The following is a 144,179-nucleotide window of genomic DNA, read 5'->3' as shown; positions in this document are numbered from 1 at the left end:
AAGAAGCAAGTTGTTGCTAGTCATGCATGATGTTTGTTCACCATGGCAGAAAAAGAATGTGTACTACAAAGTTTCTATGAAATAAATTTCAACATTGTTCACCATACCTTCTCGTGTCAGTTATTAATACCGGTGACCACAGTGTGTTGCCAACAGATAGGCCACATATGTCCAATTATTGACAATATGCTCAAAGATAAGCAGGCAAAAGGGAAATGCACTGTTAAAAATGTGAACAGCTATATCAAATGTGTTAAGCACGTTGTGTATGCAATGCCGTTATCTTGTGGTAATGAGTATGTGGGCCAAACAAAACGCTGTGTAAACGTACGACTTAAGGAGCATGAGCTCTCTTCAAGGGGTTGAACCACGTCATCTTCCGGTACATTGTAACTCATGCGGGTGTCGCCCCCTTTTTGACAAGACTTGTATTATCTTTAAACACACTAACCAGTTGACAAGAGAAATCGCTGAGGCATACAATATAACGATTAGGGGCAAGGAATGCATCAGCGAACCGTCGATCGCTCTTCATGACAAGGAATTTCATTACTTGTGCAACTTTTGATTATGCCTAGTTTGTCACCACGGCCGTGATGTATCACTGTGTCTTGCGCAAGTCATGGTTCTTTGAATTTTGGTATATATGTTAGACGATCCTTCAATAAAATATCAGTTGAGAGTCAGCGCCGTGTTGTCGTTTTTCCTTCCTTTTGTCCGTGTCTTGTTTGCGCTGTTACGATCCTTACGGTGTTGCCAAGGGACTGCACCTGCCATGACAAAGTGGTGCGCCAGTTTTTCGCGAGCTAGCTTGGCGTACCTGTAAATAAATTGCACTTTGCAGTTTTATGTCATTGTCCACACGTAACATGAATCACTTGACATTTCACATGCAAGATGTACTACCCAAATTAAGTACCCCAGTGGTTTACTCGCATTCTCTAGGGATGTGCAATGCATTTTGCCAATGGCGCAAGAGAAAACAAATTACTTGACGCATCAGTAAATTGAAAAAACGCCTAGCATGGCAAATAAAAATAGCATGTTATTTCAAGAGCCATGTCTACAGCTGAGATAGTAATGTCACGATAACCACCAATTGTTTAGTTGTACAACAAACCGTATGGCGTTGCATCCTTTGCACCGTCAATACAGAGCCTGTGGGATCGTCGTTCCTCCAGCTGCCGAGAGAGCCGCCCTTCCCAATCTTCGCTGTCAGTAGAGCCTGCTGGACATGGCAGAGGATACAGCGGACTCTTTAAGGAGGAAGTTGTGAATACATGCACCAACATATCTGTTAATATTGGCTTCTTTCGCCTTAACGCTTTGTTGGACACAAGGAAACAAATGTGTAAGAGATTTTGTTATCTTGTGTAAGAGATTTTTAGCGAGTTATTGATCGCTTCTTGATTCCATAAATGAATGGAAGTGTTTTATTCCGAAAAAAAAAGTGGGACCTATATGTCCCACTGTCCAGTTAGGTCACTTTAATCAAGTGTGACTCATATGACCCGCTGTCCACTTGAGGCAGTTCACATTTTTTTGTGAAATGGTGCAAAGCATGTTGCACACAGCGGAACGTTGCACACATTGCACATGTACTTCGTGCGGACTTCTTTTTTGCTAGTTGAGCACCAGCGCAACCCCCATCGCGTGCCTGTCAAGTTTGGGTGGTGAGTGTTTCCGAAGAACCATCCGGAAGGTTTTCCAAACGATGCTCATCATCACTGTTGTTGATAGAGTTCTCTGGCAAGCTCCAGAATAATTAAAGTGCTCCGTGAGCAGTGAGACGCTTCTTCTTATCATTAGGAAAAGAAAGAAGCAATCGGTACGGACTGAACAGCCCGCACGCTATATGCTAAGCCTAACCTGGAACAGGTGAATCACACTGGTTTTCGTAAAAAACGTTCCATTTATCTAGGCACGCTGAACATCGCAAATTATAGCTGATTATTTGTAAGTGATTACTGTAGTGCAAGAAACACAAGATTTATTCACCAGACATATTTTTCTTGCTTGAACACACAGAAAAACAGAAAAGTGGACATGAAAAAATGAAAACTGCTACTTGTCTTGTTGCGTGCTTCCACTTAGCAGAAATGCTATGAAAGTGCATACAGAATGTTGTGGTATACTCAATAGATAGAGTTAGTGGCTTTTATGTAGTAGAGTGAGCTCTCTTAAGGAACAGCAGCACCGAGAACATGGAATGAAAAGTGGGACGTATATGTCCCGCTGTCCAACAAAGGGTTAAAGGGTCGGCCAGGATCCTCCACCGTTGCACCAAGATGCCAAAGGCATTTTCACTGATACGGCGAGCTCGGCTCAAGCGGTAATTCGCCGCTGATATGCCTCTGCAGAGTGGGTCCCAGTTTCATGCAGGCCTGCACAATACAATATGAGGAATAAGTTGTACAAAAAGCCATCACATAATCTGTATTACCTTACAATGAACCATAACGCCACATACGAACACAAATACATGCGAGTTATCTGTGTGGGACAGCCGCTCAATGCAGAGGTTTCAGAACATTACAAAGAGCTGTTTGCATACATTTTGTTTGTGTCACCCACTGTTATTCACCCATTACATAGAAACTGAGATGCGTATCTTATGAAATTAGTGACTGCACTTTTTTGTACTCCATGACTGTCACTTGCTGTATGACACTCTTAGTGTGCCACAGTGACCGGTCCTGCACCATGCTGTAATGCCTGCTTGGCTTAGCACAGGGCGTTTGTATCTCTTTCAAGGAAACATAAAAAGCACACTACTTGAAATACACCACTCGCTTGAGTCTCGCATGAGTCCAATACAGATGCATACATTTACAGCAGGCATATTTATCTTATCTTTATCTGTCAGCTATGGTGAATTAGCAGTTTTTCTTAATTCTTGTTATGCCTACAACTAGTAATTAACTTGTTCATGTGGTTTGGGCCAGTAATCTAAATCTTTTATAAAAAAATGTGGCATTATACTGACTACATCAAGCCAAAATTTTATTACTTCGTATTAAACAAGGACTCCCTAAACAATGCCACAAAGGATATTCCTCTCTGCATCCTTTAAAGGATAATTTAAAGGATTAAACGACATTGAAGGATAATTTAAAGGATAATTTTATTCCAGCTCTATGGAATAAAATTATCTGACTTCGACACATTTATTGACAGTGCACCATAATTCATGTAATAAGGGGCCATGTACATACTGAGTGAGATCGCAACATTTCAGTCATGTAATATTGCCAGTATCTTGCTGCAACAGTAAATCTAAAGTCCTCATCGACAAGTTCGCCAACTAATCATTCATATAAACAATTTTAGTATGCAGGCTTGAGTAAAGCATTTTTGTGCCCTATTTAACAAACACAAATAAGCTACTGTATGATGCTCTTTCGGGAATATCAGCACACTATTCGCGGGCAAAAAAAAAAGAGGTGGTTATTACAAGCAGCAAACGGCTATATTACTGTATTCCAGTCGTAGACTTCATTGCGCCGATTTACGTTTTATCTTCCAGTTGGCAACCGCTATATATTGAAACAGCAATGGCCTAAGTTTGAAGGGTAACACAGTATGAAAAAAATATAGTATTTTATGCCTATCACACCGGAATATGTATGTATGTATGTAGGTATGTATGTGTGTATATATATATATATATATATATATATATATATATATACACACACACACACACACACACCATTTTGCCTACACCATTGGCAGATTCACGTGGAGGGCCCTGCAAATTTATGTCTTCCCCGAGACATGTTGGAATTAATTGTGATACATATCACTTGTATCTGTTACATCGAAAATCTCTATCTCTCTCCCTCTTGTTCTCTTTTTGGAGGAGGCCCCCTCTTGATGCTATCCTTGATACACTCATTTTAGCCCGCATGATTTTATACTTGAGGCTTGTAAGCCACGGTTCTTTATGAGATTCAACTCTCACATTGTGCATACCATACGGAATTCTTCTACATAAGCCTGCGCCCATGCTTGATCATTTTCTGATCAACTGTTAATGTTTAGACCTTAGTCCTTTCCTCTTGCATGACAGTTATCTCTGCTGTATTGCTGCTGCCCTCTCATGTATGTATACTAATAAATTATCTTAGTCAATTTCTTCTTGAACATTGAGTCCAATCTTTGCCACCTTCATGCGTGTGTTGGATGTCATTTTTTAAGACGTATCTTCACATTCTGCTTCCACTTGATGCACCTTATCATTCTCACTTCAGTCACTTCTCTATCCTGACTTCTAGATGACTTTATTAAATTTGTTTAAGTTCCATATACAGTATTGCTGGTCATAGATTGTCTTATAAGTTTATTAGGCAGTAAAAATCTTTCAACTTCACTGGGACCTGTATAACATAAATATGAACTATTAAACACAAACTGTTGAACTGAACATGAACTATTATGAACATGAACATGAACTGAACTCATGAACATGAACTGAAACATGAACTATTAAAGCACAAACTGTCTGCTCTCAGCATTGATCAAAATATTTTGAAATGGATTGGAGATTACCTCAACAACAGAAAACAATGCGTCGTCCTGGGGGGAAAACAATCTAGATTTGTGGAAGTGACTTCGGGTGTGCTACAAGGCTCGGTATTGGGACCATTATTCTTCTTAATTTTCATCAATGACATCGCGTCTAATATTTCTTCCAGTGTCAGATTATACGCGGATGACTGCGTAATATACAGGGCAATCAGTACAGATGGTGACATGCAATCACTTTAACAAGATCTTGATTATGTCACTTTATGGTGTAGCACATTGGAACTAGATCTCAACGCAGATAAAAGCTACCACGTAACATTTAGCAAAGGGAAGCGCATACTGAACACAAGGTACACAGTCGGTAATAAGGTACTTCGAAACGTACCCGAAGTGAAATATCTAGGGGTGCTTCTTTCGGAAGATTTTTCATTTCATTAGCATATCAATAACACCGTTAAAAAAACAGCCAGCATGCTTAGCCTTGTTATTCGGAATCTGCGTGGCGCTCCTCAAATACTGAAAATGGCGGCGTACCGATCACTGGTAAGACCACACTTAGAATACGCGTCCAGCTTGTGGGACCCCCATCAAAAATCCCTCATTGATAAAATTGAAGCTATACAGAATTGTGCGGTGAGGTTTATATTAAAACAATATTCCCGGGGAGCTAGTGTCGCACAAATGAAGGCCAGCATTGGAATCAAACCTCTTGACAGAAGGCAGAAGGAAAACCGGCTGAAACTAATGCATGCAATTTATAATAACTCAACTTGTATGGACAAATTTAAATACCTATATAAAACCTCCCCACTACATCTCAAGCAGGAGGGATCACAGCCATAAAATTAGAGAAATTAAATGTCGTACAAATTACATGAAACACTCTTTCTTTGCAAAGACAATATCTGAATGGAACACTTTACCAGAGGAGGTGGTCACAGCTGACGGAGTCCACTTCGCTTATCTAATCAATAACTTGTAATTAATATAGTTATTCTTGCACTGTCCTGTTTTATGGTTTGTATAAGTTTCTGAAATTACGAATGCCTCGTTTTATAATCATATCTTGAACTGTTTGTCTGTTTTGCTTATTTGTTTTTTATTATCTGTACCCACTCTCCTGCTGTAATGCTTTGGCACTGCAGGATATGTTGTAAATAAATAAATAAATAAATAAATAAATAAATAAATAAATAAATAAATAAATAAATAAATATACACCATGATGCATCTTTCCAGTTTTTCCAATCTATGTCAGTTTTGCCAATTCTCTGGACTGTCCAATAGTTCCATTTTGGCGTTTTCCTTTATCATTGAACCTAGGTATCCGTCTTCTCTATGACTTACCCTCATGGCTTCCCTTTCATTTACTCTGATAAACTGACATGTGGCTACCAGACGTGGACAGCTTGCCTCACAACACAAGCTGCTTTTGCCCTAACCTTTGTGCGAGGTGTCAGTCAGCATGGACAAAGCAGCAAGAGCAGGGAATTAAAGCAGAGGTGTGAGCAATTAAGGGAAGCCACCTCTATCAGGGTAGTGTGAGGAAAAATATTTAGAAATGTTGGAAATTTGCAGTCTCGGTTTATTGGTCTAATAAATCTAGCTATTTCAGCTAGTATTTCAGTACATGTTTTGCAACTTTCAGTTGCAATGTGTTTTTCTTAAATGCTGCCACACTCAATACTATAAGTTTGAGAACCTATATTTCTTATTCACTTGATTCATTCATACCTACAAGCAGTAATTTTCGCATTTTACATCGGCTATTGAATGCAATGCCCAGATGTGTTCTCAGTCTGCTTCGGTGGGAGTATAGTTACTAACACAGTGAATGATCATGAATCAGTGTGTTTTTAGAAAGTGCCTTAATTATGCAGCTGTGCATAATGCTATACTCTCTTCTAGCACTGATTTCTTGACATGCGAGTTCAAAAAATGAAGTCAACTGCATGACCTATTACGGGACGTAATCGTCTAATTTATTCAAATGAAAAATTAATCTAATGAAACCGTCTTGAATGATGCCGAGCAACACAGGTAAGTTAGGGAATGCTTTGGAAAGCATGTTGGGTGGCTTCAATTCAAGCTCCGTGCCTCATCCAAATATTGCATTGAGAATTATTTTATGCCAGTAAGTGCACACATATTTGTGTTTATTTCTGATGTTCTTCTTCCTTAAGTACTTTCTTGGTTCAGTGCAGATATACAAAGCAAGAGATACTGGCTTGTTTTTTCTTTGCATTAGCAAATTACAATATTCGTTTACCAGCACACTAAACATCGATTGGCAAGTGAAACACGTACTTGTCTTTTGAATATCCCAGCTTATGTTTTAGTGTGTGCAGTTCCAACACGATTCTTGAGAAGCACTACTTGACTGTTACAAGTATGTGATGTACAATTACTCATCACCGCAGACAGATACAAGCTATTGCAGACTGGTACTTACCACACAATGCAAATCTAATCATGCCTCAGGATTTTTTTTAATTGCTTGGGTTGCCACACGGCATAACGTGTGGCAACCCAAGCCTCAGGATGCCTCAGGATTTTAGAGGTGGATGCCGAGTTCATCTTAGGGAGGGGGGAGGGAGGGGGGCCCTTTGGCATGAACACTGGTAAAGGAAGTATTATTTGTAAGGGTGGAAGAATATTTGAAGTTTTGAATATGAATCGAATATTACACGTTAACTATTCATATTGTAAAATAATTAACTATTGAGCATTTTTGATTAAGTAAAACTAGCCAAAAACTTCGCAGTAACCGAGTGTTAAAATTGTTACTGTTCTCCATCTGCTAACAAAGTATCACAAATTATCACAAGTGAAACAACAAAAGTTTTCGAAGCAATGCAGAAACAAAATGGGTAGTGCAAACTTCGTTTTTGGTGTCATGAAGGAAGGCTACATGACCACCCTCGATTTTTGCTTATAGTCGATCATTTAATTTTATTGACAGTCTAGTCATGTAAATGTTTTATAACCAGTGATTTTTTTCTTGTAACTTGTCCTGTTACATGTCTTTACAGCAAAACAGTCCTTCTGCAGCTTTTGTCTTCTGTTTTCACTACTTCCGATTTTTTTTTTTTGCAGCAACATAAACCGCAAACCACCTGGTCCCCCTCTCTCTCTCTCTCTCTCTCTCTATATATATATATATATATATATATACCAGAAAAAAGCGATTCTGGGTCCGGGTAAATATTCACAGTGAAGTAGACGCGCGTATGAAGCGGTTTATTGACGTTTCGGCCGGGGTCCGGCCTTCATCAGAATACAATACATGGCGTCAGTACAGTTTATATACATGTGCATATCAACCGAATGAGATATGTTTACATGATAAACGATAAAAATGTGCGAACTAAATGCATGTCAATCGTTCAAAGGACAGCTGATACGTGTATACACAGATGGCGTTTGCAAACACCTAATCTAAAAATACAAAGCATAAAAATGCACAGAAATGAAGTGCAAAAACCAATCGTCAGGTGACAACAAAAGACGTCACCCAATATGGGCTATGTTATCCTTTATTCCTTTTGAGAGGGACTACCATTCGTTGTCTGTCCCATCAGTAGCGCCGGGTCAGAAGATGGGCCTTCAACGCATGGTTCCTTAGTGCAATTCTGAGGCGGATTGCTGGGTGCACTGTCTAACCAAGAATGGTACGTAGCACTGGACGGCTTGTAACAGAGGTGCCGAATGTGACAGGCCATGAGCGAGATGCCTTCGAAGTTCGGGTGTAAACCATCAGCTGCCAGCACGCGGTGCGGGGGCAGCCATTCGAACCCATGGAATCATCACCCCACAATCGAAAGACACAGGGACATCGCAAGAAGGCTGCTTCAAAGAATCGCCCAAAGAACGCCGCAGCGATAGCTTCGTCAGCTGAACAGTCGCCTTCAGCACAGGACGCTACAGGTTCCTCTCCGAAAGGTCCCCGCTACGAGCTGCGCAGAGCCCACACGAAAGCCGTGGATGACGCACCGGCAAATTGACTAAAGACCGTGTCTCCCGGTAACAACATTACTTATCTCTGTTCAAATGAATTCCTAAGGCTAAGGAAGGTTACAGAAAAAAGAATTCGTAATGTTCTACATGTAGATACTCTAAATACCTACCTAGCTGCGGCTGTTGCACCAAAGGGTCTCCGTATCATTGTAAAACCAGCTCTGTCGGACATGTCTGAGCGCAATATAGCTAGATGGGATAGCATACTAACAAATGCTTCACTACAACTCACCCGTGTCGTGTTGGATCACTATCGCTCTTCCAGTAAAAAATTCATGAACCAAGAAAGTCAAATTGCGGCGAGTTTAAACTTGTCCTCTAGCCAATCCGCCGCACTAGAGGCATTCGCATCCAAAAAATGGAATGAAATCTACGCATTGAAAGCCAAGAAACTGTCCCGTGACCGCATTTTGTGCGCTTCTGGAAGTCAGGACAAGCTATTCAACTCCGCCCCTCTTCAAACCAAACCTCTAGAGGTACACTCCGGTACTTCGTCATCCTCTGTTAGTAGGTTTTCCGATCAGGAGCAGAATAATATTGTTAATATTTCAGACATTCTGCTAACAGCTGATGAGTGCAGTGTTCTACGTCGTGGGCTTAATTTTTGTCCAGCCACAGGTGGACATAGTGAATTTCAACTACTGAAAGATTTGGATAATTTCGCCCGTAACTTACGCTTGCGCGAATACTTCCATGACCGGCCTAATTCAAGCGATTCGAAACACGCGTTACCTTCTGGCAAGCACTGGGTTCCCCCCTCACAGCGCGATAGATTTTTCGACATGTATATCAAAGCAGTACAACGAGACGTCCTGCAATTGTATCAAAACCAAGCACCCTTCCGCCGCAATCTGTCCATCAACGAAATGAAAGCACTAGATACTCTGGCATCTCGCAATGACATCGTCATTAAGCCTGCTGACAAAGGTGGTGCCGTAGTCATAATGAACAAGTCCGATTACGCCGCAGAGGCCCACAGACAGCTAGCAGATGCGACGTTTTATAAGCGCCTTGATCATGACCCCACTGAGCAGTACAAATCTCTGCTCAAAAGCACGGTGCTAGATCTCGTCAAGAAGAAAAAGATGCCTGACAATGCGGTACATTCTCTAATTCCACTAAGTCCTGTTGCTGGTCGTTTTTACCTTTTACCTAAAATACATAAGATAAACAACCCAGGTCGACCCATAATTTCTGGTATAGGTACAGTCACAGAAAATTTGTCCAGCTACGTAGATTCCCTGATTAGTAATATCCCAGCTACGTTTCCTTCTTGCGTAAGAGACACTACCGACTTTCTGTCAGATATAATCGATCTCATTATTCCTCAAGGTTCTCTTTTGGTCACACTTGATGTTGCTTCTTTGTATACTAACATTCCTCATTCAGATGGCATCATGGCAGTCGTCAATTGCTACAAAGCCGTAGCACCCGAAAAACTCATCGATAGTGACACATTGGCAAAGTTGCTAACCCTTATTTTGGAACTGAATAATTTCGAATATGAAGGACAGCACTATGTCCAAGTTAGTGGGACGTCTATGGGTACGCGAATTGGCCCCAACTACGCGAACATATTTATGGGTCAGCTAGAAGATAAATTTTTGCTAACCAGGACCTTAAAACCTTTTTATTACAAACGTTACATTGACGATGTTTTTCTGATTTGGTCTCATGGTGAACAGGAACTGCTTTCCTTCATATCTGACTTTAACAATGCCCATCCATCCATATCATTTTCTCACACGTATTCTGCATCTACTATTAACTTCCTTGACGTCAGCGTTTCATTGCTAAATGATAAACTATCTACTGTCCTATACAAAAATCCGATCGATAGATGTCAATATTTGCACTTTGATAGCAGTCACGTTAAACATTGCAAGACGAGCATTCCTTATAGTCAAGCCTTACGTTTTAAAAGAATTTGTTCTGAGCAATCAGAGTTTCAAAAAAATTGCGGTACCTTAAAAAACGCTTTAGTCAAACAAAATTACCCACCACAATTAATTGACGATGCAATAAAGCGCGCAGACGTGCATGACCGAAGGACGCTTCTTTGCACTGCGAACAAACCAACTCCCTCACCTCAGACAAATCTTATCCTAACCCATTCTGCGTCAGTCTCACGTGTTTCGCATGTACTGAAGAAACATCACAATATTTTAATGCAAAGTGAACGCCTCAAAAACATCTTCGCTGAACCACCTAAAGCAGTATATCGTAAAGCTAGAAATACTCGAGATATACTATCATCATCATCCAAGACTGACTGCCCTGATGCTATAGGATGCCATCCTTGCCGAAAACCGCGATGTAAAGTATGCCCCTACATGTGCACATCGCAACAGGTGACTAGTACGGCTTCAAATTTTCGTTTAAAAATCAAAGGCGATTTCGACTGTGACACTAAAAACGTAATATATATGCTTGAATGTACGGTGTGCAAAAAACGGTACATCGGACAAACAGAAGGGCCTTTTAGATTGCGCTTTAACAATCATAAATCCCACGCTAACACGTTGCCCAACCTGCCCATCTCAAGACACGTGCACCTCCCTGACCACTCATTCGATAAACTGAAAGTCACGTTGCTTGAATCTGGATTTCGTTCAAATTATGATAGAGAAGCCCGTGAATCCTTCCTTATCTATAAGTTTGATACCGTCGCGTGTGGTTTGAATGAAAGTGTAGGAAAATTGAGTTGCCTGTCATCGTAGCCCGTCACTTGTTTCTCCTTTCTACTAGTACGTCACTAATCCTTTTTTGTCTGTTTGCTTGATAACATAGCCCATATTGGGTGACGTCTTTTGTTGTCACCTGACGATTGGTTTTTGCACTTCATTTCTGTGCATTTTTATGCTTTGTATTTTTAGATTAGGTGTTTGCAAACGCCATCTGTGTATACACGTATCAGCTGTCCTTTGAACGATTGACATGCATTTAGTTCGCACATTTTTATCGTTTATCATGTAAACTTATCTCATTCGGTTGATATGCACATGTATATAAACTGTACTGACGCCATGTATTGTATTCTGATGAAGGCCGGACCCCGGCCGAAACGTCAATAAACCGCTTCATACGCGCGTCTACTTCACTGTGTATATATATATAATTACAATTGCGAATTACTATTTTATAATAGTAATAGTAAAATAATAGTATTTTATAATAGTTGGAATGCGCTAGCGCAAGACAGGGGTAATTGGAGATCGCAGGGAGAGGCCTTCGTCCTGCAGTGGACATAAAATATGGGCTGATGATGATGATGATGATTTTATAATCTGATAGAGTCCGGAAAAGGTGTGTTAGTTATTTTTATATGGCGTATTTTTCAATCACACATGGTGAACCATGAGGGCCCGAGAAATTATTTTATAGTTTGCATTTATTTCTCGGAACTATACAAAATTTCAAGATGATGCTAAGGCAATGAGTGCCTCACAGAGGTCCCTGAACCCGCACTGTAGCAGCAGTACGGTGCGCAATAATAAAAAGCACATTTCCTACAAACAATTTCATTAACTAGACAAAGGATTCTACTTGGTGTCGAAGTCTACAGCACGAATGTATCGCTAGTTAACGTAATATTATTGTTGAGGTCATACGCAACAAAATACAATACACATAAATTACTGGCAATATTCACAAGAGAAAAAGACAGCAGATGTGTGCGACCTTGGAGAATTACTACCCATTTCCAGCGAAGCTGTTTCTTTCGAGAAGTTGCAATAAAAGTTTCAGTTTCCTGTAAATATATCGCATGCTTGAAAACGTTGCCCGTATATGACTGTTCTGTTTGAAATCATGCCCACGTGTAATGTTTTGGAGCTCTTCGTGTTGGGGTAAATTTTTAAAAGGCCAGTAATTCATCAACACACATGTTACTTCGCCAGAACATTTACCATAGTGTCCAGGGTAGCGGTCTCAATCCTTCCCCGCTCGTTAGACACGCTCATAACGCTTTAGAGCACTTGCATAGGAAATTTATTGATTACCTATCTATTTTAAGCTTTACCTACACATCACCCATTACCTGATCCTTACAGTTACCAAACATAAAGAATCTGCCTGTATTAGTTCAGTGAAAACACCAGGCGAGCCTAATATATCACGCAAGAAAGAGAAGAGAGCTCAAGAATTATTCGTAATGCTTCTAAATAAGCCACTAACGTTAGAACTTCGCAACACATTGCATTTAAAATGCTGCTTATTCCTTCAAAGTATAAAATTTCTGAAACGCAGAGTTCTCTTGGGGCATTGGGAAAGCTGGGTAAAGATTTTCCGTGGTTCAACGCGGTTAAAGCAAGTTAAACCACACTGCTCACCGTGGTCAGCAACTACCGCATCTGCAATTGCACCACAATACAACACACAGACGCTGCTCGGCGCGGCAGCAGCAGTGAGCGAATTGACTTTCACGCTGCGTCTCGCTTCAAAGGGAACTAAGCGTCGAAAGCACAGCGTATACGAAGGTACCAGCACTCGGCGCACTTTGTCCACATCGCTTTCAAGATATGGGCGCGGCGTACGCAGCAGCCGCCGGTAATCCCAGTTTGACCTTTGCTGAAGCTTGAAGGTCATATTTTCGGAACCAGGCGTTTTCTGGGTTTGTACCTGGAGTAGTAGAGCTATCGCTCCAATAACAGCGCTGGGATATTTTCAAATGCTTGCTTGCGATGTTTCAAAACTGTGTTTGATAAACACGCATTTACCATCATACATAAACTTGCCATGTTGCTCCCCTTATGTTCGCAAAATTAGACCTCAGTTGTAATCATGCCAGTGCAGCAGTATAAGTTTAACACCGCTCGTAAAACACACTAATAACGCTATGGACCACTTGCATACGTAATTTACTGGAAAAGGCGCATTTAACCTACTCATTTGAAACATCCCCTACACATTACCCATACCATGCCCCTAGATTTCCCCACATATAAACAAGATGCCTTGTTTAGCTCACCGAGGCTACCGGTGAAACACATTACGAATCTCATATGATGCACGAGAAGCACATGGAAAAATAAGGGTTTAGTAATTATCTGCAGTAATTCCATTTAAAGCAGGAACGTGAATGTTCAGCAACGCGTCTCACGCAAAATTCTACATATTCTGACAAAACTTCAGGTTCTTATAACGTGCAGTTGTTTTATGAGTCTGGAAAACATTTACATTTGTGGCAGTATGGCACCCTGGAATGCTTGAATGAGTAACTTTCTACAAACTCTGTAATGAACCTACACAGAATAAACATTGATCGCTCTTCACTCAGAACATTGCTTCAGACTTCGAAGAAATATAAGCAATGTTCCTCGCATAGTTTGCCGAGGATACCGGGAAAAGACCTAAATGCTGTGTATAACGCATAAAAATTGCGAGATGGTTGAAGAAAACGAGCACTCGCCAACCGAAAAACAAAAAGAAAAACGATAATGTTTTTGGCATTTTTGCACCCAATACCTTGCACCCAATACCCAATGCCTTTTTCACAATGAACGAGGTACCATGACGGTCTTTATTATATACATGCCGAATGACGTAATGCGTTTGCGTATAGCTCAGGGGGAGTCCCCGTGTCCGGTCAATCGTGTGTCGTAGATTATATGCAAAATGATCCAAGGAACAAGCAGAAGGATAATTTCTTCTCCTTTTCGATGACTAAAGTCGATTTCCAATCAATACCGTGTCCTGTTTTTTCGTGATGCTCTGGCAGTGCGTTTGACACAGTGTGCCACTTGGTTACATCATTGTGGCGCTGTTGTAGTTTTCCTTTTAAGTTCCCAGTTTCGCCTTTATATTTCGCATTCTGCTTTTATACTCCACTGCTGTTGCATGAAAACTTGAGCTGAAGACTTCCTCGACAATGGCTATCCCGACCAGCCTATAACGACGGAAAAAAGGCATGCTGCTAACCCTCCTGTCAGAGCAAGGACAACAAGGAAGCGGGCTTCACTTCCTTAGGCACGAGAGGTGAGCGAGTCATTTCAAGGATTTTCGAAGTTACGAAGTGCGAATCTGCCACATCTCTACAAGCAAATAACGCAGCAATTCGTCAGAGTCAAAGACCACCTCAAAAAAGAAATTACCCTGGCATCGTTCTACAAAAATTCGTGCCAAGACTGCCAGGCGTGCTATAAGGCTGAACTGGGAACTTGAAAACAAGCCTACAACAGCACCGCAATGATGTAGTCAAAGGGTACACGGTGTCAAGCGCACTGGCGGATCGTCGCGAAAAAATGCAGTATAGATTGGCAATCGGCTTCCGTCACCGAAAAGAAGAATTTAAATTTTGCTTCAGCTGTGTTTTGTTAGAAAATGTCGGCTTTCAAAAGTGGGGGGGCAAATGGCATACTTTGCCCCCCCCCCCCGGTAGATACACCTATGGCTGCAGTCCAGTTGCAAATAGAAATCACTCAATTATGTCTAGGGCACACTTGAGCAAAATGCGGACAAAAATTACTGCACCACTGAGAATGTACCAGAGGCTTCAACAAAGCAGCTGACAGCCTGCATGGACTGGAGCAAGAGAATTGCGTCTTGGGTCTAGGTGTGCACAGCTTGCAGTTCCTCATGGGCGCTATTTAATATATTTTACATATTTCACTTACTTCTTGGTTTCAGGCAATAAATATAATGTATTTTGCATCCTTTCCACTGTTAAATACTCAAACCCAGGATACCACAGGTCCATTTCTGGCATCTGATTTCTTCTCAGAAATCTACCCATTTAAAAAAATTTCACAGGTACTTAACCCCAACTTCTCTTGAGAAGAGCCTGGTTTTTGAACATGACAAGGCCACTAATTACACAGTGACTCCTTGCGATGTGATGTACGTAAGCACTTTAAAAGGAAAGGAAAATTTAATAGCAGTATGACAGGTACACAACAAAGGAAAGTGCCTGCTTTCATCCACGTATTCAATGTTTGCTTGTCTACTGGCGCTTTCCCTACAAAAATGCAACAGGCGAAGCTGACTGCTCTGTTTAAATCAGGGGACAGAAATGACATGCCAAATTATCGGCCGGTGTCAGTGCTCCCTGTCATATCAAAAGGCTTAGAGAAGGTTATCTGTAAAAGAGTTGTCATTTTATGAAAAATATCCATTATTATATTCGCATCAATTTGGGTTTCATAAGGGCCGATCGAATGAATTAGCTATATTAACACAGAAGAATTTATTCTTGAACGGCTATGAAGAAAAAAAATTAATGTTAGGTGTATTTATCGATTTTTTCAAAGCCTTTGACAGGATCAATCATATTACTCTACTAAAAAAACTCGGAACATTCCGTGGCTTACCCCTGGACATTCTAAGGCCTTACTTAATCCATAGGAAACAATGCATTTGCAGTGATGCTACTGCGGACTTGTGATTTGGAGCAATTTTTGGAGCATCAGAAATTTCATTTTGGAGCACTTTGGAGTAGGCAATTTGGTATTTTGGAGCAGCTTGGAGCAGCTGATTTTTCACATCCTGAAGAATACCCCGAAAAATTTAAAGTGGCAAAGGTAGTGCAGGTATTTAAGAAAGGTGATCCACTTAACATCGACAATTACAGGCCCATATCTGTGCTTCCTTTCCTCGATAAAATCCTGGAAAAACTAATCGAAGTAAGGCTAACTAAATATTTCAGCAAATTTAAATTACTATCTACATGTCATTTTGGCTTTAGGGCTGGCCTTTCTACTGATACAGCAATTGCATGTTTCACTGACAAATTAGATCATTTATTGACAATTCTAACATCGCGGGATCCATTTTTGTTGACTTTTCAAAGGCATTTGACACCATTGACCATTCAATTCTTTTTTGTAAATTAGAGTACTATGGGATAACTGGTCCTGCATTGGCCCTATTACAAAGCTTCCTTCTTAATAGGTTTCAGACCGTTTCTATCAATAACTACACGTCTAGTCCTACTACTATTAATAGAGGTGTTCCACAAGGTTCGATTTTAGGTCCCTTATTATTTTTGATATATATTAACGATTTGCCCCTTTGCCTTAACTTTTCTTCCTGTTTACACTGATGACACGACTATCTTTTCCCATTATTCTGATTCCATGACTCTCGTATCTAACCTTCAAGCTGACAACCTCTCTAGAAGAATGGTGCAACTCTAATAGACTATTGATTAATCCCTCCAAAACTAGTTTCATGCTTTTCCATACTCCCAACAAAAAACAGCTATCAATTCCCTGCCTCTATGTCAACTCTGTCGCCATTCCGTTAAGTGATCACACATCATTTTTAGGAGTTATAGTTGACACTCATTTGAAATTTCACCAACATATCAATTCCATTTGTAAAAAGATTTCATATGGCATTATTAAAATCAAGAAAGTGCTTTAGCATAAGACCTCTTAAAGCGCTATATTATGCATTCATACAGTCGCCTAACTTACTGTATTACATCATGGGGTAGTTCATATTCAGTTCACATCTGGCCTTTGAAGGTACTGCAAAAGCAAGCCGTGCGACTTATTACCTCCGCTGCTCCATTGACGCCATCACATCCTATTTTCGTCCAGCTTAACATACTACCTATTTCTGAACTATATATTTACAGTACGTGTGCTTTGTTTTTTAAGGTTTTTCATCGCATGCTCATAATCGATATTTTCCCTTCCGTCATGTTATCTAATACAAACCGAACTAGATTTGCGATCCATAATAACCTTCTGCTGCCCAGAATACGTACTAATTATGGAAAAATGAGCATTGTTTTCTCATCCATTTCATTGTGGAACTCACTCCCATCTGTACTCAAAGAAGTAATGCCTATTCATGTATTTAGGCGAAAGCTAAAAATGTTTTTATTCAATGTATAACTGATGCTTTCCATTACCTCTCTTTACTCTGTTTTTCATTATGTTTTTCTATGTAATCACTGAAATATTCCACGTTCTTTGTTGCGAGTAACATTTTGAAATTGTTTGTTATTATATATTCGCTTCGTTAATTTTCTAATCTACTAACATAGGAGGAGGTCCCGCCTGCGGTTTGTAACCATGGGACCTCCTTCTGCATATTCAGTTGAATTGTATTCCCTTATTGTTGCAATAATAAAGATTGATTGATTGATGGAAAGAAAGCGTAAAATGTGGTCACAGGGGATTTATTGATCTTTGTAATCTAAGCAAACCTCATCACCTCAATTATGACATTCGGGAGCAAGAAACTTGGGCCGTGCCTTTTTCACGAACTAATCATGGAAAGGACAGACTACTGTGCCGAATATCGCTATTACTGAACAGTCTTGAAAAAAAAAAAACATGGATCTTATGACGGTTTCACGTCGAATTGTGAAGGAATATTTCATTAGCCGTGTGATTGCATGTGAATAATGTTGCATTTGCGTTTGCTTTTCTTGCTTGTAACTTACCTATGGAAGAATTTTGTATTTGTCTTGCATGTGAAAGTGCTTTTATATATTCTTATGTGCCTGGAAAAACGTATTGTTTCACCACGTTACATAAGTCTGATTTCTGTTAGAAGGCGTGTATTGTTGGTAAAAAAAAAAATGTCGGTTATAGTGTTCAAACATGCATGTTAACGTGCCCTTAGAAATGTTTTTCAAAATATATTTTATGTATCGATATATTGCTGCATGAAAAGAGTTCCCGAACTGTCTGCTGCCAAATACTGTAGGGGCAGGGGCCTATGTCAAGCCGCTTCTAATAGTGGCTTTTTGCTCCAGTTCAAGGAATGGAAAAGGAATGGATAAAACATCACACATGCTGCCATCAATGTTCCTGTCTCCATTTCAATGTGGATGTTTTTAGCAGTGAATATGTCATTATAATGAATGTCATAATATCACAAAAGCGAAAGGGCAAGGGTCCTTGCATTGTGAACTGACAAATGTGCTTTAGTATGTTTCACCGTAACACACAATGTGTTTTGCAGTGAAGCATACTAATAGCAGCAAGGGTGAACCTATCACGTAGGGTTTAGGCAAACTACGGTGGACGTATCCTGCAGTGAGGATTCTTCTGTATTGCGGTAAAGCATATTGATAGTGAAAAGAGCTAACTTGGCATGTAAAGATTTAGCCAACAAAAGTTGTCGAAACATCATCCTGCCGCAAAAATATGCTTTGTTGAGACTAGAACGTTGAGACTGGTAGGGCTCGTCGCTTGCCGAAACCCTACACTCCCGATTCGCGTGACCCCTACCCACTATCGGTATGCTTCACCGCAATACACAAATTGCGGTGATATAACAGTGGTCGAACAGGCTGGTGCAAACGTTTCGACAAAAGAGCTTGCCTTGACCAGCTTTTCTTGGCAGTTTTCATATACGAGAGTACACCTGCCAATACACTTATTACACTCCTCAGCGCGCGTAATGTGATGGGAGACGGCGAGTGCGCGCGTACATAGTTAAGGAACACATACTACATGTCCCGTGATAGCGGCCCCTTTTCACTTTTGGTATGCTTCACTGCAATAATTTTTGGGTAAGCTTCACTGCGTAACACAAGTCTACTGCGGCGAAGCTGACTTTTAGGAAGCCGATTTATTCAGCGCATCTTACGAGGCAGGTCTGCTTATCACGCTTGGCAACGTTTGAATACCACACTTAATGCATTCATTTCTTTAGTTATTTTAATTGTATTGTCATAGTGATCCTGCATCCCGCAGTAGCAGGCTGATACTGCGTCATAATCATTCTAACAGCATCATGACAGCGTGTAGCTGGTAAGCGTGCATGCAACAGGCACAGCGGCACTGGCTGTTGGGAAAATTCAAGACGCTCTATCGCGCAGTAATGACATTTGTCTTATTAAAAAGAATGCAGGTATGATTAAATTAAATGCAGCAAAGCTGTAGAAAAGCAGTAGCAAAGCTGTTCGACCATCTTGTGCAAAAACGTGATTTAACACGATCTGGCGGAACGTCTCACCATTCCAGGATTTTCTTACCTCCACGTTTTTTCACGCATCCTTCACTGAACCACACTACTGGATGGTTCTGTACACGTACTAACGATCCTGGAGGCGCATACTCACAGGATCAGCTTATTATATGCCACGGCCCATTCCACGGGCTGGCTGCAATTTGACGCGGCCACGAGGCAAAATATGCGTGCAAGATAACTAACGGCAACGCCAGCTGACAGCCCCAACCTTTCATTACATGCATACAGAGTGGAAAAATGAATTACGCTGTAAGAAGGCACGAAATACGGACCGCTTCACAACGCAACCGGCCCCGAAAAACCGCCGCCATGAAAATAAACGGATGTGACATCATGGGTGAACGCAGACGTTTTGGTACAGTGCCTAGAAGTATATTCTAGGCACTGTAGTTTTGGGCACCTTTTGTCTGCTGCAGTGGTGGCCCAGCCGAAACGCCATCTCTTCTATACTCCGACGCGCGCACCGTCGGCTGTTATCTTCGGAGCATGCGCAGAATGATCCCAAGCCCGCGCGCCACTTTGAACGGCTGTCTATGATAGAGTGTAATCTAGTACACTCTACTGCGACCATAGGCGAAGCGGCGTGGGCGCCTTTATTTCTTCGCGCGAAATGCATTGTGGGTTGGCGCAGTCAGCGCGACCAACGCGCAAACAAAGTATCTATAAACGTTGCGCGCAAATGGGTCAGGAGCACGCAGTAAGACAAGACAGGAGCACCAACTCCGCTCGTCTGGAAGGGACACATTCTGAAACGCCGGTTCCTGCTTCACAGCGTGTTCACCAGATGGCGCTACGTATGAAGAAAAAATCTGCAGCGGAGAGGCGGGCCCAACAAACCGAAGGAGCAAAGGCGCCTGCTTGCCTATCCGTTTTGTCGTCTGCTCCGCGCACGCCCTGATGCCTGTAGCGCACATAGCTCTTGCGGTTCACGGAGTGACGTTAGCAGGAGAAACAAGCCAGGTATCATTTTATTTATTTTATACAGGCCAAATGCAGGGCATTTGTCAGGTGGCCTATAAAAGAAAAACTATAGCAAATGGTAAGGCGATATAACGGCAGTTCGGGTGGTCTCAAGCAATGACAGACGACAGCGAAAAGAAGTTTTTATGCAAAAGCTGACGTTTATCACTCTTCTTTATCTGAGCACGCATCAAGTGCTAAGATGCTTCGCTTGCTTCTTTGTTTCTTGCGGTGCTTTTCGTGTCGCCCGGTTCTCTTGCGAGCAGAATCGCCATATTCTCATTAAACATAATAATTGGGAATTCCTACCAGTGTTTCCTGCTTATTATTTCACAAGAGAAGCTCTGATTATGTGTCTGCATAACTAGGGGAATCATCTCGAAGGCGAGGCTGAGAATTTACAGGGTAGCCAGGCGGTATTTACACTGGCTAACCTCTTTGTCTTTCCCTTTCTCTCTCTCTAAATTACGGCATGTCTCTGGACAAGGAAAGGCACCTGCACTGTGTGTAGTTGTAGAGAAATTTAAATTGAGCTTCTCTCGTCCTTCCACATTGGTGTCTTCTAGATCCTCCTGGCATTCAGCATCATTGAGCTACACCAGGCTTCCCTAAACAAATTGAAGGAACGTCTCCGCTTCGAAGTCGAGGCACTTTCTTTACATCTAGTGGGACATCGCCTTTGTCTTTGCTGAAGTAACTATCAAAAATAAGCTGCTTCTCGAAGTGTCGTGCACATATTTTGTCCATTGCTTTAAGTGCTCGCTTATTTCAGGAATTTTTTGACACCACTGGTGCAGTAGTTGTAGATCAGATAGCGAAGCGAAGAGCGAAAAGTTTTCGTGTCCTTTTCCTATAACCAGATTTACAGCCAGGAACAAAACACTGTGCTGTTGCTCAGTCTCTTCACGCACAAGTATCAAGATACCTTGTTCCATCAGGCATGAATAAACATATACTGCAGACATGGTAAACAAAGCGAGGAAGACGATAATTTCGCACCTTCGCTTCCGCGCAGACGTAGAGGAGTGAAAAACAAGTACTTCTGTTGTGTCTTTTTGTACAGCATCATTTATCGTCTGTTTTCTTTAAAGACATCTAAAAATGTTTCGTAGGCGTGCATAAAAGCGCTACCGCGTGTTTATTTGCGCTTTTATTATTTGTGCGCATATATTTTTTTGTGTTTGATTGCTGTCAAATTCAGACAGACGAGGGTCCACGCTTGTAGCAGACGACAGGCTCTACGGGTGCCGCGCTGCCGGTCTCCGCCACTTAGCGCATGCGCACATGGAAGCAAGCTGTTGAGTGTTTTCCACGCGCCTTGACAGATGGCGCTACGCGATGTATAATTTACGTTACACGGTTTGTCCCGAGCGAATGCGTTGCGCGGCGGCAGAGTCGGCGCTCCTGTTTATCTTACTCCGTGGTCTGCTGTGACCCGGTCGCAGCAGTCATGAATTTCGGCTGGCGCAGTGCAACCGGCGTAGCGTGGCTGGCCGCGAACGATGCTGGCCCGCGCGCCGATAACGTTGGACTATGAATGGGCCTTTACTGAGCGCGGCTCTCTTGTCTCCGGGACCGGGCGCAGTGACCTTGCCGAGCGCAGCTCCTACGTGCGTAGGGAGCGAATCGTTTAAGGCGCGTTGAATGTGAGGCGGTGTCTGGGCCACGCCAGCCGCACTTTATTATTGTAGCATTTGTTCTAGTGGCGGAAAGCCTTGCAGTAGTGGTGGTGGCGCCACAGTGCGGCGGCTTCATGCAACATATCGAGCTCTCCCATAGAGTGACGGCGGAGTTTCGTGACCAGAAAAAGTATTGAAGCTAGGCTCACACATGGTGGTGATGTCACGCTGAAAAGTGGGCCGATCCCGGTGATAGAATCCAAGCTTAATGACACATACCCCGGTGGGCTCGGGGACCTGTAACGCGCCCTTGAACTACCCTTGTCACACGTGGGACTCAAAGAGACAAAATCACCAACCCTGTCGATAAATTGGGGGTAAGCGAAGCTTGTCGTCCGATGATTCTAGCGTGAGGGCTTCCGAAGCCCAGGCGAAGTCCCGCGGATCCCGAGTTGCGGGAGCGTGATGTTGAGGCCAACCCCGAGTTTAGGGCAAACAAAGCGGAACACCTGCAACAGCAGCGTCTTGCTTCGCTTATTTTCTCGACAGGGCTGGAGATCTAGCATTTATCTAGCATTTTTCTATACATATCCTTAATTTCTTCTTTTTCCCCTTCAAAATCTACCTTGTACCGGTACCTATAACTGCAACAGATCCGGTCGCATCAATTTCTTCTCTGCTCCACCAGTACTGTCTCTTGCTTATATCGACTGCTGACCGGTAGTTAAAACCCAAGCGCTTCTGGGAGTTGCACGTTACCTACGGTTTTCACTGGGTAGATCCCATCACATTCCATTAGGATGTGCTGAGTGGTCTCTGGATCTTTACTGCACCATACACATGCCTCGTCTAGTTCCGAATATTTGCTCCGGTATGTTTTGGTCCTTAGGCAACTGGCTCGAGCCTCAAATAGCAAGGCACTGCCCTTTGTGTTATTGTACAAGATTTTCCCTTCTAATTTCTTTCTTCTCATTCTTGTAAATCTCCATTTTCCTTTTTGTTTCCATTCTTTGCATCCAATTCACGGTCTCTATTTCTCTCACTTTCTTTCTGATGACTCCTGGTTGTCTATCTACAGTTTCGATTATCCTGTACTTGGTTGCCAACTTCCTTGACCACTTCCTCCATTCTGTGTCCACGCTTTTCATGTATAGATACTTGTGCACTTTAGCCGCCAATTTATTTTCATCCATGTTCCTGAGCCTTTCTTCAAAACTAATTTTGCTCTGTGCTTCTCCGACTTCAAAAGAGGCCCAACCCTTGTCTCACCCTGCACTACCTCATTTGTGGTATTACCGTGGGCTCCGAAAGCCAACCGGCCTACTAATCTTTGGTTAATTCCAAACCAGACAAGATATCAGATTTTAAGCATAGAATGGCATTTGCGAATCTTAGCGATGGCACCAATACTCCTTTCCATATTCCATGCACCACCTCATACTTATTGTGGCCCCACAATGCTCTGTGTTTCATTATTGCTGCATTCCGCTTCCCCTTTATTTTCAGGTTATCTTCGTGGTTGCTTGAATAATTCTTTCCTTCGTTTATGTGTACGCCGAGGTACTTATATTGCTTCACTATGGGTATTACTTGCTGTTGAATTGACACCACGAAGTTACTCGTGTGTTCATTAAAGATCATAATTCCTGATTTCTCTGTGCTAAACTTAAGGCCTAGATTTGTCGCTGCATTCCCACAGATATTTGCAAGTATCTGTAAATCTTTTTTATTGTCCGCTAGTAGCACAATGTCGTCTGCGTACATCAGTCCAGGGACCTTCTGTTTCACCATTTGTCCATTACGCATGCAGCATAAATCAAAACCTAATTCGCTGTTTTCCAGTCGTCTAGCGTAAACGTAAAGCGTGAACAACAATGGTGACAGAGGGCATCCTTGTTCCAATCCTGGGTGAATTCCCACCATTTCATTACCTTTTCGACCTTCCCATACCACCTGTACTTGGTTGTCTCTATATATCTCCCTCAACAGCTCCACGAAATCGTCATCTATGCCTTCGTGCTCAAGAATATCCCATAACAATTCCCTGTCTACGGTGTCATAAGCTCCTTTAATATCTAGAAATGCTATCGATGTAGGTATTTTCCGAGCTACTGAAATCTCTATGCACTGAGTTAGTACAAACATCCTCTTCGTTTTCATCTTTCAGAATTCCCCTGGCACCTATTTATTTTGGTTTGAGTGGAGTATTGTTCTGTTCAGGCCAGGCAGATGCTTGTCTGCCTGGCCTGAAGCCATCCTGTAGTTCCCCCAATACATCGTTTTTCTCCACCCACTTCGACAGTTCCAATATTATGGCTTGCATTGCCATTCTATATATCACCGACGTTACTGTAACTGGCCTGTACGAGCTCGTCCTATCCTTATCTCCTTTGTAGATGAGATTCATCTTGCTTTCACACCATCCAACGGGAATTTTGTTTGTTCTAATCACTTGCTTTATGGCATTAGTCAGCAGTGCCTTGCTTTTTGGACCGAGGTTTTTGATTAGCTGTATTGGGATTTCATCGGGTCCTGCTGCCATGTTGTTAGGGACATTTTCTGTAGCCTTTTTCCAATAAAAGCTTTCTATGCTAAATTTTGATCTCTCAGGCCTCTCTGCTGTTGCTGGATCTGAACTACGCTTTTTCTCGTGCCGAAGTTATGCCTGATAACGTCTGTGATGTACCGCAGCGCGTCTCCTTCGTAAAGGTTACCGTCTTCATCCCTTATGGGCAGACTTTCTCATTTTTTAAAGTCACAATTAGCTTGCATGCGTGGTTCTAATCATGACTGAAAATGAAAAATAACAGTTATTTTTACGTTTATCAAAATTTCTTAGGATCGGGTCATATCGCGGTAACCAGAACAATACTCCACTCAAACCGAAATAAATAGGTGCCAAGGGAATTCTGAACCGGTAACCAGTACAATGAATAAGCCGATCTTCAAAAGGCGAATCAAGATAAATCAATTGTCTAGTGTTGCGCACTAACCGCAACTGAAAACAAGTCGTTCTGCCGGGTTTGAGTCCCTGGTTAAAATTACTACTGCGTTTTTCAATGATAAATCTACGCGCAGAGCGAAACATTAAGAAGCAGTCGATACATCCTTACATTTAGATGGCTTGTTCAGGTCTCTTGATGTCTGCACAGCATACCTCTCGTTGACGGCAGACAAGGACCTCTCAAAAAGCTTAAGCTCATCGTCTGAATTCAGGTAGCCATGGGAGAAGCCATCTTCATGATGATGTAACCCTTAGAGGTACTTTTCGGTCACCTTCTGTTGGTCAGGAGGCTCGCTTATCGTTGCATTCCGCGCTTTCACAAGCAAAACAAAACAATGCACGCCGCGAATATGATACACGCGCCAAGTTCTTGCTCACGTGGAACGAGAGGTACTTTTCGATCACCTTCTGTTGGTCAGGAGGCTCGCTCATCGTTGCATTCCGCGCTTTCACAAGCGAAACAAAACGCACGCCATGAATATGATACGCGCGCCAACTTCGTGCTCACGTGGAATGAACTGATCCGAACTGAGGCGCCGCCTGACCGCATGGCCAAACAGAGAGGGAAAAAATAAATAAAATGGTGATACGTCATCGAGGCGAGGCCCCACCCCTGCATGGATTTGTTGTGAAAACAGTCGCACCCTTGCGGTTGCCTGCTCTTTATGATCTTAAATTGTGCACCTACTCACCTGTTTTGATACATTGTTTCAAACCCACCCCTAAACCCACCTCTTTTGATGGCATCTTTAACGTATGAAATAATCTTTTATTCAAGCTTCATGTACATGAGGGACCCAGGCTGGCCAAAGCTTCCAGCGGACTTTTATGGCTAGCCTGGCAGTCTCTAAACACACTGACAATTTTTAATAACAAATTACAAAACTAGTTGCACAGGCTTATTACCAATTCCAGAATTTTGCCTTCATAATGAAACAAGCTGTACACTAGTATAGCCACTACAATATCCTATTCTGTAGTGTTTAGACGCAACCAAGGACGGAAAAAACAAAAAAAAAAACAAAAAAAAAAACAATCAGGACAGGAAAGAGCGTCACTTGCAACTAGTTTATTGAAAGCAGATAAGGGTCAAATTTATAGAAGAAGATGGCCTTGTGCGCACGTACATTTGCGCACGTAACTCAAAGTTTGCACCATTACCCAATCATATAGTGCAGAAACTGGCATTCAGTGCTGCATAAAGCCACAGACGTATCGCTGACACAGATGTCACGTTTCATAGCAATGAAATAAGTCTCCATTAACTCCCGTGCCAGGGAATCTTTGCTTTTGCCAAGAATGCACGGTCGGTGTGGTGTACGAAATTCCACTTGATTGCGGCAGGGTTTATATTGGTCAGAAAGGCCGTTGCATCATTGATAGGGCAAAAGAACACGAGCTGTCTATCAAGAATAAGATTAGTGCGCATTTACCTATGCACTGTGATTCCTGCACATGTGAGGCAGACTTTTTCAATATCCGTATTTTTGGTAAAAGCAAAGATTCCCTGGCACGGGAGTTAATGGAGGCTTATTTAATTGCTAAGACACGTGACACCTGTGTCAGCGATACGTCTGTGGCTTTACGCAGCACTGAACGCCAGTTTCTGCACTATATGATTGGGTAATGATGCAAGCTTTGAGTTATGTGCGCAAATGTAAGTGCGCACAAGGCCATCTTCTCCTATAAATTTGACCCTTGTCTTCATTGAATAAACTAGTTGCAAGTGACGCTGTCCTGATCGTTTTTCTTCCCGTCCTTGTTTGCGTCTTAACACTACGGAATGAGATGAACCAACTAGCCCAGCAACAAGTCCTGATTCACTACAATATCCGCTGCTCCCTATCATTATATTATTACACTGGACAACAAACTCACTAACACTGTCACACTAAACGACATTGTCAGCGCAAATGACCAGACAATGCTTCCGCGTGAAACAGTCGTCGGCAACACATTTGCTGACAGCATTGCCCGTTTCCCTCTGCTGATGTGCGCCGTGATGCCCAGGGAGTGAAGGAGTGCACCACCTGACATTTATTAGGCTTTCGGAGGAAGCACAGCATGCTCGCCTACTTGTCCTTGTCAAGTGGTGCCTGCTCCTTCAGGAACCTGCAACAAGGGAGGAATCATTACGATTTGCTAAACAGATGCTGCATTCCTTCTACACAAGTGCTGTACAACTTTTCACTCAGGATCACCCCGAACAATCGCATCTGCACAAACAGTGCTGCTGTATTACGTACAGCACTAACAACCGCGACATCGAAAGGGTCAGAAATCCAGCCGATTTTTTCCAGAAAACATCTGCCACCTCTGCTCTCCATCAAGCCCTCTAAAGGGACTGACAACTGCCAAGAATGTGTCTCGAGATTTTGGTGAAAATGAAAACACCATGATTTATATTGACCGAATCGAAGATGCTGTTCGCGGTTTAAGTAGCAAGTTATAATTTTGAATTGGCACAGAAAGCTGAAAAAAAAAACGTATGCCGCAACCAGTGGCGTTATTTGGGCCAACAGCACCCGGGGCAGTGGCCTGCCACGACGTTTCAAGCAACAAAGCATAATTTCATTCTTATGGCTTGCGTCAGCGTGTAGCTTGTTCTGTAGATAACTAATTATATTTACTTCTTTTTAAAATTCCCAAAGTAACGAGTGCACCACACAACTCAATTCAGCACATCACATGTAAAGCACATATTTATGTTTATTTTGTACTAACAGGCAGAAAAACAGGTGTGTGAATTTTTTTTTTTCATTTCAGGAAAGAACACTTCTAAAAAATACAGAGCAAATAGTATGCCAGATTAATGTCTAGATTAACATTATGAAAATAAACATGCACAAGAAAATCAAGAAATGCATGCATGTGTTTGCAGAGTGTATGCACAGCCCCGTGCAGTGCACATATACGTAGACTCGGAAGTATTAACGCAATAGATTAACCGCATATTTTAAGTGAACTTGAAAGAAACATCTTCAAGAAAACTTGAAAGGAGAGGAAAATGAAGACGGAGGCAAAAACAGTAGGCGACAAGGCGAAGAAAACAATCCGAGTAGAACATGTTGTATTTTGAAGGCGCTTTCATAAGAAAATTAAAGCACGCATTTATAATAATCTCACACTATCCGCTAGCGCAGTTGGTCCGGTAGGTAAGTATTTCTAAGTAGTTACAACGGGCATTTTTGTAGCGTTAGCTACACTGGCCTAGCCAAGCCCGTTTCGCGCGGCACATCAAGAGTCGTGCTGCGCATGCGCAAGGGTCAGTGATGTCACACGGCATGCGCACCGGAGCCACCGGAGCCGGCACCTCTCGCGCACTCCGCCGCCACCGCGCGCGGATCACCGGCGCCGGTCTGCGCATTCCAGAGGAGTGACGTCGTAGCCGTGGCAGACGCACTGGTGCCGGCGCTCGCTCGCTGTGCAGTCGCCGTCTGACGCTGCGCTGGAGCCGCTGCGCTTCTGACTGGCGTTTGCCAGTGTGGTATAGCCATGGAGAAGGAGAGCGCAAATGCTGCTCAACAGCGCAGAAGAACGGAGAAGCTTGACTCATAAGAATAATCTTATCTTAAGAATAATCTTAAGAATAAGTTAAGAATAATCAGCTGAACCTTTGCTAACGCTACGTATATCCTGGCATAGCCGAGCTAAGCCACTGCAACTTTTTTTTTAAAAGGGAGGGGTGAAATCTTGCATGCGAAAACCACGATATGAATATGAGGCAGGCCGTATTGAGGGATTCTGGATTAATTTTGACCACCTGGGGTTGTTTAACGTGCCCTCAATGCACGGTACACAGGCGTTATTGCATTTCGCCCCCATCGAAATGCGGCTGCCGCGGGCGGGATTTCAGCCTCGGTCTTAGCAGCGCAATGCCATTGTCACTACACCACCACGGCGGGTGTCCGAGTGCTGCACGGGTGTATGTGCTAAACATTTTATGTACCTCTGCGGGGCAACGTCTCTAATTATTATTTAATTTCAACTCCACATTCTAAAGCACCCCCAAGTTTAGCTAAGCACACCCTCCTACTAATTTCCATTATGTTATTTTCTGTAGTCAGCGCACAGTGCCACTACACCACTCAGCAAAAGGTGCCTTTAGGCTTTGATGAATGATTCGTTGCCATTTCACCACCTCCCCCCCTGGAGCTTTCTAGCGATGCCACTGGTCGCGACGCTTTACAGTGAAACTGTGGTAAATACTCGGGCTGCATTCTTACACTTGACCGCAGATTACTGTACGTATGTAGGCTGTTATTAGGTGTACCAAATTATTTATTTATTGTTTATTACATATAACATGATATAATTCTTATTATTACATGATAAACACAATCGCCACTTATTGTAGTGTCTTGCATTCTTGGTGAACTTCGGACGTATTGAGTGCATCTTTCTATCTCGCCATCTACGCCCGGTGCAGCCACCTCGGCGGCACAAAGCTCAACCAAACACAGAGCGAATATAGCAGTAACCAAGTGTATTCTACTTTGCTGCTGGCACATATTTTCGGCAGGAGCGTAATCTTGAACACGCTTAAAATGTCACTTGGTTACAGCAATATTAGCTCTGTGTTTGGCTGGCCCGTGCATGTCGATCAGGCCGCTCACATCTATGCTAAAGCTCCTTCATCACATCATGGAGGGGCTTTAGTTTACGCCTTCACCCATCCGTCAAAACGCCTGTGGTTAACCACAGACGAGCTGGCACGCTCTGACATGCTCAGCGTTGCGACAGAATGCTCGCAATGCACGCTGCTTGGATCGCTCTTGCTGGGGATGAACGGCCAGGCGGCTAGCGGAGAGGTTGGAGAGCCTTTGTGCGCTGGCTCCAAGATGACTGGAAGTAGACAACACGTCACATCATGACATAGAGCCAGCGAAGGTGGAGTCTTAGAGGAGGCACTGGTGGAGCTTAGCCCCGATCACTCGGCGAACAAGTTGAGGAGAAAAAGCATGTCTAGGGAGCAGGGTAACTTGTAATCGTCCATAGCTCTCTTGATATGAGACGCTTCACTTAAATTGTGACGCAAATGTTTTACTGTAGCTGTACCCTACGTGTCTACAAAATTTGTCCAAACCGTTTCCGGAAAGGCATGTCTCTAAAAATGCAATATTTTGAAAATCAATTAAAAAAAGGCCATCTTCAATTTTCTTTAAACTCTCCAGAATTAAAGCCAAGCACATGCCCTAATTCAATATATAAAAATACTTTGCATTATTTTTGTGAGGTCAGAGTTATAAAGCCAGAAAAGTGGCCGAAGTGACATTAACCACAAGAATGAGCAAGCCTGTGGCCATAATGCCAGGGTCATTATTTTTAGGCCGTGAATTGGTTCTGTTGTGGTCAGGAAATGATGAATTGACATAAAAACAACGAAGAGTTGATTTTGAAATGAAAATTATTATTATGTTTTCTCACGCAAATGACAAAAAAAGGCAAAAACTTGCACTAGGCCGCGCAAAGCTCAAGACACAGTGAAGCTGGCTGATTTATTGTGTCTCTTGGTTGTAGCTAGAATATCTCTCTCCCTCCTTTCTCTTTCTTTCTCCCAAAGAAAGTTCTGTTGCAATCGTCAGTACCATAAGGTTCCCATAAATGCACGTTCTGCAAGCGTGGGTGTATAGCGCCGTGGTTATGACGCTCGCCTTCGGACTATGGGTACCCGGGTTCGAATCCTGCCTTGCCAAGAATGTTCGTTAGTTAGTTATGCAAGGTCTTGTGGAGCAAAAGCAACTAAGGCTATGATGCGCCATGCACAGGTTGAAAATATATAATTTGATAAAAGTGCTTCAAGCAACAAAGATCATTTACTTTAAAATTTGTTTAAGAACCCTGTTTCATCTAAAAAATTTAAAACATCGTCTAGAGATACAAGTGCATTTTCAGCTAGGATCAGGGATGGATGAAGTGGTGTTAGTGTTTTGTAAAGTTCATAAAAATATTTCTGTCTTTTTTCCTCCAACGCCGGACATGTTATTAAAATGTGATTCACAGCTAGGGATTCTTGGCAGTGATCACAAACCGTTTGTTGTTCATTTTTCAATAAAAAGTTATGTGTGAGATGTGTGTGTCCGATGCGAATGCGACATAGAATGACTTCCATGAAACGTTCCTGGTGATAAGATGTCTTCCACTCCTGTAGTATGGGTTTTACTATTTGTAGTTTGTTATTTACTTGGCAGCCCCACTCGTGTTGCCACTTTGAGGTGATCGCAGCATGGACCACCCGGACACAGTCCTTGAATGGAAGATTTATTTGTCTAATTTTGTTACAGGCTGTGAGTGCTGCACATTTGTCCGCCTTTTCATTTCCCGGGATTCCCACGTGACTTGGAACCCAACAGAGATGAATTATTTTACCATGCTTTTCACATTTGCCGAGCATTCTCAGGATGCAGCCGAGAAAAGGTTCGCACTCTGATTTTCTATGGAGAGAATTAAGTGAACTAAGGGAATCTGTGTAGACAACTGCTTTTTTATAATCTTCTGTTACTATATTTTCCAAGGCCATAAGCAGGGCATATACTTCGGCTGTAAAAACCGAAGCAGACTGTGGCAACCTAAGACAATTTTCCCAGTGTTCCGATACAACTGCGCTTTCAACATGTTCATTTGTCTTGGAACCGTCAGTGTAAAACTCGGTGTAGTCATGTATTTATTTTGTAATTCTAAGAAATCTTGCATTATGTGTTCAAGCGGTGTTTCTTTTTTCTTGTGGCATGTTAGGGTAAAATCGCAAAAATGTGCGAAACCATGCCATGGGGGGAGTCTGTTCGGTCTTTCGGCGACCTTGAGAGCCTCGCTCGGAACATTGTAGCTTTGGCACATATCTTCGAATCGAAGGATAAGTGGTCTCACGCTATGTGGCTTGTTAGCATAGTGTGTTCTGTGTGTGGTGTAAGTAACAAGAGTGTGGCATATATGATTAGGTTAAGCTGTGATTCTGAGCACGTATGAAATTGTAAGAAAAGCTCTTCGGTGCTCCAAACAGGGTTCGTTACTGTCGGCATATAGGCTTTCTACTGGTGAGGTTCTGTACGCACCAGTTGCTAAGCGTAGTCCGTGGTTGTGCGTGGGGTCAAGACGTTTGATGTACGACTGCCTTGCTGACCCGTAAACTATGCAACCGTAGTCAAGAATGCTGCGCACGACAGAGCGGTAAATACGTAACAGGCATGTTCGGTCGGCGCCCCAATGCTTACGATATAGGACCTTCAGGATGTTAAGTGCTTTGTTTGCCTTGGTTTTTACGCTGTTAATGTGGGCGATAAAGTTCAGTTTACTATCAAAAATGATTCCCAAGAACTTTTGCTCTTGCTTAACCGGTAACGGGCTTTGATTTAATTTGAGAGCTGGGTCAGGGTGTAACCCCCTTTTTTGTGAAAATACCACTGCCACAGTTTTTTGTGTAGAAAACTGAAATCCATTTTTATCGGCCCAGTGCGTCAACTTGTTAACTGTTATCTGGATTTGCCTTTCGCATGTAGACATACCCGAGGCACGGTATGCAATTTGAAGGTCGTCGACGTATAAAGAGTACATGATGTTGGGCGGTATAACTGAATTTACGGAGTTCATCTTCATCACGAAGAGAGTAGTGCTTAATACGCAACCCTGTGGGACGCCATTTTCTTGGACAAAGACTCGGGACAGTGTTGCTCCCAGACGGACTTGAAATGTTCGGTTTGACAGAAAATCGGCCAGACAGTTGAGCATTCTGCCGCGTATTCCTAGTGTTGCTAGATCTTGTAAAATGCCATACCTCCATGTGGTGTCGTATGCTTTTTCTAGGTCGAAAAACACCGCTAGGCAGTGCTGTTTATAAAGGAATGCCTCACGTATGGTGTGTTCAAGATGAACGAGATGGTCAGTTGTTGAGCAGCCTTTCTTGTAACCACACTGATGAGTGTCTAGTAAGTTATCGGTTTCGAGAACGTATGTTAGTCTTATATTTATTATGCTTTCGTAGGATTTAGCGAGGCAACTTGTTAGTGCTATAGGTCTGTAGCTGTTAGGTGTATTTGGTGACTTTCCCGCCTTCAGAAAGGGAACAATAATAGCCCTTTTCCACTCTGCAGGCATTTTACCCGTTTCCCAGATCGTGTTAAAAAAACGCAACAAGGCCTCCACCGCTTTCTGGGACAAATGGGCCAGCATAGCGTAATGTATTTTGTCAGGACCCGGTGCTGTTTTCTTACCCGAAGAGATTATTCTGTTTATTTCGTGGAGTGTTAAGGGGGCATTGAACGGTCTATCTGAACTTCCCGTTGTCGGAAGCTTTTGTTTTTCGGCGGACTGTTTGTGTTTTAGGAATGTTGTGGAATAGTTTGCTGAGCTAGATATGGTGTAGAAGTGCTCGCCTAATATGTCTGCTTGTTCCTGGAGACTTGTTTGTGTGCCTGGAGTTGACAGTATGGGGATCGTGTAGGGAGCATAGTTGCCCCTAAACTTGCGAACCTGGTCCCACATTCTCTTGGATGTTATTGAACTGTTAATCGAGGAGATATAGTTTTTCCATGAATTTCGTTCCGCTTGTCTACGGATATACCTCGCCTTTGCTTTCGCTTTTTTGAATAATAAGAGATTATCTTGGGTTGGGTACCTTCGGAAGATACCCCACGCTTTGTTTTGAAGTTTTTTAGCTTCTGTACATTCATTCGTCCACCAGGGTTTTAGTTTTTTACTCACGAATCCAGAAGATTGGGGAATAGCCTCTTCCGCCGCAGCAACTATGCAAGCAGTAATCCTCTCATTCGCTTTGTCTATGCTTAGGTCATCTAAGATAACTTTTTCTAAACTGGCTTTTTCGGTGAAGAGAGGCCAGTTTGCTAGGTGCAGTTTCCAACGGCGTGGCCTAGAAAGTGTTATAGGCAGTACGCATGTTAGTTTTATGACTGCAGGCATATGATCACTACCGTAGGGATTATCTATTACAGTCCAATGAAGATCGGTGAACAGAGATGGGGAACACATTGCCAAATCGCTCCTGTGCTAGGGGAACAGGCCGCACCAGTATTTAAAAGGCATAGTTCATTACTTAGGATAAAATCTTCGATTGTTAGTCCCCTATGGTCAGTTTTTTTGCTGCCCCGGCTATCAGAAATGGTTCCGGTAGCTGGTCTAAAATCAGGTCTAAATCTCTTACAGTGAACTGTGTGTGTGGAGGAATATAGAGGGAACAGATGGTAATGGTTTTATGTGCTAAAATGGTGACAGCAGCGGCTTCTATGTGGCTATTAATGGTTACTGCTCTAGCTGGAATTCCGTGTTTCACAACCACACCGCCCGAAAGCCGGTTAGCTTGGGTACGGTCGCACCGTACAACAGTGAAGCCTTTTAAGATATTAATGTTTTTGTCACATATAGGCACAAAGCCACAGGGGAGAGGTTATTCAGTATATCTCTTATGTCACCTAAGCTGTGTAAAAGTCCTCTGCAGTTCCAGTGGATAATAAAAGCCATTTTAAAACATAAAGGTAAAAAATGGCATTATGATTCTATAAGATGTTAGGTGACATAGGTGTGGAGAGGGTTATTAGAAAGGAGGGTTATCACTTTTTTAATTAACGTGGTTATTGGGACTTTGTCCCTCTTGGCGCGCTCGAGAGAGCGCTTGTCCTTCGGTGTCGACGACACCGGGGTTTTTGCGTCGACCTCCATTGCTCTCTCAGAGGCGCTGGAGGATCGAGAGTTGGGCGCCGGGACACGTGTCTCGGGCCGTGGAGTTCGACTGAGTTTAGGGCCTTGGGAGACTGGTGTCTGCGGGCCCTTCGACGACGATGGAGCAGCTCTGGCTGCTGCCACCACGGGGGCGGGAGGGGTCACTGCGGGACCACTGTGCGCGGGCTCGGAGGACTCCCGAGGCCTCTGTGACGCTGCCCCCACCTGCGTCACATCGGCATAACTTCTTCTGGAGAGGTAAGACAATCGCTTTCGTGCTTCAAAGAACGAGATTTTTTCTTTAACAGTTAGTGCAATTACTTCCTTTTCTTTTTTCCAGCAAGGGCAAGACCGCGAGTAAGCTGGATGGTCCCCTTTGCATTCAACACAGTGTGGAGAAGAAGTGCAATTGTCAGATTGGTGGTCATTGGAGCTGCATTTAGCACAGGTTGTTTGTCCTCGGCATGTGTGTGAAGCATGTCCAAACCGTTGACATTTGAAACATCGTCTGGGGTTGGGGATATATGGTCTGACATTTACTTTTACGTATCCTGCATTCAGAGAGGTAGGCTTGTCCCAAAGGTAAGTATAACATGTTTTGTCGGATTTTCTTGATCATTTCTGCGGATGACGATTCTTTGTACTTTAGTCACGTTTTGCTCTTGGAAACCCTCGAGCAGTTCCTCATCACTCAAGCCAAGGAAGTCCTCCTCGGATATCACGCCCCTGCTTGTATTTAGTGTTCTGTGGGCTGAAATTGTGACTGCCGCGTCGCCAATGCTGGTAAGTTCTGAGAGCTTTTGCACTTGATCTTTGTCATTTAGTTCTAGGAGGAGGTCCCCGCTAGACATTTTTGAGGCTTTGTATGTTGATCCAATTTTGTCTTTCAGGCACTTGGCCACCAGAAATGGTGAAAGCTTCCTTACGGGTATGTTGTTTTCACTATGCACTACATGGTATTTGGGGAATGCTGGGGCATTGTTCCGAAAGGAGAACTGAAACGTTGCTTCGGTGCGGCCTCTTTTCAGAGGCCGATCATAGACAACAGAGGTTTGCGCTGCCATAAGAAGGTGTGTATATTCGGCAACAGCGCCGACCACCCACCACGGAGCCCAACGAGGGGACGCGGCAGAGCTTGTACACAAGTCTGCACGACGCCAGTCGTACGCCGCTACTATAACCAAATATGGTGTACCCAAGGTAGGATAGCCACACACGGTTAACCCTTGCCGCCAGGGAGAATGGAAGTAAATGGAAGAGAGTAGAAGACAGGAAAGGCGAAAAAGTATGAGAGAGAGACGAAGATTGGGGAGAGAGAGACAGGAAAAGGCGACTACCGATTTCCCCCGGGTGGGTCAGTCCGGGGGTGCCGTCTACGCGAAGCGGAGGCCAAAGAGGTGTGTTGCCTCCACCGAGGGGCTGTAAATGTCCAAACACCCGGCATCGGCTCAACCTCCAGGATCCTCTTTTCCCAGGACACGGCTAAGCTGCGCACGGCTACACGCGGGAGGGGCCAACCCTCATGTGCTCGGGTCCGTGGTGTCGCAACACACCAAACGCCTGCACCGGAATGACTCCTACCAATGGCTCGGTAAGGTGCAGGCACAAGCTGGAGGCCTTCCCATTCTAGTGGGGGGAGACTTTAACACCAAGCATCAAACATAGGGCTATGCCAAAGCTGACCCGAGAGGACGCATACTGCACGATGCAATAGAAATGTCAACTCTGGATATATGCAACACACCAGAAACACCAACCCGCATAGGGCTACACGCGCGACAACAGGACACAACGCCCGATCTGACACTAGCCACTCCAGGGCTCATAAGGCAATGGGACGTAGAATCGACGACAAGGGGAAGCGACCATTTACCAATAATCATCACGCTCAATCGCAAAAAGATCCGGGAAAGGAGAGAAACGGTGTTTTTTTTTACCGGAAAGAATTTCGAATGGCCACCGGGGACTTTTTTGCGGACTTTGAACAATTCAGCGCTATGATAGCGGAGGCACGGCCGGAGGCCAGAGAAACTATCCCATGCGATGACACAACTCACATGGATATGCACCTTGCAATTCTATGGCGGAAGGTCAACCGCCTCACACAGCAATACCGGTATAAAGGAAAGCATCACAAAGATCTAATGTGCCTTAAACATCAATACCGACTCATCAAGGAATACCAACAACAACTCGAAGGAGACACGTGGCACAATACGTGCGCGAAGCTTAGCCGGGAACCCAGTTTAAAAAGGCTATGGCAGATTTTTAAGGAGCCTGCTTGGGAGAAAGAAAGGTCCTTTTGCGGAACTCTTTTTGCGAGAAGAGCCTGCCGTGCTGGAGGACATCCACACTTTCTTCCCACATGCTGCCGAAGTGCCTCTGAAACTGCTGCCTTCTGCCACGATAGACAACGCGAAAGAGGAGCTAGACAAGCCCTTTACGCTGAGTGAACTCGTAGCGGCCCTTGCACAAGGCAAAACGAAGTCAGCTGCCGGGCACGATGGAGTGACTTGGCAAGAACTTCGAAACCTCAGAAATGAAGCTCAAGAATGGCTCTTAACAATTGTCAATAAATCCTGGAAATCCGGACTAGTGCCAGTTCACTAAAGCTTTCTCTCATCTACCCTATACCGAAGCCGGGCAAAGACTACACGAAACCAGCTAATCTACGCCCCATAGCTCTCAACTATCTGCAAATTGATCGAAAGAATGCTAAACACAAGAATGCAACACTACATCGAATATGTACAACCGGGTTTGCATCCTGCACAGGCAGGTTTTCGGCCGAACGTGGGTACACATGACTGCCTCTGGTTGCTCCGCAGAGTGATCAACCACAAGTCTCGCAAACAGATGCCTGACTATATTCTTGCAGTCGATATGCACAAAGCATTCGATAACATGACACAAGAGGTCATCTTACAGGAATTAGCAACCAGGTACCCTAGCCAAAGATTATACAATTGGATCTGTAGCTTCCTCCAAAGCAGACCAATCCAGCTCCATGGCAAGGCACCGGAATGGAGTCCGAGGACCTACTACTTGGATAGGGAAGTGCTCCACGGCTCCATCCTCGGACCTATGCTATTCAATCTGGCCATGACACGGGTAGCAGAAAGTCTCAAGCGAGACAGTTCGGCCCGTTTAACTATTTACGCCGATGATATAACAATATGGACGGAAGCGGTGGATTATTTCGACATGCAGAGCATGCAAACTAAACTGCAAGCAGCGATCCTGAGCCCTTAGCAACACTTTAGATAACCTCGGACTGCAACTCTTGCCAGAGAAGACGGAACTGATCAGCGTAGATGGAAAGAAAGCGACCAATGTAAACAAGCAGATCACTTTACACATAGGCCAAAGCAATATTATGTCAACCAATGGACAAATTAGGATCCTCGGAGCACAGATTGCTAGCTGCAACAGCCCCCAGCTATGGATTTGCACACTAAAGCAAAAATGGAGACCGCTACTGCACATGGTTAGACGAATATCGAGCAAGTATGGCGGAGTGCGTCAGAAAGCGTGCCAAACGCTTGCAAAAGCAGTCGCGGTTGGAAGGATTCTTTACGGGGCACCCGTGTACGAATTCTCTGAACGAGACCTCGGCGACATCGAAAAGTTACACAGGGCCACCCTCCGTACTATCACTGGGCTACCGAAGCAAATGAGGAACGAGGACCTGCTCAAGCTGGTAACGATTCTACCCATACAGGACATAATCAATGAAGCAGGAATTCGAATGCGATCCCGGTTGGAAAACACGACTCAGGGAAAACAGATCATGGCATGGGATAAACAAGTCCATGCGAAGCCAGAGCCCGCGGAAGCGACCATAACACCACCATGGGAAGCACCACTGGGCATATGGAGGCAACAACGCCCTATCGCCAGACAAAACGCGTAAGCTAGAAAAATATTTGAAAAGAGATTAGAACTAAGAATGCCGCAGCACACCATTGACATCTACACGGACGCTGCAATCAAAAACGACATGGCAAGCATAGCCTGGGTTAGTACATCTGCACCCCAACACAATGGCTATCACACATGTCAGCTTCCCGGGGGTGCAACCTTGCACGCAGAACTTTTAGCTATATGGGGAGCGGTCAACACCATTCCTATTGACATGGGAGACATTGTAGAATAGAGTGCGAAATACTTATCGGATCCTTACTGACTCGTACGAAGCGGTGGCCGAATTAACGGTGCCTACGACAGATGCTGTGGCCAACGACACCAGAAAAGAGCTAAAGAGAATACAGGACAATTGGACAAATGTTGAAATCATATGGACACTGGGGCACACCGGCACAGATGGGAGAAATTCAGCCGCTCACGAAGTTACCGCGCAAGCGGGTGGGCTTGATTACACGTACAGCTCCCCACACTCCTCTCCATTTTCTCGCCAAACCCCGCGGACCAAAATCCATACCTAAAGATATTGGCCGAAGGCTCTCCTAGCAGAGCACTGATGCATTACAATCTCACTAAAATAAAAGCAGACAGTAATCTGAGACTATTAGAAGCTACACCAGTACATGTGTTTGACAAGGGCGGCCTTACTCGCATGGAAGAGGTTTTTTTGAACAAGGTTATGGCCAACGCTGCATACACACCACACATACTTGAGAAATGGCACCAAACCAGACAAGCTACGACTGCGGACACTTATACCCGATGCACACATTGTCAGGAGTCATGCAGAGCAGACTTGCAACACCTCATTTGGAACTGTGCAGCTTTTTCACAAGGGAGATCCAACATTCAACATTTACTGCACGGAAATATTAGAACACTAGGAATTGGAATACAAACTAACCCTGAAACACAGAAAGCCATTGCGACATATGGCAGACAAAGTGGCTTGTTTCAAGTATTGTAGAACGGGTCAACCAGCCCGTGCGAGAGCGGCGGAACTGAACATGCACCTGAGTCTGCATAAAGCGGGAGATCAACGACTGAGATGAAGATGTGCCTCAGCCAACAATCCGGGAACCCACATTCCTTTCCCACCTAATCCCCAACAGCGGCCTAGAGCCATCCCCTTCCTTAAAATAAAGGTTTTATTCATTCATTTATTTCTCTCGAGCAGCGAGCGCAGACGTGCCAGGATGACGTCACGGCGCATGCGGAAGTAGCGCCGTATGGTTGTGTTGCAACCATATGGTTCCCATAAAAGCACGTTCTGCAAGCGTGGGTGATAGCGCCGTGGTTATGACGCTCGCCTTCGGACCGTGGGTACTTGGGTTCGAATCCTGCCTTGCCAAGAACGTTCATTTTGTTTTATTTATTTCTCTCGGGCGACGAGCGCAGACGCGCCAGGATGACGTCACGGCGCATGCGGAAGTAGCGCCGTATGGTTGTGTTGCAACCATATGGTTCCCATAAAGCACGTTCTGCAAGCGTGGGTGATAGCACCGTGGTTATGACGCTCGCCTTCGGACCGTGGGTACTTGGGTTCGAATCCTGCCTTGCCAAGAACGTTCATTTTGTTTTATTTATTTCTCTCGGGCGACGAGCGCAGACGCGCCAGGATGACGTCACGGCGCATGCGGAAGTAGCGCGCAGCTGGCAGCAGCTCGGCGGAGCCGTGTCTGCGTGGTGTCGCCTGGTTGCCATGGCTACGGCACGGCAGTTTCATGCCACACGCACAAATTATGGCTGGCTTAAACTGCGGAAGAAGACGATGACGCTCGAGCCAATGCTGATGATAATTTCGTGGCACACGCACAAATTAGGTCTGGCTTAAACAGCTTCGCTGTTCAAAACTTCAACATGGGCCCCAGCTACTCGGCATACTGCGATGCTCTGTCGCACGCTTTGCAAGGCCCGCTTTCAACATCTTGCACATATGCAAGCCTGCGTACGCCACATAAGGAAGGAGGCCAGAGCGGATCCGATCCCAGATATTTATTGCTGCCCATAGCATGGTGGTAATCTGAATACGCAGACAAGGCACGATCGTACAGGCAGTGCATTTGTATCCCCACCGCGCTGGTCCATGCTGTAGGAAAGAAAGAATACAAAAACCGCTCTAAATGCTTCAAAAAGGTCTAACTTACAACTGAACATTGGCTTTCATGCCCGTTCCTCGTCAAATACCCGGCAGTCCTCTACTGAGCATCCTATGTGAGTATATGTCTGCGTTTAGTACTCCCTTGAGATTGATGGCTCAGTGGTACAGCTCAAAGCGAGCGTCTTGGGCCAATTATCCTATTTTTCACAGATTTTTCATTATAGTGTCATCCCATGGTAGGCGACACTACCAGCCGCGGGGGCGTAGGGGACGTTAAAAGCTCCGCAGAGTTCGCCTCGTACCGCCGATGAGAAGATATTGTTGCAGGAAGAAAGCAGGCCCACGAGTGTAAAATAAAGTATATTTCCAACTGGCGTTGCAATGGCGTAGCAACTGGCGTATATTATATGGCGTTCAGGCAACGGCCAGAGTCGTCTTTCTCCAGTTTTTTCCCTTCACTGTAACATCACCCTCCCGGTGGGGTTAGCTCCGTCCCGGAGCAGGTTATAGAGCCTCACTTAATGGGGGGCCATAGGGACGTGAACAGCATCGATGGTGACGTTGCAAGGCACTGAAGGCTGAATGACTGGGGCAATCTCATATGTCACGTCGGACAGTTGACGTAAAATCTGGTACAGACCAGAATAACGAGAAAGCAGTTTTTCCGACAAGCCGACGCGACGTGAAGGCGTCCAGAGAAGGACCCTTGTCCTTCTCTGGACCAGGTGAAAAATGGTGGTCTCGACGCCGAAGGTCGTAGCGACGCTTTTGAGAAGCTTGCGAGACTGTGAGGCGATGACGGGCGACCTCTCGGGCCTGCGCGGCTAAGGCAATAGCATCGCGAGCGTAACTAGTGCTGGGCGATTGTACTGCGGAAGGTAGCAACATGTCGAAGGGCAAGGTGGGGTCGCGGCCATACAAAAGGTAAAATGGTGAAAATCCGGCAGCGTCGTGACGCGACGAGTTGTATGCGAAAGTGATGTACGGTAAAGCGACGTCCCAGTCGTGGTGATCGTCGGAAACGTACATGGCCAGCATTTCAGTTAGTGTGCGGTTGAATTGTTCGGTGAGGCTGTTCGTTTGAGGGTGGTATGCGGTAGCAACCTGGTGTTCTGTAGAACAGGAGCGGAGCAGATCCTCGACGACCTTCGATAGAAAGTAGCGACCACAATCCGTGAGTAACTGGCGAGGGGCGCCGTGGTGCAGGATGACGTTGTATAGTAAGAAATTAGCGACATCTGTAGCGCAGCTGGTTGCATCACTCGTGTGATGGCATATCTCGTGGCATGATCCGTTGCTACAGCAATCCATTTGTTTCTTTTAATGGGCCAAGGAGGTCGAGGCCCACACGGAAGAAGGGCTTTGTAGGGATATCAATTGGTTGAAGACAACCAGCAGGCATAGTAGGCGTCTTCCGGCGCTGACACAGGTCGCAAGAAACGACATAATGGTGCACAGAGCAATAAATGTCGGGCCAGAAGAAGCAGCGCCACAGGCGGTCATAAGTACGAGTAAGTCCAGCAGTAGGAGCGTCGTCAAGTTGCTGGAGCACGGCCAGTCGAAGGTGCTTTGGAAGGACTAGGAGGAGCTCCGGGCCATCAGGACGAATGCTACGACGATATAAAGTTCCATCGCGCAAGGTGAACATCCAGAGGGACGGGTCATTGGGCGAGGAGCTCAGGCATTCCATAAGTGTTCGAAGAACAGGATCTTGGCATTACTCGTCGCCAATGTGGAGAAAGCCGGAGAGGGACAGAATACTGATGTCCGAGTCTGCATCGATATCGTCTGGTTGATCCATGGGATTGCGGGACAGGCAGTCAGCGCCTTAATGCAGGCGCCCTGACTTATACATAATAGAAAATGTATATTCTTGTAGACGCAATGCCCAACATGCAAGTTGTCCAGTTGGGTCCTTTAAAGAGGAGAGTCAGCAGAGGGAGTGATGATCGGTTACGACGCAGAAGCTTCGACCGAAAAGGTACGGTCGAAATTTCGCGACCACCCATGCGAGCGTGAGACATTCGCTCTCAGTAATGGAGTAATTTCGCTTGGGCATGGAAAGAAGGCGGCTGGCGTAAGTGATGACAAGTCTTGGCCCTGTTGACGCTGTGCGAGGACAGCGCCGATGCCATAACCACTCGCGTCAGTTCGTACTTCAGTGGGTGGAGAAGGGTCAAAGTGTGACAGAATCGGGAAGTTGTAAGCTGCTCGATCAGAGTAGAGAAGGCTTTCTCCTGCAGTGGTCCCCAAGAGAAAGATACATCTTTCTTCAGAAGGTCAGTTAGAGGGCGAGCGATGTCAGCAAATTTTTTCGCAAATCGCTGGAAATAAGAGCATAAGCCCAGAAAACTATGGACATCGTTTGTTGAACAAGGTACAGGAAAATTTCGGACGGCGCGAACTTTCTGTGGATCAGGTTAGATTCCGGCGGTGTTTACGAGATGGCCGAGCATGGTAATTTCACGGCAACTGAAATGGCACTTAGAGGAGTTTAGCTGAAGGCCAGCCCTGCGAAACACGGAGAGTATGGTCGTGAGGCGCCGCAGATGGTTCTCAAAGTTCGGCGAAAACACAATCACATCATCGAGGTAACAGGGGCATGTAGACCACTTCAAGCCGTGCAGGAGAGAGTCCATCATGCACTCGAATGTAGCTGGCGCACTGCATAATCCAAAGGGCATGACTTTAAATTGGTACAGACCGTCTGGTGTGATGAAGGCGGTTTTCTTTCGGTTCATCTCATCGACGCTTATCTGCCAATAGCCGGACCGGAGGTCAATTGATGAAAAGTATTGGGATCCGTGAAGGCAGTGAAGAGCACCGTCAATGCGAGGCAGGGGATAAACATCCTTCTTTGTTATCTTGTTGAGGTGACGGTAGTCAAGGCATAAGCGCCACGAGTTGTCTTTTTTCTTTCCTAAACAACCGGTAAAGCCCACAGGCTACTGGAAGGTACAATGATGTCCTTGTCCATCATCTTGTTGAGCTCTTTCTCAGAATATGATGGCCCTTTCTGTTGCGGAGACACGATATGGCCGCCTATGAATGGGGCTGGCGTCACCGGTGTTGATGCAATGCGTGACAACAGATGTCTGGCCCAGTGGACGGTCGTCCAAATCAAAGATATCCCGATAAGATGACAGGAGGTGACGAAGAGCTGTTGTTTGCTCAGAAGGAAGGTCAGGGGCGATCATCTTACAAACATCGCCCGCAGACGTCGAGCACGAAGGAGTGGGTGACAACGGTCCGTTGGTACCGAGGAAGGATTCAGAGGCCAAAGAAGAAATCTCAAATTCTTCGAAAGGAGTGATATGCGCTATGGCGATACCGTGTGGTAGCACATGCGTCGAAAATGGAAAATTGAGGATGGGCACGCGAGTGCAGTTTTCGAGGATCCGGATTAAGGTGCTCGGTAGGGCAATATTGCGTGACAAAACCACGTCAGTAAGCGGTGACACGACGTACTCACCATCAGGTACCGGAGGACAGGGCGTCAGGACATTTGTAGCCGCCTGTGGAGACAGCCTTGCAAACTCAGCAGAACATAAGCGGTGTGAAGCACAAGTTGTTGTGTCAGCAGGAAGTGGTAGATCCAACTGTACAACACCTGCGGAGCAGTTAATTTGGGCAGAGTGTTTCGAAAGGAAGTCGAGGCCAAGAATGAGGTCGTGCTGACAGTGCTCAAGGACGATAAATAAAAGAACGGTATAATGGCCCCCAATAGTCACACGTGCTGTGCACGGTACGGCGGATGTCAGAAACTCTTTCGAGCCTTCGGCGGAGAGCAGCGCTCATAACTGAAAGCTGTGCTCCTGTATCAATGAAAGACCTAACAGGAACACCATCAACTTCAATGTCCAGTAGGTTTCTAGGTGTAGGCAGGGTCAACAGAGCATTTGTGGGCCGGGTCGGAGTTGCAGCTTCACCTCCGGGAGCTGCACCGCCTAGTTTCCCGAAGTGAAGCAACCGGTTGCAGATGGGGACGAAGAGCGGTGAACGAGAGGCGAACAGGACCTACAACCTTGCGGAGACGGGGAGCGGCTGGATCTTGGTGGAGCACTGTCGGTGTTGATGTTCCTAGTCGGCGTGTAGGGCGAAAAAGTGCGATTGTCTGGCACTTCGTGGTAGTGACTCGGAGACGACCACCGAGGAGGCGATGACCAGCGGTTGCGACAATGACGGGCGATGTGTCCAATACCGGGACAATTAAAACCAGATGGGTCTACCATCCGCTGTGCGCCAGTCAGCTGGGTTGCGACGGAGTGGCAGAAGGCTTTGCGTCTGGGAGCAAGCAGTCGGAGAAATCTGGTAGGTGTTCGTATGGCGGACCGAGCAGAGAGATGGAATGCCCAAACTTGCTATTTCCTTCCGAACGACTGCTTGTATAAGCGAGAAAGCAGGCACGCTTTCCTGACAGTCGGAAAGAACTGGAGCCTGAGCCATGGCCTCAAGCTCACGACGAACGATCCACGTTATATGTTTCGGTCCTGTCGGCTGAACGAACCGCGGCAGGTCTTCGCATGAAGATGTCGCGGCGGTATTGGGCAATCTCTCGGAAGTTTTAAGCGATGCGGCGGCCCTTCGCTTGTTCGAAGCACCGGCACTCCTTTATAATTACGTCCACAATGGCACAATCCTTACACATCAGGAGATTGAAGGCATCATCTGCAATACCTTTTAGTATGTGAGGAATCTTGTCTGCCTCGGTCATGTGATTAGCCTTGCAAGAAGGCCAGCACATTCTGTATGCACACTACATAGGATTCTGTGGACATCTCAGCATGGCACGCAAGTTCTTTTTTTGCTGCCAACTGATGACCGACAAGTCTGCCAAACAGGTCTCGCATTTTTTTTTGCAGACATCCCAGCTCGTTAGGTCACCTTCATGCGTATCGTACCATTGCTTCGCAGTTCCTCTCAGATAAAATATCAGGTTTGCTAGCATCATTGTTGGATCCCACCTGTTGTTGTCGCATACTCGCTCGTACATCGTAAGCCAGTTCTCAACATCGGCATTGTCCGTGCCACAAAATGTCCCTGGGTCCAGCAGAATGAGTGAGGATGACCGTTGGCATGGACTGCCGAGGTGTTGTTGGTTGTGTCGGTTGATCTGCCATTGTAGCGGCGGGTAGATGACGTCCGCTGCGAAGTTCTGTGATTGTACCCCACACTTTCCACCAAAATGTTGCAGGAAGAAAGCAAGCCCACGAGTGTAAAATAATGTATACTTACAACTGACGTATATGGTGCTCAGGCAACGGCCAGAGTCTTCGTCTTCCTCTAGTTCGTGTCACCTTCTTCTTTCCCTTCACCATAACAATATTATCGACACAGCATGAAACCGCATCTTTGGTTGTGAACTCCCAAATTAAACAAAATTAGTTTTTTTGTTATTAAAATTTTTTTTTCTGGCCTTGTGCATGTAAGAAAAATCTGTCGATGACAGCACTTAATTGCACTAAAGGTCGAATTTCAGTTTAATGAAATTTCGGTATAACAAAGTAATGATGCTAAACATTTCGACAGAATTACCTGTCTGGTTGGGAAAATTGATTAAGACTTAGAGATTGACTCCAACCAAATAAGGAAATTTACTAGCCCGACATTTCGGAACCAATTCGGCTCCTTCTTCGGAGGTGGCGGTGTGCTGCTTTTAAAAGGTCCATCGTAAGAAAGGAGAGGAAGGGGGAGAGAGCGTAAGGTGGGGAGACACTTGACGGGGCACCTGTTCTTGACAGACGAAAGAGGTGGTGGTGGGAGGGGGGGAGGACTTCGGCGTCGCTGGTCGGCTGGGTTGTCCGATGCTGGGAATGCGTTGACTAGAGCGGGGGGGGGGGGGGGGGGGAAGGGGGACGAGATGTTTTGGTGTTGCTGACCTATAGCGGGGGGTCCTTTCTTCCCTTTGTCGCGCCTGCAAGGCCAGGAACATACAAAGAAGGAAGGATGCCCTTCACGCGGTATATATTACCCGCCGTGTTCTGAATGTGCCATGACTCCAGTAGTAGCCTTTTTCGCCAGTTTTCGCCCCCCCGCTCTAGGTCAACAACACCAAAACATCTTGTGTCCCTCCCCCCCCCCCCCCTACTCCCACCTCTTTCTTCTGTCAAGAACAGGTGGTCCGTCAAGTGTCTCCCTACCTTACGGTAGCTCTCTCCCCCTTCCAACGATGGACCTTTTAAAGGCGGCACACCGCCACCTCCGAAGATACCCCCTGAAGAAGGAGCCAGGCTAGTAAATTTCCTTATTTGGTTGGAGTCAATCTCTAAGTCTTAAACAAAGTAATGTTCCAATTTTACTGAGTTTGTGATATTGAGGTCCAACTGCGTAAGGTTCTGTTCACTGCACAGAACCAGCACTACAGAATCGCTGTACAGTAAAAGCTCGTTAATTCGAATTTTGCGGGGACGCCCAATGAGTTCGAATTAAACTGAATTCGAACTAACGAAATTCATTGAAAAAACAGCAGGAATTGAGACCGGGTTGTTGGAAAATCACTCAAAATATTTATTTGCGAAAATAACCCGTGATCACTGTCTGTTTCTCTTCTTTGAATGCGATCGCCATAGCCTTGTTTTCCAACGCGCGAACGTGGCAGAAAGCATCCTCTGCGCCTTCCTCGAAGCTGAAGAACAGACGCGCGACACGCATAGCCTCCATTAGCTCCAAAGCTGAGGGCCGCATGGGTCGCTCTCTTATTTTTTATATACGTTGAAAGAGTGCTTTTCGGGATGCCATGCTTCCTTGCAATTTCAAGCTTGCTTGTTTTGCCACCATCCACTTCACGAAGGATTTCTACCTTCTCCTTGAGCGTTTTGGTGCTCTGTCCTCTTCCGCAAGAAGTCATACTGTATAAGTGCAGATATGCTAGGTCCAGCAGCCGAAGGCAACACCATCACAAAACCCACGACAAGTCACCGAACAACTTAGTAGCTCTGACGTACACGAGGCCTAGCGACTGAATGTGCGGCACACAAAGGACACGGAGACTACACAGACACATCCGGCACGAACCACCACACGATACGAAGAGCGAGCGCAATGACGACAGTGACGCCGCTGCGCTCGCACCATCTATCGTTGAGCCTTAAAAGCTTGCGGCGGCAGTATAAAATACCACCACGCAGCGGCGCACAATTCGAATTATCGATAGAGGAGCCGATGCGCGCGGGAACTAACGAGTTGGTTAAGCCATAGACGCCTATTATATTCTGGCCAGACCATGACCATCAGTTCTAATTAACCCGAAAGTTCGAATTAATGAGATGCAAATTAACGAGCTTTCACTGTAATCAGCATATCCGTCTAAATCCTCCATGTGCACATTCAAATCTCCTACTAACATCAACTCGCCTGACTTCCTTTTGCATTATTAATGCGAAAGCATTATATGGCTCATGAGGAGGAAAATTTGGCACAGCGGCGTTGGCATGACCACGATGGTCCAAAAAGTCAAGTGAGCCCACGCGAGCAAATCGAGGCAGCTGATGATGTCAATTAAGGCAAAGTTAATCAAGGCAGAGTGAATTAGGGCAAAGTTAATGAATGTGAAGTTAAATAAGGCAGGTTTAATTAAGATAGAGTTCATTATGGCACTCGAACCCACAACCATTAGTGGGAGTCGAACTCACGACCATTGGTGTTAAGGCACATGTTTAATTAAGATATAGTTAATTATGGCACTTGAACCGACGACCATTAGTGGGAGTCGAACCCATGACTTTGGATGTTAATTAAGGCACAGTTAAATAAGATAGAATTGATTTAGGCACTTGAACGCACCTTTGGTGGGAGTCACCCTCTACCTTTGATGGTCACAATGCTTTCGTATTCATACACATAGGGATAACTAAGTGCCCCTTGAAAGTGTAAGAGTGGGGTTGAAGATTAATATGCAGAAGACAAGGATAATGTTCAATAGCCTGGCAAGGAAACAAGAATTCAGGATCGCCAGTCAGCCTCTAGAGTCTGTAAAGGAGTATGTTTATCTAGGTCAATTGCCCTGATCCTGAGAAAGAAATTTATAGAAAAATAAAATTGGGCTGGAGTGCATATGGCAGGCATTACCAAATCCTGACTGGGAGATTACCACTGTCGCTGAGAAGAAAAGTGTACAATCATTGGATTCTACCGGTGCTAACATATGGGGCAGAAATTTGGAGGTTAACAAAGAAGCTCGAGAACAAGTTAAGGACTGCACAAAGAGCGATGGAACGAAAAATGTTCGGCCTAACGTTAAGAGACAGGAAGAGAGCGGTGTGGATCAGCGAACAAACGGGGATAGCCGATATTCTAGTTGACATCAAGCAGAAAAAGTGGAGCTTGGCAGGCCATGTAATGCGCAGGATGGATAACCGGTGGACCATTAGAGTTACAGAATGGATACCAAGAGAAGGGAAGTGCAGTCGAGGACGGCAGAAAACTAGGTGGAGTGATGAAGTTAGGAAATTCGCAGGTGCAAGTTGGAATCAGCTAGTGCAAGACAGGGACAATTGGAGATCGCAGGGAGAGGCCTTTGTCCTGCAGTGGACATAAATATAGGCTGCTACTGATGATGATGATGTGAAAACACAATACACAGACAGGGAAAGAGGAAAGCAGCAGGCTGGCAACTGCCACCAAGAGGGGCACAAAGCCTGCCTACTCTTTAGGAAGGAGGGGATAGAAATGAAAGTTGAATGGAGGTAAAGAAGAAATAAACAGCAATATAACAGGCTACAAAGACTAAACGACAAGAAATAGAGTGTGCAAGTAAGAACAGAACATACATGCAGGAACAGAAAAAGAACACGCAGGTCGCACCAATTACAAAAGAATGCAAAAAATACAAAAGCAAAATTATCTAAAAGAATATCATCCCTTGCAAAGTCTCTCAAATGCGAAGCCAAGCCAGTTTTTGCATAGAAAAGGAAGGGTGTGATGAGCCTGGTCCCGTCGAGAGGCACAGCCACTTGGGAACAGACAATGATCAAGGGACGTACACTGCAGCGGAAGTAAAATGATAGTCTCTTAGTAGCATCGTGCGCTGCACAAGGAAAGCAAGGATAAGGTGCTGAAGTGTCTCGCAGGAAGCACACGACAGACTGTCTACTCAGCCAACTCTTAACTTGAGCAATAGAGCTCTAACACAACGAGGCAAGCCTCAACCACGAACGCGGGACAGAAAGCATCCTTTAGTAACACGCTGGTCTGGGTGCCGCTTGAGAAGGTATTGATGAATCAACAGACAAGCGTCGTCAAACCTACGAAAAATTTCCAGAGTCACATTCATAGTGAGCACAAGTGGAAGCAAGTCGATCGGCCTCTTCATTTCTGGCGTATAACACCTAAGTGCGAAGGTATCCATTGGCCAATGAGGGATACTCCATTAGATGCAATTCTGCTGGCAGACTCAATGATGCTGCACACAACTGGGCAATCACCATCACTTGTTTCACTAACAGCACTAACAGTAGCGCAGCAGTCCGTAAGGATGACAACCTTCCATGTGATTAACTCCTGTTGCACGCACTTCAGAGCAACATCAATTGCTATAAGTTCTGCAGTTGCTAATGAGGCTGGGTGTGGTATGCGAAACATCAGTCACAAGAGTGACTAGTGCCAGAGGGCACTAGTCACTCTTGCATGGCGTCCAAGGTCAAAACAGCGGCCTTACAGAAGTTAGACAACTGGACAAGTAACAATAAGTTAAAAATAAATGCCACTAAAACAAAAGCCATAGTTTTTCATTCGAAAGGTCAACAAGTGACTTAGGAGAATAAAATTGTATTTAGAGGCTCACATATAGAAATAGTGAAGTCAGTGGGGTACATTTCTCTAGTTCTTTGCAATGGGATGACCACGTCAATAATATTAAAATAAAATTAAGCCATATCCGGTACCTCATCTCCAACTTGGTGAAGTTATTGATATACAAATCGCTGTTGAGTTCTTAACTATTGCTATTTGGGTTGGGGAACAACTACAGAAATAAACTTAACAAAATTACTGAGAATACAGAAGAAAATACTGAGGCTGATAGACAATGCTATAGTTCTAGCACCTAGCGACCCACTATTTAAAAAATATAAGATAATCAAAATGAATGACCTATACCAATACAGACTACTAGGAGAGTACTGTCTTAGCTGCAAAAGCTCAAACTTTTTGTTTATGGCGATGGCGAATCTTTGCTTAAAGGAAAAGACATATGAAATAAGAAATACAGAAATGTGGAGCGTTCCTTACTTTCGTACTAATTATGGTTTTCAGATGCTTCGATGTACTCTTCCGCAAATTCTAAATAATTAAACTAACAAAGGTATAGATGTGTCTCATTTAAGTGTCGCAGAATTAGCGGCTCTTTTTGTTGTATAAACTATGTAGCAATTTATTTAGGTGCAGAAGATTGCAGCAGGTTTCTTTGTTGTATAAGCTATGTATAAACCACGTTTTCAGTTTTCCCTTATGGCATGATCTTTACGTAAAACAATGTGACAGTTAAAAAAGAAAAGTGCTATGATATTGTGATGTCCTTCAGCTGCTGCCATTGTTCACAAAGGGGGCGGAGGATCTCTCAAGCCGTCATTTGAACGGCTTTTCCCTCCGCCTCCTGTTACACTGTACTGTGACGAAGCAAATAAAGCAATCAATCTCCAAGGCGATGCACACAGGTATTCACATTATGCTCAATGATACTTTTAAAATATTTAAAAAGTGTGGCAGCAAGCTTTACACGAGGATGGGCCTTACACAACTTGGGTGCGAGCAATACAAAATACCGATATGCTCCGCTAAAGCCTTTTAACTGTCTGTCATTTCAGCACCATCCAAATCCACACATGAAAAAAATTAAAGGTCATTCAACTCTCAGGCAATGCAGGATCTAGGAAATGCAAGATGTGAATGCCTTTACCGTGTGTAAAAGACTCAAAAAAGAGCATGTGAAATTGCAAACGAATGAAAGTGACTTCAAGGATGCACCATGGTACTCTACATCTGGGGGTTGTGAATATTTAAAAATTTCAAAAACAATATACTGTCCTATTTGATCTGGTCCTCAAATTGAATAGTCACTATTTCCAAATGCAGATATTTTAGGAGTAGTTTTCAAATACATCACATTGCCAAATATGCACACAAGCCATAAAACTAAAGCAAAAAATGTCACAGTTTCGCCCTAAGGGCGAAGCAATGAATGCGATAGCAACACAGCAATGTCATACGAAGTAAGGTGAGCGGCTTTGGTAGCAATATGAATTGTAGTAAACATGAGCTGATTAAGTAAGCAGGTGTGCTGCGGCGTAAGTAGACCAACATGAAGAGAGGCTCGATGACCACGAGAAGACGCGTGTGAAACGGTGGTGTTGATGAGAAGCGCTTCCCGTGGGCAGCACGTGCGAAGGGACACACCTGTAGCGCTGCACTGCTGTCATGAGTAAGAGGCCGGAGGCGAAATAAAAGAAGACAACGACGATGTGATCGAAGCGTTCCAAACGGCGCGAGCGCGCGAGGCGCGTGATCCGAGCTGTCATCGAGGGAGAAGCAAGGCTGAGCGAGCATTATCGACGTGGCTCTGGGCCAGGAAGGTCGCATCGCCAGCTCCGCTCTGGCGACGGGAGACTTGGGGGTCTGGCCGAGTCCGTGACGTTGGCCGTCCAAGGTGTGGCCGTCGACCTCGGCAGGTTCGAGTGAGGCTCCTGGACCGGCTGCAGCCTCTCACGGCAGGACCGGGCACCCCAGAAAGGACCCCTCTTCCACGGCAGACCGGCACGTTCGATGATCCCCGGAACGCCACGTCGGCACTCGGGAAAGAAGCTGAATGGAAGCGGCGGCCGAGCACGTCGCTAGGCCTAACCCGTCACCTCTCCCGGCCACGTCAGCAACAGCGACCGGGTTACCCAGGCTCCCGAGACGAGCCAGTTGAAGGACCGACTGCAAGGCAGCAACGACTATACGACAGTCGGCGAAGGCGACGACATTAAGAAAGGTCCAACGAGATCCCCGCCGGGAAAATACGTGCAACGGGAACAACGAACTCAGTAAGAGCGTCCCATCAATGCCTCCTTGTCCCATCCTAGTAGCGTCACAACAGTAGGCCAGAGTTGCCAGACTTTCGTAGAGAAAACGCTCAGAACTAACGGAGGCGAAACTTAGAGTATATTTATTGATTCATTAGGTTGTTGTTGTTAACCTTTATTTATTCATTGTTCAGTGTGCATTTGAGTTTGTGGTGGGATTAAAACATGCTTGCTGTGTCGCCATGTGCCTTCCCTCTCCATCTCTCATAACACCCGTACACCCCCGAGATCGGTGACAAAACACATCACAATTGGCGAGCCTGCCAGGATCCGTTCCCGGATTCTATCCTGCCCAGTCACTGATACTCGGCAGTTGCAGAGATGGATTGGGAGGCGATATCGGCCACTATTCGCAAGCAGAAGTTCAGCAAGGAGCAGGGCCTCAAACTAATTGAGGATGAAAGGAAACGCGTAGAGGCCGTTCGATCATCAGAACTTGCTGCAGTTAAGAGAGCCTACGAAGAGAGGAAACAGTTCCTAGAGAAAGAGACCACGATGCTGCAAGAAAGAGCTCAGGAATCAAAAAGAAAAGCGAGTGAGGCCGAGTTAAAGATAGAGAGTAGGCCCACTAGCGTATAGAGCAGCTTGACAGCAGAGGGACGTCAGAAGACGCAGGCAGTTTAGATAGCGCCCGTGACAGCGTAGAGAAGTTCACGACTGAGGAGGAAGTCTTGAGTCAGAAGGACAATGATAAGAGGATGATTGCCATCTCGGTAGAGGTTTGCAGAACTAAAGAGCAGAATGTAGCAGAGGAAAAAGTAGCTTCACCTCGGAACGATATGAGGTTGATAAGTGAAGTTGACTCCAGGGAGCACCAGGCACCAGATAAGATGAGTCATTAATACTCTGAGAGAAACGAGAAAGACGATAGATGCCCTAGTTGTCTAAGAGGTGAAACGCGCAAGGGTAAGAGGATTCACGGGAGATTGAAAGCACGACGGCGTAAGAAAACGCGCGTGCATGTGAAGACGTGGACGTCAAAAGAAAAGATGAAGCTAAAGATAATGCAGAGAGCTTCCAAGCTGCACGAGAAATGTGCTAGAGGAGGAAAGAGAAGGAAGCAGGCTGGACGTAGAGAAGCGTGGGAGTTTTGGAGAAGGAGGAAAAAATAGTGTAGGTACAACTGGTAGGATACAAAGGAATACGATTTAGGAACGACCTAGATCAGTGGTTAGTTTTCACAAATGTATATTTTGGAACAAGTTTATTCATGTAGAAGGTTTAGGGACAATGAACATTATGAACTATTGAAAGCAGTGTATTGTGCGGTGAAAGGTGAAACGTGCGCGTAAATGTTGTGGTGACAAGCGAGCCGCGAGCACAAGTGAAGTGTGCAAGTCTCAGAAGAAGAGTCCAGTAGGAAAATTAAGGACAAGAGAAAGCAGTTTTTTGGAAAAAAACTCTTGAAGGAGGGGGCCATTGTCATGAGTAAGAGGCCGGAGGCGAAATAAAAGAAGACAACGACGATGTGATCGAAGCGTTCCAAACGGCGCGAGCGCACGAGGCGCGTGATCCGAGCTGTCATCGAGGGAGAAGCAAGGCTGAGCGAGCATTATCGACGTGGCTCCGGGCCAGGAAGGTCGCATCGCCAGCTCTGCTCTGGCGACGGGAAACTTGAGGGTCTGGCCGAGTCCGTGACGTTGGCCGTCCAAGGTGTGGCCGTTGACCTCGGCAGGTTCAAGTGAGGCTCCTAGACCGGCTGCAGCCTCTAGGAGCAGGACCGGGCACCCCAGAAAGGACCCCTCTTCCACGGCAGACCGGCACGTTCGATGATCTCCGGAACGCCACGTCGGCATTCGGGAAAGAAGCTGGACGGAAGCGGCGGCCGAGCACGTCGCTAGGCCTAACCCGTCACCTCTCCCGGCCACGTCAGCAACAGCGACCGGGTTACCCAGGCTCCCGAGACGAGCCAGTTGAAGGACCGACTGCAAGGCAGCAACGACTATACGACAGTCGGCGAAGGCGACGACATTAAGAAAGGTCCAACGAGATCCCCGCCGGGAAAATACGTGCAACGGGAACAACGAACTCAGTAAGAGCGTCCCATCTTAGTAGTACAGTGGCTAGAATAGGGGAAGTGTGATTACCGCCCCGCGGCTCCTATGGCAACCGCCATCGCCGCTTGTGATGCATCCGCCGGGGGGCGCTCGCACTCGTTTATACGTCGAGCTGAGCGCCCGATACGCGAGTTTCTCTCGCTTTTTGTTGGAAATTCTTGTGCGAAGTGATGTTTCGTGCGGTGCTGACAAGTGCTCAGGGATGAGCCGCCGTCAAAGTCACTGTTTTGTGCTTGGCTGCGCATGACCGCATGGTTACAAATCGTGCAAAACGAAGAGCGAGCATCTACAAGAGAGAGAGAGAAAAAAAAAGCACTTGAAACTTCGCAGGACGATAATGAGAACCATGAAAGGGAATGTGCATTGTGTTCAGTTACACACCTTCATGTTAAATTTTAAGTACAGTGGCTATAGTAGCTTTAAGTGTGTTAATCGACTTAGTGTGCATGATTTCCTTGCTTTACAAGAATGTTGCTTAAAATATTTTATTCTTGGTTCATCACTCTTGTTTTCTCTCGGTTGTGCACAGTTGTTATTGGTTCTCTTTTGTGTATGCGCTGCGTCGAAACCGGTATTTCTACCTTTGCTTCATGCGCATTACCTTTACATGAGGGCTGCAGTAATTTTGTCTGTATTGTTGATGCCCCATGCTGCTGCTTTGCAATGTAAGAGGCGAGAACCTATTAACTTGAGCGCTTAATTTTTGTCCCTGGTCGCGGGATCGAGTCACGGCCACGGCGGCCACATTTCGATAGGGGCGACATGCGAAAACACAAGTGTACTTAGATTTACGTGCACGCTAAAGAACCCCAGGTGGTCCAGGAGTCCCCCACTACGGCGTGCCTCGTAATCAGATCGTGGTTTTGGCACGTGAAAACCCATAATTTTTAATTTTTGTTCCTGTGTTATCCCCATTGAAACTGGGCAAGCAAAGGAAACAAGAATTCTAATGTTCTCATTATTATTTTAAATGCACCGTCAGCCTTTTTCGGTGTTCTTGTCAAATGTGTTCTGTTTATTTATGTTCCTTTAACCGAACCTGTTTTTTTTTTGTTTTTTTTTATTCTTGTCAAGTATATGGTGTTCTGTTTGTTCGAAACGCATTGAAATTAAAAGTTTGTTATGAGCGACGAGCTCAAAACTAATTATGTTTCCTCGTAACATTTATTGAAGCGACACTTTACAGTACACGGCAACACAGTGATTGATAAAAATTATCAATAATTCCACCATATTTCGCTTATAACATCCAAGTTTCGAAGAAATCGCGCAAACGTGAAAATATTGAGCGAGCCAAGGCAACTTTCTATGTAACATAATCATCGGTGCATTCCAATTAAGGGCAGTTGCATATATTTAAGTGAAATCCAATTGCATCTTTCTTTAACGAACAACCCAGGGACTAAATTCATCTTTGCAAGCAAGGACAGTTGTTTTCGTTCAAGCGTGCGTTTATAGACAGTAATTTGCGCGTAAAATAAGACCGCATTGAAGAAATAAAACTCGAGGCACGTCTGCGCGGCCTCCCAGGTAAACATGCCAAGACGGCCAAGATCTCGCGAGCAAAAAACGTGTTATATGCGAATTTATAGGGCGCATATGTTGCTATTATGTTGCTGCGATCTTTGCGAACACGAGCGGCTGAGCAAGATGTACCATTCGAGGTAAACAAAAGGAAATTCGCATCGCGAATCGGGGCGCTTATCCGGCTAGTCGATCGTCGGGCCTGGCCGGGCGACGTGAATGCAAGCGTGAGCGCCGCCTTGCGGCTGCATCTCAAACGCTCACGCGAGCGGCGGGGCCTTCGTCACACTTCCCTATTCTAGCCACTGTACAGTAGCGTCACAACAGTAGGCCAGAGTTGCCAGACTTTCGTAGAGAAAACGCTCAGAACTAACGGAGGCGAAACTTAAGAGTATATTTATTGATTCATTAGGTTGTTGTTGTTAACCTTTATTTATTCATTGTTCAGTGTGCATTTGAGTTTTTTGGTTTGAGGTTTTTTGAGTTTGTGGTGGGATTAAAACATGCTTGCTGTGTCGCCATGTGCCTTCCCTCTCCATCTCTCATAACACCCGTACACCCCCGAGATCAGTGACAAAACACATCACAACTGCCGATCCGGGCAGCATTGCATGTGTAGCGTGCGTTGGAAAATGTCGCCCGACTAGTACTAACTGAATGAACAAGCGTGGTGTGAGCGCGCACAAAAAAACACGAATAGATCACACTGAATGACTGCAGACAACGACTGTCAAAACGCTGGCAGCAAGCATACGCCGCAGCAGGCGAAGGTACGTGCGGTCTATCGCTTCAACGGAAACTGAGCGGCGAATGCACGGCGCATAAAGGTCAGAGCCGTGTGGAGATAAGAGACGGTGCGGACGAGCGACGCGCGCGGTTGTTGGCAGAGTAGTAGTGCAGCCCCCCCCCCCCCCGCTCCCTCCGGCGCTGGCTTCCTGTTTCCTTGCTTGCGCGTGGGAGATGAGTGCGTTCGCTCTCCGTGATAGCGCGCGTCCCCGCACGCTTCCGCTTGGGCATACGGCGCGCGGCGAAGATTTTATCTAAACGGAACCTCACGGCGACGACGACGGCGACAAGGACGGCAGAAATCCGGTTGAAGTGTCCATATAATTGCTATCGCAATAAAATGAAGCAAATTTCTGCCCTGCCACGGTGGGCACAGAACATAAAAGTTATGCAGCTTTGGTAGCCAGACTTTCCAGTTTAACCACAATCATGTAAATTGAATTTCCTTCATGCAAACAACATTCAGCTATGAGTATTGTTTGACCCTATATGCTGCAACTGTGCATTGTCAAGGGTCCGAATATGTTCTATTGCAACACTGATTCTTACAATAGCAGCACCATCTGCAGCGACAATGTCACTAAAGTATAAATGATTTTGTTGCTCTGCCATCACTGCAGTCAACACGCATTTCCATTCTAGTCTCAACAGAGATGCTAATATGACTACCTTTTAAATCTCCATTCGAGTTTTGAATAAAGGGCACTTCCTAATGTGCGATGTAATGACAACTAGCCAATGTAGCAAATACTGGAATGTCCGCAAAGTAATTCTGGGCTTTTACATGCCACAATATGAAGCATGCTGTTGTGGGGGACGAATTTTTACAACACGAGCGTTTTTGGAATTTTGCCTATACAGTAGAACCTCGCTGATATGGTCCCGCTTACTACGATTTCCTGGCTCCTACGTTCGCAATCGTGAAAAATAAACATAACCCCATAGAGAATGTTAATACATAGAATGTTGATACATTCCAGTTAATATGCTCCCGGAAAATATGATTATTCGGCAGCAACCAGTCAGCATTGCGGCAAACTGCGGTCGAATGATACGTTCTGCAGCGTAAAATTATCATTCAGGTGTGCAAAACGGCCGCTCTCATGTGCTTGTGAAGTGCTAAGTGGCAGACGGCCGCCGCACGGCTTCTCTGCAGTGCTCAATCCCCCCCCCCCCCCTTCTCCGTGACTTCTCTGCATTGCTCGTTCACCACCACGGCTTCTCTGTAGTGCTCAATTTTCCCCCTCCGCGACTTCTCTGCATTGCTCGTTCGCCCCTGCGGCTTCTCTGCAGTGCTCAATCCCCCCCCCCCCTCTCCGTGACTTCTCTGCATTGCTCGTTCACCACCGCGGCTTCTCTGTAGTGCTCAATTTTCCCCCTCCGCGACTTCTCTGCATTGCTCGTTCGCCCCTGCGGCTTCTCTGCAGTGCTCAATCCCCCCCCCCCTCTCCGTGACTTCTCTGCATTGCTCGTTCGCCCCCATGGCTTCTCTGCAGTGCTCAATCCCCCCCCCCGTCCGTGACTTCTCTGCATTGCTCGTTCGCCCCCGCGGCTTCTCTGCAGTGCTCAATCCCCCCCCCGTCCGTGACTTCTCTGCATTGCTCGTTCGCCCCCGCGGCTTCTCTGCAGTGCTCAATCCCCCCTCTCCGTTACTTCTCTGCATTGCTCGTTCGCCCCCGCGGCTTCCAATCCAGCTCCATGGCAAGGCACCGGAATGGAGAACGAGGACCTACTACTTGGATAGGGGAGTGCTCCAGGGCTCCATCCTCGGACCTATGCTTTTCAATCTGGCCATGCAAATTTCGGGTTCTCCGAATGGTACGACAGATTTAGTGTCGTACTCGATTCTAACGCGCACGCGAATTAATTTTTTTGGCTTCGCCGCACTAGAGTGTACTAGATTGGGAGAGTGGGTCCAACGAAGCTGAGGCTTTTTTTATTGAAAAGTTGGTAACGCCACCGTCGCTTTCTCCCGAATGAGCGGCCCTGCGCGCCGGCCGGACGCTTGTCGCGTCGGAGACCCTACCACAGCTGCATGGAGCTTTTACAGGCGGATACTCGGTGGCGGCAACACTGGTGTTATTCCCCACTGATCTTTTCTAAATAAAATGGAAAAACAGTGGCGGAAAGAATGCAAACGACGCAACGACGGTGCATCGAGCAGACGACGGTTAATCAGCCCGTGAGCTCGTCTCAGCCAATGAGCGCTGCCGAAACAGCCAGAGCCAACTGGCCAGAGATTCAGACTAAGGTGATGGCAGCGCCGCCACAATTTCCATGTTTTTTGCTTCACCCTCAGCGCTTGCCAAGGCGTCTGCTGGACCCACTCCCCCAATCTAGTACACTTTAGCCACACTAAATTAGCTGTACTGTAGCGCCACTTCTGGTGGTGGCGGCTGATGCAAGGTTTAGTTAGTGCAAGGCTACACGCTGCTCAGTTGTGCGCAATTCGTGACAGCTGCGGTCGGTAGTGGTAGCATGCAGCCGAACATGGCGTCGAGGAAGCGCAAGCCTTTGTCGATTAAGGACAAGCTGAATGTCCTAGCGGTTATCAACAGGAACCCAAAGAGGAAGCGAATCGACATAGCGAACGAACTTGGACTGCCAGCGTCTACTGTGAATACCGTGGTGTCGAAGCGGAAAGAGATCGAGATGAACACGATGGCGCAACAAAGCAAGCTCGTGGAGCCCGTCATGGGGAGCTGGAGGAGGCGCTATTGAAGTGTTTTAAACAAGCGCGGGCCTCCGGTGTTCACTTCGACGACAGCGTGCTTAAAGAGAAAGCACTCGAAGTTGCCGATGTTTTTTGGATTGACGACTTCGCCGCCTCCAACAGGTGGATAAGTCGCTTTCGAGCTAGGCATGGCATCGCCTAGTGGCAGGTGAATGGGGAGGCAGCAAGCGTGAATCTGGCCGACGTCGATAAGTGGTTATCGCTGCTCCCCACCATAATTAATTCTTTTGATTCACGAAACGTTTACAACGCGGATGTACTGGTCTTTTTTTTTCGAGTTCAGCCTAGCAAGTCGTTAAGCATGAAGGGCGAGTCCTGCCATGGTGGAAAAGTCAGCAAAGACCGAGTAACTGTGTTGCTTTGTTGCAATGAAGACGGCAGCGACATGATGAAGCCGTGGATGAGTGGGAAGGCAAAAAACCCGACATGCCTGCAGAACATCGCTCATCTGCCTTGTGTCTACAAGAACAACACGAAGGCGTGAATGACTTGTGAACCTTTTGAATGCGTTACCTTGACGGACGATTCGGATGCAAGGGGCGCAGTGGCCTGCCCTTTTTGGACAACTGCGCTGCCCCTCCGAAGGACACGTCATTCCTTCGCAACGTTCGTGTGGCGTTTCTACCAGCAAACATGACCAGCCACCTGCAGCCTCTTGACGCTGGTATTATCAAGAACATCAAACATTTGTACCGGAAGTGCATTGTGCGACGCTTTCTTGCTCGCGTGTCACGTGGCCAGGACCCCGGGAAACTATCACTTCTCGATGTGATGCACTACTTCAACACTTCTTGGGAGAGTGTGAAGCGTGAAACAGTTAATAACTGCTTCAAGAAGTGCGGCTTTCAGCGTCAGCCTGCAGCCGAGGATACGGAGCGCAGCGAGAATGACCCCGAGGCGTGCGACTACGACATGGATGAGGAATTCCTGTCCACTGGTGCTGATGTGCCCTTCACCGAGTTCGTCGCGATTGACAACGATGTCCCGACTTGCGAGCCGCAAAGTGTCGCCGAGATCGTAGCGGAGGTGGTGGGGGACGAGGCTCCTGAAGACGGCGGCGAGAACGAAGGCTTGCGCCCACCGGCTACCTTCGCCGAAGCCCTTGCTGGCCTGGAAGCCTTACAAAGTTTCTTTCGCACGAAAGACAACGAAAATGCGGACAAGGGTCTGCAACGTGTGCAAAAGGAGTTGTTCCTGTCCAAGGGTGAGACACAACAGCAGAAAATAACAATGTTTTGCAAGAAATAAATGTTTTCTGCCCTTGCACCTCAATATAGGCTTGTCAGCTTCAATTTTTACTGGATTCGGATTGTACGTTTTTCCGGATGGTACGTTTATTTTTCGCGTATTTTTTGAACACGTATGAACGAGGTTCTACTGTACCTCAATGCGACTGCCATGGCCAGGAATCCGACTGTCATGCTTAGCAGCACAACACCATAGCTGCTAAGCCAATGCAGCGGGCTGTCAACACGCGTTTCATAGTAGTGGTGAAAAAGGTTGTTCAATATTCGAAAAATGTTTGAAAGGTACTCTGTACCTTTCAAACAATTCGATTGACCTTTGACAGCATTCAATATGGTCTCAAAAATAACTTTTCGCACACCCCTATTCAAATCATAAACGGCACCATTGTGTCAAAAGTGGGATACAGGTGGAATGTTGTTTGTGCCGCATGCGCTTAATTTGGTCCCACAGGGATATTTTTGTATTGAGACACTCAAGTTTTCCCACAACCACTCTGTGTCTCATTGCACAAACCTGTCGTGAAGCGTACAAAGACTATATGTGCATAGCATGTGCCATGTTGTCACATTAAGGTGTACACAGCATTCCAGTCCAATGAACCTTTGTGAAAGCTATTGTGATATTTTGCATGACCTGCCTCCATGACTTAGCCCATTTCCTTGCAGTGGTAGTGAGCATTTGATACACAGGTTACGAGTGAGCAATAGTTTCAATTCTTTGTGCAATGCCTTGGAAAGAGAAATTGTGAGTGTATCTGCATCTGTAAGTAAACATGAACAAAGCAGCTCACCGTTGGCAGGGCGACAAATTTCTTGTGTCCTGCAGGTCCACAGTAGTGTTGGCATACTGTTGGTAGAACTGCCTGCATGCAGAGTTCACCAAAGCAGTGAGACAAGGCTCCCACAGATAATGAAAGCGCATGCATGAATACCAAACGGCCACTAGTTCCTGTGCACACCACATCCAGTATGTCAATTAAGGTGAGTTAACTGGCCTAAACTTTGCTCTTCCCGCAGTGAAGTTTGTCCCGCTGTCACAAGTTTTTTTATTGCAAATATCAGACTGCAATTAATGCAATACATTTTCCGGATTATTAAAGATAAAATGAAATTGCTTAAGATATCAGGAATAGTGAGTTTTACTACTCCAATGTTATCTATAGTCGGATACAACTTTAGAAGACAGCGGTATTTGCCCCTCAAAGGCGGATGCACACGAGCCGGCACCAATAGGCGCGCACTTCAGGTGACGTCATGAGCCGGACGGACGGCCGGTGTCCCCGCCGACGGAGAACATGCCCAACATGGCCGCCCTCGCTTTGAACTGGGCCCAGTCGCGTCAGCTCTGTGCGTCTCCCTTCATCAGAGTGAATTCGAATTGTTTGTGGTGGTCTGTCATGCCGGAAATATTATTGTGAGCTTACGATGCACAATTTGTGCCGCGTGCGTTTGTTCTGAGCCGTGAGCCGGCGAAGAAAGATTGCAGCGAACATCGGTGGCGCTGCGCTGTGCTTCGTGTGGAAACAGGATCCCGCGGCGACATACCGCTGCAAACAAACATCGTACGTGTTTGTTCCGTGGTGTTTTGTTTTGCTCCTAAGTGAAGTTACGACGAGGGGAGTTCGAGGAGGAAGTCTGGTACCTACTGTGAGCGGCGGGTGTGTTTGTGTACTGTGCCCCTGCGTTTCTCGTCGGACGTGGTGAAGTGATGGAGCAAAACCATTATCAGGATAAATGAGAAAAGCGTGCGCGGATGAAACCAACCTGCGAGTTTCTCAACAGAAAAGCTTTGTGAAAGCAACCTCCAACGCAAAGATTCGTTGCTGCCAGCTCAGCGTGCAAATGACCGATCGTTGGCAGCAGTGTGATAAGATAGCCGAGCGTCTAGCAGCGTCGTTCGAGTGTTGTGTAGCACCGTCGATTGATTGCTTTCTACCAATGCTAACAATCAGTGACTAACACGCGCTGCTTGAGCGAATGTCATTGGATTGTTAACGATCAGGCGTTTGGAAGCAGTCTTTGTTTCCTTAATGTCAGCCTGAATGCTAATATAAAGTAATGACTGATACACTGGTGCCGTTGCAAGGGAGCTTGGAATGAATTCGCGTCGCTGTGTGGCTTAGAACTCTTCGCTCACTGCACGCGCCAGCTGTAGAAAGCCTGCTGTGACACAATCATGCATAAGCTGTGTTGTCAGCGCTCGACTTGCTTTCCCACAACACAGCTTTGCGCTTTGTCGTGATATGTCGCTACTAAAAAATTCCTATGACAGTGAAGGCAACAGAGCCAATATGTACATTAAAAAAAAGTACGACAAAGTAGGCACAGCTGCTTGTGAACTGACTCCTAATAGTTCTACTCGCGTCTGCGTTAAATGTGTGTGTGTGTTTTCTTGTGTGTTTGTGTATATTTGTTATTTTGCCCCTTTTTTGTATTTTAGATCTTAGTTTCCGCGCTCGCGTTTGTGTTCATGTGTGTGAATATGTGAGTTCTTCCGTGCATGTATGTATTTATTCCTATTTCTATCCTTTTATTTTTGCATTTGTTCTTGTAAGCATGCTGCAGCCACGACTTTCGACAATTCCATTAACTCGTCTCATTCAAAGCACCAAGTCCTGTGAATAGCAGGGCTGGTCTCTTCGATGTCATTAAAGCTATTCTCTCTTGTCTACCTTGCTTTGTTTTCTCCTACTATTCTGACCTTGCTTCTTGTGCTGTTGCTGCAACGTGATTAACCAACTTGCACCAAAGAAAGTTTTATCAGCTGTGACAACAGAAACATTGACAGATACAAAATGTTAAAAGCATCACATGGCTTGCTCAGTTACTTCGTCTCTTACCCCTGTTAATGTGTTTATGCATCAGTGCATACGGTAGCTTGCCAAAAGTGCACATGAAAAGGTGCCATATTGTGAAACAGCACCTTGCTATGTTGTTGCATTCAGTCTCAATAAACAGATGGTTTTGCTGCCCGTCACATGTGGTACACACATATAACATTTTGCAGTGGGGTATCATTTCCTGTCTTGACGCTTTCATCATTACAAATGCAGTTTTCTAGTGAATGGAGTCCAGCAAAGCAGTGCTGTGAGAGCTTTTGCAACTTTCACCATTTATTACTTCCCCAATATCACTGTCTGAATCTGTCCCTGACTTTGCCTACGGCTTGTAATGAACAAAGTGACTCACTAAAACACGTTCAACTTTACTGAGCATTTTTCCGGTACGTAAATATGACAAAAAAAAATGCTAGCAAAGTTAATCACGTTAATAATTGTGCTTGCATTCACATTACTTGCTCAAGCCAGATTAATAAATTGAAAATTGGCTATGACAACACTTCAATTTTCAGTGCAGACTGCTAACGGAGCCATAAAGCGTGCTCCGACTACTGCTATTTCACTATGGGGAGCGTCAAACTCGACGGTGGCTGCCTGAATGAGCATTTTGGGCCTCACTAAGCTAATGATGTCAATTTGTTCTCTTAATTGCATTACTTGTGTGAGCCAGATAGCAATATAAACAATGCAACCACATGAATGTGCTTTGGCATTCAAGCTGCTGACTGTGGCTGTCAGTTTCGTGTTGCTTGCTGCTATTTCACCACCACTCGCTATGACATGACTGTGATTTCCAGTGCAGACTGCTAACAGAACCATAAAGAGTGCTCTGACTGCTGCTATTTCACTATGGGGCGCGTCAAACTCGACGGTGGCTGCCTGAATGAGCATTTTGAGCCCGCCAATGATAATCAGGGTTAACAATAGTGTTTCAATTCAGATATGCCAGTATTTAAATGTGTTTCTATGCCACTTCTTAAATCGAGCACAATGTGTGCAGGACGTTGCTTATCAGAATTGAGCTTCTATTATAAGGAATATGCCATAAATGGAACTGCTTATTTATTTGAGAGGTCACGGAATGGAAGGTTGGCTGTTGCGAACCCACCGGCAAAATTTTGGTAGCCCTAATAAGGGCTGTTCTTTTGTTAATAAAAAGCCTTTATGCTTCTTCGAGTGGCTCAATGCCAGACAGCTCGTAGTCGGAGTCGCTTTCTTCAGTGTCATCTTCACCCAGCTGGATGATGATGGGTTGAATGTGCTCACTCCCAGGCGTGTCAAGTCTGAACTTTGCCTCCAAGTCCATCACATGCTGAACGCTCTTCCTCCAGTCTTCCGCCGTTACCTCCTTGATTTTCTCGCTCAAGATGACGTCGACTGTGGACAGCTTGAAGTCTCTGTTGTCCGCAGCGATGCCATTTTTGACCTTGGCCCACACAAGCTGAATGGGATTAAATTCGCAGTGGTACGGCGGGAGCCTGAGTACAATGCAACCGGCCCTTACAGCTGTGTTGTCTATGATGTAGCTCAGAAAGCGTGACTTTACAGATACCACCAGCTCAAGCAGCTGCTTTATCATCCTTTCACCGTAGGTGATGTTCTTGCTTGTGAGCCACTCCTGTATCTTTTCCTTCTTCCAGGCCGTCATCGGCAATTTCTCTTCTCGCCGGCTATGGTAAGGTGCATTGTCTAAAACAATGACGCTACCAGCTGGCAACTTCTGCAGAATGTCATTGAACCAGCCCTCAAAGCGATTGCCGTCCATTTCTTCGTGGTAGTCGCCTGTCTTTTGGCCTCTGAATACATCCAAGCAGCCGTCAACGAAACCATCCTTGCTGCCGATGTGCGTCACGATCAGGCGCTGACCTTTCCCAGAAGGTTGTTTTAGACCCGTCGTCAGGCCATGTCTCGTCCAGGTAGAAGATATTTCAGCCTTCCGCCCGGTAGCGCTCCACATCACGGAGGTAGCGATTCCGCCAATCGGTGATGTCATCCCGGTCGATAAGCAGCGAGTTGCGGCTTCTCTTTTCGTGCTTGAAGCCGATCTCGGCAAGCAGGCAACGCACAGTACACTGCCTTAGTGATGGGAGTTCCATACGCTCCGAGAACTCGGTAGTTATCTTCTCGACTGTCGGTATCTCGTTGCGGCGAAAGAAATCGTGCACACATAACCTCAGCGTGCACAACGTGAAGCTGTCAAACTTCGCGCTGCGTCTCCTCTTCTCCGCATTGCGTGGGTGCTTTCGCGAGGGCGTCGTCAGTTTGCCACCCGAAAAATGCGAAGCTTTAACTTCCTCCCTCACCCTGAACACAGTCCTTTCGCTGACACGGAGCATGTCGGCGACAAACTTGCTCGTGTCCTCCACGCTGCGTTCAGGCTGCCTGTTACGCCAAAACGTGTAGCAGTGGAAGATCATGTTGCGTGAATTGCTGTTCAGGATGTGGCCGCTCTTGTTCTTGCCGAGGCTCCTTGGTGGTGTGGTCATCGAGGCGACACGAGGCTCGTTCGGCAACAAAGGATCGCGTTCCGATGCCACCTCGCTGGGCTCCATGGCAGGAAACTAGCACGGAATGCCGCGCACGAACTCACGAGATCGCAGGTTGGCAACCGCGAAAAAAAAAAGAAAGAAAGATATTAATTAAAAATAAGCCCAACACATTAAAAAAATAAGGTTGTGCAAACACACAAAAAGTATATATGAATCTTATGCTACTAAGTCAGCGACTGCTACTCCCGGTGCCGTCGATCTTGCTCCATAGCAGACGACGCACAGCGTTGTAGAAGGCACGGAGTTATTTTTCTCTTGCGATCCGGCATGTGCGGTAGCATTTCCATCATGATAGTTTTACCAAACTACTCGTCAAGATACACAAATCTTATTTATACCGACAAATACGCGTTTTAGAAGCAGTCACAATTTTTTGAGCGGGACTATTTCTTTAGTCGCGGAGGAATTGGCTGCTGCGCTTCGTTCAACTGGGCAGGGCCTCCTCCTGTCTTCTGAAGTTGTACCCGACTATAGACTTAGCAATAGGTGGCGTCGAAATCCACTACCCAGTGGTGGCGCCCTCTGAAAAAAAAAAAGACGGCAAGTTTGCACTCGATTGTGCAAAGCTTAGGCACAGCGAAAGTGTCAATCCTCAAGTTTTACTGGCTGCTACTGCTAGGTATTAACTTGGTGCTGCTACGTCTTAACTTGGTTTAACTTAACTACGCATGTAGGGAACGTGTTCTCGAGCGATGATTTTCTGAGGTACCTTCCTTTTTGCAACATTTCGTGTGACTGGCGCTGGACACGTCGGCGCCTACGAGCGACAGCGTTCCTGGCATGCCACATACACAGGCAGGCAGGCAGGAGCCGTGTCTGTGTCGGGCGAAGCGAGCACGCACCTGCGCCGGCGGTTACTAGGCAACGCGAGGTGCCGTCACCGCTACTGCTTCAGCGCATGCGCGGCTAGGCAACGCGGACGGCATTGGCAGCACCTCTGCGCGTTGCCTCGTTGGTGCTGGTACGATTTCTTTCGCTATCTTGCTCTCATTTTCTCTTTCCCGAGCATTGCGCATGCTGCGTGCATGCTCTAATTCCCTCTCCTTAACATCCCATGTCAAGGCAACATGTGTATGGCACGGAGAGGAGGTGAGGCACACGCCGCTCCGCAAGGTGGTTGCTAGGCAACGCAGTTACGTCATAGCTTGGCTAGGGTTTGCGACAGCAGGCGCCACTTTTTACGGTTAGCTAGAACAGCTTCACTTTTAAAATAGATGCAGATCTTAAAAGCTATGCTTTTGCTGGTTGCAGGCGGTGGAAACAATTTCAAAAGTCAGAACTACATTATAGACATCATGCTCTGACACCACCTATACACATACTCAAAAGTATCCCGATTTTTTTACGCGTGGGTAGTTATGTGATGAATTATGAAGTTATGAAAGAAAGACAGAACTGCTCTAAATGTTTGTATAACTAGCATGAAACCATGAAGAACAGCAAAAAAAATCATGAGCCATTCCACTCTGTGAAGGTGGATGACCAGCGAAGCTGTTTAGCACATGACACAGAGGTGATACAGAATTTTGAACAAAGGCATGGACACAATGTCTTGAACGGTGGTCATCATGACGATAGGTACGCACACGTATTCTCATATCACCTCTGTTATTATTATATTGATTCCATCATATTCGTGCACAGTGCGGACTCCTGAGGAGCAGTGACAGCAGGAACGGAGACGAGAATGCAATCGTCGCCAACGGGCGGCAAACACCTTCGATCAAGATCGTGCACAAAACGCCAAGCGCATGCGGGACGCCGCTTTTCTAGGTGCGTTGCTCCTCAGGAGTCCGGACTATACGCGGCCTCCCCATTAACACGACAGAAGAGAAATGAAATTCAAAATGGAGAACGCCAACTTGTCTTTTTGGTTTGTCATTACATTCGAGTGGACGATGGGATCGCTGCCCCGAGGAGCCAAAGGAAACAAGACACGCATGTCATTTCGATGGCACCGCCACCACGGGAGGCTGGAAGGAAAGAAAACTAGGTACACAAGCGCTTGGAATGCAACAAAGAGAGGGCGGTTCAACCGTAGTCATGGCCGACGCGGGTCTGTCCTTTCTTAGCGTCTCTTACCATTCCAGTTTTTTATGAACATGTGAATAAAACCCTCTGTTCTTACCCTTGTGCCTGGTTCCCAGGTGTGGCAAGGGTAGATCAAGGGCGCGTAACAGCTCCTGGAGCATACTAGTCGAAGTCCACAGCGGGATGTGCCATAGTGTTTGCACCCTTTCTGCACTAACACCAGGATTGGACCACATTTTGGTTGACGCACACGAAAAATACACAGAACCCTGGCCATATACAGCTTCGCTGTAAAAAATCACCACCAATCCACTCCTGTGAAGATGGTTGGTCAGCGAAGCTGTAGATATGTTGCGCATAATGTAGGGCAACTTGTATAACACCAATCCCATGATGTGCGCCCATTACGCACATTGCTCTTCAAATTGATATGTGACACACGCGTTTCAATGCAGTTTACAAAAACCTTTATTTTATTTATATTACTTTGAAACGGCTGCTATAACTGTTTGTGCATCTAGCGTACAAGACAAGGACAGAGTGAAGAACCGACGAAGATAGGCGCTAGTCTTTATTAGCGCCTTCACTTAGCATGACAAAGACAGGCGCTAGCACCTATCTTCGTCAGTTCTTCACTTTGTCCTGGTCTTGTGTGCTAGATGCAGAAATGGAACACCAATATGCCCGAACTTACGTTATTTCATGAAATAACTGCTTTGTGGTCGCTATGATACACACTGACAATATATGAATTAGAAATGTTTTTGGCCAAAGTTAAATCGATGCATGACCCCGTGTGCAGTAGTTGGTTGACTCGGATCATTGAAGTAACCGAGGCCGCACTCGGCCACAATGTGGGTGAAACCACTGCTTTGTTTCCGGTTTTGAGATGTCTACTTTAAAGCCTCCAACAATGACCACTGGCGAGGGATTGGCGGCAACCAGGCCCGTAGCCGGGAGGAAGGGCAGTAGAGGCCTGCCTCCCCCCGAAATGTTTCTTTCGTGCCCATGTCCTACAGCGCTGAGTAATGCTGTTTTAAATTTTATTAATGAAATCTATTGAGACGACTCGTCCGCATAAAAATATTATACTATTAGGAAGATTCATCTTAAAACTAAAAATATATAACTATTAATAAAATAGCATTTAAAAAGTAACATAATTTACATACTGTGGAAAAAAGGTTCCTGGCTACGCGCCTGGCGGCAACGTATGTTGATCAACGCAGAAGTGTGCGCACCTCATCGTCAATCATGTGGCTTGACGGCTGTGCTTCGTACTGAAATGAAAGCTGTCCTGTTCACTTCACACCTTACGGGGGTATGAGCTCGTGGCGCTCTGCAGCCGGAACCTTCTGTCGGCGTGACGGACGCGAAAAAATCCCGGGATCCCAGCCATAGACTAAAATCATGCCAGAACCTGTGTTATTCCAATGCAGGCTGGACGACTGCAGTACCAGATTTCCCTCAAGCAATCCTAGTTTGAAACTAATGTGGAAAATCTTGTGTTCCGAGTGTGAGCCTTTGTGCATTTCTGCAGGAACACAGTTTACAAACTCATATTCACGCCATGAGATATTACAGTGGAGGATATAGGTGCAATACTCAACACAATGCATGACGTACCATTGCTCCATAAGTTTACAGGGCGTGTGTTTTCAGAAAAATGTGAATTTCTGCATGGTTTTGCATGGCGTCAATAGCACTGCTGATTACTGTGTTGGCCACTCATGCTCATATGTGCATTTATGCAGGACCACAGTTTACAAACCGCAAGCAAAGCAAGCAAGCAAACCCTGAGGTGACGGCGAGCGGTTTGACCATTCTCTGGGCGGTGGCTTCAGTGTACAGTGCGTCTGAGCGTGCGAGGTCCAGAGTACTGCCAGCGGTCATCACGAAAGCTTGGTTGGGAATACCATAAGTGGCGACAGCGGCTGGAAATGTGGCGCGAGCAAGAGAAGCAGATTGATCTATCGTCTAGAGTGCGCCATTCAGAAAGATTTCTGTAGCATGGTGGGAAACGAGGAACCGAAGCAGCAGCAATGGCAAATGGGGCGTCGTGGTGTTGAGTGTTCTGACGGGTAGGACACATGGGGTAATGGGTGTGGCTGGCAGTACATGGAGGTAGAACGCCCATATTGGCAACCTCTTGACGCATGACAGATTGAATAAGGGATATGGTTGCAAGATTGTTGTGCACGGATTGTTGTTGTGCGGCAGAGGCCATCGCCTCTATTCTCGGCAGACAATCTTCGCCCGGTTGTCAGAAGCCGAGAGCGGATATGGCGTCACCGGATCATCGCATGAGGAAGTTGCAGCAGTGTTAGGGAGCCGGTCAAAGCACTGAGTAATCTGCCTGCCTTTAGCGTGTTCAAACTGCCGACATTCAGTGATGAGGGATTCAACCGTGGAACAGTTCCTACAAATGAGCAAGGCGAAGGCATCGTCAGCTATGCCTTTAAACACATGCCCGACTTTGTCCACCTCCGGCATGTCTGTCAACTTTGTGGCACAGGGCTAACACGTCCTGAATATACGTGACGCAGGATTCCGTGGCCGACTGAGCTCTCGCTGCAAGTTCTTCTCGTGCTGCCAGCTGTCGTCCAAGTGATCGGCTAAACAAATCGGGTAGCTTCTGCTTGCAGACGACCCAACTTGTCAGTTCTTTGTGCGAGTTAAACCAGATGCGTGCTGTACCCCTTAAGTTCGCAAGCATCATCGTCTCGTCCCGCCTGTTGTGGTTGCTTGCCAGACGGCGCACTGTCTTCTGGCACTGTGACAGGACAAACGTGGCATCTGCTACAGAGATCCAGGACCAAGTTGTAATAAGGGCTACCCCACATGTCCCCCAAAAGATGTTACGAGTAGTATTGAACCGGCAGTAGCTGGTTGGCATTCATCAAGCTACACAGCACAAGAAAACTTAGGCTTCCGCCTAGCTCGAGCGTTCAGTCATGCCCTCATAGTTGTCGTCTTCATCGCTCAACCGTGACAATATTAGTAAAGGAGGCAATACCTTCAATTGAGATATCGATGGGTGCCCATAAATGGATCCACATTTCGGAACTCCTGGATCATCAGAGTAGTCTGCCTTGGTGAAAACAGATGAAAACATATTAAACGCCACAGAACAGGCTTCATCTGAAAGAGGTAGTTGGTTGTCGTCCAGCAAGGAAATGTCATCATTGTGATTAGGTGCTATCGCTTGCCAAACCTTTTGCAGATTAGTCTTCAGGAGAGAGGGTAAGTCATGCGCAAAGTACGTCTTTAGTACTGAGTAAGGCAAGAGTTTACTCGTTTAGAAAGTCTTTGTACTTGCGCTATGCAGACTCGCAAGGACTGCATTTTGCATAAGGTAGCGATGCTTCTTTTTATTTCTTAGTGTTCACAACCTTTTATGTTTTTGTTCACAACATGTTTTCGTTTTGACGTCAGTTGCAGAAACATACGCCACGTATTTGTCGACACGATCAAGCAATCTTTCCTTATAAAGGACCCAATTTTCATTGACAGGGCGATAAGAAAATGATGGCAAAAATGATTGGTTCAAAAGAAATCCTAGTTCGGCATTGCTGGCAAAGCATTGCTGCTTTGGTAAAATCATGGATATTTTACGTTGTAATCCTATAAACAGCAAAGGTACCTGAAGCATTTGTTGGAGCAGTTTATGATCACTGAAAGCATCTGAAAGTGATACCAGACACACACTTTCAGGGACTGTAGATAGTACCAAGTCTAAAACGTTAGTATTGTGGAAGGGTTGGTTGACTACTTAAAAAAGGTCCGGAGTCAAGTTAATGACATTAGTTGCAGCGCTACAAGAGGATGTCAACTGTGGTCAATCAGTTTGGGGGAAATTAAAACCACCCACAGGTAAACATTACTAGCTGGACATATCTGCATGGCAGTAGCAATGCTTTCACATTAATTATCAAAAGAAAGGCACATTTCCAGGGGGCGATAACAGACAGCAATTAAAATTTTTCCACAAGCAGTCTGGCAAGCAGCCCAGGTAACCTCTAAGGAGGACGCAGTGTCAAATGCACAAGATGAAATGATTTTATTTACTGCAAGTAGGACACCACCCTCCCTTTTATCAGTGCAGTCGTGCTGATATGCGTATCTTATATGTATTCATCTATGTTGAAAAAAGTTTCGCCATCAGTGATGTCCTGGTGCAACCACTTTTCCGTCAAAGCAAAAATGCCAGGAATGTTATTTTCTATAAAAGCAAGTCTAAAACGTTAGTATTGTGGAAGGGTTGGTTGACTACTTGAAAAAGGTCCGGAGTCAAGTTAATGACATTAGTTGCAGCGCTACAAGAGGATGTCAACTGTGGTCAATCAATTTGGGGGAAATTAAAACCACCCACAGGTAAACATTACTAGCTGGACATATCTGCATGGCAGTAGCAATGCTTTCACATTAATTATCAAAAGAAAGGCACATTTCCAGGGGGCGATAACAGACAGCAATTAAAATTTTTCCACAAGCAGTCTGGCAAGCAGCCCAGGTAACCTCTAAGGAGGACGCAGTGTCAAATGCACAAGATGAAATGATTTTATTTACTGCAAGTAGGACACCACCCTCCCTTTTATCAGTGCAGTCGTGCTGATATGCGTATCTTATATGTATTAATCTATGTTGAAAAAAGTTTCGCCATCAGTGATGTCCTGGTGCAACCACTTTTCCGTCAAAGCAAAAATGCCAGGAATGTTATTTTCTATAAAAGAACAGATTAGATTGCCCTTGTTCAGCATGCTGGCTATGTATACGATAGTACAGTCGAACCCAGGTATATCGAACTTGCCAAAAAACATTTATTAGTTCGATATATGGCATAATTCGATATAGGCCCGCTATAGGATTTGATGACGCAAAGGCACATACCAATAAGAAAAGTACTTTATTAACATGGTGGCTTACTTGCGTGCCCTACTTTGGAACAAAATAGTCCTGGATTTTCTTCTGTTTCAACGACTTCGCTGCCTACGACAGCACGCACGCCTCCACATTGTCCAACGAGTCGGAGCAGCTCAGGCCGCAACCTTCTATATTCACGCAATAGCGCCGGACCAACGCCAGTGCATCCTCCACTTCGGAGGATGTAGGCAACGGGCCATCGTCAATTTCCTTATTGCTGTCGCTGAATGAGGACCACGCTGAATGAGGACTCGAGGAAAAGAGGCAGCAACAGGCACACAAGCATAAAGAAAGAAAAAATGGCGCTCACTTGTACCGCCTCCGCGCCTCGGAGAAAGCACAACGGCCTCTGATTGGCTGTAAGCGCTGCAAGCAGGCCAGGATCATTTTTTTGCAGGGGGGTGTTTGCCCATGTACAGCCGGGCCTGAACCACTTTTTCTAGGGTGGCACCGGCAGTTTTTCCCGCCACCGCGAGGGAAAGCCAACTTGCTGGGGCACTTTTGAGGCACATGAAGTTTGATATATCGGTTGTCGTTGCTATTTTCGTTCGATGTAACAGTAACTTTTGCTATGTATTCTCAATGTAAATTTACCGTGTTTAGAAATTGTTCGATATACAGGATAATTTGATATAAACAGGTTCGATATAGTCGGGCTCGACTGTATACGATAGCCAGCATGCCATGTATACAATAGCGTGAGCGACAGAGCTACGGCAGTAGAAAGGGGCAGTTTAGGAACCCGAGAACCTGCAGCTTACTTCATTCAGTTATCTGCTACTCAGTAATGTGGTGACGGTTACAACATCGTACACATAAGCCATGTTTCCAATGTGCAGTCTGTCAAAAGACAACTATACAACATTGTCTTTGAATGACATATAAAGACAGTACGACACACATATACGGTACACACTTTGTGATCGGCCCACTTCACTATGACACTCGCTCGTGGGGGTCGCCGATGAACGACGGCATGATGACAACTGTATGCCAACAACATAGTGACGACGATGGAATTATGAATAAGGAATGACGTCGATGGAACGACAATGGCGATATGGATGATGACAGCTGGATGACATTTCTGTAATTATGTCAATGGTACGACATCAGTTTGACGATGGCCTCACGACAATAGTACTACTCTATGACAACAATGGCAGGACGATTAATGCACAGTGCCAATGGCTCGACGATGACGGTACAATGAGAATTGGATTGGACTACAACGGTAGCTGCCGCATATTCGCAACAAGCCGTTCTTCTTTTGAACGAGTACGAGAGGTGTTGCCCAATCCGAATGCTGCGCAGGCTCGATTATGCCTTGATTTTGCAGTCTATCCAGTTCAGCCTCAACAGCTGACCGCAGCGCGAAGGGAACCAGCTGTGCTTTTAGAAACTTTGGCTTTGCTCCTTCCACAAGTTAAATTTGTACCGCAGGACCAATGTGTCCCGAGATGTCGTCATCGAACACAGACTGATACTTGTCCAGAAGCTTGGAAACGAGTTCGTCGTCTGATACGCCATTGATGCCTGTTGTCTGTATACCCAGATAAGGAAACCAATTTCGTCCGAGGAGGTTACACCTTGCTCCCTTGACAACAACAAGCGGTAACGTAAACGTCTTGTTCCTGTACATTACTTCCATCATTGCACAACCGAGAACTCGAAGGGTCTGACTTGACCATGTGCGTTGGAGAATGTTGTTCGTCTGAAGCCGTGGTCGGTCATGTGTCCACGTCACTTTGAATGTGGCCTCACTGATGAGAGTGCAGGCTGTACCTGACACGACCACGAAATCTAAGGTCTTGCCATGTATGCGTAGCTGAATGATGAGCTGTGTGCTGGACGCGTCCCCAAGTAGTTGAGCTCGTAAAGCACCACATCTGGTGTTGAGGCTGCTGGCGAAATTCCTTGTTGTGGATTTTTTATATTGTTATTCCTCTTAGTTCTTGCTTCTTCCGCTTCTTTATGCATGCTTTTTCAATGTGTCCGCGCTTCTCGCAGTAGTTGCAGGAAGCTGTCTGATACTTGCAAGTGTCCAGACTATGTTGCGCGGACTACGTCAATAGGCAGCATTGTAGGATTCGCAGCCATGTCTGTGCTGGTTCCGAAATTACAATCGGCTGCTAGATTCGTGAGCGCTGTCTCGTAATCGCTGACCGTTTCGTCGTGCAGTTGGTCACGTCGTTAGAAGCGTGCCCTGCTGAAGACTTCAGAAGGTCTTGGATCAAAATGAGCCGCGTTCATCTCGATTATGTCCTCGTAGCTCACTTGGCTTGGCTGCTTGGGTTGAACGAGAGCGCACACATCATGTCTGTTCCCCGCACAATGTGAGCAGGTGAGCACGTTTCTTGGAAGCGTTCAAAATGTCATTAGCTTCGAAAAAGAATTGAAGCCTCCCATAAAGATCTCCATGAGCCGGAACTGCCACTGAATTCGGGAAGCCGACCAAAGTCCGGCGTCGCCATGTTGTTCCTTCGGTGAAGTGCCGGTGAGTCCGGAGTCTTCCTCGTTGCCAATTGTTGCGTCTCTACAGCTGTAGTTGGCTGCCGATTTATTAAACTCAAGAAAACAAATATACTGCCATACAGTAGTCCAGGTGTAGGAGCAAGCACTGACGAGGTGTTCGTTCTGTGAGGCGCGCTCGTGCCAGAGTGCCAGTGCCTTCGAGCGTGCACTTCATCGTTGTTGTCTTCTGGCGACATATCACGAAATCTTTCTGTGTCAATCTTGTCAGGCAGCGACTTTTCAGACCATAATCTTGAATGAACACTCTGAAATGGCCTGCCAAGCCTAGAAACACGAAGTGAGTGCACATCGTACGGCTTTGCTAGTTTTGCGATGCGAGCTACCGATTCTTTCGTACTCTTCGTTGTTCCATCCAAAACTCAGCCAAGAAATGTCACCTTAGTTTTGAAGAACTCACTCTTGTTGAAATTAACTTTAAGCTTAGCATCAGATAACGCTGCCAGAATATGAGCTAAGTGTTCTTCATGCAACTTTTCACATTTAGAGTATATGATAATGTCATCTATGTAGACATTGCAGAAGCATCCAAGGTAGGGATTCAACACTGTGTTCATTATCTTTTTGAACCAACTAGGTGAGTTTTTACACCCTTACACCCTGACACATGTGATTTCTAGGCGTCCAACAACAGCGAGCTACGTACCCTGACTCGCTTCATTATCCGTGAGGAACCCCAAGCTTCATCAACCCCTCCTGAGGTTCATAGGACACCTCCTGGTGGTGGCCTCCACCATATCGTGAGGGAAGAAATAGCTGCCGTGACCTGCCCACAAGTCCCGCATCCCTACGCCAACTTACGCTCAGGTTGCCTCTATAGTGCCACTCTCCCAGCAGCCACCTGCACCGCATGGGTCCCTGAATCCTATCACAAGACCACCACCTCTTCCGTCTTGCAATGCATGGAGCCCACCTCGACCTGTTTGCTACTATTGCGGCATCCATGGGCACATTTCACAGTTTTGCCGACGGCGTCGGCAAAACTGTGACGCCAGCAAGATGAAAGGTGTGGCTATGACAGGTTTGAAAGGGACGAGTTTTCTGGCCCTGTACCACAACGTCGGCGTTCTTACTACGATTATTATCCACGACGTTCCCCATCTCCGCACGAATTCAACGCTGCCGATTCATTGCGTTTCCCGCGCCGTCGCTCTCCTACATCGATGCAGCGCTCCCTCTTCGACCGGCTACTTTGTCCTCCGATCACCTCCGGAAAACTAAACTGTGCAGCTTCAGGAGGGAAAGCTGCATCCTTTGGACAACGTAAAACTCCTCCGGCGCGCCCGTCAAATGTACTTTTGGTGTGTGTTGAAGGTGTACGGATGAAATCCTTGGTTGACACGGGTGCATCGCTTTCCGTTATTAGTACTGACTTGTGTTCTCGATTGCGAAAAGTGAAGACACCATATAATGGCCCTCCCCTTCGTTGTGCTAATGCAGTTCTTGTCAGCCCTCCGGTGTTTGCACTGTGCGTGTTTTCATTGATGGCATCCTTCACCACATTCAGTTTGTCGTGCTATCTTCGTGTACCTACGCAATGATTTTGGGAAGGGACTTCCTGTCCTCCGCTTCAGCTTTCATCTCTTGCCGTGAGCGCACTATTCATATGACGGACACTGAATCTTCGTCCGCTGTCGATGCTCACAGCCTATGTTTCATCACGTCTACCGACTGTTTCATTCCCGCGGGCAATGTGCATATCAAACTGACTTCCACACCGACTTCGACACTATTGTTAATGGTGATGTGTTCCTTGCATCGAGCAGTTGCTGCATTTCTGGTGGGCTTAGCATTACTCCTAGCCTGGTGCGGTTTCAGGATGGTAGAGCGTTCGTCTCTGTTCATAACCCTACTTCTTCGCTAGTTGTGCTCTCCCAGGGCACCACTGTGACTTGCTTTACTGACACCGAACCTCTTTCGCTGGTACCCCTTCACATCGAATCACCACCTTTGTCTACCACAACTGATGATCATGCTGCTGCCGCTGCTTTAACGGCCGCGATCAATCCCGATCTGACTGCTGCACAGAAAGAAGACCTTTTGGTCCTACTGCAGAAACACAGCGCCTTATTGATGTTTACTCCAAGCTTCTGGGGTGCACTTCCGTCGCTGTGCATCGCATCAAAACCGAAGGCAGTTCGATTGTACGCCGCTGCCCGTATCGCGTGTTTTCCGCAGAACGGAAAATAATTGCAGAAAACGTTGATGACATGCTTAAACGAGACATCATTCGGCCATCGTCCAGTTCTTGGTCGTCTCTTGTTGTGTTGGTCCGCAAGAAAGACAGCTCTGTACAATTTTGCGTCGATTATCGAGCACTTAATAAGATCACGCGCAGACATATATCCGATGCCAGGATTCGACGATGCCATTGACTCCCTCCAGGGCGCTGAATATTTCTCAAGTCTAGACCTCTGATTCGGGTACTGGCAAATACCCATGCACGAAGCGGACAAGGACAAGACAGCCTTTGCATCACCAGACGGACTTTACGAGTTCAACGTCATGCCCTTTGGTTTATGTAATGCTCCTGCAACATTTGATTGCATGATTGATACAGTTTTACATGGCCTTAAGTGGCAGACATGTCTGTGTTGTTTAGATGACTTGTTATTTTTTCTACAACTTTTTGTCACCACCTTGAGCCTTTGGACGACGTTTTGAGATGCATTTCCAACGCTGGACTCCAACTCAACACAAAGAAATGCCATTTTGCCCAAAAGATTATCAAAGTGTTGGGCCACCTTATCAGTAAAGATGGTGTTCGACCAGATCCCGACAAGGTTGCTGCCGTGTTTTGCTTCCCTCCCGCCCCAAAAATCAAAAACAATTAAGAAGCTTCTTGGGTCTGGCATCCTACTTCCGCTGATTCATCAGTCATTTTGCTGCCATGGCGTCGCCGCTGCACAAGTTGCTGACGTCGGGCACTGCTTGAACAGATGACTGCGAACTTTCTTTCCAAGCCCTCAAGCAAGCCTTAACAACCGACTATGTCCTCTGTCACTTCGATGAGAACGCACCAACTTGTTTGCACACCGACGCTAGTGGCCATGGGATTGGTGCTGTCCTTCTACAGCGTGATACCACTACACGAGAGAGAGTTGTTGCTTATGCCAGTCGCGCATTAACGGCTACTCGATAACATTAAAGAACTACTCGATAACAGAGCAGGAATACCTTGCAGTAGTTTGGGCCATACAATAGTTTCGACCGACCACCATGCTTTATGCTGGTTGTCGTCAATGAAAAATTTGTCTGGACGCCTTGGCCGCTGGGTGGTCCGATTACAAGAGTATGATTTTGACGTTGTCTACAAGTCTGGGAAAAAGCATCAAGATGCCGACGCTCTGTCTTGCTGCCCCCTGCCACTATTATCTTCGAGCGCATCTTTCCATTGCTCGCCACTTGATGATGAGACAAAGTCTCCACTTACATTATTACCTCTAGTGGTTACTGGCATGTTATCTTCCAATCGCGTCCCTCAATTCGCCTAGTGTCAGCATTCTGATCCCTACTGCAACAGCATTATCCAACGCCCGTGCGGAACTACTTCTGCACCAAATGCCAGATTACGTCAACAACTGCAACTATTTAAGCTCGACAACGATGTGCTGCACCGCTACATTTACAACTGCGACAGACACCACTGGGTACCTGTTCTTCCACGGTCGCTGCACCCACAAGTCCTTGAAGCCTTTCACGACGACCCATCTGCTGGCCATTTGGGTTTCCACAAAACATACCACCGCATTAAGAGCCGTTTCTTTTGGCCAGACATGTCTAAGTTTGTGGTCAAGTACGTCGCTTCTTGCGTCCAGTGTCAATGGTGGAAACGATCGACTTCGCCTCCTGCTGGCCTTTTACCGCCCGTCCCATGTCCCGAGACACCTTTTGCCATCGTTGGGATAGACCTAGTCGGCCCTCTGTCCACAACGCAGGCAGGTCATCCATAGATAGTGACAGCCGTTGACCATCTCACAAGTTACACAGAGACCGCTCCTCTACGCTCTAGTTCAGCCTCAGACGTTGCCGACTTCTTTCTGGGTACCATTGTGCTGGGTCATGGCGCACCTCGTGTACTGTTGAGTGATCGCGGCAAGACTTTCATGTCAACAATGATCGAAGAAGTACTTTGAGCTTGTGGCACAGTTCATAAGACGACATCCGCATACCACCCTCAAATGGCTTAACAGAGCGATTTCATCGCAAACTAACAGATATGATATGAATGTATATCGGGCCAAACCACGACAACTGGGACAACCTTTTACCTTTTGTGACGTTTGCTCACAACACCGCTATCCAACGAACTACGGGTTACTCACCTTTCTACGTAGTTTACGGCCGTTTGCCGACATTCACCAGCGACGCCGCTTTCAATGCCCCAACTAACACCACGGCCAGTATACCCAAACAGTTCTTCGCGAGACTTGACGAATGTCGTCAACATGCTCGCTTCAACACAGAAGTCAGCTAGACCGCAAGCAACGTTACGACATCTCTCGTCTAGGCGTCTCCTTTTGTCCTGGAGAGGAAGTGTTCCTTTGGACGCCCATCCGTACACCCGGTTTGTGTGAGAAGTTTGAATCACGCTTCTTTGGACCCTACATTATTAATGAACATCCCCTGTGAACTATTGCGTTACTCCCGTGGAGGTTTCTTCAGACCATCAATATCATGGTTCGGAATTCGTTCACATTTCGTGTCTCAAACGATTCGTCCGGCGTTTCCCTCCTGGCTAAGTCGTGGCCTAGCTGGCCATTTGCGCGTGCGGGGAAATTAGTGTGAGCATTATTCATACGCTTCATATTCTCATCTGTACATACTCATCATCACCGTTTTGGGGCCTGGTGGTGGGGCTCTCGCTTGAGAGAATAAAGAGTCTGACTGCCTAAACCTTGTCTCACAACTGCAATATTTTCATTTCAGTTCTGCTCGTCTTTCATTTCAAAGTGAGAAAAGAAAGAACAGAAGGTAAAATATCACAGGGTGAGTATTAGCAGTGTGGCAAAACTGTATGTGCATTCGGCGTCAAATGAAATGCGAACAGCGGTACACATGCTACAGTTTGCGCCGTAATTTTTTCTCGCTTTCTAACAAAAGAGAACCAGAACAGAAACGAGAATATTGGAGTGTCATTGCGCACTGCGGTCAAACCGGATGTGCATAGCTGTCAATGGTACTGAGTGGACAATGTGCACTACACCTTCAGTTATGCTTTGGCCATGTGCTACGCTGTTTGCGTTTCATTTGACACCTAGAATATTGGTCTTTGGAGAGTCATAAAATGTGTTATGTGAGAGAGAAAATACTGAACAGCTTTAAGAACCTTCCATGGTGAACACGCTGACCTATAGAAAAGAGAACAGCCTCATTTAATGCTCACATGCGGGCCACATCCTCCGGATAAAAGATGCGACGCACATCGCCCCCGGCCGTCCTGTAGAAGCTGGGCTCCTCGATCGGTGGGAAGGCACGGTACACATCAAGCCAGAGTGGTTGCTCCGAAGGCTGCATGCCACCAGCCTTCAACAGGCCCTCCACCCTGCAGCGCAAGCACTCGCTGTTGCGACTCAAAGGGACATCTTTCTCAGCACTTGACAAAGCAATGTCTCCACTGAAATACTTTTGCCATGATAACTTTAAATTAAAACATAAGCACTGTATTTAAAGGGCCCCACAAACAAGCGTAGCGTATACATGAGACGCTGATGATGCAAAGCATTGCAGTGCCACGCTCTGCGATAACAGCTCAACCAGATGCCGCACTCCTTCACTCTTGAGGCAGCCCGCTCCCAGCCAGAGAGCCACAGTCACATGCACAAATGGCGCTATCCCAGTGCGTGTTTCGTCACACACTATGACTAATAAACCAATGACTGGAAGGCCGCAACAAAGGAGGCTATGCCACAGTATGTCCGTGTGGTAAAAGGCAGGTAACGAACACTGCTAGAGTGTATCCATTGGCAGTGGCACTGACCACCTGGCAGCATGGTAACTGGACAGCTCTATCTCCTTCAATGATTAACTGATTTGAAACGCTTCTTAGACGGCATTATACAGCTTCCAGCGTAGTATAACCAAAATTTGTAATGGGGCCTTTATGGTGCACTGCAGCAGTATTGACAGTATCACTGGCTGCTCATCCAAGTTGTAGATGAAAATGTACACTCACATGCAGGTATTTATTTTTCTTTTCTGCCCCAAGCATGTATGACTGAGCAAAACTGTACAATAGAAGAAACAAGACTCCTAGAAAATGTTATCTGTACAGCCATGATTCAGGCCCATTCAAGACAAACCATACCTTCCACAACCAGGCATCTCAGAAACATACATACTAAGTACTGCCAGATTTCCCTATAGGTGTAAGAAAATCAACAAAGCCAGACTCTCACTGCTTCTTCTTTCTGGGGTTCTACGTGCCAAAACCAGTTCTGATTATGAGGTACGCTGTAGTGGAGGGCTCCGGATTAATTTTGACCACCTGGAGTTCTTTACTGTGCACTACAACACAAGCACACGGGCGTTTTTGCATTTCGCCTCCATCGAAATGCAGCCACCGCGGCCAGGATTCAATCCCGCGATCTTGTGCTCAGCAGCGAAACACCTTAGCTGACTGAAGAATCTCACTGCAGCGAGCATCGAAGCTCCAATTGAAAACTTGCTACTCTACTTTTTCTAATCTGGGGCTAACCAATGTAGGGCAGAGTTCTTCGTGTTGGTGTTTCATGTCTTTAGTGTGACAAAAATTGACAACTAGCAGTCCCATCTCCTCTCCTTGTCTTTGGATCTATTATGACAGACTGCGTAGTAGTACAATTCACGCAGCCAAAAAAGATAAACCAAATATTTAGCAATCATCTACAAAGTCCATAATTAACCCACAACTTTTACTTCCGATCATGTCCTCCATTCCTTCAAAACTCCCTGGAACAATCCCAAGACACATGACAAAATTCAATATAACGGCTGTATATGGCTTTTGGGCACTTGCATAAGTAATTACGAGGGACGTTCCGAAAGTAAGTTTCGTCATTTTTTTAAAAGAGAACATGGTACACCAGGTGAAACAAACAATTGCCATAAGAATCCATGCCCACTGACGGAAGGAGCATCAGCGCAGGAGGAATAATGCATGCGCAGAGCACTGAAGAAGCGAGAGAAGCAGCAGACCGGTGTGCCCAAGGTTACTTTCATGATGGCAGGCAGACATGTGCTGACAACATGGTGGCCAATGGAAGTGTGTGCTGTTATCGGCTATGAATGGGCACGTGGGACTAGTGCGTACGTCATCCATGAAGGCCTACAGATCGTGTATGATGAAGAGGTCTCGTGAAATGGTTGGTCGCTGGGGTTGCATGTTCAGTGAAGGAAGGCAGAGTGTGGAGGATGAAGGTCAAAGTGGGCGTCCCCATAGGCGGAAAGTTTTCATTTTTCTGGGGGGGGGGGGGGGGGGTCTGGGGCCTGAACAGCTTTCCGAACGCCACCCATATATACATATTACCTTTGTAGTGATGAAGAAGAACAGGGAGCAAGCAGTAGTGGGGCGCTCTCATAGATGTAGGGCGTGGGCGCAGTTCACGAGCTTTTGGCACCGAGACCGTTGCTCTCTGGCGACTGTACTGGTTTTTCGCCTGTCGCTTGCCGTCAGTAAATCTCCTTATCAAAGTGGTGGAGGCGCTGGGTACCCTCTTCAAACCTGGAACTCCGAAGCCGGACGTTGCCCACCACTGCTCCGACAATGCCTGACGACGCCACCCAGCAAGACGCGGCCCAAGCTCCATCGGTCATCGTGTCAAGCGCGCTGTGTCAGCGCGATCCCGCTTTCTTTAGCGGCACCGATGACCATGACGTAGAAGATTGGCTAACGTCGTTTGAAAGGGTGAGCGCGCACAACAAGTGGGACGATGCTACAAAACTACGCAGCGTCCTGTTCTATCAAACACACGTCGCAAACCTCTGGTTTCGTAACCATGAGTCAGACTTCGCCAATTGGACGGCTTTCAAGACGAGCTTCACGGAAGTGTTCGGTCGCCCCGCAGTGCGCAAGCTTCGCGCTGAACAGCGTCTACGCGGACGTGCGCAGCAGCAGGGCGAAAACTTCACGAGCTATATTGAAGACGTCATTGACTTGTGCAAGCGCGTGAATCCTTCTATGGTTGAGCAACACAGGATAAAGCACATCATGAAAGGCATAGACGACGATGCCTTTCAGATGTTGCTGGCCAAGGACTCACGCACCGTGTCTGAACTCGTGACCTTGTGCCAGAGCTTCGACGAACTACGTAAGCAGCGCGTCCTAGCTCGGCGGCAGATGTCAACAGACGATTCCCTCGCTGTGTTGACCATCGCCGGCGACCACACGGCGCTCCTGTCACAGATTAAGGAGCTTGTGCATGAGGAAGTTGCTCGACAGCTTTCATTTTTTCCGACCACGCAAGTGCCTACGCCTAGGCTGACTCCAACCATCCGACAGGTGATACAGGAGCAGGTCACCGAGGCTTTGCCGTCTGCCTTTCAGCCGACTGGTGTCACCGCGCCGCTATCATTTGTGGTGCCGTCTGCTGCTCCTCCGGCTCCTGTTGCCGCACCTCTGACGTATGCGGATGCCGTCATGAAGCCACGTCCTCAACCAGTACTGACGCCTCAACCACCAATTCGACCACCAGCGACGGCGCTTTTCGGGGCGCAGCCACAGTACGCAAATCCTTGGCGCACTGCAGACAACCGCCCGATCTGCTATGCTTGCGGAATTCCGGGTCATTTTGCGCGATTCTGTCGCCGACGCTTCGCGGCGACCACGAGTACGCCGAGATATCCAGACTACTCCTTCCGACCTCCCTATCGCACGCAGCCAGAACGAGAGCCTGAAACATGCGCCCGTGATCACCAGGCCACTTCCGATGCCCAACATTTTGCTGCTTGTCGGTCCCCCTCACCGCGCCGCCGTTCTCTTTCGCCTATGCGTCACCGGTCCAATACTGGTGAGGCGGAAAACTGACTACCGCAGCTTCTGAGGCACGAGCTGCGCCGTCGTCAACCTGTCTAAGTCCTCGCTTGTCCCCCGCCAATGTTATTGAAGCGTTTGTTGACGGTGTACAAACTCTTGCGCTTGTGGACACCGGCGCCGCTATTTCTGTAATGAGCCATACGTTTTGCCGTTCTATCCGTAAAGTGACGACGCCACCTTCAGGATTTTCTCTCTGTACTGCGAGCGCACAATATATTCAACCCGTTGCAGCATGTACGGCCAGGGTGCTCATACAAGACGTGATCTACAGCGTTGAGTTCCTTGTGCTGGCCTCGTGTTCCCATGACCTGATCCTCGGGTGGGATTTTTCGTCCCGTAACCACGCTGTTATCGACTGCGCTCGTGCTCAAGTAGAGCTCGCTGTGTTTCCTGAGACGCCTTCCACCCATGTGGCCGGTCCTGGGGATAGAAAGCTTGTCGTCACCGCCGATATTGACCTGCCACCTCAGAGTGCCGTCATTGTTCCCGTTTCCTGTGCCGCCCTTTCCGACGCCACCGTTCTGTTCACGCCATCTGACTTGTTTCGTCGCCGCCACAGTACGTCACTGCCTTTTGCCATCCTCGCGCTTCATCAGGACAATACCGGACTACTTGTTTGCAACCCCAACTCAGGCCCTCTGACTTTGTACCGAAATGAAACGCTTGGCCACGTTCAGGCTGTCGATGCTGCTGTTATCGTACCCCTTGACCCCTCTGTGCCTGAGGCTCAGCATCCACTGAACGCCCTGACCCCTCACCTTGCGTCCGACGCCGTGTGCTCGGAATCTTTTCACCGTTCCATCGACAGCGACCTCGATCCGGCTGCGCGGACGCAGCTTCTTGCCCTTCTACACGAGTTCCGCACTTCGTTTGACTTACCGCAAGCGTCACTAGGCCGAACTAATGCGGTTGTTCACACGATTGACACTGGGCCTCACGCTCCTTTGCGACAGCGCCCCTACTGTGTGTCACCTGCGGAAAGTCGTGTCATTACGGAGCAGGTTGGCGACATGCTTCAGCGCAGAGTCATTACCCCTTCTTGCAGCCCCTGGTCCTCTCCTGTTGTGCTGGTCAAAAAGAAAGATGGCTCTATTAGATTCTGTGTGGACTACCGACGCCTCAACAAGATTACTCGCAAAGACGTCTATCCTCTTCCTCGAATAGACGACGCCCTCGATTGCCTTCAAGGTGCCGAATTTTTTTCTTCCCTCGACTTGCGATCGGGATATTGGCAGGTCCCTATGGCGGAGTGTGATCGTCCCAAGACGGCGTTCGTCACACCGGATGGCCTGTATGAATTTACCGTGATGCCTTTCGGACTTTGTAATGCCCCCGCAACATTCGAATGGATGATGGACGGCATTTTACGCGGTCTGAAATGGAAGATAAGTCTGTGCTATCTGGATGACGTCGTCGTGTTCTCTCCCGATTTCGCTACACATCTCTCTCGTTTATGCACAATTCTTGGCTGCCTTACAAACGCACGCCTTCAACTCAACCTGAAGAAATGTCACTTTGGGGCTCGCCGGCTAACCATCCTCGGCCACGTCGTCTCCAAAGATGGCATTCTTCCTGACCCGGAAAAACTACGTGCTGTTGCCGAGTTTCCGAAGCCTTCTACCCTCAAAGAACTTCGAAGCTTTGTCGGCTTGGCCTCCTATTTTCGTCGCTTCGTCCGAAATTTCGCCTCCATCATCGCACCGCTTACGAAGCTCCTCGCCGGCCCCAGCGACCTTTCCCACTGGACACCGGCCTGCGAAGACGCATTTGCGACACTGCGCCGCCTACTTACTTCGCCCCCCGTGCTACGCGTTCTTTGTGCCAGGAAAATGTAACAACACCTCTGTACAATGATGTGTTCCAATAAACACATCGGCGCTTTTTTGTGTCACTGCCTTGTGTTGGAAAGCAGCGTTTCAGCGAGGGCTGCCGCATGTTCCAGGAGCGGGCAACACCCTCCCTGACCGGCTGCTTTTTGTAGCTGTTGGCAGGCCGCGACACAAGTTGTCTATACTTGCGCCATCGCGATAGCAGCTCGTAACCTCATAAGCGAAGGCAAAAACCAGGCAGTGCTGCACTGAACAAAGTGGACTCCAAAATGCGGTAAGCACGAAATTTTTTGTCGAACACGTTAAGCAGAACATGCAGGACCCTGTATGTCTAAATTATTTGAAACTGGGTTTTTACGCAGTCGAAAATTTCACTACAGTTGGCCTTTAAGCGACGGTGATGGTGAAATTACATTGTGACGATGAGGAACGAAGACAACAGTATGACAAGAGTCAAATGACAAAGTTAGGATGACGACAATGGAACCACCACAACAGCACCACGACGACGGTATCACAACGAAAGCATGACGACAATGCAATGACGATGGCATGATAACGGTATCAGAACAATGAGGCGACAAGTATATGATGACGACAGCATAACAACTTGTGTCACGAAGTCTACGACGATAGCATGACAATGACGGAGTGACTGTGATAGAACAACGACGGTATGAGAATAAATGCCCGACTGTATGACGTGACGATGCCAGCATGATGAAAGTGGGATGTCAAAAGCTAGAATGTGTACGATGCAACGACCATGACGGCCTCACAACCCAAGCTAATAGACAACTTGGGCCAATGGGTCGACGCAAGAGGCTAGATAGATAAATAGATACATAGGCTCAAAGTAGACAAGGAATGCTAGTCGCATTAAAAATCAAGCAATAGTCCGTGTACCGGAACACCTGTGACATCATTCCATTAGGAAGATGTCATTCAACAAGGGTGCCATTATAGAACCTATGCACACACCAGAATTTTGCACAAACACTTGCTCTTTACAGCCAGCAAGTGTTGAACCTAAACAGAATGACAGTAGTTCCAGCAATGCTTCAACTCATATTCCACACCTTTTTACTCCATGCAGATCAACTAGCGCAGGAAATTGAGGCATTTCACATAGACGACACCAAGGACACGTGCGTGAGCCAGGTTTCTGCGAGTTTGCACTATTTGTGAGATATACTTCTTGAGGCCTGACATGTGCAATCACAGATAAATTTAGGTCTCGTAATCTTGCCTTGTCTGCATACTGACAAGCTGTCACATGACATGTGCATGTATTTAGGTATTGATATATATGTTAATTTCAAATAAAAAACTTGTTGTTAGTAGGTGCTCATCCTGTGTTTTTCCCCCGCTCTTGTCCGTTGGCACTTCCCGCAATTATGATCACCAACTCTGCCAGTGTGCCATTTTGATGAAACTCGGAGCCAGATTCATTTATCACAGGGCACCAAGCAAATATTTGTATAAGTTTACTGTATTGAATATCTGCAAAGCCACACACAATTAAATTTTTGTTGCATGCCACCTCTAAAACGCCCTTCCAATTTAGTCACTGCCACATTTGCTTCTTTCAGGACACTGGCAAAACGTGTATAATGCACTTGAGTGCTTCTAGCTGCAGTAACAGTTTCATTGCTGCTAAGTTTTTCAGCTGGGAATCTACCTAGGTACCACAACCAGACCTGGACATTCACTCTGCTAATAGACAGGGGGCTAGCAAATGAGTGCACCAAGCTAAATTAATTGACAGTGTGAAGCCAGTAGAGTTAATGTTGTTCTAAATAATGCTTGACTACTTAGAGATTCATTGCACAATACAGCACATAGTAAAAGGTCCCATATTTTGTCTGAAGCCTCGCAGCAGTCGAGGGTCGAATAATAATAATGGATATACCAGATTTGACGAAAACATTCACAGCACGAAGCAACCACCCCGACTACGCCGAGCACGGTGAAATCCCACTAAGCAACGAGAAGATCTGGCACTTGAGGGGCAGGTTCCTCCTGCAGAACTTTCTGCACTACCCTCGTTACAACGTTTAAGAGCCACCATCTAGAACAAAATGGTGCCTCTCTCTCATCTTATTAGAAGCAATAAAATGAATTTGTGCTCCCATCTTTCAATCACCTTTAAATTTTCACTTTCGGGCATCTGCCAGCACCTGCGACATCTTCACCTTCCAAAGATGGTAGAATGCTCCTACAAGTCTATGTGCGATGACATCTTTGTACAAGTGCAACCATAAAACGACAGAAAAGCGCCGTGTGGTTGCTGTCAGGTGCTCAAGTACCTGACAGCAGTACCTGACACTACACTAAGCACACGGCCAACGATCCTTTCAAAATAGCGGAACTCGAGCAGTCGCGTCTTGCGGCTCTGAAGAGACGCACCTCGTGAAGATCGAGCCCAACTTGTAGATGCGACTGCCAGCCATGCCCCGCCACTGAAGACTTGCACAAGCACCGCAGCGGCTACGTTGGAAACGCAACCAATAATCAAAACGTTGACCGGCTACTCCTTGTTCACACGGCTCGGTACACGCATGGCACCTCTCCTTACTACGGTGGCTAGATGGGTAGGCATAGGGGAAGGTGCATGAGTAGTGTGCCGACCGGCGCGTCTGGAGCGTAGTTCACCGCTTCTCCACATCATGACGCAAAATTGGCGCTGCGGTCAGTAGAAAGGTTCCGCAGCGCGCATCGTCTGCTACAGGGGGCTGGCGACGAGAAAAATAAAATAAAAAATAAAATAAAAAATAAAGCCCGTGTTTGAATAGTTGTACATCATCTGTTCGTGTAAGTTTCAAATGTGAAGAGCTCCGCGTCTCTCGTACTGTTTGCAAGTTCCTAAGCTATGTGGAATGTTCTAGGTCGGAAAAATGACCGGTGAGATTAGCGGCGGCATTGCTCCACCAAAGAAGACCACCAAGGAGACTTACTGCTTCGCTTCGAACTGCAAGTCGGGCTCTAAATTTGTGAGAAAGACAGCGTAAATGTTCGCCCCGGGCTGCTTAGTAGCTTGCTGAGTACCGGCGACGTTAATGAGCAAGCGGAGAAGCGGTGAACTACGCTCCTCGACATTGGAAATTTGCAAGCCGCACATAAAGTGCTGAGCGCCTGCGACATCGAGCACCGTTGCGCTGCTACAAGGAAAAGAAAAGTGGCTCTAGGCTTATATTCTATATAGCAGGCTATGCAGCAAAGAAGTTCCTGCAAAATTAAGAACCAAGTGCTCCGATTGTTCAGGGACATTACTGAATTCAGCAGAATGAGTAGGTCAGGGCTGTTTCTCCCTTCTGAAGCACTAAAAAAACTGGTAGCATTGCTCGAAGACGCCTTCAAGCTGTGCTTAAGTTTTAATGAGTTATGAAGGAACAGTATTGCCGACTTTGCATCCTTTCTGCAGCTGAATCCTCCGAATTTGATCGGCTGTGAGCGGCACAAGAAATAGCTCACAAACGATGTTGTGAAGTTCCATTCAATTACACGCCTTTACTTTCTTGTCAAGGGCAAGAACATGGCGCGCGAAAGCAACAGGGAGAATTAAGAGGAATCACCTGAAGCGGAGGCGTACGTGTGCTGTGAATAATGTTATATGATGGTGGTGGACCAACGTTGCGACCTTGCTGGCGTCAAGTTATGAGAGCGTTTCTTGTATTTTAAATATAGTCATGCATCTAGCCCAAATCGTATTGCTTTATTTTATTACAACCAAACAGTGAACCATATGCACTCACCAACACAATTCGTATCGCAGCAACTTAATTATACCGTAACTGATGCAGCAATAAACACAATAGCTGGATTTCTCGAAATTGAAACATTAGAACTCACTAAATATCACGTAAACACGTTTCCATATACCGTAGAAAACCACTGCACTATTTTTTATGCATGGAAAAAATGCATCTACGTATTTAAAGCAATGGGCTAGCTGGAGCGTCGCTAAATGTGACCAATAGCAAGCTAGAAAATTGACTTCAGCATATCGTGTCGTCTGACTAGACGACAGTAAGAAATTCCCAATTCTGGCTTTGCCTACACTGCTCAAAACGGTGTTGTATAACGCGTACTTCTAAAGCTAGAGCAGAGGCAGCGATACCGGGCTCTCACACTCTCAAGTTCAACAAATTGCCACAGAGGGCGAAAAAATCGACCATGCGGGTCGATTTTGCTATTGCATATTGCAATAGAACAGAGGGCAGCAGAAAAGGGGGTGGAATTGGTGCATTTATTCATAAAAGTATGAACTGGCAAAGGGTTAAACAGGAATGCAAGGAGCATTTATGGCTAAAAGGGAAAGTTGCAGGAGAGCAGACACTCCTTGGCTTTGTATACCTGTGGACAGGAGCAAATGCCAAAGAGGAAAACAAAAAAATGCTGGAATGCATATCAAGTGACATTAATGAGCTAGGAGAAGGGTGCGAGATTATTATACTAGGAGATATGAACGCACACATAGAAGACATGGACGGGTACACAGACTCAACAGGCAACATGATGCTGGATATGTGTGAAATGCATGACTTAGTTGTATGCAACAGTACCGAGAAGTGTGAAGGGCACATAACATGGGAGGTAGGGAGCCTGCAGTCGACGATAGATTATGCACTTATGTCACATAGGATGCACGATAGGCTAAATGTAATGAGCATAGATGAATATGGCTCCAGAAGTCTAGGTAGTGATCACAAACGTATTAAGGTGAGTTTTAGAAGGGAAATGAAAGTAGGTAGGAGGCAAGATGAACAACCAGGTGGGATATTTTACTCGGAAAAGCAGCTTGAAATAGCAACCCAGCAAATTGAGGAAGTAATTTCAGAGGATACAAAAACAGAATGGACATATGCAAATTAACAGGACTATTTGAGCTAGAGCTTACTAAGGTACGAGTCAGGACAAAAGGGAACAGAAGACGTAAACCCAAGAGCTGGTGGGATGAGGAGGTTAAGAAGGCCATAGAGAAACGCCAGGAAGCATCCAGGGAACACAGATATTCAAAGCAGAGGGGTGAACCAGAAGCTGATGTAGGCAGAAAATGGAACAACTTCTTAAACTGTAGAAGGGAAGCATCCAATTTGATCAATGAGAAGATCAGAAGAAAGGGGAGCCAATGGTTGTCAGAAGTAAACAAAAAGGATAGAAAAGCAGCGAAGAAATTTTGGAAACATCTCAACTCCTTGAGTAATAAGACTAGCCTAGAGCAGAGGTTTATAGTTACAGCTCAAGGTGTTCGACTAGAGGGAGATGAGGCAATGGAACATATAAGAACAATGATGACAGAAAAATTTAAAGAACGAAACATAGCATGTGCTCAATCAGGTGAGGATAGACTAGTCAGTGCAGTGGCTCCACTGGCACAAAGCGAGTGGGAAAGGGCAGAGAAGAGGGTTCCTAGTAGCACGTCGACAGGTCCTGATGGCATCCCAATTATGTTGATAAAGACATTGGGCCCAAAATCTAAGAAAGCATTAAGAGAGGCAGTGAGCAAAATGATAATGGACGGTAAAGCCCCCGACGGGTGGAGACTGAGCAGGATGAGCATGATATATAAGGGAAAGGGGGACAAAGCCGACATAAACAACTACCGTCCCATAACAGTGACGTCAGTGGTTTACAGGGTGGTGATGCAGATTATAAAGGACAGACTGCAGGCATGGGTGGAGAGCGAGGAGGTGCTGGGGGAACTACAAAATGGGTTCCGGAAACAAAGAAGGTTAGAAGATAATCTGTTCTCATTGACACAGTGTATTGAAATAGCAGAAAAGGAACACAGGCCCCTATGGCTTGCCTTTCTGGATATCAAGGGAGCCTATGACAATGTAATCCAAAAGGATTTGTGGGACATACTGGGCACTCTAGAGGTGGAAGATGGAGTAAGAAATCTTTTAAAAGATATCTATAAAAGTAACAGGGTGCTTATAAAATGGGAAAACAAGATATCTGGGCCTATAGAGATACAGCAGGGGCTTAGGCAGGGGTGCCCTCTGTCACCTCTGTTGTTCATGCTGTATTTACAAGGATTAGAGAAAAAATTAGAGAGGAGCGGACTTGGCTTCAACCTTTCCTATTCAAGCAGGGAGAATGGATTAAACAGTCATTACCAGGACTGATGTATGCAGATGACATTGTACTTATGGCTGACAGCAAGGAAGACTTGCAGAGATTAATGGACATCTGTGGTAAAGAGGGAGATAGCTTAGGTTTGAAGTTTAGTAAAGAAAAATCGGCAGTCATGACTTTTAATGATAATCAGGGCAGCGAGCATAGGATACAGGAGGTTACGCTGGAGGTGGTGGATAAGTACAAATATCTTGGAGTGTGGATAAACAATGGGGCTGAGTACCGTAACGGAACATGAAAAATATGTGACGGCTAAAGGTAGCAGAAATGCAGCGGTGATGAAAAATAGGGCACTGTGGAATTACAATAGGTACGAAGTGGTGAGAGGGATTTGGAAAGGGGTGATGGTCCCTAGTTTGACTTTTGGCAATGCGGTCCTGTGCATGAGATCAGAGGTTCGAGCAAGGTTGGAAGTTAAGCAGCGAGGGGTAGGTAGACTGGCTCTGGGAGCACACGGAAATACACCAAATCAGGGGGTACAGGGTGACATGGGATGGACGTCATTCGAGTGCAGGGAAGCCAGCAGCAAGATAGAATTTGAGGAGCGATTGAGAGAGATGGCAGAAAAGCGGTGGGCAAGGAGAGTTTTCAGTTATTTGTACATGAGGAATGTTGATACAAAATGGAGGAAGCTGACCAGAAAACTGTCAATCAAATATTTGGACTGCAGGAGGGGTGCAAACCAGGAAACAGCGGTTAAGAAAAAGGTTAAGGAAACAGAGAGGGGTCTGTGGAAAACAGGGATGCAGACGAAATCAGCACTGGGCACATACCGAACTTTCAAGCAAGAAATTGCCAAAGAAAATATCTACGATAATTCTAGGGGAAGCTCTTTGTTGTTTGAAGCCAGGACGGGAGTATTGGCGGACTAAGATGTACCGAGTCAAGTACCAAGGTATAGACACGTTGTGCTGTGCGTGTGGAGAAGAAGAGGAAACGGCTGAACACCTCATACTTTTCTGTAAGGGGCTTAACCCTACAGTGCAAGGCAACGGGGCTGATTTTTTCAAAGCATTGGGGTTTAGGGACAGTGAAGGCAAAATAGACTTTAAGAGGGTAGAAATAACCAAACAGAGGTTATCTGATTGGTGGATAAAATTAAGGCAGGGGTGAAATTTCACCCACCACAAAGTACAAATTATCTTAATAGTCATGGCTAGGTGGCGTATGTCACCGCCCGATTTAAAGGGTTCAGCCTCATCCATCCATCCATCCATCCATCGTGTGGGACATACATCCTGGTGTAAGAAATCTTTTAAAAGATATCTATAAAAGTAACAGGGTGCTTATAAAATGGGAAAACAAGGTATCTGGGCCTATAGAGATACAGCAGGGGCTTAGGCAGGGGTGCCCTCTGTCACCTCTGTTGTTCATGCTGTATTTACAAGGATTAGAGAAAAAATTAGAGAGGAGCGGACTTGGCTTCAACCTTTCCTATTCCAAGCAGGGAGAATGGATTAAACAGTCATTACCAGGACTGATGTATGCAGATGACATTGTACTTATGGCTGACAGCAAGGAAGACTTGCAGAGATTAATGGACATCTGTGGTAAAGAGGGAGATAGCTTAGGTTTGAAGTTTAGTAAAGAAAAATCGGCAGTCATGACTTTTAATGATAATCAGGGCAGCGAGCATAGGATACAGGAGGTTACGCTGGAGGTGGTGGATAAGTACAAATATCTTGGAGTGTGGATAAACAATGGGGCTGAGTACCTAGCGGAACATGAAAAATATGTGACGGCTAAAGGTAGCAGAAATGCAGCTGTGATGAAAAATAGGGCACTGTGGAATTACAATAGGTACGAAGTGGTGAGAGGGATTTGGAAAGGGGTGATGGTCCCTAGTTTGACTTTCGGCAATGCGGTCCTGTGCATGAGATCAGAGGTTCGAGCAAGGTTGGAAGTTAAGCAGCGAGGGGTAGGTAGACTGGCTCTGGGAGCACACGGAAATACACCAAATCAGGGGGTACAGGGTGACATGGGATGGACGTCATTCGAGGGCAGGGAAGCCAGCAGCAAGATAGAATTTGAGGAGCGATTGAGAGAGATGGCAGAAAAGCGGTGGGCAAGGAGAGTTTTCAGTTATTTGTACATGAGGAATGTTGATACAAAATGGAGGAAGCTGACCAGAAAACTGTCAATCAAATATTTGGACTGCAGGAGGGGTGCAAACCAGGAAACAGCAGTTAAGAAAAAGGTTAAGGAAACAGAGAGGGGTCTGTGGAAAACAGGGATGCAGACGAAATCAGCACTGGGCACATACCGAACTTTCAAGCAAGAAATTGCCAAAGAAAATATCTACGATAATTCTAGGGGAAGCTCTTTGTTGTTTGAAGCCAGGACGGGAGTATTGCGGACTAAGATGTACCGAGTCAAGTACCAAGGTATAGACACGTTGTGCTGTGCGTGTGGAGAAGAAGAGGAAACGGCTGAACACCTCATACTTTTCTGTAAGGGGCTTAACCCTACAGTGCAAGGCAACGGGGCTGATTTTTTCAAAGCATTGGGGTTTAGGGACAGTGAAGGCAAAATAGACTTTAAGAGGGTAGAAATAACCAAACAGAGGTTATCTGATTGGTGGATAAAATTAAGGCAGGGGTGAAATTTCACCCACCACAAAGTACAAATTATCTTAATAGTCATGGCTAGGTGGCGTATGTCACCGCCCGATTTAAAGGGTTCAGCCTCATCCATCCATCCATCCATCCATCGGGCACTGTGGAATTACAATAGGTACGAAGTGGTGAGAGGGATTTGGAAAGGGGTGATGGTCCCTAGTTTGACTTTCGGCAATGCGGTCCTGTGCATGAGATCAGAGGTTCGAGCAAGGTTGGAAGTTAAGCAGCGAGGGGTAGGTAGACTGGCTCTGGGAGCACACGGAAATACACCAAATCAGGGGGTACAGGGTGACATGGGATGGACGTCATTCGAGGGCAGGGAAGCCAGCAGCAAGATAGAAATTGAGGAGCGATTGAGAGAAATGGCAGAAAAGCGGTGGGCAAGGAGAGTTTTCAGTTATTTGTACATGAGGAATGTTGATACAAAATGGAGGAAGCTGACCAGAAAACTGTCAATCAAATATTTGGACTGCAGGAGGGGTGCAAACCAGGAAACAGCGGTTAAGAAAAAGGTTAAGGAAACAGAGAGGGGTCTGTGGAAAGCAGGGATGCAGACGAAATCAGCACTGGGCACATACCGAACTTTCAAGCAAGAAATTGCCAAAGAAAATATCTACGATAATTCTAGGGGAAGCTCTTTGTTGTTTGAAGCCAGGACGGGAGTATTGCGGACTAAGATGTACCGAGTCAAGTACCAAGGTATAGACACGTTGTGCTGTGCGTGTAGAGAAGAAGAGGAAACGGCTGAACACCTCATACTTAGCCCCAACCACAGGCATGCGTCGGCACGCTTCCGCGCGCGCCGACAAGCGAACGCGCCGCTTCGCGTCGGCTGGAGGAAAAGGACGCGCAACCACAGGCACGGCCGGGCTCGACTGGCGCGCGCGCTCGCTTCTTAACGGCCTTCGCATCGGGGCTAGTTCATGCCTATCGCCGCTGCTTGGAGGGGGGCGCTGCGACCCCACCCTCTTGCTCAGCTGCTCCCAGCTATCTAGTTCACTATATCCCAGCCATAGAGTTTCATATTACTATATGGTTTTTTATTTAGAAACTCTATGATCCCAGCTGATCTGTGCAGGCGCGCAACGCTGGAAGATTGGGTCGGGCGCGCTTCTTACCTCACCGTGCATTCAAGAACAAGTCGCCTAATTGTAGAGGACTCGTAAATGGTTCATCTAGGCTTCTTATAAATGGATGCAGTGTAACTGTATTAATACATCAAGCTTCTTTAAATTCACTGGGGATGCATGCGCCGGGAGAACAGCTCTCCGCCATCAAATGCATTTTGAGGAAAGAAAATAAATATTTATTGCTCGTATGGCACTTACAATGGTTGCCATACTTTCAGGCGAAAACTCTTGCGGGCACAGTAGCTCACAAATGTGTCTTATTCACAATTACAATCTGAAGGGTTTCCTTGGCGGCTTGTGTACATATAGGCCGAAGGCTTGTTGTTTTCTTCAGTCAGTTGGTTTGACTGATTTACAAAGAGTATTCTCAGAAACTTCTCGGTAATTAGATTTGCGGATCGTATCGCATGACTGTCGTCAACACCTTCAGGGCAGCTCAAGATGAGAGCGCGTTGTAAATAGGGCTGCACTGCTCTTTCGAGTACTTGTAGTTCATTCCTGCGTGGCAGGTGTTCGGAGGCTTTATCGAAAAAAAAAAACACGCTATTATTTATTTATTTTTATTTTATAAATACTGCAATCACCATGCGGTGATTTTAGCAGGGTGGTACAAGCATAACGAATACATTGTTATGTACAGAAAATGCACACGGTAATAAAGAAAAATGTTATTTGAATAAATACAAAGCGTACAGGTTGGGCACACGCAACGTTACTCTAAAGAAGTAAAACACTGTCACTGCAAACATGGCACAAACAAAATAATGTCACTGTAAACATTATAAAGAAGAAGTTAATGTTGGCGCAGAGACGACTTCATTTTTTTAGCTAGTTCCAGTCCACTACTGTGCGCGTAAAAAAAGAATACTTAAAAGAGTTGCTGTGTGAGGAAAAAGGAGTTATAGTGAAATTATGTATTTGCCGAGTAGCGCATCCGGAGGAGAAGGCTATGATCTTTGTTATGTCCATCTTATAATTCCCCTTTATTAGTTGATGCTATCTTGTCCAAATATCTTGTCCAAAAGCGCTAGAAACTCGGGCTTGAAACTTTATTGCTTGAGAACTGGTGAAAAGAAACACCGGGTGTTTTCCCGGAACGCGACTTGCAATACGGAAGACAGCAATACACCATCACACAGCAGTTATATACCGATCTGCAATGAACGGCGCCAAGTCTTGGCTGTGGCCGCGCGTACTAAGGGCTGTACGACCGTCTTCAGGATGGATGGATGGGTGGATGGATGGATGAAGAACTTTATTAGTGTCCTTCTGGGCGCGGAGCCCACAAATTACTTCATACTGAACGACACTGACAGAGCACCGAATAAAATGCGCGGGAAAACGATCGTGCGAGCACGAAGGCAAGCGCATGTACGCGGAGCAGGGTCAGGGTCGCAGCGCCCCTACCGCCGACGGGTGGCGAAACGTGCTGAGAAACTCTCCCATTGTTTCCCCGACGGGTGAGAAGAAGCGAGCGCGCGCGCCAGTCGAGCCCGGCCGTGCCACAGGATACTAGCTCTGACGCGTGCCGGCGCTCGCTTCTCGGCTGCGGTGCACTGTTGCTTGACCATTTTGTCTTCAACCGTCCAAGTGCGGCCTAAAACAGCCTTCTGTAAACTGAGCTTGAAACAATAAGTCAGTGATCTGTATGCTATTTTAGATATAAAAAAAACACGTTTGATTAATGAATGTACGCCGGCCGCAACGGTTTCCTTGAACATAACTGCACAAGCTATCGACATCAGCGATTGCGTTCGCGTTGTCGTCTGCAAGATCACTTTGCAAACACCTGCACGAGCATGGCATGTCACATCGATAGCTCTTGTACGATCTTTTTTTTTTTTTTTAGTTCGTTGCACAGCCAACTATGTAAGAATTACCTAAGAACTACGTAGGAACTACGTAAAGTATCAGTGAAAAATCTGTGTTATAAATATAATTATGCTTGTTGGTGCATGAATGAAACGCGTAAGTGGGTTCTGAGAAAATTAGCAAAAAAATAAATAAATAAATAATTGAAACACTTGTGGCGCTCACAAAGAGACATTTCAAACAGCCAAAATTTACCAGTTTCGTAGCTTGTCCCCTGATTCTTGTTTGTCTAATCTTTCCCATGGAACCTTTAATTTTTCTAGGTTGTTTTGAAGCATCAACACCGCATCGGGAGGCCTTGCAGCACTTATTCGCACTCTTGAAGCACTTATTCAAATGTATGGGCAGCTCATTTGCATAATATGAAAAAATATATATGTAAACAGGTTATTTTTAAAATTTATACACTTCAAGTCCCCACAAAAAAAAAAAAAAAAACGGAAAGAAATACCAGTTTGTTTATTGTTTTCAGCCTACAATGATGTTTCCAATGAGAGACATTCAATTTGTTATGTGAGGCATGTAACAATTGCTGTGCCATATATTGCACAATACTGGACATGGCAGCCAACCATTATTAAACCCCAGAAGAAATTAATGGCACAATGCATATGATCAAGCAAACAGCGTTTTATTACACTTAATGGATGCTTTAAAAAACTGTCACACTATAATATTGCACAAAAGCTACTGAACTAAACTAATATACTAATACATATTTAAAGATCAATTTCATATTACAGTAACAATAACCAATCAATCAAATGTTTATTATAGGGCCCTGAAACAGCTAGAGGGCCTCAGACTGGTGCACTTAAAAAGCAATATGCGAGACAAAATGTACAGAGAACACAAATGTGGAAGACAAAACAATGCGAGATAGAGAAACATATAAGGGAAAAGAAAACAAGGAAGCGTAAACTGCAGTTAATCATACAACATGATTATCTACATATATACAATACATAGGAAATGAACTCTGAAATATGTCAATGCAGGCACAATTCTTATTATGTTTTTTGGAGTCGAGCCATATATAGGACAGTCTTTATTGGAACAAGGCCAGGCAGAGAATGCGGAATGTTACCTGGTATACTGTTGCAGCACGACAAATTGCGCAGCTTTGGGAAAGTATAATGCCATGGACCACCTTATACAGGAACGAAAAGGCATGATTTAATAAGTCTTGGATGAGTGACTAACAACTTCATTAATCGAAGGGGTGAGATGTAAGGGAGTCTAGAGGTGTGAGTTGAGGTACATTTGAGAGTGCTGGACTATGGTTGCCAGAATGGCAAAAGTGGTGTTGGAAGACAGATATCAATTTATTCTGGATGCATGCAGTGATGTCAGAATTAGATTTGCATGTTGTACCTCAATCTACAGAGACATACTCTAGTAGTGGAAGGCACACAGCAGCATACGATTTCAGAAACAGAACAGGTGAGTGGTCATCATGCAATATACGGCATACAATTCCAAGAGAGTGAAGGGCACTTTGTGCATATTTAATGTGTGAACAGAAGCTTAGTGTTTTGTCGAAGTACACACCAAGATCTTTGATTTCATCGACACTGGACAGTGGAGCATCCCGAAGGGCGTATGAAAATTGTACATGGTATGTTTTGCACGTGTAACTTAATGCCATAGTTTTGGAAGCATTTAAGAGTACATACCATTATTGTTTCTGCACCAGCTTGAGAGTGAGAAAATGTCTTTTTGGAGGTCAATTCAGTCGTGAACACTGTTGACAGTCTTAAATATCCTTAAGTCGTCTGCATACAAAGCCATGCTGTCCATGTTCTTAGCACTAACAGAAAGCAGGGAATGCAATACTGATTCAAACACTTTTGACTCAATGCAGCAGATAGATATAGGCTGGTAGTTAGTAACTGCACTCGCAGCACCCGATTTGTGCACGGGCAATATCCATGCTACCTACCCAAGTGCTAAAAAATGTGCTAGACTTCAGGGAACTATGGAAGATGCTTGCGACAACAGGGACGCTTCTATATGTCTTAAGCAATGTCGGAGGAATACCATCAACACCACAAGAAAGGGAAGGTTTGAGGCACTTCATACATTAGAAAACAAGGTCTTGACTGATAGCATAAACACTGTGCCAGGCTGAGAAGGAAGGTTACTTGAAGCATCCTTTACACAATAGACACAACAGAAATGTTCTGCAAAGGCATCACCAGTGTTCAAGACATCACCATTTTCATCAAGAAGACACCTCTTTGGTGCTCTCTTTAGAAGAATGACAGCGCACGAAGCTCCAAAAATATTTTGAATTATGTGTCATGCTGGCTTCAACACCATCAATGTGGTTGTAGGGATCATTATAACTATAATAATAACAACAACAATAATAATAATAATAATAACCTTAGCAGTACCATGGCACTCTAGACAGCTCGCAAGGCTTTTTTAAAAAAGTAAGGCTCATGTCTGCACGCTAGAGCGTGATAGTCAGCCATCTAGAGCAGGAATTTGCTCTAGATGACGCGCTCGCTCGCTCGCTCGCTCACACACACAAACAAACAAACAAACAAACAAACAAACAAACAAACAAACAAACACGCTTGCTCACTTGCAGAACACATCACACGCACATACAAGCCAATAACTGGGAAGTCGACGGTGCACAATGCACAGGAGTGCCGTTTCACTATGGTCGCAAGGAATGGGAGTCCTAATGGAGAGAAAGCTCTGTATAAGAATGGAGTTGCGGCGTTGGACTGTACAGGTGTGATGGGGCTCAGGCTGTCCTGATGGCTTGTTCAGACGGACAGAACAAGAAATATAAGTGTTTCCAGAGAGCCACACAGCGCCCTGCAGAATAGACGGACAAGTGCAATTTTGTGCTGGTATTGCAGGGTGCGCCACTTAAGGGCTTTGAGGTGATCCTTGTAGGCTGGCATGAGCTTGCGACGATCGAAAAGATGGGAGTAGAGGGTGTACATTGCCCGGCGCTGAACAAGCTCAAGTTTGTCAGCGAGATGAGTTTGGTAAGGGGACTAAACTGATGAGCAGTACTCAAGCTGTGGTGGTACGAGAGAAGTGTAGAGTGCTCTGAAAACCTCAGGTCCCCAGGGAAGGGAGAGACAGGTCACAAATCCCAGAATGCGACGAGCCTAGTGACTTGTGCGGAAAAGTCGAGAGAAGGGCTGAATATTACACCCAGGGTGGGAAGGGTCCGAACGGTCTTCATGGGGGTGCCACTGAGGAAGTAGGTTGGGTGCACAGAGGTTGTGGTGTGGCTGATATGCATGGCAGCACTTATTTCAGTGCTAACACAGTTTGTTATTGTAGGCCCAGTCGTCCACCCTTTACAAAATGTATTTATTTCAAGCGCATATGCTGCACTGCGTATTGGCATAATGTTGCAGTGCAAGTGTTAACTAGTGAATTAAACACATTCTGCGAAGATGCATTAGGAACTTGGTTTTGAGTTAATCTTTTTCCCGACTACAGTTTATAGTATCACAGCGAGATGCATTTTAGTGCAAGCTGAAGAGATTTGGGCAGCTTAAGCATACAGACTGCGAAATGCACTGATGACACCTTTACCCCTTCCCTACAATGCATGCACTCACACCACCTGCTCTTTTCATAAACAAAACAAAGATATATCAAAAGCCAATTGCAGTTTCACTGACTCAGTACGTGCTGCTTGTCAAGCAGGCATCGAAGCAATCCTGGTATACGCAGCAGCATGCATAAGGTCCTCCTTATGACGCAGGTCCTCCTATGCATTGCACACGGTGCACATAGTGCAAACAGATTTTTTTTTTTTCCAAGTGCTCAACTACAAGAACACATGACAGTGTTGTATCACGTTTCCTACAGTGTGTCAGCGTTCTTGAGCGCTGCACGAGCGATTTATCGCCAACTAGCCCATAAGACACCTGCACTTGAAAGAAGTGAGTGAAGGAGTACTGTGAACTTGTAGTGAACTAGATTTCACACGCCGAATCGAAGAGTGCACTTTCAACTAAACGAATGGCATGGCTGAAGATGTACGGGTATTTCCCATTGCTCGGCTACTAGTGTCTTTCGCTTTCGCAAGTTATCTTTGCCGCTGGAAACAGCGCAGAGCTCGCCCGTTAAACCAGAGTCCCGAGACCACATAATTCACACACGAAACACGCCGCGGTTCACCACCTGAAGTTCCACACGGTTCATTTACACCACACCACACACAGCACGAAGTCAGGAGAGCCATATTTCAAATCACAGCAGCGCAAAACGTAACTGAAATTTCATTTCCTTCGGCAGAGTTTCTCAGCTGGGCTCGTTCACCGCCGGTCGAACTCGACGGACGGGCTAGGCCTACGCGTAATGTAAACAACATCGGCGGTAGACGAGTGCTGATTATCCAGACTTCGCACTTCGAAAGCAAGTTCCCATTCGTTTCGAGCACAAGAAAATATACATACAACAAGCACAGGCGTTGCCGCAATCGTCTGCAATCGTGATTAGGTTGGATGTTTTAGCAGACGATCGCACTGAGATCGGCGGAATCCAGCGGGCCGGCAGGTTGGGTTCGGCGGCGTCGTTCGAACGCGGCACAAGTTCTCGTCGCACTTCCAGCACCCACGGTCGTGGGTCCTGTCGGCCTAGTATCACAACACTGTCTTTCAGAAACACTGTCGCGCGCGTCGTGCGTCCGAAGCACTCGGACGATCGTTGGTGTCGGCGCCTTCGCATCGGCGGCCATCATCAGGCGTAGCAGCCAGAGGCTTCGCGGACTCTGATTGGTGGACGCCGGCGACGGTTTGCAGGCTCTGATTGGTGGACGCCGGCGTCGCGTCGGCTCGCGCCGCTGGTTTTCTAGCATCGGCAGCTGGCAAAATCTCCGCGCGCCGGCACGCGTCTCTCCGTTCGCGACTGACGCTTTTGACGCATTTGCGCGTGCCGGCGCGTGGCGAAGCGTGCCTGTGGTTGGGGCTTAACCCTACAGTGCAAGGCAACGGGGCTGATTTTTTCAAAGCATTGGGGTTTAGCGACAGTGAAGGCAAAATAGACTTAAAGCGGGTAGAGATAACCAAACAGAGGTTATCTGATTGGTGGATAAAATTAAGGCAGGGGTGAAATTTCACCCACCACAAAGTACAAATTATGTTGATAGCCATGGCTAGGTGGCGTATGCCACCGCCCGATTTAAAGGGTTCAGCCTCATCCATCCATCCATCCGGGCGCGGCTGATAAACCGAGCCTAGTGCGTTTTCAAAAAAATTGCCCCGGTGAGTTCCGTCGTCTCCCGCTAGAGGCGCCGTAGTAAGCGCAATTTCAACCAACAAACTTACTCCCACGCTTATCGAAGTGTTATTTTATGACAAAAAGTACATATTTATTATTCCTAATTATACATACTACTTTTGAGTAGTAACACTATTGTTTTTTTGTCATTATAGACGCAAAATAACCTTCATCATCATCGACCTCCCAAGTGACCTCCGTGCCTGAATTTAAAATTTTTACCGGTATTTTCGGGACACGGCAAGTACGGATTCATTGGTCGGTATATACACTTATGCTGGTTGCTTATTTGTGCTAAAACCACTTTATTACGCTTCGACACCTCGCGTTGTTTAACTTTGGGTGAAGTGACGTGTTTGCGAGCTGAGATGTAAGCCCGAAAGCTAGGTTTTGGTCTTGAACCATGCGGAACAAGTATGCATCGAAACGGGAGCCGGATTCTGCTGTGATTGAGAATGGCAATACCAGTGAGTCGTTTAACATTGCTGCTTGAATCGTTATTTAATATTCGTCTCGTTAATTCACAGGTGGAGACAAGTTAACGAACTAAATCCTGCATTACATATGGGTAGTCGAGACCCTACGTTGCCGTTTCTGAAATAAACCTGTAGTTGCGAGACCGTCGTTATACACACAATCACGAAAGAAAGAGAGCGATGTCAGAACGCGCAGCACGTTTTTCATCTCGTTGTAGCCGTGGGCAAGTGAGTAGCCTTGGTATGGTATGGTATGCCTTATCTTATGGCGCATACCCACTGCGGGGGATTGGCCAAGGTTTGGATGGGATTAGGCAATCTTTTTTAATACTAAAATCGGTAAAGCTAAATGGAGAAAATGAACAAAAATAAAATATTTAAGAATTCAAGAAAATCTATTTGAAGCATTTATAAATTCCTCCACGGCTGAGCAAATATCCCTGTGGCACTTTCCAAGAGAGGAGGCTCCTAAAGAAAGGATGTTTAGAATAGAAAAGCTTAAACCAAGCTGTGTAAATTTTGATTCTAGAATATTTTTCCTTAAAGAAGAAAAACGTCGGCAGAATATGAAAAAATGATCTATTGTTTCATCTTCTCCACAGAATGGGCACAGAGGGGAGGGCACCAGACCAGCCCTGTGACGATAGAAGTTTAATATTGGTACCCGACAACGTAATCGGATAAAGACGACTTCAGTTTTTCTGGTATGAAAGGAATTTTTGGGCCAAGGGAATAGGATGTGTCGATATTCTGAGAAATTAGCTACAGCTGGGTTCAAGAAGTCTTGAATAATTGAATATCTCCTGAATCTAGTAGTCGTTAGGTAAGCTATTGAAGGAAGTAATCGTAATACAGGGCCACTGAGGGCCGCTCTCGCGAGACTGTCAGCCATTTCGTTCATGACTAATCCTTTATGTCCAGGCACCCAAAGCAATCTAATTAAATTTATGTGGGCAGGCACTAGAAAATGAAATGTACGTAAAAGGTTAGTGACACTATTTGCTGTGAGCGAGGAACATAAAGATAAAGAATCTGTTATTATTACTACCGCCGATATTGATGAATTTAGTTTGCGTAGGGCTAGAACTACAGCTAGAAATTCAGCCAGAAATACGGAAAAGAAGTCCGGAATCCTGATTGCGAATGACCAATCTAGAGCAGGAGAGAAAATGCCAATTCCAGATTTTTCTTCACACTGTGAGGCGTCACACTGTGAGTAGCCTTATCAATATGTTTTTTTTTTCTTCGAGTCCACCGGCAACTTCTTTCGTCCACAAAACCGACTAACCCTTTGGTAAACTAAAGTGAAAGTACTGAATTTAATGTATTAAACAATTGCACGCATAATAACCCATATTTCGTACTTGTTGGTTCCAAGTGTTCTTGCTGTTAAGTTTGGTTTACCTTAGAGCACTTATTTTTGCAGTAGTGGAGCGGTGCATCGCGGTCGTGCAGAAAAAGAATGCATCAGTTGTAATACATGAAATTCATGTCTTTCATGCGTTTGCTTGTGGAACCAGCAGTGTGATCTCTTCTAGTGTACAAATGAGCGCAAAATGTTCTCATTTGTGATTCTAATAATACTTAAGGTGTTCAAACGCAATGTAGTTAGGCAGACATCAATTTTATGGACAGTAGCAATATTTGGTTAATTAACACGCTGCTTAAGCTCCCTAGAACAAACGGTGTACAGGGTCGTCCACTCTTAGTACGAACACGGCGCCGCGTGGCCGCGCTCCGCGGAGCGCCAGCGTACATGGCGCGGCCGCGTGCGTCTAAATGTCGTACAAAAATCCCTCACGTGACTTGATCCTAGGCACCTAGGGACACGATCATTTAGGGACTTTTGAGAAGGCGCGATGGTGGCGCCAAGGGACGACAGCATGCGACGGGGTGTTCGTTCTCGGCGTGATCGCCCGCGCCGACCGCGCGTTGTTCAACATTTGCGTGTGTGATTGTGCTTGCGTTGCTTGTGAATTGGTTGTAGGTTCTGTGTTACTTGGCGGAAAGCCGTGAGTAGTGCTTGTGTGGCAGTGCGGCTTTGGCCTCGGTGAGCTCTGGCAATACAGAAGCTGCGTTGTGTGATCCGTGTTCCTTGACAATGCGGAGGTGGTGACGATTGAAATGTCGAAGTGGCGTCGCCGTGTCCGCCTTTGCATAACGGACGTCGAGGGATGTGCTGCTCTCTACAAGTCACAAAAATGTGACTGCGTCGACCGCCCACGGTTCAGCGCTGAATGTGTGGTTTGAGTATGTGCTTGAAACGAGTGGCGCAGCTGTGGTGCCCCAATTTCGCACAATTGAGACGCGTGCTTTTGTGCAAAAAGAGCAACAAATCGTATCTTAACCCGCTGAGACGATGCTACAATGTCAACAATGCCGTGCATGTTTATTATGATGGTAGTCTCTACAGCAAGCAAGCGTGCAGTGCAGCTATGCTGTGAATATAGCCTCAACTCGAATGTGGCGTTTGCAGAACCCTTATGTTTGTTTCTGCTTTCAAACAAGCTGTATGTTGTTAGGATTGTCACTCACTGCTCACATGAGACATGGGAGTCCATCGTGTGGGTTGGGGCTTAGCACGAATGTGTGGTGAGGGGGTGTGGAGTTGGTGGCTGTGTCAGGTGCCTCACTGAATTTTGCCATTGGAATAAGCTCAATGTAGGACACACCCTATACCTGATGGCTCACTTTCACGGATATTGCCTTTTTTTCCTTGAAATTTCCAGCCTCAGGACGCGCCTCACATTATATTCGGGTTCGTGACACATATAATCACAATAAATTTTTCTTTAGGAAAGACCAAAAGCCGCCTGTTGCATCATATTTGTGGTCGTGTTACTTAATGCAAATCCAGTACTTTCAGTGCCCATAGACTGACTGAGGGGTGCAGGACTTTGGCAGTGGTAGCAGCACCAAAGCAGCTGCCCAAATGGTATACCCTATAGTGTTAGATTTCTTGTGCACATGGGTGTACTGTGAAAACACGTGAAAGGAATTCCACAGTTGCTGCAGCATCACGTCTGGATCTGTGGAGGTTGTTTGATCACATGTCTGAACTTCTGTTGTCACTGAGCGGTTCTTTGATCATTAGCTTAGCTGTCTGTTTTCTACATATTATATTACAGCAATGGCGTCAGAGTAGCTGCAAAAATGGGATTTTGCTGTACAATCGCAGGTTGGTTGCTTTTCTGACTGTTACATTGCTCTATTTGCTGCAACTGCCGCCAAATGTTGCTTTACAATGTCTGGTGAATGCCTTAAACATGAACCACATTTGGATGATGCTTGTGAAAGTATAACATACTCCTTGTATGTAAAGAAAACTATCACACCGGTAGGTGTGGTGGAGTCACTGATGAAATAGAAGTTGAAAAATGAAAGTTCTCACAAAATTTGGAAGTGTTCATGGCGCTTGCCATCAAAAATGTGTAACAATCCAAGCAAACATAAAGATAACCTACCCATCCTGAAGAATATGAAAGTGATGCGTCAAGTTGTCAACTTAAAGCTTGATATACTGGTGCCGATCAAGGAAAGAGTTGAGATTATATAGAAGGATTCGGTGCAATTCATGTTTAATCAGCTTCGCAATCTTGTCAAAATGACCAAATAAAATTGTGACTTTTAAGAGATTGCCATGATAACGTGATGAGGTTGCTGGCATTATTTGGTGCTTGGGAAACAAAGCATCACATGTATGTGGTGATTGAGCTTCTAAAAAAATTAGGTCTGCCACTTATCTAATGAATTGAACACATAAACCACTGAAAGAAGTTGAGTGTGCAAAGGCAAATGGCTACAGCTATATTTGCACAGTAATAGAAAAGTTGTAATCGGGCTGATGGTGCACAGGTGATGGATGTATATTGCATGTTCGAGGGCTTAATTTTTCATGTACTCATTTTTGTTTTCCTGTTTTGTTTCCATGTGCCTTAGTGAGTGGAATGCCTGACTGCAGACTCCAGTCATTATGTACAATTAATGAAAAGTAAAGTAAATTTTTCTATGGAACTCTTTTTTTGTAACTTCAGTTGCAAATGACGCAGTTGTCCCTACTCTGCACTGAATGGTGAAGGGGGGGGGGGGGGTGAGCGCATGCAGGCACCCTATTTACTGGAGCTTTGGGGCGCCCTCACCATGGCTGCTCACATGCCCATTTTTCTGGCTGTAACAACCTAGAGTCAGTGCACAGGTGTTTTTAACGTTCCAGGATTAAGTAAACTTGACGTCACTATGCACAAAATTTAGATAACGACAGCCCAAGATGGCAACTGCCATGAACTGAATATAAAATTGCCCATAAGCATGCATTGTGCAATTGAATGCGTGTGAATTCTGTAATGCCACTTTCATGAAATTGACTGTCATGGTTTGGTTGAAACTGAAAACATGTTCGATCCTCAGTTGTAGCAGACTCACTTCACTATAACATATTTGATAATGCAGGTGCAGATTGTGAAGGAATTGAAGCGGATGTTACTCTTGGTGAGAATCAGTCATGCTCATTAGAAATTATAGCTAAGGCTATATATACATTACTTCAGGTGAGATCGACTAATGTTGAGATAGAAGCTCAGCTGTGGCACATAGGTACAGGCGAATAAATTTAGAAAGAAAAATTCTGGCACAACCCATTTCATGATGATGCCGATGCTAATACGATAGCATTGAAGTAATGTAGAGACATTGTATTGCCACCACAGCGATCAGTCATGTATGAGCCGGGCTCCTCTCTCACGAGTCCCTCTGGACATGCTACGCCTGTTAGCAGGGTTGCCGCTAAGTCGGTGCTTGACATTCGATTCGAATCTGCCCAGCACCTAAGAAAATGTTTTTTGTCATTGGTGAGCGGCCCGGCCCATGCCTCGTGACCTATTTTTGTTTCAAACTGGGTGTCCTCAGCACACCAGCCCCAGTGCTCTACCCATTTTACCATGGATTACCCAGTGACCCAAGTTTACAGAAAAGTGGATAAAGACCCGGACAGACAGGAAGATAGGATATTCCACACTTTTCAGGGTCTAAGAATGATAATTCTAGGCAATATACACAACTGGCCTGTTATGGATACGTTGCCGGCATTGCAGGAGAACAATTTAGAGCTTCTATTGGTAAAACCACAACAATATACACAATTTTGATTTCACAAGAAACAGTAGTGCCATCTGGTTTATGTATTCATCTACATCACAGGCTCAAGAAGGAGTATTGCGTGGAGGGGGGAGGGCATCGCATAACAAAGGAGCGAAAAAGTAATACAACGTTAGAAATATAAACAGCGACACAAGATCAACGCAGTAAATTGAAAAGAACAGAAATTGTAAAATTCTACCATTAGAAAGCTGGGTTATACAGTGAATAGTACGACTGCATAATTACATAAAAAAGTTACATACACAAGAAATAGAAACACTTGAACACTACCCAAACATACTGATTTTTTGCCTGAAGGTTACAGTATTGTTAATGTCAGCAATGTTATCGAGAAGACCATTCCAATGCCTAATGGCACGTGGCAAAGCAGACAAGTCAAAGGCATTAATTCGACCAAAAATGTGCTGGACGCTAAGGCGATTGTGCAAGCACCTAGATGTGTGGGATGGACAAACAAGAGGCAAGGTAGACGACTGCTCACTATGAATGATTTTATGTAGCAGACAAAGCGACACTACATTCTGGCATGATTCCAAGGATGGTAGTGACAATGACAACATAATGTTAGATACACTCAAATATTGGTTGCAATCCCTGGCGATTAAACGTGCAGCACAGTTTTGGCTATACTCAAGAATGCGGATTAGATATGCCTGGTGAGGTGACCAAATTGAACCTGCCAATTCTAGTTGGGGCAAGAATAATGTTTGATATGCAAGCTTTCTTGTGAAGGAAGGAGCAGCATGAAGGTTGCATTTTTGAAGATTGATGATCAAAGCACTTGTGTATATGGAGGTTAATCGATAGTACAGGCGCTCTCAGAATAATTCGGAACGCCGGACACGCAGCAGCGCGCCGGCGGAGTATGCGCGCAGAAAAGTAGTACCATGGTCTGCGCGTGCGCGGTCTCCCTAGCAAGCAAACGTTGCTCCGTATTGCACCTAGATTCGCGTTGTGTTGCTACAAAACGGTGCCCTATGTGTCCCTTAGCGTTTTGATAAGGGGCGCTGGGTGGGTGGTTTCTGTGACAAGCCGCGTGTGCGGATGCACGCGCGTTGGAGCAGAAGCCGTCGTGCGTGCGTGTTCGTGTGCTTGGATGACTTTTTTCTTTTGCTACTTTGCTTCCTATTTATCATATGATCAGATTATTTCCGGTAGGCGACTGTGACTAACGCTCGCAAAGGACGGTGGTTTCATCTGACGAAACCGTGAGCATATCGGTGGCCAGATTGATAAAGAGATACAATATATTTGAACCATGCCAGTGACACGAAGTTCACCTTTTTCCTATCGAGGCAGCATGCCGAAAAGAGTACCGATCGATGCGCGGAGAAGAATAACTGAGCTCTGGTTACAAGAGAAATCTCAGCGCGAGATATGCCACCTCACAAGGAAGTCTTTAAGCGCGGTCAACCGCATTATCCAGGCATACAGGGATGAAGACGGCCGACTATCAGATGCACCACGATCCGGAAGACACAGATGCACGTCGGAAGAATGCGACCTTCTCATTGTTGCTGCAGCAGTCGCCGATCCTTTTCAGAGCGCCGGCCAGATTAAGGCAGCACTGAACCTGCAAGCCAGTGAGGAGACAATCAGAAGGCGCATGCGAGAAGCTGGTCTTCGTGGATTTGTCGCGGCGCAAAAGCCACACCTGACAGATCGACAAAAAGCCCAACGCCTCCAATTTGCCAGGGCATATGAGCACTGGACTAGAGAAGAATGGACGCAAGTGATATTCTCGGATGAATCGACATTTACGTCGCGGTGGGATCAAGAGCACCGCGTATGGAGACCATACAACTGCAGGTATTTTATTTTCTTTTTGATCTTTGCCACACCAAATCTTCCGGCGCGCCAAAAGGGTTTCATCTAGAAAGACCAATATTTATTTTTTCTCATCGTGTAGGTACGAACCCGGGTATGTTTCTGAGACCTACAGTAGCGGCCGCTGTGCTGTCAACGTGTGGGGAGCAATCAGCAAAGAGGGCCTCGGTCCGCTAGTCCGGCTGTCCCCATCGTTCACAGCTGACGCCTACTGTGAAATTCTGGACTACCACCTGGTGCCATACGCTCTGGACGGGCCATTTAAAGATGGCTGCTACTTCTTCCAGCATGACCGGAGCCCGGTGCACACCGCCAGAGCTGTGCAAAATCTGCTTCAAGAGCGTGCCGTTTGTATCCTTGACTGGCCTCCGAAAGGTGCAGACTTGAATCCGATAGAGAATGTGTGGGGCGCAATGAAGGAAAGTTTGTCCCACATGAATCTGGGAAGTGCCAGTGCTGACGAGCTCTGGCTCGCTAACCCGAGCGTGGAAGCGCCTTAGTGAGAAGAAGGACTTCGTAGAAGCGCTCTACGAGTCTATGCCACGCCGGCTACAAGCTGCAGTTCGCGTGGACGGCGCATTCACGCGATATTAAAGCTGATAATAACAATCGATTCTTTCGATTCTTTTGTTTTTTATGGGAAAATAAACCCAATGTTCTTCCTGATATTTAATTCTCTTTATTTTACATTCCACTCGCACAGCCTCTCTTTCTTAGCGTTGTAGTCTACCGCCGAGCAAAAGAAAATAGCTGTCTGCGCCAACAAATAAAGACATGGGATCAAAATGTAAAAATACTCGCTACCAAACAGCCATATTCCGTAATGGATTGGTGCACAAATATGCGCAGCCGTCCTAATGTGATGCGCAAATCAAAGATTGTGGTGTCGTGTAGAGCTAAAGATAGCATCTTTTCGATGGAGGCGAAAATGCCCGAGGGCCGTGTGCTTAGATTTAGGTGCACGTCAATGAGCCCAGGTGGTCGAAATTTCCGTAGCCCTTCACTACGACATCTCTCAATTTCGTGGTTTTGGGGCGTTAATCCCGAACAATTACGATTATAGTACTCATGCAGTCACTTCGTCTGCATGAAATTGGACTTGACGAACATGGCGCGTTATTTAATTTCGTGAACTGTTTTATTACCGTGATCACCGACACACCTGTAAGGGAGCGGTCGTGTAATAGTCCAAATTGAACTCTTATTACCGAGCTAGTAGTACCATGGATTGAAAAATAACTAAGTAGGAACTAATGCTTCGTAGAACAGACAGACATGGTTGAAAAGAAGGCAGGGATGACCTTGTGCCCTTGCCGCTTCAACCTCAAGTAGTATCCCAGAATGAATGCAGATAATGACGAGAACACGCCGCAAGGAATCGAATTGAGGTGCGCAGTACGATACAGGGCCTGGTCCGTCCAGCCCATCTTGTCATAATGCTAAAGGGCACCTAGCGCTACCCATTTAGTGCAAGACAACGCCAATCGAGATGCACTAGGGAGCGAAACTAGCTCGCTAGGGAGGCCGCGCATGCGCACACCTTGCGTGCATTTATCCGCCGGTGCGCTCCGCCGGCGAGCGGCTGCGTGCTCGTTGTTCCGAATTATTCTGGGAGCGCCTGTACATACAACACTGCGACAGTGCAGTCGAGACATTGCAGTAGTGAAAAAATTTCAGAGCACTTATCAAACAAGGACATGTTTGCAAACAGCAACACAACACACATGGAGATGAGATGCAGTGCAACAATGCCCTTGTAACCTACAATGTGTGGTTACTCAATATTTAGAAGCAACGGCACTACCACTAGAGCAACTAGAAGTGTTGTGCACGGGTGACGAGTTGACCGTAGTAGCAGCAGAAGGCACAGGCTGTGAACTTGCGGGGCGATCAGCTGTTGCGACAACAATGAACTGTAGACTGCCTAGGTCGAAGGGAACACGGTACGTTGGCCTGTTGGCTCTTCACTGATGTTGCGTAAGGACCTATAATTTGTGCAGAAAGCATGTGGCCATCCATGGCTCAATCACAGTTGTATGGTTGTGGGTGCCGATATTGCTCTTAAATTTTCCAAAAATGCGGGCATGACCAACTTAGTCATCTGCAGTTTCACTTTTCTGTCACCACCAAAGAACACTGCCAATGGTGCAGTTTTTTGGTAGGCTTAACATCTTTTAAAAGCACCTTAAAAGAACATTACCAAGAATTTCTCATCAAATTGACAAAACACAAATAACAAACCAGCTTAGCTAGCCTCCCCATTTTGCAAACAGAATAGCAGCTCACTTTGAAGAAAATGGGCCCATATTGTCATCATGCTTACTGAGGGCATGCAAAGCGTGGAATGCCAGGTTGGGAGCAGTACTGGGGCACTCCTGACAATCTTCTCATGGTAGACATTGTCTTATAACGCATGTATATATGCTACATGTTTTTAATGTGAGAAAAACTGCAAAGCACATGTTTTTAATGTGAGAAAAACTGCAAAGCTGGAGGGCAGCATATCGCAGCACCTTTGCCATCGGCGTCTGTCAAGCAAGGACTGGTTACGTAAATATTATTGCGTCGACGCTACCGAATAGGGCGGGCACAGAGGCGCCGCTCCAGGGCGCCGGTTCGCGAACTGGCCGTTGCCAAGACGCCGACGTGAATTGGATATTTCGAGTGTCTGCACAGCACGGATTTCACGGCGTTCTGCCACCACAGCTGCACCACTCGTTTCAAGCACAGAGCACAAACTGAGGCCTCATGGCGTTCTGCCACCACAGCTGCGCCATTCGTTTCAAGCACAGTACTTGAACCACACATTCAGCGCTGAACCGTGGGCGGTCGACGCAGTCACATTTTGATGACTTGTAGAGAGGAGCACATCCCTCGACGTCCGTTATGCAAAGGCGGACGCGGTTCGCTGAACTGCGCTGCCGAGGCGCTACGCCACTTCGACATTTCAATTGTCACCACCTCCGCATTGTCAAGGAACACGGATCACACAACGCAGGTTCTGTATTGCCAGAGCTCACCGAGGCCAAAGCCGCACTGCCACACAAGCACTACTCACGGCTTTCCGCCAAGTAACACAAAACATACAACCAATTCACAAGCAACGCAAGCACAATCACACACGCAATGTTGAACAACGCGCGGTCGGCGCGGGCCAGAGAACGATCACGCCGAGAACGAACACCCCGTCGCATGCTGTCGTCCCTTGGCGCCACCATCGCGCCTTCTCAAAAGTCCCTAAATGATCGTGTCCCTAGGTGCCTAGGATCAAGTCACGTGAGGGATTTTTGTACGACATTTAGACGCACGCGGCGCGGCCGCGCATCGAAGCTAAACGGCGCAAGCGCACAGGGGCTTGGAGGCGAGGCTTCGTGTCGTCTGCTAAAGCGCGCGAGCGTGCCGTGTTTGTGCCGCCTGTTGTCTGCTAAAGCAGAGCGCACTCGCGCACTTTAGCAGACGACACGAAGCACCGCATCCAAGCCCCTGTGCGCCTGCGCCGCTTAGCTTCGATGCGCGGCCGCGCCATGTGCGCTGGCGCTCCGCGGAGCGCGGCCACGCGGCGCCGTGTTCGTACTAAGAGTGGACGACCCTGTACATTTACATGTGTTGTGCAGTCAGAAACCATGACAATATATATACAGGGTGTTTTTTTTTAGCTGCACCAAATTTTTAAAATTAGAAAAATATAAATCTTGGTCACGTTATGTTTGCCATTCGAGTGTACGGATTGGCGGCCTCTAGATACAGAACAATTTCCGCACTTACGAGTGTAATTAGCGAAGTTACGATAATTAACTGCCAGTGGGCAGGCCAGCAGCAGTATCGGCAACATGTTCAGCAACCACTTCTGCTTTGCTCTACAGGTTTTTGCGGGCCTTCTGAGCGGACCGTTTCCACTGCATGGCTGCGACTCAGCGGCTACGTACGTGGACCAGACCTACGAGCCTATGCATCGCGGGAATCATCGATGGCCCTGCGACTGCGCATCAACGACAATCGACGTGAATTTGTTCAATGAGCTTACTGCAGAAAGTCTGACACGTGCCAGATGCTCGGTGATTAAGGTGCCCTACGTTCCAAAAGTAACAACGTATTGGTCTTACGTGACAACTGTGACTTCACATCACGTGGCTCGCCGAGCTCCTTTAAAAGACCGAGCAACACCGCCTTTCGTCAGTGGGCAGGCCAGCAGCAGTATCGGCAACATGTTCAGCAACCACTTCTGCTTTGCTCTACAGGTTTTTGCGGGCCTTCTGAGCGGACCGTTTCCACTGCATGGCTGCGACTCAGCGGCTACGTACGTGGACCAGACCTACGAGCCTATGCATCGCGGCAATCATCGATGGCCCTGCGACTGCGCATCAACGACAATCGACGTGAATTTGTTCAATGAGCTTACTGCAGAAAGTCTGACACGTGCCAGATGCTCGGTGATTAAGGTGCCCTACGTTCCAAAAGTAACAACGTATTGGTCTTACGTGACAACTGTGACTTCACATCACGTGGCTCGCCGAGCTCCTTTAAAAGACCGAGCAACACCGCCTTTCGTCAGTGGGCAGGCCAGCAGCAGTATCGGCAACATGTTCAGCAACCACTTCTGCTTTGCTCTACAGGTTAGTAAAAACGTTCCTATGTACTGTTACCGTAGCGATGACCGATTTTTGTTGCTGCTGCCCTGCCCACAGTGTATCAAATGTATTTTGACAAACATTGCATTACTGCCTACTAGCCTACTTCTTTCGGGCGACATTGAGACAAACCCAGGACCTTCGGAGAAGGAGCTGCTATCAGAGCTACTAGACGGCCAAAAGAAGGTCCAAGGAACTATTGAAGGAATCGTCGTTACACAGAATGAAATCAAAGAGCAAATATCGACACTAAGCAATAGAATAGATTATATTGAACAACAGTTATCCAGTTTTGGCTCACTGCCGAAACAAGTGAGTGAAATAAAAAAAAAACAATTACAGAGTTTGACAGTCAATTATCATTTCTCACGAATAAGGTGGATGAATTAGAAAACCGGAGCCGTCGCAATAACCTCATTGTCTATGGTTTAGAAGAGTCGGAAAAGGAGACGTTTGAAGAACTCGAGAAGAAGGTAAAGAACGACTTAATAACAAAGAAGATAGGTATAACGCCTACAGGTATTCAAAGACTTCATAGGCTTGGCCGTAAATCCAATGGGAAATCTAGGCCGGTTATTATAAAATTTCTTGACTATCGGGAAAAGACGTCCATTTTACATGCATCGTACAAACTAAAAGGCTCGTCGTTGTCTTTATCCGAAGACTTTTCAAAGCGCGTTCGTGAGGTGCGTAAACTTTTGTGGGACAGTGCAGCGGAAGAAAAAGCAAACGGCGCTAAAGTAAAGCTCGTCTTCGATAAAATTAGCATAGATGGTGTTCTGTATGCCTGGGATGCAGAGAAAAGAGAGCGTACCAGATTGACGAAAAGGAAAAATAAGTGACAGAAACAACATGAAACTACGTCCTTGATAGTCCTGAACGTTAACTGCAGAAGTGTAATTAATAAGGCAACCGAGCTTGAGGGGCTTCTTCTTTCTAACAATTGTGACATTGCTGTACTCACTGAAACTTGGTTACATGATGAAATTTTTGACAGCGAATTCGTGCCTGCTGGGTACAATGCACTACGGAAAGATCGCATTGGTAGAGGTGGTGGCGTCTGTATTATCTACAAAAAATCATTACGAGTTTTCAGGATGCCTGATGTGTCAAATGTCGAGTGCATTTTTAGTAAAGCTTATTGTGGTCGAATCAGGTACATCATAGGCGTGATGTACAGGCCCCCTTCCTCTTCCCTGTCAGTTTTCGATGATTTAAAAGTTTACATGAACACGTATATTAAACCTGGCGATCGGATAATTCTTGCTGGCGATTTCAACCTGCCTAATATCGACTGGTCCGCAATGTCCCTCGTAAACCATAACGACAAAACAGGCGATGCTATGTTGGATATAACATTTGCATTTGATTTATCTCAAGTTGTTGGCGAGTACACTAGGACACACGAGAGTTCTAAATCTATACTAGACCTTTTCTTCGTGAGCGGATCTATTAGTAATAAATCAGAATGCGAAATTGTCACGGGAATCTCCGATCACCAGGCCGTACTCCTTACCTTATATGATACTGCTATCGACAAAAATAGTAAACATTCTTCTTTTCCTAACTTCTCACGTGCAGATGACACATCGATAATCGATGTCTTATCCTTTCATTTCGATAGTTTTTCAATGTCAACAGCAAATGTAGACGATTTGTGGATATCATTCAAGGATCTCGTATTGATGTGCATTGACCGTTTTGTGCCATCCATTATTAAAAAGGTAAAACGCGAGAATCCATGGATTTCTCGTACTTCAATACAAATGCGCAGAAAATTAAAACGATTGAAAAAGAAAAAGCAAGCAGTTAGCAGCCCTAGGTGTCTGCAAGAAAAAATTTCTGTTCTTGGCGTGCAATTAAAAAGTCAAATAGCACTCGATAAAGAAAAATATTTTGGCAACTTGTTGCCTAACTTTATTTCAACTTCACCAGAGAAATTCTGGCGCACAATCTCTCCGGTATCCAGAGATTGTCATGCGTTTGAAGTCAATGGCACTCTAACCCATAACGAAAAAGAAATAGCATCTGCTTTTAACGAATACTTCAAATCTGTTTTCACTAATGATAATGGCATACTGCCAGCTTTCGAAACATGTTTACCTCCGATGCCTGATCTTGTCATCAGCGAGCAAGGTATCATTAAAATGCTTTTGAATCTAGATACCAAGAAGTCCCCCGGACCCGATAAAATTCCAAATGCATTCCTAACTAGGTATGCAGAGTGGGTAGCCAAGTACTTGTGTATATTATTTTCAAGATCTCTAAACGAAGGACAGGTTCCGAACGACTGGAGGACGGCCAGAGTACAACCAGTTCATAAAAACGGTAAGAAACAGTGCATCAATAATTACAGGCCAATCTCTCTAACATCGACAGCTTGCAAAATTATGGAGCACATAATACATACCCACATCTCTGATTTTCTTGTAAAGTATGATTTTATTACAAATCTTCAGCACGGATTCCGGAAAGGTTATTCTACTTGCACTCAATTAGTCCAAACTGTACATGACTTTGCTAGCTCTATTAATAACGGAAACCAAACAGATGCCATTTTTGTGGATTTCGCAAAAGCATTTGATAAAGTTTCTCACAAAAAGCTGCTTTCCAAAGTTAATAGCATAATAAAAAATGACAAGATTACTAATTGGATTTCAACATACTTGAATAACCGTCAACAATATGTCACTTTTCGTAATCATTCATCTCAGTCTCTTTCTGTTGACTCTGGAGTCCCTCAGGGTTCTGTGCTTGGGCCACTTCTCTTCATCATTTATATAAATGACATCGTAAAAGACATTCCAGTTCATATTAAATTATACGCGGATGACTGCGTGCTCTACTCCGAAATTAAAACTACATCCGATCAAAAAACACTGAACGAGGCCTTCCAAAAGATTATTGAATGGTGTGATGCCTGGCAGATGCCAATAAATTTTCAAAAAACCGTTTACATGAGAATAACTCGCAAGAAAAATCCCCTAATATTCCAATATTCTTTTGCTGATAATATCCTCTCCGAAGTTGCACAATACAAATATCTAGAATTATGGATTACTAACGACCTTGACTGGACTAAGCACATTGATCAGGTGATAAGCAATGCTAACCGTAAACTATTTTTTCTTAGGCGAGCACTAAAACTCTCCACACCCAGAGTCCGGCTTCAAGCTTACAAATCGATTGTCCTTCCAATATTAGATTATGCGGCGATAATTTGGGATCCATTTACTAAAACGAACATTAATAAAATTGAAAACATACAAAAGAAAGCAGTTCGTTTTGTTTACAATAACTATGGACGCACATCAGTAACTGATCTGTTAAATAGGGCTGGTTTGACATCTGTATCCGAAAGAAATCGCGTTTCTCGACTTAAGTTCTTATACCAAATAATCAAAGGCCATTTCAAGATTAATATTGACGGACTAATATCCTTTTCCTCAGGTTACACTACAAGACAACGTCATAATCTTACAATCACCCCTTTTCGTCAGCGTAATAACTGCTTTAAATATTCATTTTTTCCAAGAACAGTCACGGAATGGAATCGGCTTACTAACGATCAAGTACTACAGAAATCTCTGACCTCATTCACCAGCAGCCTCAGTGTCCATTAACATTTATTTTCTGATGTATTCATTCCCTGCTGCCCATATAGTTGCTCATTTCTTATTGTTATTGCCTTTATGCCACTTACATTTTGTTATAATATAATCACTCAATATCTATGTGTTCCTGAATAATTAAGATATGCCATGAACCTTGCTGTACCCCTATGTTGCACTGCCATCGTTGAACTTTTTTTGTTGTCTTCAATGCTGATCCATTTTGTTTGTTTACAAATCATTTGCGGCCTTTGTTGTTTCTGGCTTTGTTTGTTTGTAAATATTTGATCCGTGCTTGTATCTGTACGCCTACCCTGCGAAAATCCCTCCCTGGGATTGCAGTATCAATAAATAATAACTTTCTAATTATCAACAATAGGTGGCTACAGCAAATGAGTACATTGGGGCGCGTCCTTGACAGTACCTATCCCAACGAACAAATTTTGAATAGCGGAGTTCATGTGGGAGCTAAGCGAAGAATTAGTTCCCCTTGGCAGGCTCCTTGAAACCAAAACTGGCCGCGAAAAGAGCGTCTGTGTCGTCGATGTCGCCGCCCCCCAGCCTTTCGTCACGTCTCCGAAGTCAGCGCCGGTCCGGCCACGCGAGCAGCTTGCGTTATTTATCTCTTTGCTGTCTGCAGCGTTGGCGTAGCGCTTCAATGCCGGCGGGCCGCCAAATTTACTTCGTCATTCCGTCGGTCGACTGCGAACGCCGCAAACAGCGAAGAGATAACGCAAGCTGCTCGCGGGGCCGGACCGGCGCTGACTTCGGAGACGTGATGAAAGGCTGGGGGGCGGCGACATCGACGACACAGACGCTCTTTTCACGGCCAGTTTCGGTTTCAAGGAGCCTGCCAGGGGGAACTAATTCTTCGCGTAGCTCCCACATGAACTCCGCTATTCAAAATTTGATCGTTGGGATAGGTAGTGTCGAGGACGGGCCCCAAAGTACACATTTGCTGTAGCCACCTATTGTTGATAATTAGAAAGGAAATTATCGTAACTTCGCTAATTACGCACGTAAGTGCGGAAATTGCTCTGTATCTAGAGGCTGACAATCCGTACACTCGAATGGTAAACATAACGTGACCAAGATTTATATATTTCTAATTTTAAAAATTTGGTGCAGCTAAAAAACACCCTGTATATATATGTATATCACAGCTTTTTGCGTTTAATATTGTGAAAGAGTGTTTTTTCAATTTTTGATGCAGTCAAAATTTCTCTTCCAGACATGAAGTAAAGAGGATGGCACCAGTGTAAAGCAACACACTACACAGACTAAAGAGAAGCTACTGCCTGCTACAACCAGGTCATCGTGCGGACTTTTGCTGCTACTACAAGGTAAACAACACCGGTTTCAGAAATAACTATGCTTGATATACGCTGTATTGGCTTGCTAGTCTTGAGATACATTGTCATTTGTTTGTAGCAGATATGAATGTTTCTTCACATTTACGGTGCAGCATAATGGATTCAAACATAGAAAGCACTACACGAGTTTGGGTAACCTCTGCTGTATCTCATGTGTTACTGTTCCGCCCCATCAGAGTCTGCACAAAGCACATCTTGGCACTCATCACAGGAGCCCTCATATATTGCCACGTGTACTTGTTTATCTTTCACCGGTGACAGCTCTTCACCGGCTCACAAATGTTGACCGTTATCGCACGGCGCAGGACGCGCCTGCATGTATCGGAAGTTTCTCGAACGTTATCGATGCTTCTTTCCGTTGTCTGTATTCACCGACGCTTATGTTATCTGATTGTATGACCGACGCGAATTGTCTAGAACTTTCTGGAAGACACGCGGGCACCAGGGAATAACCTGGAACATTCGATGACTCATGTGTAAAAGCCAACGCGTTTCGCCGCTGATCAGATTCTCGACGATCGCCGACTGTGTTCGCCGCTTTCGTTGTGCTTCGAGCGCAGCTTGCTTTTGTGGGCACAGGTTCGCCCAATAAAGAATAAGTTTTATCATACACAGATTTACGACTGTTTACTTCAGCGTTAAAGCCCCTATATTTATAAAAGTAGCGCCATTCTTAGATCTTGCCGCCACCGCGCTCACCCCGGCGCTTCCTCCTCGCCCTCTCTTAGCCGCCTCCTGTCGCCCCAGCCACCTCCGCTCCCCCATTGGCCAATCCGTGTCACGTGGAAGTTCGCGTCGCGCTTTTGTATATTTTTTCCTTTCCAGCGCGCTCCGACTGCCATTCTCGGGCCTGTGCGACGAAAGTGCTGTACGCACAAACGGATCAAACGTGTTAGGGACAAGAACTTCGTTGTGATGGCATGCTGCTGCGCCTTAAGTTGCCGCAACCGACAAGGCGAGGGCAAAAGGCTTTTTTTGTTTACATATCCGGTGTGCGCAAACGCTTGCTGCACACTTGATATTTGCGCCGTCTCGCATCGTCGCGTTGCTACTTTCAAAACGGCATTATTAAGACCAGTTACTGACTGACGAAGCAAAATCGCGCCTCAAAAACGTCTCCGCAGGGAGCGATCCAAGTTTTCCTCGGATTTCCTCTGGTAGCGCGTTAGCTGTCGTCTGCCACGGCAGGCCCGACGAAGGCGGCGCCACTGTCGATATCGCGCCTCGGTCGCGCTGGTCGCGCCGAGCGCGATAGTGGAACGGAGGAGGAGGGAACTGGATGGCGCTACTTTTTATATTATATATAGGGGTTTTATTCAGCGTCACTACTACGTGACATCTGGTGGAGGTGCTTTTATGTCCTTGTACGGGACTCCCCCTTCCAGCCGTGAGCCAAGCCCAAACCGTCCAGAAGACGTCGACGCCTACCCCGACCAGCGAGCTAGCCGTAGGCTATTGAACCTGCCACCGGAGTACGAACCCCTACCCGACAACACCAAGAGGACCAAAGTCACGACCTCGGCAGCAGCTACCATGACAGCCTCTGCGCCGACATCTGCAATCGTAATGCAACAACCCAGGGAGCCGCCGACTTTCCGCGGTTCGCCATGTGAAGACCCCGAAAGCTGGCTGGAGGCATACGACCGGGTCGCTACGTTCAACAAGTGGGACTGCGACGACAAGCTGCGCCATGTTTACTTCTCGCTTGAAGACGGCGCCAGAACCTGGTTCGAGAATAGGGAGCGTGCACTAACAACCTGGGACCTCTTCCGAGCCGCCTTCCTGGACACCTTCACGAGCGTCGTCCGCAAAGAAAGAGCTGCAGCCTTCCTGGAAAACCGTGTACAGCTCCCGAATGAGAGCATCGGTATGTACACTGAAGAAATGACTCGATTATTCCGGCACGCCGACCCCGCTATGCCAGAAGACAAGAAAGTTCGCTTGCTCATGCGGGGAGTTAAGCAGGAGCTATTCGCCGGACTGGTGCGGAATCCACCAACGACAGTCCAAGACTTTCTCTCGGAGGCTACGACGATCGAGAAAGCACTGGACATGCGCAACCGGCAATACAATCGCCGTTCGACGCCACAGTACGCCGAAGTCCAAGGACTCTCCCACGACCTACGAGACACCATCAGGGCGATAGTACGCGAAGAGCTGCAGAAGTTGCTACCGTCGTCGCAGCCTCAAGTTGCTTCCATCGCCGATATCGTGCGGGAGGAAATCCAGCAATCGCGAGGACTTCCCGAATCACCGCAACCCCAGCCGGAAGCGATGACCTACGCCGCCGTCGCCCGTCGTGAAGGCCCCCCTCCGCGCTCGCGCCAGGGCCCCGTAACGCCGCAGTCCCGTCGCCCACCGCCGCCGCCGCCAGCACGCCCGCCCGTCGCCCAGCGCAGTTACCAAAGGAAGACGGACATTTGGCTCGCCCCCGACCACCGCCCGCTCTGCTATCACTGCGGGGAAGCCGGCCATGTCTACCGCCGATGCCCATACAGCGAGATGGGCCTACGAGGGTTCGCCGTCAACGCACCACGCCCACAGCTTGGCGAGCGACCACGTGACATCGCCGACTACCTCGCCGGAGCTCAGTGGCAACCACGACGACCCTCACGCTCGCCGTCACCAGGCATCTCGCCCCATCGCCGTCAGTACACTGGTCCTACTCGGGGCCGATCTCAAAGCCCTTACCCGGGAAACTAAAAGCAGCAAACAATGGAGGTGCGGTTGCTGTACGACGCAATGACGAAGATCCTCCGCCGCCACCGACGACGACGATTCGCGAACCATCACGACGAGATATCAGCACGCCGTCTAGCGACAACCTTGACAACACTTCGCCGCCGAAAGAAGACCTTCTGACGCGACGTAGCAGCAGCAGAGCAAGCCGACGCAGCCGTGATCCGACGCCACGAATTAACCGCAACTCCAGACGCCGGTCTACCGATCTAGACGTGCTAATCGATGGTCATAACGTCACCGCTCTCGTCGACACTGGCGCCGATTATTCCATCTTCAGTGGCACGTTCGCCGCCAAGTTGAAGGTGAAGACGGCCTGGCAAGGACCCGATATCCGGACAGCGGGAGGCCACCTAATAACGCCGGCTGGAATCTGCACAGCGCGAGTCACGGTCAACAACCGCACTTACCCGGCGAGCTTCGTAATCCTGCAGCACTGCTTCAAGGATGTCATCCTAGGCATGGACTTTCTTGACCAAACACGGTGCAGTCATCGACTTACGGTCTAATTCGATAACGCTTTCAACGTACAACGCGATGCCACCGGATAGAAACAACAGTTACCATGCCTTGAATGTGCTAGAAGAGCAAGTCACCGTTCCGCCTCGCTCCAGCGTAATGATTTCCGTCGGTGCCGAAGTGCCTGCAGATATGGAGGGCGTCATCGAGGGCGATCATCACTTACTGCTCGATCGTGAAATTTGCGTCGCTAGAGGCATAGCTGAGCTACGTGAAGGGAAAGCAAGAGTGATGCTCACGAACTTCAGCGACGAATGCAAGCACATTAACAAAGGCACAACGGTCGCCTACATCGACGAAATAGTACAAGCCAGCAGTGCTTTTGCCTTCACGGATTCTAGTGCACCTACAACTAAGACTGTAGTACTTGAACCAACTTTCGACGTCAATCAGAACCTTCCCTGGCATAAGAAAGAACAGCTAAAAGCTATGCTCCTGCAATACAAGGACTGCTTCTCGTCGTCGTCAAAAGTTCGACAAACCCCGGTCGCCAAGCACCGCATCACAACCGACGAATATGTCCGCCCACTCCGTCAGAGCCCGTACCGAGTTTCGGCGCGCGAACGCGAGGCCATAAGGCAACAAGTCGACGAAATGCTACGCGACGACATCGTCCAGCCGTCCAAGAGTCCGTGGGCGTCCCCCGTGGTGTTAGTGAAGAAGAAGGATGGAACCGTATACGTTTCTGCGTCGATTATCGTCGCCTCAACAAAATCACGTATACCCTCTCCCACGGATTGACGACGCCTTGGATCGACTCTACAACGCGAAGTATTTTTCGTCGATGGACCTCAAAACCGGCTACTGGCAAATCGAAGTCGACGAGAGAGACCGGGAGAAGACTGCCTTTATAACACCAGACGGACTGTTCGAGTTCAAGGTCATGCCGTTTGGTCTTTGCTCGGCACCTGCGACTTTCCAACGGGTCATGGATACAGTATTGGCAGGCTTGAAGTGGAAGACTTGCCTCGTCTATTTGGACGATGTCGTTGTGTTTGCCTCAAGCTTCGAGGAACACCTCCGGCGCCTTGAAACAGTTCTTCAAGCTATCAAGACCTCCGGACTCACGTTGAAGCCAGAAAAGTGCTGCTTCGCATACGAGGAGCTCTTGTTTTTGGGCCATGTCATCAACAAGTCTGGAGTGTGCCCTGACCCACAGAAAACGGCGGCCATCACTGACTTTCCTCCGCCCGCCGATAAGAAGGCAGTGCGTAGATTTCTTGGCCTGTGCGCCTATTACAGGCGCTTCGTCAAGGATTTTTCACCGATCGCCGAGCCACTGACGTACCTCACGAAGGCCGACGCCGAGTTCAAGTGGGACAAGCCGCAAATCGAAGCATTTGAAGAACTGAAGCGACGCCTGCAATCGCCGCCCATTCTTGCGCATTTCGACGAAAACGCCGATACACCGACGCAAGCAGCGTAGGACTCGGCGCCGTGCTTGTGCAGAAGACTGACGGACTAGAAAGGGTTGTAAGTTACGCTAGCCGGTCGCTATCGAAGGCGGAATCAAATTATTCCACAACAGAAAAGGAGTACCTCGCCATCATCTGGGCTACATCAAAGTTTCGCCCCTACCTCTATGGCAGGCCTTTCAAAGTTGTGAGCGACCACCACGCCTTGTGTTGGCTAGCTAACTTGAAGTATCCTTCAGGTCGCCTCGCACGGTGGAGTCGGAGACTTCAAGCATTCGACATCACCGTCGTCTACAAGTCCGGCCGAAAGCACTCTGACGCCGACTGCTTGTCTCGGGCCCCCGTCGAACCGCCGCCACAGGACGACCAGGATGGCGACACTTTCTTGGGACCCATCAGTGCCGACGAATTCGCCGAACAGCGAGCCGACCCGTAACTAAGGAGCCTTGTAGACTACCTGGAAGGCAAGACCGTCACTGTGCCGAAGGTGTTCAGGCGAGGATTAGCGTCGTTTTTCTTGCAAAACGACATTCTCCTAAAGAACATTTCGCCTCTCCGAGCCAACTACCTCCTCGTGATACCCTCAGCATTGCGTCCAGAGGTTCTGCAAGCTCTCCATGACGACCCAACGGCTGGACACCGCGGTTTTTCCCGCACGCTCGCGAGGATACAAGAAAAATACTACTGGCCTCGCCTCTCTGCCGACGTCGCCCATTACGTAAGGACATGCCGAGACTGCCAGCGACGCAAAACACCGCCGACATGGCCAGCCGGACTTCTACAGCCGATCGAACCACCTCGCCGACCATTCCAGCAGATCGGGATGGACTTACTTGGGCCTTTTCCGACGTCGACGTCCGGGAATAAATGGATCGTCGTAGCTACGGACTACCTCACCCGCTACGCCGAAACAAAAGCCTTGCCCAAAGGCAGTGCCGCCGAGGTAGCCCGATTCTTCGTTGAGAACATTCTCCTGCGTCACGGTGCTCCAGAAGTCCTCATCACCGACAGAGGCACGGCCTTTACGGCAGAACTAACTCAAGCCATCCTGCGATGCAGCCAGACAAGCCATCGCCGGACCACCGCCTACCACCCGCAGACGAATGGCCTCACCGAGCGCCTAAATAAGACCATCGCCGACATGCTGGCAATGTACGTCGACGTCGAACACAAGACGTGGGATGCCATCCTTCCGTACGTGACCTTCGCATACAACACGGCCGTGCAAGAAACGACGCACATGGCACCGTTCAACCTGGTCTACGGAAGGAACCCGGCAACGACGCTTGACGCCATGCTACCGGACGTCACCGATGAGGAAAATCTCGACGTTGCCACCTATTTGCAGCGTGCCGAAGAAGGTCAACAGCTCGCCCGCCAGCGCATCAAGAACCAGCAGAGGACCGACAGCACACCTACCCATCTAATCTCCAGCCCCTTCCTACACCAACAGGAAGGGGCTGGAGCAGAACTCACAAGGCTCTTACACCACGAACAAAGAAGCGGATCCAGAAGTATTTGGATGCGATACCAAGTCTACATAGGACTGTATCAAGACTGAAAATCGCCTCAGCCGCATATTCCACCAGCACGCATATTGGCAGTCATCCAGGTACCTCAACAAAAGAAATTCTTCGTGTTCAGATGCGCCTGTAACCTCTGAACAAGCATAGACGATGCTAGCCAAAAGAGTTCCATTAGTTTGCCCTTCCTTAATCAGCTTCCTGGCCTTGTCAAGCTCAATTTGTGACAAGTATAAATTTTTTCCATGAATGCAAGCTTTTTCACTCCCCATTCTTGCTAGATATCATTCTTCCTTATCCAAACATAAAGGTGAACTGATTCTTTGCTCATACTTAAGGCCCTTCATTGGCTATTAGCATAACATCTTTGTAGCAGTATTCTCTACTGTACGTTGCGATGTTAAATTCCTCTCTTGAAATAGCAGATACGGCATCGGCATGTGTCTTGCATTAAGCTTTGCACCGTGTGCTATGTAGCATTTCACTTTTCTTAATGTTATAGGCGTTCACTGCTTGCAGAGCAGAGCGGCTTGCTGAATGCAAGCTTTCTCATTCCCATATTTAATTCTTGGTCTCGTTCAAAACTGCTCTTATTGCTCAATAGCCTGGGTTTTTGTGCAAGCTACACTGAAGTGGTTGATTGCAGAATCTGGTTGCAGAAACTTGGTCGTGGTCGCTGTGTTACATTTTTCGAATTTGGGGGGGCCTGGTAAGTTGCATTGGGAAGCAATCTCTCGAGGTAAGCACCTGCTCCTGCAGTCCGTACAGCGACATAGACTCCCAATTTACACGCACCGTGATTGGTACTCCCCATTCCGTCCTTTCCTGCTGCAGCCGTGTTCAAATTTTGCTTGTGGCCTTCGTTGGCCGTGATTTGGTGTCAACAGAGAGCAGCATACATGTTTACATGGGCCGAAGTGTATGAAATTGATAGCCACATGGGTGGAAAGGCCCACAGAAGTTGCTGCTGAAGGTGATGCCCAAGAAACCGACTTGTCCATATTGAGACAAAGTGGGGCACCAAGTGTGAGCCACATATTAGCGGCCCCCGAAACAAAAGAAACGTGCAGGCTGGAAAGGAGTTAACGCTAAAATGATGGGTAGTCGATGTCGCTGTGATTGGCTGCGGCAGCAGATGCCTGCGTGAGCCGAATGCTTCGCAATGCAAGTTGCTGATCTTCAATGATGACTGTCGGTGCAAACAGGTGGGATATGCTGCCCAATCGGTTTGCGTTTCTTGTTGTCGCTTGTGTGAGCGCCCGCATGTGCCGCCTATCTCATCACTAGCGCCACCTACAGCGCTGCTACGCCGACTCAACACCAAGCTACAGTGTACACTGTAGTACACTGTACTACAGTGTACTACGCGGAGAGTGTCCAAAGCGCCGGAGCCGGCGCTTTGGACACTCTCCCATATTCTAGGTCACTTTACTAGAATATGGGAGAGTGTCCAAAGCGCCGGCTCCGGCGAGGGCCTTTTTCTGTGAACTGCCGCGCCGCGCCGCTGCTGCTCCGGACCCGTGGGCTTTTCGCGCTCGCGAAGCGCGCGGGAAGCGAGGGTCGTCTGCTACGCGCTGTAGTTTTTTGCGTTCATTTTCCACGCAAAGCACTTAAACTCTATTTAACTTCAACAGTGTGGTGCTGCATGGAGCACTCATCTTTGAGCGTTTCTTTGTGCTTGGGCAGCAAGATAATGCAAAAACTAACGTATCAAACTCATCAGCGCGGCCTAGCTCCGGTGCTAGAGTTCGGGAACGGTATTACGGTAACTGTGCGTGCGTAGAAACGCGCTAAATGAGCCCGTGCAAGGAAAGAACGTAAAAAAAGAAACGTTATTCGCATAGGTACGTGGGCAATAGCACCATGCTTGCATGAATAAGAGTAACGAAAAAAGTTAATTACTCGCGTAGTCAAGTGAAATACTTACGTGCGTGCAGTGACCGCTTCGCTCACCACTACGCGCATTTCGCTCATGGTCAGTAGTGGTTTAGAGCCATATGCATATGTATTTATTCATAATTTTTTAGCCTCGACAATACTTTATTATGAGCAGAGCACCATGAGAAGGTGTACACGAACAATTCTTGCTGTACGCTAACTCTTCAATACAAACTTCGCGCACGATGTACCTTAAGGTTCGCCGTGAGCGAAGCTGGTTTCAAATTCAGACATTCGAAAGAAAAGCCATTACAGCCAATAGGTAAATAAACATCGAAAAGGGTGAACAAATATATATTTTTCTAAATTGAAATGACTAGTTACTACTGGCCTAGCTATTTACTCATTTCGTATGCAAAAGTTATTGCAGCAATAGCCTTGTTTTATTAATCCGTGAATCCTCTCTGAAATTACCAACATAACTTCTCATGATATATAATAGTTAACGTGCGATTTTTTACATAAACTAACAAGCATTCATGGCGTGTGATGATGTTTATGCTTGCATTATATTGAGTGGAAAATCGTCTTGAATATTGCAATCTTTGATGCACTACAAATATCGCTATTGATTCTACATATCCCTAAAATTGCTACCTTCAATCAGTAAAACATGAGAAGTTTATGTTCTGGTAATTAGTTGCCTATTTCATTACGTAACTACAAGTATGTAAATATTTATCAGTAAGTATATTTGCTGTGTACGAACCAGCGAGCATACGCAATAAATATTCCTAAAGTTACTTTCATGTTAAAATTCGCTTAGTGTTTGCGCTCTTGCAACACAGGAAGGCGAAAGACGAGTTGCACATCCGTAAAGCGTCATGTTCGTTTTCTGACGTTCGCTCGTAATTATGAAATAAGGTGTACGTACACAATGTTGCACTGTTAGCGTTTCGTTTATTTTGGTTTGTCTAGTTTTTTGCCGCGTAAATTCCTCGCGTACCCATTACCTACACACCGTGGTAGCTTAGTGGTTTTGGTAGGTTGGACTGCTAAGCTCGAGGACGGGGGTTCGATTCCCGGCCACGACGGCTTACATTTCGATGGAGGCGAAATGCATAAAACACCCGTGTACATAGATATAGGTGCACGTTAAAAAACCCCAGGTGGTCGAAATCACCGGAACCCTCCAATAGCCATATTTTGATTTTTGGATGTAAAACCCCAGAAATTATCATTACTATTATTACCCTTTACCTGTGCTCTCAGTTATTCATGATATATGAGCAAGTTCGACACGCTGGAATCGAGATTGGCATTCAAAACGTTTTTATCGTCACACCCACACCATCAGAGGGATTTCTGGCCGAAAAATGCGGGTTTGCACCACACGTGATATTGTCGTTAATCGCGACGTCAATGCAAGTATGTCAACTTACTAATGTCATGACCCATCAGTCATCTTAGTCACACATTTGTGCCTTTCCACGCTATACTTTGGAATATATACCAAGTGAACGAGACGCGAGAGTTACGCGGTTTGTATTTATTTTTGGTACCGCGGCCCCACCGACGGACACATTGCGCTTCCCAAGAGCCTGTTAAGGATTTCGCCTTAATAAAGAAAGAGCAGAGCGCGGAAGGCAGTCTTATAAAACAAACCGAATGCACGAAATAAAAGAAAGGGAACGATAGCGTGTAAAAGCGTTAGCATGAGCTAACCATATCTTCCACATTCTCCAGGTTGTCATCGCGATTTCCAGCTTATTTTCTTCTGCAGCACGTTCACGTTGCTCATTCACGCATAACTAAATGAAGTAAGCGCGCGGAAGGCGTTACTCAAACAACCGCGTAAGCGCGGACCAAGCGAGCTAGAAGGAAATATACAAAATACCCTTATTCACAGCCAGCAAACGCGTTCTCTGTGCGGTGAGTCACTGCGGTATTACGTTGCGGTGACGTGGTACTTAATATATCCTAAATTATTGCGATGTTGGCTAACAGCAACCAAAATATCAGGCTCGTAGCAGACGCCCGCCGCCTTGGCGCGGCTTCCGCAGCGGAGAAAGCCCACGGGTCCGGTACAGCAGCGCCGCGGCGCGGGAGTTGACACAAAAAGGTCCTCGCTCCTCCCATGTATTCGCGCGGCGCTTTGGACACTCTCCCATAATCTAGGTCACTCTACTACGACCGCCGCAACGGACGGTCATGGTACGGTGTCTAGAGTCACGGTTTTTAGCGCTCCACTATGCTCTCTAATAAATAGTTGGTTACCCTGTTATTCTCGGCTCAGCCTTCACGCCTCAGCCATCACGCCCAGCCCTCACATCTGGCGCAGTCGACGCCCGAGCTTTTGTGCAGCCACTCAGCCACGCAAGAAACAAGCCAGCCTTCGCCTTCGCTCCTTGACAGATGTTCCGCCATTCCTGTAAGACAGTTTTAGTTTAGCGTTTTTACGCTCCGCTTAGCTGCTGAGCGGAGCGGAAGCACGAATGCGCATGCGCTCTTCGCTTAGCCGCAAGCGGGCTAGCGGAGCGAGAATCACGGTCCGCTTACAAGCTGCCTAAGCGGAGCGGGGAGCGTTGCTGCCGTCTTTCGCTAGCGAGGGTGGGCGATGCACGCGCCCTCTCTCGCGCGTGCATCGAAGCACTGCATCGAGGCACCAGTCGTGCGAGCGCGAATAACTTGTGTAGTACAGCTCCAACTGGTTCTTTAAGGAAATAAAGTGAACAGCACAGCTAACAAAAACGTCGCCTGCGCATTGGTGTCACAAAAGATTGGATTGGATTCGAAATGCAACCTGGCTGGCTATCACGTGTCGTTCACTAAGTCGACGCTTCATTTTCCAGTCGATAAAATGGACCGGTTACGCATTACAAGCACCCGTCTAGATACTTCATGAACACATAAGTTATATGTATTCGTTTTACTTTGTAAAAGTCACAAAACGTTTTTTTTTAAATTTTGTTTAACTACGCTGAATTTGGCCAGAGGGCGCTGCAACTACGAAAGGTCTAAAGAAAGGTCCGCTCCGCTACTCTACCGCTACGCTACACGCATAACTAAAACGTGAAAATCGCCCGCCGCTCCGCTGTGGCGGGGCAACTCGGAGCGGAGCGTAGAGCACTGCACGGGCCTGATTTTTTGGCCCGAGCCCGGCCCGGGCCCGCTTTACGAGGCCCGAGCCCAGCCCGGGCCCGTAATACAAAGCCCGAGCCCGGCCCGGGCCCGTGGTTCCAAGCCCAGGCCCGACCCGGGCCCGTGTTACTGAGCCCGGGCCCGGCCCGGGCATTAATTACTAAGCTTAGGGCCCGCGTGTGCATGACCAGGCCCGGCCTGTAAGGAAAAAAAAAATCATTTTTTACTTACAGATTGTACCGTATCTGTCAGCCTAACCTTCTCGAAGTTTAATCAGCTGCAGTATATAAGCAATACAAGGCCGAAATCTTTGTTGCTCCCACGGGAACATCAGTAATCCGGCCCATTGCCTGTGCTGCTATTTTTCCGCTTGGGCGCATGCACTTACCTTGATTTCTACGATATGGTTCTATGATGTCATTTAGCATGCAAATATACAGGGTGTTTCATTTTAGCTGAACCAAATTTTTAAATATTGCCTGTGGCAGATAGCACAATTACAATCCTTGATATAAACTACTCGATGAGGCGGCCATTACTTCCACGAGAAATCAAAACGCCTAATTGCAGAATTAACAGAATTACGGTAATTAACTTTTTAATTAATTATATTACGGCACATCTTCCAATATACGAATTATAGCCTCCGAGTTCGCTAGGCGTATCCACTTGAAACGAATTCTCAAGACTAAACCACTTTCGAGATAATAATTTTCAATGTGTCCGACGAAATCAATCAAATCAATTTATTCTCCAGTTTGCATGCTGGACGGTCATTTTGGACGAGAAGCTACATATGTAGCTTGACGTGACCAAAAAGACCAGGCAAGGCAATAGCACAGCAAACAGTGCGCGCACATGCACAATAATTGACATATATTTCCAGCTGTCGCTGGAATTCCTCATATACGAAATAGCTATGAACGGAAAGACAAAGAATATTGCGTCATGGCGAGTTAACAGGATTGGAAAAAGTTTTAACAGAATGCATTTTAAACAACACTACAATAATAATACTAGCTATACAAAACAACGCAACACCAGCTATACAACATAGCATGAGACTGAATTTTACAAGATCAACATTTGCTAAGAAAACGAAACAGGATTTACATTATATACTCAGAACTATACACAAAGGCAGAATAATAATCAGATCAGATACATTACAAGCGACCAAAGTGTCAGCTGAGTTCTTTCTTACTCAAATTACCGCCATTTTTGTATCTGTTCAAAGTGAATGGTAGGTAATGTATTAACGACTGATGCTTGTAGAGGTTCTGAAGTATGGAATTGACCATATCTCTGGATTTCGCCGACGACACTCTAAGGAGGCTAATTGTTTTATGTAGTTCCAAGCTAATTTTCACATGGATGGCTTAATGGATGATCAAAACGCCTAATTGAATATTTAACATAATTACGCGAATTAACTTTTTAATTAATTATTTTACGGCACATCTTTCAATCTACGAATTATAGCCGCTGAGTTCGCAAGGCGTATCCACTTTGAACGAATTCTCAGGACTGAACCAGTTTCGAGATATTAATTTTCAAAGTGTCCGACGAAATGCATGGGCGTTCCAGTTAACTTTTTCAGGAAAACGCTGTTTCATGCATTGAAGCACAAAAGTACCTCGGCTTAGCGCTAAAATAATGCCATAGTATCGACACTGGTAATAGTGCGATCGCAAAAGCGGTAACATGGAAATGGTTTGAGGAGTGGTTCTTTGTATATAATTTATTTTTCCTTACGCGAAAACAATGTTCGTTTTTGCGGAAAAGAAAAAAAAAATTAGCGTAGCTTGCACTGGTGGCGCAATGCTAAAGAGACAGCGGAGATGATGGGCACCTAGCTAGTCCTGGCTTTTGGGCTAGACTAAGCACTACCAAGTCATCCCCAGCATTTCCTAGAATTGATGTATTATTGATTGATTATCGATTAGCTATTGATTGGCTATCGAATTGTCTATTGCAAGATATTGGCCACGTATTTGGGATAGGCTAAGCACTACCAAGTTATCCTAATTTACTGATTATTGATCCATTATCGATTAGCTATTGATTGGCTGTCGATTGGCTATCGTAAGGTATTGGCCACGTATTTGGGCTAGGCTAAGCACTACCAAGTCATCCCCAGTATTTTCGGGAATTTATTGATTATTGATCGAGTTTCGACTAGCTATTGATTGGCTATCAATTGCCTATCGATAGGCCATTAGTCCCCACAATTCTTAGTTAGACTTATCCAGGCTCAGCTTCGCTAGTTCACAGGTGTATGTGCCATTGCGCTTAGACCCTTTCTGCACTGCTGCCAGGATCGGCCCACATTTTTGGGTTCAGCGGACACATTAGGCCCGGCTGAAACAGCTCCGCTGTTAAAAATGAGAACTTCATCTGTTTTACTAGTTTTCTTGATAAGATATAGTCATCTGATCAGATATACAGTCAAGAGAGCGGTGTGGATCTGAGAACAAACGAGGATAACCGATATTCTAGTTGACATTAAGCGGAAAAAATGGAGCTGGGCAGGCCATGTAATGCGTAGGATGGATAACCGATGGACCATTAGAGCTACAGAATGGATACCAAGAGAAGGGAAGCGCAGTCCAGAACGGCAGAAAATTAGGTGGGGTGATGAAGTTAGGAAATTCGCAGGCACAAATTGGAATCAGCTAGCGCAAGACAGGATTAATTGGAGATCGCAGGGAGAGGCCTTCGTTCTGCAGTGGACATAAATATAGGCTGATGATGATGATCACAGTGATCTTGCACGTGTCACTTCAGCTTGGCACAGAATGCATTGAACCATGCAATGCATAACGGTCGCGTGTGCTCGAAGGCCTACTTAGGCCATTCAATAAGCGGGCCCGAGTCTGGCCCGGGCCCGTGGCTTCAAGCCCGAGCCCGGCCCGCGCCCGCGGCCTCAAGCCCGAGCCCGGGCCCGCGGCTTTAAGCCCGGGCCCGGCCCGAGCCCGCCGACAAACGCTTCGGACGGCCCGGCCCGCGGGCCGGGCCGGGCCCGGGCTTTCGGGCCGGCCCGGGCCCGTGCAGTGCTCTAGCGGAGCGGACCGTAAAGACGCTCGACTAAAACACTCTTTTGTCACCGCCAGAACATTTCCCGCCGTCCGCTCGCTTCCATGTGCGCGCCTGCGTGCGCTTGCTGGTGGACTCACTGAGTAAGAGTGTGTTTCGTGTGTAAACGTCAGCGTGTAGCCGGCTCGGCGCAACGCCATGCCGGGAATTGTGTGGCAGAATCTCGACCCGGTGACCATGTCGCGCCTCGGCGTCGACCTTATACGCGAAGAATTGACCCCTCGACAGCTGGACATCACAGGTTCGAAAGAGGAGCTCTTTCAGCGTTCGCAAGCCAACATTCAGCAGCAGCGTGAAGCTACCCCCTCGGTTGAAACGAATGAATCCGCCTCGACCGCTGCGGCGCCTTTGACGCTGGACCTCTACAGAGCCTCGCCATGCTGTTCCAGCAGCTACCTCGCCCTGCAACAACGGTGACGACACTGCCAGACCTGTCATCGTCCGTCCCGCAATTCGCTGGTTTGCACAGCCACAGTGTCAATACATGGCTTGACGACGTACGACGAGTACAGCAGCTCGCCTCGTGGGACGACGCCACCACACGCCTGATCGCAGCTAGCAAGCTGAAAGGCACGGCGCGAGACTGGCATCTCGCGTTCGGCAACCAGTACAGCACCTGGGCCACGTGGAGTGCCGCCCTGAAGGACACATTTTGTACAGAATTGTCCCTCATTGAGTGGCAAGAGCAGGTCATGAGGGTAACCCAGGCCCCATCTGAAAGCTTGCACCAATATGCCTTTGCCAAGTTGAAGATCATTGAGCGTTGCCCCGTTAACCTCTCTGAGGCCCAAAAGATTGACTACCTGCTGCATGGTTTACGGGAACAACACATCCTCGCCGCCATAGCAGCCAACCGGCCGCCCACGGTAGCTGAGTTTATTTCTACTTGCACCAGCCTCGACAAGACTGCGCAACATCTGCACGCCAAAGCAAGCTCGTCACCATTTGCCGGTTCTGTTTTGCCGCCGTCGCAACCCTTTCGTGCCGCTAAGCCCGCAGAGCGCCAGCAGCCTCGCTCCGAACAATCGACACCACAGTCATCCCGAGGGGCCACACCAAAAATGCGCATTTCAGAGCTGCCCGCCGAGCAACAAGAAGCTTCTTATGCAGCTATTTCGGCACAGTATGGCGCTCCAGCTTTTCGTAGCGGTCAAGACCTGTCTCAAGCTGTCTGCTACCAATGTCATGCCTTGGGTCATCTGGCATCCAAGTGCCCTACATGCACCAGCCGCTTATCATCACCAGCGCCTCCAACCATGCCCAAGACATAGCAGCCCTCAGCACTGCACAATGCACCCGTTCCGCTTGACGGCTCACAACAGCAATGCCCCTTCTTCAACGCAACTCTAAGTGGAGTCGGTGAGTGTGAAGAGTTTCCTGACTCTGGGTCCAAGGTGACATTAATCTCTAAAGCTCGTGTGCCTGCAAGCATGATCATCCCATGGACCGAGCCTCCACTCGTGGTGGTAGGAGGAAGCACAGTGCTACCTGTTGGTGCTGCATTTTTGAAGATATCCATCGGCCCAGCCACAGGAGTTGTTGAAGCTGCTGTTTTGGAAGATAATGTACTCCCCCTCATTCTTGGTGAGGATTGGTTCTCGGCAGCGCAGGCACGTCTCATCTTCGAGCCTCCGAAGCCAGCGCAGTTGCAGCATACAGCCACGAATATTACCATTACCGCAAACCAAAAGCTAGTCCCAAGAATGGCAAATGCTGTGATCCCAACAAGGTCCGTCCTTTTTCCTGAAACCAGGCCCAGTTCCAAAGACTGCCTACAACGTGACCCATTGCCGTTGCCGGAGCAGCCACCATGGCAAGCGTTAGCAGCCCAAACGTTGCCCTCAAGTAGCGCTCCTCTAGTGTCAAACTTCCTCGCTTCCGACACGGCGCTCGTGCACATTCATCCTGACATTCCACTGGCTCGCGTTGGCAGCCAGCTCACCCTCACGCAGCGGTCAGTTATAAAAGGTATATTGGCCGAGCACAATGCCGTTTTTGCTCGCCATGATGATGATCTTGGCCACTTCACTGGTATGCAGCACCGCATTGACCTGCTACCTGATGCTTTACCGTACAGTCGGAGCCCATACCGGTACGCTACAGAGGACAGGCAGTTCCTGGAAACTCAGGTGAAGAAGTTGCTCCACCAAGGTATAATACTCCTGGCTTCTGGCCCGTGGGCCTTTCCGGTTGTGGTGGTGACCCGTGGAGAAAAAAAGCGCTTGTGTGTGAACTATAAACCTTTTAATGAACGCACCATCACAGTAGTGCACCCGTTGCCCTTGGTAGATGACATCACTCAGGACATATCAGGTTGCGCATACTTTGCTACCCTGGACCTGAAATGTGCCTACTGGCAAGTGAGTTTACGCCCACAAGACTACGAGAAGACAGCATTCATTACTCATCACGGCACATACATGTGGACGCGCATGCCATTTGGACTGAAAAACGCTCCTTACACTTTCCAGAGAATTATGCAAATAGTGTTCCAAGATCTGCAGCCTAGGCCTGAGAGATGTGGAGTCCGTCCCTATCTTGATGATGTCCTCGTTTATGCTGAGTCATTTTCCACGTTTGCGAGCATCCTGCGGGAGGTGTTGCAATTGCTGCAGGTCAATGGACTGAAGGCTTCATTGGAAAAGTGCTCTTTTGGCCAACCCTCAGTTAGGTTTCTCGGCTTTATTATTTCCAGTCAAGGCCAGCTCCCAGATCCTGATAAAGCTACTGCCATGTGTCGCATCCCAGTTCCGCGAAACCAGAAACAAGTGCTGTCCTGGGTGCAAACAGCAAGCTTATATCGTCGTTTTATTAAGGGCCTTGCGAAAGTGGTCGCCCCTTTGCAGGCTCTTATCAAGGCGCCCACATTTGTTTGGAGCACTGAATGTGAGCAGGCCTTTCAGACTATGCGGGTCGCCCTCACCCAGCCTCCCGTTTTGGCGCACTTCGACCCCATGGCAGCCACAACGCTAACCACAGACGCTTCGCAGGAAGCCATTGGAGCAGTGTTATGGCAAATCCAAGACACCAGAGAATGTGTCATTACCTACTCCAGCCGTGGACTTACGTTGGAGGAACGCAAACTGCACAGCAATGTATGGGAGTGTATCGCCGTTCACTGGGCAATAAACGTGAAGTTCCGCCAATACCTCCTAGGCAGAAAATTCTCTCTGGTCACAGACAACTGGAGTGTTGCCTGCTTAACATCCAACGTGTGGCCATCTCGTCGGTTCACTTCTATGCTCATGGACTTAGTAGAGTTCGATTTCACCGTGCGACATCAGCCAGGACGCCAAAATGTTGTAGCCGACCACTTGTCCCGTTTGACAGGTGCTGTCACACAGTCTTCGCAGTCGCTGGCTACGATTCAGCAAGAAGATTCCGAGTGCGCTGCGATTCTTTCACGCCTAGCCAATGAAGAGGACCCAGCCGAGTTAACCAAGCTAGATGACATCTTATACCGCCGACTGTCATCGGGAACGTATGCAGTCGTAGCTCCGTCCAAACTGCGCCCTGCCATTCTACAAGCATTACACGATGGTGCAGGGCACTTTGACACAAAGCGTACGTTGCTCAAGGTCCAGGATCGTTATTGGTGGCCTGACATGGACCGATCAGTGGAGAGATATGTGTCATCTTGCCAGTGCTGCCAACAGTTCAATCGCCCTACCTCACGCAGTGTAGGTATTCTTGGCAGAATGCCTACCATGGACATTCCATTTTCCAGCATAGCAATTGACCATGTAACCATGCCACCCATCAACTCAAAGCGCTACATTCTCAACGTCGTTGATTTTGCCACCCGCTATATCGTGCCTGCAGCAGTTTCGTCCACGTCTACGGGCGACGTTATCAAGCATTTGCACAATGTGTTCTACACTTACGGCACGCCAGACCACTGCCTCTCGGACCATGGCTCAGCCTTCGAATCCAATGAGTTCAAGCGCTTCATGAGTCTTCATTCCGTGGAGCTCCATTTCACAACTGCCTATCGACCTGAGGGCAATGGCTTAGTCGAGAGAAGCAATGGAACTCTCCTGGCAGCTCTCCGCAAGATCTGTGCAATGGAACCACTGTCATGGCCTACCAAACTTCAAGAGGCAGCATTTGCAGTAAACACGTCCATGAATGCCAGCACGAACTTTACACCATTTCAGCTTCTCTATGGCTACGTCGCCCGTAGGTAGCAGTCGTCGTAATAAAGCTGAATAGGAGGTACAAAATGAAGGTAGTACAAGCCTATGCCCCAACCTCTAGTCACGATGATGAAGAAATAGAACAGTTTTATGAAGATGTTGAACTAGCAATGAGAAAGGTGCAAACTCAGTATACTTTAGTCATGGGCGACTTCAATGCAAAAGTGGGGAAAAAGCAGGTTGGTGAGCAAGCAATTGGCAACTACGGCATCGATTCTAGGAATGCAAGAGGAGAGATGTTAGTAGAATTCGCGGAAAGGAATAGGCTCCGAATAATGAATACCTTCTTCAGGAAGCGCAGCAACAGGAAGTGGACCTGGAAAAGCCCTAATGGAGAAACAAGGAATGAAATAGATTTTATACTCTCTGCCGATCCAAGCATAGTGCAGGATGTAGAAGTGTTAGGTAAGGTTAAGTGCAGTCACCATAGGTTAGTGAGGTCTAGGATTTCTCTCAATTTGAAGAGAGAGAGAGAGTGAAATTAGTCAAGAGGAAACAGGCCAACCTAGAGGCAGTAAGGGTAAAAGCAGACCAATTCAGTCTGGTGCTTGCAAACAAATATGCAGCTTTCGAAAAGGAAGATAAAGACAACATAGAGGTAATGAATGAAACCGTAACTAGGTTGATCTCAGAAGCAGCAATTGAAGTGGGAGGTAGGGCACCAAGGCAACCAGTAGGTAAGCTCTCCCAAGAAACAAAGGACCTAATAAAGAAACGACAGAAGATGAAAATGTCCAACTCAAGAGATCAGATAGAATTCGCTGAACTGTCAAAACTAATCAACAAGAAAAAAGTAAGGGATATTCGTGGGAAAGATTGAGGAAGCCGTGAAATATGGACGCAGCATTAAATCAGTAAGAAGAAAGCTTGGCATAGGACAAGGCAAGATGTATGCACTGAAAGATAAGCATGGTAATATCGTCAGCAATTTCGATGACATAGTAAAAGCAGCGGAAGAATTCTATACTTACCTGTACAGTGCCCAAAACAGCCAAGCTACTTTCATTCAAAATAGTGATGAACCGGATACAGAGGCTCCTTCTATAACTAGCGCTGAAGTTAGAAGGGCCTTGAAAGACATGACCAGGGGAAAAGCTGCTGGAGAAGATGGAATAACAGTACATTTAATCAAAGATGGAGGTGATATCATGCTTGAAAAGCTTGCGGCCCTTTATACGCAATGCCTCACTTCATGTGTACCAGAGAGCTGGAAGAACGCCAACATTATACTAATCCATAAGAAGGGAGACGTTAAAGAACTGAAGAATTATAGCCCCATTAGCTTGCTTTCAGTATTGTATAAAATATTCACCAAGATAATTTCCAATAGAATCAGGGCAACACTTGACTTCAGCCAACCAAGAGAACAGGCTGGCTTCAGGAAGGGATATTCTATGATGGATCATATCCATGTCATAAATCAGGTAATCGAGAAATCTGCGGAGTACAATCAACCTCTCTACATGGCTTTCATAGATTATGAAAAGGCATTTGATTCAGTAGAGATACTAGCAGTCATACAGGCATTGCGTAATCAAGGAGTACAGGAGGCATATGTGAATATCTTAGCAAACATCTACAAGGATTCCACAGCTACCTTGGTTCTTCACAAGAAAAAAGAATAAAATTGGGTTGGAGTGCATACGGCAGGCATTACCAAATCCTGACTGGGAGCCATTGTCGTACCACTGTCGTTGAAAAGAAAAGTGTACAATCATTGCATTCTACCGGTGCTAACATATGGGGCAGAAACTTGGAGGTTAACAAAGAAGCTCGAGAACAAGTTAAGGACCGCACAAAGAGCGATGGAACGAAAAATCTTAGGACTAACGTTAAGAGACAAGAAGAGAGCGGTGTGGATCAGAGAACAAACGGGGATAGGCGATATTCTAGTTGACATTAAGCGGAAGAAATGGAGCTGGGCAGGCCATGTAATGCGTAGGATGGATAACCGGTGGACCATTAGGGTTACAGAATGGATACCAAGAGAAGGGAAGCGCAGTCGAGGTCGGCAGAAAACCAGATGGGATGATGAAGTTAGGAAATTTGCAGGCGCAAATTGGAATACGCTAGCGCAAGACAGGGTTAATTGGAGATCGCAGGGAGAGGCCTTCGTCCTGCAGTGGACATAAAATATAGGCTGATGATAATGATGATGATGACTCCAACAACATCGTCCGTTCCAGCACTCCGCTCTTGCCGAGCGCATCCTCGACACAACAGTGCAGCGCTCCGAAGCAGCCGCCAATTCGGAAGCAGCCCAAGGTGCACGCAAAGAGCGCTACGACCGCAGCCACCGTTCTCACACCTTTACCGTCGGTGATATGGTCTGGGTGAGACAGGCTCCGGTTGCCAATGAGAAAATGGCACCTCGCTTCAATGGTGTTTACCGCCTCATCGAGCAGGTTACACCATCCACATTTAGGGCTTTACGTGTGTCATACTTGACATCTCGTTTGGGTAATCAACCACGAACGGTGCACGTGTCTCAGCTTAAGCCTTATGTGCCACCAGTTTCTCCAGTGATCGAGCAACAGCCCGTCGTCAATGCAGAGACCACGCCTGCCTCAGCAGCAAATGTTGTTGCCTCTACAGAGCAGCAACAGCCTCAACGGCCCCAACGCACTCGATGTCTACCGAGCCACCTCGACGACTTTGTGCTCGAGTGAAGTTGCAGCGTTTCCGCGCATGTGTGTGGGTGTGGTATCGTGCGTGTGACAGTGTGCAGAAGCAATTGACCACGAGACGTGGTCAGTCAGACTGGGGTGGGATATGAGCGCCCGCATGTGCCGCCTATCTCATCACTAGCGCCACCTACAGCGCTGTTACGCCGACTCAACACCAAGCCCAAGCGAGGGAGGGCTCTCTCTCGTTCGCTACGACTAGAGTACAGTGTAATAGAAGAGTTGTAGTGCGCTCACAACGCGGCAGAGCTTGACGCACTTCGTATCGCCGCCGACAGACGGCGCGGTTCGCAGCGTCACCTGAAACTTTCCTACGCGTCGCGGTAAAACAGCTATGGCGTGTTGCTGTTTTCACCGTATAAAAGTACAATGCACGACGTGCAACGCACGAAAGTTCTTTTGGTGCACCTTCGCAGTGTGCAGTGAAATAAATTACTATTGTTGCGGCTGATCTACTGTGAGGGCGAGGCTGGGGCGAGATGCTTGAGGCTGGGCATGAAGGCAGTAACGTCGACGCCGGTCGACGTCTTTATTAATGTTGGCAAGGCATACAGAACAATACAAGGGCTAACGCGCGCCAGCGCGACTCAACACAACAGTCCTACATGGCAGCAGGGCAGACACTCACTCAGCTCAGCTCTCCAAGCTAAAGGCGGGAAAGCAGGGGAGAACGCCAGACAGGTGTTGCCATCTGTCGGGCGACTGGCGAAGTGGACGTGGGAGTCTCGGAGGCACCTCACATCCGGCCCCACTTTTATGATCAAAGTCCTCTTTGATTACAATTGTGAAGTAAGGCTGGGCAAAGGGGAGAAAAGGCTAGACATGGTCAACAGGCAATGTATAGCAATATTAGGCATGAATGGCGAGGCTGGAAAACAGAGGCATATGACAGGCAAATAGTAACAGACGAGGCAAGGCAATAAATGTTTTACATGGATTAAAGTCAAAATTGCGATGACAAACTCTAAAGGCAAAGACAAACTCTAAAGAAATTGCAACAGGCACAAGCACAGCACTTTCAAAAGTCCACTTCATAGTCCTGAAGATGGGTGGGCGGTCTGCGTTGTCTGACTGGGCGCTGAGCGTTCAGCGGCAAAGCAGATGCAGTTTCTGAGCTACGTGACACACTGCTGGTTGATTGCTGTAGGCTGGGCGGTTTGCACTGCTGAGGGCACGAAGGCGAATCTTGTTCAGAGGACGAAGACAAAGTTGACGCTGTGTCTTCCAGGCACTTCACAGGCAGTGGCGGCAGATAACGTTTCAGTTGTGAAACGTGCACTGTTTTTGGCTGAGCAGAGTGCCTGGTGGATGGACTTGAAACCCGGATGGCCCTAAATGTGGCAGGCGTAAGACGTTCTGCTAGGCGGTAGATGTCTCTGAAGCGAGGGGACAGTGTCTCAAGCCCTTGAAGCACAGGTTGTTGGCGACGGACCCACACAAAATCACCAATACTGAATGTATGCGGACGATGCATTCTGTCATAGATGAGCTTCCTGCGATCTTGAGCTTCTTCGCAGTTAGCCATGGCCTCAGTACGATGTGCTTGGACATCCAGAAGACGCTCTGTGAGCGAGGAGTTGCTCACTGGCCGGTAGCGTTCCGCTGGTAGCCTTGGGATGTACCCGAAGAGTAGCTCAAATGGACTGAAGCCAGTGCTTGTATTGAGTGTGGTATTTATAGCGAATGCTGCTTCCTCTAACTTAGTTACCCATGATGGCCGATTTTCTGGGGAGGCCTTGCGGAGGACAGATAATAATGAGCCGTTGCTGCTCACACAACTAGAGAAGAAAAAGAAAAAGTACAGCACTAGCAATGCAAAAAGACAGGCAAGTCGACACGGACTTCGGCTGTACGGCACGGCATCGGACACTAAGTCTATGCAATGTTCCACACCTTGGAAATGGCTGATGTCATCCTCATGACGAGCAAATGTGAGATGATCTGAAAGGGTCGTAGATAGAGCTACTTGCTGCATCTCTGATAAGTCCTTTGCCACAAAAGCGGGAGGAC

General features: G+C 46.5%; 1 protein-coding gene across 2 annotated transcripts; it reads right to left on the bottom strand.

The window, feature by feature from the left end:
* Positions 1-25,810: 25,810 nt before the first annotated feature.
* Positions 25,811-89,469, bottom strand: LOC119445370 (28S ribosomal protein S23, mitochondrial). 2 transcript variants are annotated; one of them, XM_037709674.2, is made up of 4 exons: positions 89,290-89,465; positions 81,425-81,583; positions 61,955-62,026; positions 25,811-27,174 (listed from the first exon to the last, which is right to left on the bottom strand). In XM_037709674.2, exons 1-4 carry the CDS (start codon positions 89,331-89,333, stop codon positions 27,135-27,137), a joined length of 315 nt encoding a protein of 104 aa, XP_037565602.1. In that variant the 5' UTR covers positions 89,334-89,465; the 3' UTR covers positions 25,811-27,134. The 2 variants fall into 2 exon arrangements, with proteins under 2 accessions (XP_037565602.1, XP_049520469.1); XM_049664512.1 differs by lacking the exon at positions 25,811-27,174 and adding an exon at positions 44,318-44,366 and having other exon boundaries at positions 89,290-89,469.
* Between the last annotated feature and the right edge of the window lie 54,710 nt (positions 89,470-144,179).

Source organism: Dermacentor silvarum, chromosome 3 (assembly GCF_013339745.2).
Source record: "Dermacentor silvarum isolate Dsil-2018 chromosome 3, BIME_Dsil_1.4, whole genome shotgun sequence".
NCBI classification, from domain to species: domain Eukaryota; kingdom Metazoa; phylum Arthropoda; class Arachnida; order Ixodida; family Ixodidae; genus Dermacentor; species Dermacentor silvarum.
The sequence above is the reverse complement of the archived record's forward strand: the minus strand, read 5'-3'. Positions and strand labels throughout refer to the sequence as shown.

Excerpts from the sequence above, each read along its gene's own strand:
- LOC119445370 (XM_037709674.2), bottom strand. The coding sequence starts at position 89,333 with ATGGCTGGCAGTCGCATCTACAAGTTGGGCTCGATCTTCACGAG. Across the intron at positions 62,027-81,424 it reads CCGGAGGATGTGGCCCGCAT|GCAGTTCTACCAACAGTATG; the intron begins GTGAGCATTAAA and ends CTCTGCATGCAG. Across the intron at positions 27,175-61,954 it reads AATTTGTCGCCCTGCCAACG|GTTCCTGAAGGAGCAGGCAC; the intron begins GTGAGCTGCTTT and ends CCCTTGTTGCAG.